This window comes from Aplidium turbinatum, chromosome 8 (genome assembly GCF_918807975.1).
Source record: "Aplidium turbinatum chromosome 8, kaAplTurb1.1, whole genome shotgun sequence".
Taxonomy (NCBI): domain Eukaryota; kingdom Metazoa; phylum Chordata; class Ascidiacea; order Aplousobranchia; family Polyclinidae; genus Aplidium; species Aplidium turbinatum.
In genome coordinates, this window is record NC_137479.1 from 31,547,474 (window position 1) to 31,691,148 (window position 143,675).

Genomic DNA, 143,675 nt, shown 5'->3' on the forward strand with positions numbered 1-143,675 from the left:
ACTGAAGACGCTGCCAAAGTGGCTAAGGAGACGGTGTTTGGCGCTGAACCGTCGGTGGTACATAAAGTTAAAGGCACCGATAGACGACATTCTTTCAAGAAAGCTACAGTGGTCAGTGCTAATGCGAACAAGCAAAGTAAGTGCTATCGATGTGGTAACTCTAATCACCTTGCTAACAACTGCAGATTTAAAAATGCGATCTGTCATTTCTGTAAACTTACAGGGCATGTACAATCCGCATGTCGTAAAAAAGCCGCTCAAGTTCATTCTTCTAAGGTCAACTGCATACAGGAGGTAAATACTGTTCATAATTCGTCGAGTAAAGTTCCTAAACTCGAGGTTCGAATTTTTATTAAGTCTTTTCCCGTCTTAATGGAACTTGATACAGCTACAGGGGGAAATTTCATCTCTTCTGAAGTTTGGTCGCAGCTAGGCAAACCTATCCTGCAGACTCCGCAGCTACATTTTCAGTCGGCAAGTAAGCACTCGATGCCTATTGTTGGATCTTTCACTGCTGAAGCGAGCTGCAACAAATCGGGAAAGACGACCACAGTTCAATTTATGGTATGTGAAATCCCTAACCTTAACTTATTAGGGCGTGATGCTATTCAAGCACTAGATATTTCGGTAGATAAGTTCTTTTCTTCATCTTTACATGCTATTCATCGTCACAACGACATAGATTTTAACTTGCAAAAATCATGTTCCGAGTTATGTGATCAATACGAAGACTTATTTAAACCTGAGTTAGGTTGTCTTCAGGATTACGAATTAGAGATTGAGTTTAACTCTGATTGTAAACCAGTGTTTTCAAAGCCCAGACCAGTGCCTTTCGCCATTCAAGAAGACTTAGCTCTTGCCTATGACGCCGGCATAGAAAAAGGTATCTGGACACCTGTACAATTTTGCGACTGGGGAACTCCTGTAGTACCAGTTCGCAAGGCTTCTACCGAAGGTAAGAAATCCAAATTAAGAGTTTGTGGTGACTATTCCTCGACGGTTAATCCACAACTTAAAACTCACAGGCACCCTTTGCCTCTTCCAGAGGATTTAATGCGTAAACTAGGGGGTGGCCACGGATTCACTAAGATTGACCTGGCAGATGCTTATATCCAGATTAGGTTAGGTCCAAAGAGTCAAAAAATATTGGCATTAAGTACCCATACAGGGGTTTTATTGCAAAATGTTATGCCGTTTGGCATCTCTTCTGCCCCAGGCCATTTCCAAAAGATAATGGATGATTTAACTAGTGACCTTCCAGGTGTAGCAGTGTACCTGGATGACATTTTGATAAGTGGAGCTACAGCGGAAGAGCATTTCCAGAACCTTAAACGACTACTCGATCGTTTATCTTCGAAAGGTCTTAGATGTAGGAAGGAAAAATGTAGATTTGCCCAGGCAAATGTCGAGTACTTAGGTCATGTTCTTTCTAAACAGGGGATTTCAAAAGGTCCTAAAGTCGATGCAGTACTGAACATGCCTGCTCCTTCCAATGCTGGTACCTTACGTTCTTTTCTGGGGTCGGTTCAATTTTATTCTAAGTTTATGCCCCCAGAATTTTCTACGGTAGCGCAACCGTTATATCATTTAACCAAGAGTGGTGTTCCTTGGAGATGGGAACACAAAGAAAAATGCGCTTTTGCAAAATTAAAAACGTTTCTTTCCGCATACGATGTTCTCGTACACTTTAACCCGTTGCTTCCTTTAGGAATTGCATGCGACGCTTCAAGCGTGGGCATTGGCGCCACACTGTTTCACCGCTCCCCGGACAGAAGCGAGAGGCCAATAGCCAATGTGTCGAAAATCTTGACAAAGTCTCAAAGAAACTACAGCCAAATCCAAAAGGAGGCTTTATCCATCATCTTCGCTTTGAAGAAATTTTACCAATACCTCTACGGTAGGAATTTTATTTTGGTAACGGACCATAAGCCTTTACTTTCACTTTTTGGTCCAGATAAACCTACCCCTTCGCTGGCGGCTAACCGGTTAGCACGCTGGGCGTTGTTTTTGAGTCAATTTAGTTATACTATAGAGCAAGGGTCTCAAACTCAAATTGCTCTGAGGGCCAAATGAAAACTTGTAAATCGACTCGAGGGCCGCACTGCACAATAAGAAGTCAATTGTCTTTCCGTTAGCTCAGTGGTTACGCGCTCTACTTAAGATCAAGCGGCGCTGGTTCGGCTCTCAGGGTGTGCACTTGAGCAACACATTTCAAGACTGCTCTCTGTTCAGCGGCACCTAATGGATGGAATAATTCCTGACAACAACACTTCAACAATCGAAAAACTTCACTCTGCCAATCTCGGCAACCAGGCCTGCGTCAAAAGCCTTTACAAGTATGCGAAACTACCAGGAATAACCAATCAGTGATCTATCCTCTACCCAGTGATCTATCCTCTACCCAGTGATCTATCCTCTACTCAGTGATAAATTTTGAGTAATGGGTAGTACCAAATTTAAGTCATAAGTAGAGTAGACAACCGGAAACAGACATTGCAGTCGGCTGCAGCGTGGGTCAGGTGTACGTCGGAAAGCTTACACCGATGCATAGCGCTCAAGTCCGCTTTCCCGCAATGCAGGATAAAGATAATAAAACAAACAAAAAAACAAAAAAAAATCAAGGCTTTGTTAGTCCGAGGGTAAAGATTCAAAACAAACCAATAAACAAAATAACACGGTGAATACGCAATAAAAAAGATACTGTACAGTAGTAAGAACACACCAAGAACGTTAGATCACAAGAAAAATTAGTAAGAACAAAGAGGTGGAAAAACACTGTACCAACGCAAAAAAAAACGAAAAAGAAAAACAAAAAACACGTAAATGAAACGACGGACTTGGAGAGCTAAAATCTTGCAATCAACTTTCAAAATCGCGGAAAAAACTAAACTGTTAAAGAATGGACTTCAGCAAGTGCCAAAGTTACTACTGTATTGCAATTATGACACAATGAGTGAATAAGCAATGTGATTGCGATGTAAGAATACGAGTTTCCCCGTACGCAAAAATGGCGCGACAGTAGTGTTAAAAAGTTTCAGGTTTTTTGGGCATTTTATCTTTCTAAATAGAAAAATATGTAGACTACTGTGATTATGAATTATTTCAAAGTTTAAAAATGCATCGCGGGCCGCACCAAAAGTCCTCGAGGGCCGCATGCGGCCCGCGTGCCGCGTGTTTGAGACCCTTGCTATAGAGTATCGCAAAACAACGCATCACCAAAATGCTGACGCCTTGAGCCGTCTTCCGTCCAACGATGACACAATTTTTGATGGGGAGGAAAGTGCAGATGATGTTGATATTGTCTGCGCAATTGATACGTTGGATTCGCAGGTTAGTCATTCCGATTCTTCTACTTTGCGCAAGGAAACTTCCAAGGATCCAGTCTTGTCTAAAATCATTCGCTTTACACAAGAAGGATGGCCTGCGAAATCAAACTCTAACGATCCAATTGAACAGTTTAGAAGAGTTGCTGATTCTCTAACAACATGTTATGGTTGTTTATTATATGGTTCTAGAGTAGTTATTCCTTTTAAACTCCGCAATGATATTCTTTCTCTTTTACACGAAGGTCATTTCGGCATGCAGCGAATGAAACAGCTGGCCAAGACAGCAGTCTACTGGCCCAAGATCGATGCGGACATTGTCGACCTCTGCCGAACATGTACTACATGTGGTGAGCATCAAGCTGCACCAAGCAAGGCTCCTTTCCACCCATGGATAGCTCCAGAGAAGCCTTGGAGTCGAATTCATGTCGATCACGCTATTAATTTTTTAGGTTCCAATTGGCTTATTGTTACCGATGCTTTTAGTAAGTATCCTTCTATTCACCCAACTTCTTCCGTATCGACGTCTGCTACTATTGATCTTTTAGAGCAGGATTTTGCCCATTTTGGATACCCCCACTCCATTGTCTCAGACAATGCGACTACGTTTTCTTCAGAAGACTTCAAGAATTATTGTAAAGCTAGGGGTATAGTCCACATCACTGGAGCACCATACCATCCAGCTACGAATGGTGCTGCCGAGCGTTTGGTGCGCACTTTCAAACAGGCGTTGAGAAAATCGTCGTTACCGCCTAAAAGTGCGACCACTCAATTCTTAATGCAGTTTCGCCGTACGCCTAATGCCAGTGGTTACTCTCCCAGTGAGTTATTAAACCACCGACAACTACGTACTAAATTAGATATTTTACTTCCTTCCTCAGCTCAGATCACGAAACCATCGACGAGTCCTTCGCCTCGGAAACAAAACCAGAAAACAATTAACTTCGATGTTGGTGATCCTTGTTATGCTTTATACTTTGGTTCCAGGCAAAGCCGAAACCCTCGGTGGGTTCCTGCCGTCGTGGTGAAGCGACACGGGAGTCGTAGTTTGCAGGTTCGAGTGGATCCTCGAGGTCCAATATGGAGACGCCATATCAACCAGCTACGTCCGCGTTACATCTCGCCGGAAGACGGGGACCCAGGGGAGACTACTTTCACGTCGTCATCGACAGCTGACGAGTTTCCAGTTCCATCGACGCCGACAGCGACCGAGGATTCATCGACGCCGATTGCAACCGAGGATTCATCGACGCCGATTGCGACCGAGGATTCATCGACGCCGATAGCGACCGAGGACTCATCGACGCCGATAGCGACCGACGATCCATCATCGTCATCGCATCAAGAACAGACATAAGGCGATCAAAGAGAAGACGCCAACCACCTCTTCGTTATGGGTGGTCATAAATTTTATTGGGGAGGTGTTATGTATTTTAGTTTATTTGCATTGAAACGATGTACTTTGTTTTCGTTTCCCTCAGGTCTTCTCTTTTGCTTAATATTCATCCGCCTGCTTTTGTTAATTGGCACTTCTCGTTTTGGGCTTACTTTGCAGGTTTCACACTATATCTTGGTTGTGCAATTTTATAATAAAACAGAATTCCAGTATTACTCTGATTGAATGAGCTAAGAACACAACACATTGTAAGACTTTTCTTTTATTTTTTTTGGTACTTGATTCCATAGTTTCACTCCATTAAAACACAGCATCTTCTTAGCAGAGTTTGATGTTGCAGAATGCAAATATAAATCATTCTTTTGGTTCTGACGGGTTTTATGATGGTGAATTTCATTTACAAAAATAAAGCAGCCAGCAAAGGCCCGGGGCAGCATTTTGTGCACATATTTGTACATAAATTTTGCAGTCTCTAATTTAATAATATTGTCAATTCTGAGCACATTAAATTGGTGATAAAGAACAGTTGTATTTGTTGACCTCGGCAAAAATAAGCAGGATCGAATGAACTTGTTTTGTAACACTTGTAGTGGAGCAAGCAATGTAGAGTTTGCTCTTCCCCAATTTATAATCGAGTATTGGATCTTGGATTGAAACAAAGCATAATATAAAGTTTGTAATATTGTTAAAGGGGCAATGTATCTCAGCTTAAATGCTATGCCGCAGACCTTTGCAAGCTGCTTTCTAAGATTAATAATATGACTGTCCCATGTCAATCGCTCATCCAAAGTTACACCTAGATAGTTTATACATTTCTTCCTTTCGGTGGATCGGCCACTGATGGACAGACTAAAATTTTCTGCTGCATTTTTTTTGTTGCAGAGGATCATATAAGTAGTTTTACTATAATTTAATGAAAGTTTATTGGATTTCATCCACACATCAATTTTTTCTATTTCTCTATTGACATTTTTTTGGAGAGATGACAGGCATTTATCTGACATATGAAAGTTTGAGTCATCAGCAAAAAGTGTAGTTGAAAAAGAAGATGCATTTGGAAGATCATTCACATAAAGAAGAAAAAGCAAGGGACCAAGGATTGACCCCTGTGGAACACCACATTTAACAACATTGAAATTAGAATTCTTACCGTTAATTTTTGTACTTTGCATTCTATTTGTTAGATAAGATGTTAAAACGTTTAAAAACTTGCCACGAAAGCCATAATGGTGAAGTTTTTTTAAAAGTATGCCATGATCAACTGTATCGAAAGCTTTACTTAAATCAACAAAAACCAAGCATGTGTATTCGTGATTATTCAAGTTAGAAAGTAAATCATCATAAATTTTTGTCAATGCTAATTGCTAAGCTTGTTGAATCATTTTCACGAAAACCATGTTGAGCTGGGGTTAAAATATTACATTTGTCAATAAAATTCAGCATCCGTTTATATAAAAAAGTTTCGAAAATTTTGGCAAAAGTTGGCAATAAAGAAATTGGTCGCAAATCTGAAAAGTGTAAAGGTGAACTAACTTTTGGTACAGGTATTATCAGACTCTTTTTGAGTACATCAGGAAAGATTTCTTGCAAAACACATTTATTCAGCACTTTTGTTAAAAAAGGGCATATAATTACATTAGCCATTTTGATAAATTTAGAAGGTATTCATATTATTGAACAGGGGTTCCTCGAGCTTTTGGAATGTTTCATTGGGTTCCGTTCCACCAAAAGGGTTAAAAACCACTGTTCTAGAGGCTTTGAACCACTGACGCAGGCCGGTCACCGAGATAGACAGAGTGAAGTTTCTGATGTTGAAGTGTTGTTGTCGAGGAATTATTCCATCCATTAGGTGCCGCTGAATGGAGACTGGAGAGCAGTCCTTAATGTGCGTTGCTCAAGCGCACACCTGAAAGTCGAACCAGCGCCACTTGATCTTGAAGCTTCTTTGTTCATACTTTAACCAATCAGTTGCAACCATCGACAAAGCTGCATCCATTACACAAATTTGTAAATATTTTACAATTGAAAATAATTTGACAACGGTCTACGATTTGCAATCATGAAGTTAGGATTTCCATAGGAATTACCAAGCTTAATTATTTTGCATGTCTTGTTTCATTTTATCAAAGCTAATAAAATAACTTACCGTACATCATTTGTAAATTTAATTTTGCTGTTCTAACATTACAAGAGTCCAATGGACCCGATTAGAAACAATGCTACATTTTTAGAGCATGTTAGCATTGGCCTAAGACAATGGCTATAGTATATATAGTAAAATACACTATCAAAACATTTCATAAATATACTAAAAGTCAAGGAGTATCAGGCCTGATCTGCAACCCAACTAGTAAGCTATACAAGATCCATTCACTCAGAAATGGTTTTGTGGTTTGTTGGATCCTCCTTCATCGAAAGGTTGATATTGCATGAAGTGCTGTAAAATATTCTATTTGTTGATATAATTGTCAAGGGATTTTTGTTTTTTACTGTGAAGTAATTCTACTTGATTGATTCAAGATTTTCAATACCTCAAAAAGTTACTTTGGAACAGCATGAGAGCTAAAACATACCAGAGCAACCATTGTGGTGAAATCTTAACGAAACTGAATAAGTAAGTGATTGATCAGATTAATTGACTAATTTGTGCAGGCATGTTATGTGTTTTATTTCAGCTCTATTATGAATTGTTGTCATTCTTGTATGTATGGTGACAGGTGTCATTCTATAATTAGGCCTAATAATAATTTATTTCACACTAGTTGGGTACAAAATAGCGTCAGTATTATTAATATGCTGGTATATATAACATTTATAACACTGAAGATGAAGACAGTTTAGTTTTCGAAACGTTTGCTGAACAACAGAGTTTAGCATCAACAATTCTACATTTTGACCTCTTTATATTTTATTAGATTCACCAGGCGTTCCAACTGTTTTGTTTCTAGGTGTCATTCTTTTATTGCTAAATTATTTCTGTCTTCTAACCTAGTTTTGCTACAGTTGCGATGACGTTGATGCTGAGATTTTGTCATCAGCGTTTTGAGATAGTAAAGCCATAAACCCTTGGCTTTGTGGCTCAACCAACTAGGTTAAGATTTTAAAATATGATTTTAATTCAAATTCAGTTCAGGTTATTTATTTTTATGCTGGCAAATAAACAGAAATATACACAATGCAATGAACAAAAAATATTTCCACAGTAAGGATGGCAGCGAAAGACCAAAAGGTCACCAAATTTAATTGCCACCTGAAGAGCTTCAATAAAAAAGCAGTTGCACATGCTTATTATGACATTGACAACCATTTTAATCCAGGAGGATGCCCATTGCCCAATGCCCAGGACTTTGCAGCAAATAGAAATGAAAACTTTGCTTTTTTACAGAGAGAGAAAGACATCGCAAAACAGTTGTGATATCACATTGACTGCTGGCTCGCGTGACTTTCCTGCTCACAAATGCATTCTTGTGGTGTTCTCCATCTTTTTCAAGAAGCTCTTTACTTGTGAGGTTTGCACAACTGGTCATATAATTAGCAGTTAGCACTGTATCTGCATTTATACTATAGGCTCATCATCATCAGGCTACAATGTTAATCAGGCTACAATAGGCTACAATGTTAAAAGTATGTAGCATATAACATTACTAATGTAGTTCCTACTTTTCAAAAAAAGGAAACAATTTTTTGTGCAATTTTAGAAAGATCTTATTAAAATCGGAATGGCCCGTTTTGGCGAGTCCAATTCGGAGAGTTCGGCTAGTCCGATTCGGCGAGTTCCCTATTCGGCGAGTTTTAAAATTTTTTAAAGGAAAGGGCGATTTTTTGAAAGGTTATCATTGCCGTTTTTACATCGTTTTAACGTCGCTAAACGTTGAAATTGTGCAGAAAAAAATAACATGTTTGAACTATTAAATTAAAATTCGTCATGTTTATGTCTATAAGTTGGTACTTTTGAATAGTTAAAATGATTACTTTGGATCAACAAATGTGTGGACAGCTTAGCTTGGATTGAAAGGAAATTATCGGGTACCGTAGCCTAGTTATCCCGACTAGCAAAAATTTGTTCCAAGAACCCAGTTAGCCTAACAGTTCATTTTTACATTGATTCAATGTCTGAATATTAAATAATATTCAATCGTTAGATTTGCAGAAGGCGTCGTTGGATTTTCAAAAACTCGCCGAATAGGGCACTCGCCGAAAAAGGCTCTCGCCGAATAGTAGCAGACCCTATTAAAATAGAACACAAAGAAATAATACAATTCTATTTCTTGTTGATGATGAGACAGATCTTTCAAACTGCAGAACATGTAGAGAAAGCCATGTCAGAGTAGAATTGTTCAGTTTTGCTTCATGTATACTTTTGGTGGTTGTTTATGTTTTAAAGATGAAAATTAGTGAGAGGCACAACTATGATGATGGGCAGGGCTGCGATTTTTTCTTGTCGCACGACCAAAAATCCTGCGTTTTTCCGAATGACACGGCGTTTGCCGAATAGTGACGGCGCGTATCAAGCGGCATTGCCGCCGAAAAAGGCAAAAATCGCAGCCCTGATGCTGGATTATAAGTTTCTCGGCAGCCGATTGGAGCAACAATTGCCAGCGATAGACACGTGTTGCGCTCATTTGTTTGCCCTTTTTTTATCGCGCAATGTTCACTTGTTCAGAGTCCAAGGTAGATACCACTGGTTGGCCTCATCCGTATCGCACCACTATTTCATGTTACAGACTATCCAGCACCATTGTTACCCAACAAATAGACGATGACTGAAGTCTGATTAACAACATTAACCTCATAAAATTAAAATATTTCGGACATATAGCAAGAAGCGACTCGTTGGAAAATTTAATGTAGACTGGGATGGTGCAAGGCAAACGAACAAAGGGACGACAAAAATGAAATATTTTGACAATATCAAGCAAATTCCGAAATAAAAAATATTTATGCCAGAAGTACTAGCAAAAACATAAAACAGAGAAAAATGGAGGGAGTTCATATGGGAGGCCGCCACAGCTGATCAAACGTGATTAATCTGTTGAAGAAGAAGATCCAGCACCGTTTTTACCAGTCAATTGAATTCTTACCATTGCGGTAAGAACACAACCAACTGTTCTAGTGAGTACTCAACTTTATGCTGACAGCCAGGATTGACGCTCCTTCCTGCATAATACTAGGTTGAACGTTGCTGTATCAATGGAAGTGGCTAGGAATGCGAGGAAGGACAACTTATCAAACGACTGAAGTTCAGATATGAATTGATCGAAAGCACGTGGTCAGGTTTCCTGACTGCTATTTGCGACAATCATGAAGCTGTAGAGAGATTTGATGATAAAATATCGGCGCTATATGATGTGATGATAGTTGTTTGATGAACATTTTGAATTATCGCAAGTTGTTAGTCCTTGACCCGTATTCATTCAGATGAAAGAGAAACAAGAAAACAAAGCCAATGTGAAAGAGATCAATGAAGAAACAATGGAGAGTATCTTGGATTTCATCTACTCCAGCCATGTGCAAGTTACCAGCGAAAACGTTTATTCGTTGTTGGGTGCTGCAAACTTTCTAGAAATACCAAGTAAGTTATTTGCGACATAAAACAATTGTGAGGAAAATTCTAATCTTGAGTTAAAAGCCAAAAATCGTATGTCCTTTAGATTAAAGTTATTTTATGTAAAGGTTTGAAAGGCTTCTGCGCGGAATTCCTTCTGGAGGAAGTTGATTCTGACAATTGCCTGAGCATGCGATCTTACGCCAAGCTATACAGCATTAATAAGCTTGAAAAGAAAGTTGATAAAACAATAAAAGAAAACTTTGAAGCTGTTAGTCAAAGCAAGGAATTCAAAGAACTTAATGTTGATGACGTTTCAAAACTGATGCAGATCAAAGAAAAACAGGTGATTCTTAACTTTGTTATTTAATTTGTCAACTCTATTGTACTGGAACCAAAACGAATGCACGACTTTATATCGCGGTTCGAATATTATGTTCATAGAATTGTTATGTTTCTTGTGCTGCTTATGTCAAATGTTATTTAAATTAAGGTTGTTCGTTTGTATCATTAAACAAGATAACTTCAATTGTTTATGATAAGCCGCATGACTCCTGAAAGAATTGATGAAATTCACCGGATGCAAACACGATCCACCAGAAGCATTGATAACATCTAATTGTGAAGCCCAATATTGGAATTGCAGGTGTCGTCAGAAGAGAGCGTCTTTCACGCGCTGATTCGATGGATAAACCACGATTCCAGTACTCGCCAGTTGGAACTGAACAAGCTGTTCAAGTTAATTAACATTGATGCTTTGTCTTTGGATTTTTTGCACAATGTTGCTGCTAAAGAAGTGAGTCAGTGGATTTGTCTCGTATCATGTATTACGTAACAAAGTAACAAGAGCCTTTATCATGTTACACAAAGACATCTCGTGCGGCAAAACGTCAATGCATCCATTTGGTTTCTTTGACATGAAATGTTTTCAATGCAGTGACGTAGAGGTTGATGCAAAGTCTCACAAAGATCATCAACATTTGAGCCAGACCGACCTGGTATTTTGTTAGTTGTATCCAGGCTTTCGCCCAGTGATTGAAGATTTAGAGTTTTGATTAAGTGGAAGAGAAGACAAGGAAGCCAATCTTCGTGTCCACCTTCAGGCATGCCTTTAAGTGTCCTGCCAAAGACACAGCCGCATGCTCTTGAGCGGTGTCGAACCGGCGTCCTTTCAAACGTCGTTCCAGGGCTCTCACCACTCGGCTATGCAGACCGCCTGGCAGTGTGGCTTCTCTGTGTAGCAGTGGCGTAGTTCGCGTTTGGTTCGACTCTCGGCTTATGCTGGTTGTTAACAAACACCGCTCACCTCTACCCAGGGTGTAATAAATTGGGTGGGCGACTGGGCGTAGTTGCTGAAGGAAAGGCGCCGGCCGAGAGAAAAGAACTGGTCACCCTACTTTCGTTAGTGCCCAAGGCTTAGTACAATGAGAACCTATCTTCTCATACTTGGCACTTAAATCAGTGACCACCTTTACTTTGACAATAACGAAATTAGTTGCAACTTTTCATTATGTTTTCAGAGTTTGATTACGAACTCGAACGAATGCTTGAACTTGTTGTTCTTATCCCTGACTTCTCCTGGCAGAGGAACAGAAGGTGAACAAAGCTGTCGATATTGAAATGAAGTATTTTCAGAAAATAACTAAAACATCCGTTTGTATATTCTCCTGTGTTCGGAAACTCAAACTAATATTCAAAAGTTTCACCTCATATGTCATGTTTCTGTTGCTGATGAAATTTCATTCTCATTCAATGAGAAGTTTCGAAATGATTTACAGCGTGGAAAAATGACAGAAATCGCAACTTTTAATGTCGATTAGGCTGTTTGCCGATCTTAAGCTTTATAAGTTTCTATCGCTATTTTCGAACCCGGTGAATGCCACAGATGATAACGCGTCTTTGCTTTGTCAATCAGGGTCCTTAGGAACTGTTGGAATGGAGGATGGAAGGCTTCCTAACTCATCCATCACAGCCTCCTCCACATATTCGGATCTTTACGCTCCTCACTGTGGCCGCCTGAACAACCAGCCTCTCACCGGAGACCGATCTCATTTTGGCTTCTGGATTCCAAAGACAAGTGAGTCCTTGATTGAACCCACACAGCAAAATCCGTCATTTTTACATTGATTCAACGTCTGCATACGTTGAATCAATGTAAAAATGACAGATTTGCTGTCTGTGTATTTGCTAATCGTGTCGACACATTCCATGTCTTGCTGATGATCAAATTCAATCTGAATTCCCAACTGGGTCACCATCGTGTGATGCGACAACGACAATAAACCAATTTAATGTTTTAAACAACGTTATTGAAACATTTGGAGATACTTCATACCTTTGTGAATTTCGAAACGAATATTTAGGATTAACGAGGTTTCTTATTTCTACGTTTTAGGTTGCCGCTTTTAATCTGATTTATTAATTTTTTGATTTTGCAAAAATTTATACAATATATAATTTTTTTTTCACAATATTTAGCGAGACCTCATTTCTAAGCAGTCCTGTGATACTGAAAGTCAGTACGCGGATGCAACTTTTTTGTGGTTCAAAGAATTTCTTGAGAGCAGATTTGTAGAGACACAAACTTTTGGTTAACTTGCGTAGACCGCAGTTTTAACCCATACGACGAATTTGACAACTTTCTAAAACATGAAACTTTCCAGGCAGAATCGGGGAATACATTCAGATCCAGTTGGAACGACCCACTCGTGTTATTGGTGTTGTAACTCAAGGAGACCCAAAAAATGACCGCTACACGAAAAGCTTCACTATTGCTTATGGCAACGCAGCAGGCAACATGCAACCTATCGCACAAGGTGGTTCGCATAAGGTAACGCCTCTCAACTTTCTATTGTGCACTGTCTGCAGTGTTTATAATAATACTTCAAATGTGGTAGAAAGATAGACGATGCTGCATCCCCTAGATGGCGCTGAATGATCGAGTATTCTTACAGTGCGTTGCTCAGCTGCTGAGGCCATGAATGGGATACAAACAAACAGATAGGGATTTGTAATGATGCTTTATGATGTAATGATGATTTAAAATGTAATTTCTATTATGTAACAAACAGCAATGCATGCCACAAAAGATGTCATCCATGCACTGCGACGTTACCAAGGGATTGACTTTTCAGCGACACAGTTGTGTCAGCTTCTTTGTGCTAATCGCCAAGACAGTTGCGAAAGTTGTTTGTTATTGTTGACCTGGTCTGCTACCGCTGAGGCCACTGCGGTTGACGTTGCTGTAACTTTAGTTTGGTTTAGCCACATTGGAAATGAAGTTCTGATGGCACTGTATGAGTTGTGGAATGTTGATCTGAAGTGACCGAGTTTATCATTCTGTGATGTCAAATCAACCTCATGTCGGACCTACCGCTGCAGATGCTGCTAACCGCACTGCCTCAAGTAGAAATTCTTTGTAAAAGTAACTCTGCTTTAACATAAAGATTTTCAGGTATTTCAAGGCAACACGGACCAGAAGTCTGCTGTCACCAATATGTTTCCGAAACCGGTTACAGCCAGATATTTCCGCTTGATTGTTCAGTCGTGGAGTGATAGACCAGCCATCCGAATGGAGCTACTTACGTTGTCATAATATATTGCACGTCATGAAAGATGGTGCTGATGAATCTTCAATTATTTGTAAGTAAGCGTACGAGAGTAACAACGCCACAGAGCTGCGCATTATTTGTTGTGTTACAAAGTAAATAGACAGACAAAACAAAGCAACTTCAACGGGTTTAACATATTCATTACACAAAGAAATTTAACATAATTAGAATAAACTGAACGTTTTCGACACGTACTTGTGTCTTTATCAAGAATTACTTTAAATCTGCAATAAATAAAATGAAAATTATAAGATAAATCTGACTATGTACTATAACTGTAGCGACACTTCGAACTGAAAAGCACAAACTAAACAAATGATACAAGAAACAATAACTTGGTTTCAACATTGTTTTGTCTGTCTATGGTTTAACAAAGCAAACTCTCTACCAAAGCATTACAAAGAATCGAGTGAAACGTTTTCGGCTTCCATGTAATCAGTATCTTGAAACCTAAAATCAATGAAAGTTGTCACTTCCAATAAAGCCAAAAAATTTCTGCCTCGTTCAAAGTTTGCAAAACGACCATAAACTAAATTTCAGGCTGATACGAGGAAAGTATCCAAAGTTATTAAGAATAAAAAGGAAAATTTTATCGTTAGATCAAAATTTTCCTTATACGTAGTTTTTCTTTCGTTTGTTGATTTTTTGTTGCAATTTCTGTGCAATTCTAATGTCACATTCCGTTTGTTGCAATTTCTGAAGTAACAATCTTGTTTTTCCCACTACTGTGCAGTGTACAATTGAGTAATAAGTTAGACGTGGTAGGCTGGTATTTTATAGGCCAATGCTTTTCAACCCGCGGTGATGAAGAAAATTGTGATGCAGATGAGGCAGATGTCATTTTTGTATGATTTTTTCTTTATGTTGCAATGATTCAAATAAGCGATATCGTGAATAGCAATAGTCTTTTGATTCCAATTGTACCTTTGGTTCCCTCATGCCATGACCATCTATATGTAAGTTACAGGCCTTGCAACTTGTAAAGTGAAGGCCTGACTGGAGGCCGATGAATTTCGATTTTGAATTCCAAGCTATATTTACTTAAAACCTCTTTGAAATGATAGTTTTGAAAATCCAAATTGCCAAAGTGTGGTCATTGAGTAATCGCTGCAAACTCCTAATATTACGTAAAAAGTTGCAAATCTTTCCCTTTTACCAGTGTTGCCAGACGCATTTTAATTTTCAGCACAAATGCCAAAATTTAGTCCATTATTTGTATGGTAGCAATAGCACAAAAGTAAATTAAAGTTTACACAAAGACTGTATATATTAACTACCATTCAAACTATCAACTTATACAAGCGATTTTGACCACTAACAGATCGGCCTTCAGTCAAATTTGAAGCGGCACGTTGGCATGGCCTGTGTATAAAAGGTCGCTTCATTGCTCCATGCCAATTCGTTCTTTATGTGTGGTTGACTTCGTTGCAGGGTTGCCAATTTCCGCGTAATTAGTTTTCTATTGTAACTGATCCACTCTGCATGCAAGTGTTGGCAGATCAATTTTTATTCATGTTTTGTCTTTTCTGTGAGCCTTCTACGGTATCTCTGATATGCTTTGTTGTTATGCGCAAGCTGTTATATTCGCTGTAATGAGCAGAAATACAATGAAATATGCAGAAAGTTTCTTGGGAAAAAAGTTTGCGAGCGGTTCAGCAGACACCCGGTCGGGTATAGCGCAAAGGTGTACGGAGTTAGGTTTTCTGGACTCCTGTTCCACTCCGAAGTCTGTGACTCCATTCCTGGTGTAAATATTTTGGGCTATTGACTCAGAACGCAAACCACAATCCAGATTTTATACTAAACTCATAGGCAGCCTTCCTTATCACTTGTTCTGGAAAAGAAAAGCATTTTTTAAATTAAAAATATATTGCTTGGACTATAAAAGTAGCTGCACAACAATAATAAATGCAACGTAAGCTAGGCTACATATTTGTACGCTAAAAATATCAGCTGGAAAAAAAATCAGATTCCGGCTTCTGATTTTGCCAAGACTTTCAGACTCTAAATATTTCAAAACTCGCGTTCCTATGCACCTCTGGTATCTGCAGGGCCGCTCAAGTGTTGTGTTGCCATGTTCTAAATCTAAATCATACGGTGGTTTCAGAACAGCCAATTATATTGCTTGTGTAAATAATTTTTCAGGTACTAGACTTTGATACGTTACGTTTTAATTGAAGTTGGGATACATTGCAACATGCCTGTTACAAGTTTAAACATCAACGCCAGTTTTTTTCAAGTCATTGAAAGCAACTGAATCAACTGGGATAGGCCTGGCCCAACACCCCCTTATCACTGCACAAAATGGTTATCCTTGCGCCTTTCAGGTATGCTAAAAGCTTCACTGCGGCATTCCTCGCGGTAAAGCAATGGTGCATCTTGTTCATTTCAGTTGTTTTTTATTTCTGACCATCATATCAAAAACAATACAACGTCAACATAGCAAAGGTCGAGAAAAAGGTAGAAGCGACAAAACGTGATGAATTTAAAACGTGCTTGTGACCGAAGTAAGTTAGGCTTTTAAGTTGAAAGAAATTTGGCACGGTCGCAACACCTTCAGAAAAATTAAAGATAGAAAAGGAAATAAAAAAAGAAAATGTTACAAACAAAAATAAAAAAACAACAACATAAGTTATATTTAGGCAATAGCTTTATTAGCCCATACAGCTTTAGCTGATATTTTCAAGATTTGTAGAAATAGACACTTGCTATGAAGATCGGCCATGGTGCGTTATAAAGAATGCTGATAGTCGTGAGGGGAACACGTCTTGATGCGTATAGCTCATAGCAAAGAAGAGTAAGGCAGGCAAAGAAAACCCCACGAGGAAATCCTACCACGAGCAAAGCCATTTCAAGCGCAACGCAGCAGGCCTTGCACGACTCATAAAATAGTTACAACTTGGCGACACGAAACAATGACAAAAACAAACAAAAAATTCAAATCAAATATCCTACCCAGGGAAGTTAGCCTATGTCGTGCAGATATCGTGTTACCCGCTGTGCCTGCTTCCTTTTAATGAAAGGAAATAACGAAGATTTTTTTTGTATGGATACCACAAGTTTGCAAATTATTCTGATGAGCCAAGTCTTTGCGTCTTTATTCTTATTATTTTGATTCACTGCCGATATACTCTGCTTCAACCTGCTAATGTATCCTTTGGTTTTTGTATCCAGGGCTAGGCGCTAAATTGCATGTTGTTATATTATTAAGACCTTGGCGTCGTGTAATTGGAACAATCTTCTGATGGGTTTTCAAAATATTAATGTAGTTGGGAAAACTAGAAGAGTAGGCCTACTTAAAATTGAATTTTATGCTGCTAGTTTTCCAAAGTAAATCCAAACAAACAAAGGTTAATTCAATAACGATCTGGTTGATATCGATTGTATCATGCTGGCGCTGCTCATTAGTCTTATTCATGCTCACGTCCCGTTAAAACTTTTAATAATCTTAGAAAAAAGCAAATTTTTAAGTCCACTTTCAAGCATTCCATTAGCCTAAGCGTTTTTCCGAAGACACAACCGCGTGCTCTTGAAAAGTGTGGAACCGGCGCCATTTCGACCACTCGGCTATGCATTCAAGATTAAGACGACGCAGATACGACATGAATTCAAAGTAGCCTAATCTGGACATAAAAATGAAATCTATCTTGAAAGCTGACATCCGGCTTGGTAGAATCTCTAATCTAAAGCTTTTCGAATTCGAAAAATGAAACACACACAAAAAGTGAATTTTAACTTAAAATTAATTAAAATAGTCGTTGCGGGCAAAATTTAGACAAAATATTTTCTCAGCGTAAAAATTGAAATTCAAAGAGTAGACTAATCACCGAAATAAAAACAAAAAATGATTTTTAGCTCAATTGCGTATTTACTACCAGAAAAATTTAGACAAAATAATTTCTCTGCTCGCTTAAATAGAAATCGAATAGTTTTCGCCCCATAAGTTGGGAGTTTCCAAGTTCGGTCGGCTTCTTTCTTGGATTAATTTTATCATCCGCCCAATTTGATGTGCTTGCACTCCAACAAGGCTTTAATCGCACATATGTAGGCGCTACGGAAACTGTACTGAGATCTCAACCAATTGCCAAAGTAAAATGAGGAAACATCGCCCTCCTCCACGATTTGTTGAATGGGACGTCACGAACTCAAAAAAAAAATAACTTCGTGGCACCATCGTCTTTGCTTACCTGTCAAAAATATTGAATGATTTTCTTACTCAGTAAAAACTTACACTGAACAAAAAAAAAAACAAACTGTCTAACAATAGCTATCAGCCAAACAATAATTTTCCCTTACCTGGCTTCCGCGCTCTATAAACTAGAAGTTTGCAAGAAATCACATCATTTCATAAATTAAAGTCAACAAATTGTCAATAGTTTCATTAAGTTGTTTTCACATTAGTCAATCATGCGAACTTTTGTTGTTGTTCTATGTCTTTGTCTAATGATAGGCTTCAGTGAAGCATGGCTGTGGAGGTACGTGTCATATGTTTCAATACTTTAAGACTTCTATGCAAATTATATTGCTTCAAGTATAATAATTGTAATAGCCTAAATTCATCGAATAAAACCTTTCCGCCACTTCGGACTTAACCAGAGCAAATTGTGTCTGCTTGAAGCGGTTGAAATAAAATGAACCCGGCTAACTGTTGCTGCTTGGTTAGCAATATATCTTACAGCCTAAAGTTATTTTCAAAACCGAAAGTGTGTTGTAGGCTAACCCTGAGGACTGTTTTTACCAAGTTTTATAGATCATTAACCAGGTTGATTATTTTAAGAAAGCAAATAAAGTTAACCTGCTTCAAGTTCGATTGAGAATATGTGAATTTGCGTTTCAATAAAACCACAGGAATCCACTTTTTTGTTTACATTTTTGCGGAACTTATGCTTATCTTGTTTGCAACGTAATGCCGATGCTTTGCATTTGTCACATTAAAAACACGGTAAGCAGCTGACTCGATGACTAATATAGTCTTTCGCTGCTTCCTGTCTGTTGTTGAATATATTTGTACCGGTTTTTGTGCCGTATACTGTTTTTCGCAGCAGACAAAATAAAAGGTTTCTCTCTCTCTCTTAAATCATTTAGCTAGGCTAACACTCACATCAGTAGCCTATTTCAATGAAGATTTATAATTTATTGTTTTTGTATTTATTGATCATAATTTATTTATTTTTATAAATTATAAGTTATTATTGAAACACTGTTGTGAGTGTTAGCCCAGCCAAATGATTTGATGTTTTAGAGTTTAGAAAATAACTATTGATTTGTTTTCCAAGGTACAATAATAATTATTGTAGGCTGGTCAGGGGTTTGGTGTCGGTCGGGTCATATTAAAAATCTTATAAAAAAAGAATCGCATTTTTGTTCCTGCTTTAATCTCGACCGCAATGGACTAAGGGAATAATGTGCGATATTATCACTGCTTTTTCTATTCCTTTATTACTAATTTTATTTAGATTATTACCATAACAATTTAAAAATTCAAAAAAGATTATCACTTGCAGACACAAAAAGTATGGTTATGAGCACCACAGCACTGGAAAAGCTATCGGAAAAGCTGTTGGCAAAGTTGTCGGCAAAGTAGCGGGGGTGGCTGGCAAGGCAGTTAAAGCTGCCGGCAAGGTGGTTGGCGGAATTGCGAAAGCTGGAAAAAAATTACTTGGGAAGATCTTTGGTGACACAGACAGGCTTGTGCAAAAGCTTAAGGAAATGGTGAGTTCCTGTTGATTGGTTGGTTTTAAATCTTTATCCTCACACTGACAACTGACAAAGCCTTGATAGGTTATTCCTGGTAGTTTCGCAGATTTGCAGACGTTTTTGATGTTGCAAGCGTTGTAACTGTTACGGAACAAATTGATGGATTGTTGTGTCATAGACTAACTTCATTTTACACAACAATTTGTTGTCAATCTACATCGGATCTTATGTGAAGGATTAAAATACATAAGTGCACTTTCGTTTTCGAAGCTGCAATAACACTAAGCAAGAGTAACTTGAGTTAAAGTTTCTGACGTCGTAACCGTAAAAGCCTGGTAGCACTTTTTTTGTTTTTTCTTTCTGCGCAAATGACAGACAGTATCTTGATGAGAAAATAACAAGATTGTTCAGTGCTGGCAATTCTCTCAGTTGCTAAGTTTTTTTTGCATTTGTAGTCCATTATTTCTCGACACGCATTTGACAGGCTAATAAATCTCTTTCACTCTTTCAAGCTGTTGGTAAAGCTTAAATTACTCAAAAGTGCAAAGTCATCAGGAAATACATGACGCATCAAATGACAATTTTGTTAGGAAGCATCAGATTGTGTCAAGAGCTGTTTGGTTAGAAAATTTAAAGCAAATGTAAATGCTATTTTTGATGTTTGGACACGTTGTTATAATGTATAACAATGATAACTTTGGTTCACTGAAGCTAGAATCTCCTTCTTTCACTGCTAACCAAAACAACAAATCAATGGAAAAAAAACGTTTTTGTTTGGAAACTAACTCTTTGATTTCTCCACGTTCAGGACAATGATAAGTACGAGGAGTTTATGAGAGATCTAGACCATGCATTGCAAGATGAAGTGAGCGAAGACGAATCGGCTGCAATACTGATGCAACTGGACCAGGAAGTGAAAAGAGGTCAAATACAAATTGATTAGATTTTTAAAAATAAAAGAATGAAATCTTTATTGCTGCCCAACTGTAGACTAATACTTATAATCACTTGCATTAGCTGTGTAATGTTTTAAATCTAAAATTCACTGTTGATACAACTTAGTGTATTAATATGCAAATTCATGCAACAACAACCTGGTATGGGTCTTACCTAGTCAAAGTTATCAATACATAAATAAAAAAGTGCGCGGGCCTACGTGTTTTATCAGCCAACATATATGGGTGGGAAGGCTTGACCAATTTTAATCCAAATATTTCTTTTGCAACTGAAACCTCTCCAACAGCGACAAACTGCAAACGTAGGAAAAGTATCATCTTCAGTGATTTGTGTTCAGAATAGCAGCCTACATAAAAATATCCAAGGAAAGGTTTGAGTGTCAACCCTCTCAAAATTGAACTAGATATTTTAATTTTTTATTGTTTGTCATAGCTTTCTGAAGCGCATTATCATCAAATTAGCGTCGACAAACCGCCATTTTGTAAACACCCACGTGAAAACTTTTTGCTTACGTCACATTTTATACGTATATTTGAGATTTTCGTCAAGTGACAAGTGAATCTAAGTTTTTTAAAATAAAGTAGAAATAACAACATATTTCACACCAACTGGTCGCGAACAGTTTGAGCAAGTTTGGGGGCTTTCCTACGAGCTTGTTTGTGCTGCGTAGTATCAAGTAGGTTACAAACCTAATAGTTTTCGTTTATTTTCATAGATTCCTCGGAAATGGAAACGGAAAAAGAGTTTGACGCCTTTGAAGAGTTGAGGAAACAAATCGAATAAGTTTGCAAGGAACGAATTTGTAAACCTTCGATGCAATTCCATAATCAAGATCAATATCCAGAGAGCAAACCAATCGTTGTTTTGCATTGATTTGCTATCTGAAACATTATATTTGTTGTCAGTAAAGGCTTTTGCTTTGTGTTTTATTCATAGCGTTCGCTTATGTTTGAAATAAATTATTGTAAACCTGTCGGCAACAATCAAGATGAGGTGATTCTGAAAGATATGAGAACGGCGAGATTGAAAGCTTTGTCGCACATTTTGCTCATTTTGCAACAACAATATTATTGTGAAGAAAGGGGCGTTCTTCCCGGCTATCAGCACAAGGCTGGGCACTCACTAGTACAGCGAGCAGTTGCGATTCGCTAACCATATTATTATTGTTATAAACATAGCCAGTACAAAATTGCAACATTTTATTATTGTTATCAATAAATTGCCTGATTTACCCCAAATCCAAACACTCTCTATCTGGGTGTTACAAAAACAAACGAACTCATATCTCAGTCGCCCGTGGCAGCCCTACTTTCGTACTAAACTTTAAACTCAGCAACATGTGCTGCCACTGTCAGTTATTGCATAAGAAAAAATAAATTCAAATTTTTTTTAACCGCTTTACAATACGAAGTGGTATATTCGATGGTAAAACCAGTGTCAATTTGGGAACAAAAATCATTCTTTCTTTGAAATAATGAAATTTTCCTTTGGAACGAATTGTACCTAAATCTAAACTCTTAATCAGTGGTTCTCAACCTTTTTTTCTTAATGGACCCCTTTTGGTTCCTTCGAAGCGATCGCGAACACCTAAAATTTCTATTTAAAATTTTGGCATATCGTCTCTCCTTATCGAATCGTATGTTACATAAGTTTCGAAGCAACACACTAACAGGAATTTACTAAATTCGTAACGCACTTGACGATTGATGAGATTGACAAAATAATGTTATGAGCCATAATGTTGGCATATGGGATTAAACATCAGTAAGCTATATGCTCATTTGATGTTTTCCTATAAATATTATCGAAAGTAAATACGGTAGAAATATTTCGAGCGTTACAAAAAGAACTTATCCCTTTTTTCATTTGAAATCAATATTAATTCGTTATAATCATTGTCATTGCAAAACTCTCAGTGGTGATAGACTGCTGACTAACGTTTGCATTTCCAAGTAAATCATTGATCAACAATCTGTTTGATCACAGCGGTAAACCATAATCTCTTCGTGGGAAAATTGTAACATAAGATTCCCGAATCCGTTCGTCTGTATGTAATGACCGAAAGAGAAACACTCCTTTGAAACGTCTATTCAAATTTGTATTTCTGCAAAATTAGCCACCTGGCTGTCGAAATGGGGATGCAACACCGTACACCGCTAAAACTTGTCACTACGATACAAACTAATTAGATAAGGACGGAATTTTTGTCCAGCTAGCAAGCACTAAGCCAACAGTTAAATGTGCGACTAACTCTCAAGCAACCATTTCACGAATGACCAGAATAGATAGCAATATCTCAAACTCACGTACGCAGTACTGTGACGCAATAATGAAAGACAATTATGAAGTCATTCAAACAGGTGTTCAAAAGAGGCTGATGCAATATTTTATCAGTCTAGGTCTAGGAACAATGAGCCAAGATTGTATCATTTTTTAGGAAAAATTCCATGACGTGATACGATAAGATTCAATAGACCATATCGGTTTTTATATATGACGTTTGATTTGTTGAACAATTGTCTGGAACACTGTTGCCTCAAAACAATTAAGTTGAACATAACCAACATAGCCTTATTACAAGGTTTAAACCATTGAAATGATATTGATTAGGAAACTAACCCTTTGTGCAATGTTCTTTGCAATTTCAAACGACGCACCAGTGCGTTGCGACTTACAGTTTGAGAATCACTGTAGGCTAATGCATAAACAATTGGCACAAACAATTTTTAAATTTCGAAATTTGTCAATCACGCTGAAAACTCGGAAACTTTCACGGACCCCCTGAAATCGCTTCACGGACCCCATGGGGTCCGCGGACTCCCGGTTTAGAACCACTGCTCTAAATCTTTGCCTATTAGGAGTAAGTGTGCCCGTGCACAAGACAAAAAGATGCTGTTGATTGTATATTCGATTCTAAGTGAAGACCATGCTATATAGATTGCAATCATAGCCTGCACTTTCACTAAAGCAAAAACGAAAAATCCAACAAAAGATTATGATCTTTAAAAGTGATGTAGCCTACCTTGCATGGAAACGAAGGCTATTTTTTTATTAAGAAATTGCAATATTAGTTTTTAGTATTGAGTTTTTAGCTTCAAATTCCATTTTAAATTCATGAAGTCTTCTGCAAGACAATAGTAAGGTTGGTCTTCTGGTTAATAAATTTGTAAGAGAACAGTTTAAACAAAGCTGTTGAGTCTGGCGAAAAATATACGACTTCAATTCCTCAATTTATAACTGGCCGACTCCGACTTCAGTGCTGCCAGATTTTTAAGTGTTGCCAGTTAGCCTATTTTGAATTTGTGACCTTTTTTATTTTTTTTAAGTTTTATTTCACTGAAGTTGTGATCAAAAATAAAACAATGGCTTCCATCAAAAGAAACTGACAAGAACAAACACTCGTATTTTCTGGAAATGTGTTGTGCACAATGGAGAAAAAGAAGCAATGTTTTGAAAAAAATGCAACAAAAATTTGATTGTTCATCGTTAGTATCAAGCCGGAGTCGGTCTTCTTTTTACAACTCCGACTCCGAACATGCCAATAACCCTCCGACTTCACGACTCCATCTCCACAGCCCTGTTGAAAAGAACAAAAGCTCCCGTTAGCTCAGTGGTAAAGCGGCTGACTCAAGATCAAGCGGCGCTGGTTCGACTCTCGGGGCGTGCGCTTGAGCAACTTATTTTTAAGCTATTCAGCGGCACCTAATGGATAGAATAGTTTCCCAGGCAACAACATTTTAACAATTAGTGAAAACTTCGCTCTGCCAATCTCGGTAACCGGCCCTGCATCAAAAGCCTCTACAAGTATCCGAAACTACCAGGAATAACCTATCAAGGCTTTGTCAGTCCGAGGATAAAGATTCGAAAACCAAACCAACCAACCAACGTTATAAAATTTGAAAAAGGATTTTTTAAATAGGGTGCTTGTTAGCTGCTGGGTTTTCGATACAAACATCTTTTGAAAATATTTAAAAACAACACAAAACTTCATTTCGTTTAAAAAAAAATTTCATTTGTTTAAATTTCCTTTTTGCTTTGAATATATGCGTAGGCCTATGCTGTATTTTAGTGGAGAATTTCGCTTCGTTAAAAAAATTTTTGCAAACATTCTCATACAACAACTTTGCAAGTTTTAACACTTTGGTTTTGAATCTTTATCCTCGGACTGACAAAGCTGGAAGGTACTTAAACATATAGATTTTGTAAGACAAATAAATCCTTGGACCAATCAAAAGTTACAGGAACAGCGCTCCAACCAATCAAAAAATTACAGGTAAAACGGAGAAAAAACGCAAACATTCCTGATACAAAGTAGAAGCAGTGAAGATTGCACCGTAGCCAGGGTGGTCTAGTGAGTTAAGGCTATGGAATGCATTTTAATGACATGGGTTCGACTCCCACCCCTGTCATACCTTTTTCTGTAATTACCAAACAAAGTTCAAAGTAGGATCAACACTCTGGCTAAGTGTTAAAGGGGTCGCAAGTGGACGGTAGTCACTTAAACATATGTTTTGATTGGTTGGCGGTGTCTCACAGATCTTACGGGAATTGTCATGTTTAAGTGACTACCGGCAAAGTCTTGGTAGGTAGTTCTTGGTTGTTTCACATACTTGTAGAGGCTTTTGACGCAAGGCCGGTTACTGAGATTGACAGAGTAAACTTTCCGGTTGTTGTTGCCGGGGAATTATTCCATCCACTTGGTGCCGCTGAATGAACAGCAGTCCTTAGAATGCGTTGCTTAAGCGCACACCCCGAGAGTCGAATCAGCCTCGCTTGATCTTGAAGCTTCTTCGTTTACGAAATTATGCGCCAACCAACTGAACTATCGGGGTGAACTGAGGCGGGCGAAGGTAAAAAGTTTAACAAGAACTTCAATGCAGTGGTTGCTTTTGTTCTTTTGAACAATTTCTATTTCTGCTTATTAAAATTAAAGAGTTGCCCTGGTAAAAATTTAAAACTTATTTTTTCGGCATTAGTTCTGGAGGCGAGATCTATGTGGCTTTAAAGTTTAGAAGTCATTTGGCCTAAGTTTAGGTTTGATATGGGTTTCATCAATAGCCTACTGATTAATTATTATTCACAATTTCTGTTATATTTTAATTAAAATGTTAATTATTTAATCATTCAATAGTATTTATAAATTGTTCAGAATTAGTATTCAACATTTAAAAGTGGTTTTTATAAAGTTATTTACGTTTAAAAAGTATAACAAAAGCTTTTTTAAATTTGAAACATAAAATTTTCAACATGTGTGTGCAAACAATGCTTGACAGACGACAATGGATTCCTTCACGAATCACAAACGAGATACGGAAAACGGGCTCCGCTTCACGATTCGTTGAGGAGGATGTCACGAAAAGTGGCATCTTAGAAGAATTTTCTGACACGAATTTAATCTGCTTACTGGTCGAAATTTGTGAATGATTTTTATTCATTTAAACGTAGAAAGCTTGAATTAAAAGCACAAGCTCAGCGCATACAGCTGATAGCATCCTGACTTCCTTTTGACATCTACATAAGCGTGAGCTTGAGCGGTTAGTTTCATTCATCGAATTGCTCAAATCAACGTGTTTTGGTTTACTCATTCAAACTTTGTAAAGTCATCAACCATGCGCGCTTTCTTGGTAACTCTCTTGTGCATTTGCCTGGTGATAGGCTCCACAGATGCCGGGTGGAGAAGAGGATGGCGGTGAGTTTCATTCTACATTTTAAAATCAGTCTTTTTACGTTGTACCAACGTCTGCAGACGTTGAAACTAAACCCATCCTTTTTATCAACGCGAAAATGACTTTTACGAGCTGAAATATCAAAAATATATGAAGCTAATGATATTTTGTGTTTTTCAAACATTTAAGGTGTTACCTGGTTATTGAAATTTGTATGAACTAGACAAGAAAACTGTCAATGTCCACTATCATTGTGTTTTGCTTCCCAGATAGCAACACTGGTCTTACATTGTTTCAACGTCTGTGGATGTTAAATTAATGTAAAAATGGTGGCGTAATTCGAGACTATTTCGTTAAATATTGGACACTTCTTTTTTCATGTTTTCAAGAAAGCTGTAATGTTGCTACTTTCAACTAGTTTTCTATATCAGATCTTTGCCCGATAAACCGTTTTGAAGAAAAGTTTTTGATTTACTGGTTCTTGTAAGCCTACTTTCATTTATAGTGTAAATGAGACATCCAAGATAAAGTTGTACGGTCGACGAAGCAAATTGCAAAATTGAAATTGTATTGTTTCAATCAATCTACTATTAAATAATGGTTGGCAGGGCAACTATATATTGCAGATGCTAACTTCAAAAAAGTGTATATCTTATTATTTGAGCGGAAAACATATCACTACCAACAAAATTTGTCTTCTAAGATTAAACATACGTCTATGGACATCGGATCATTGTAATGATGAAAGATTTTGGCTGACTGAGATTGCTGTCAATAATGAACAACGACTTATAAAAACATTTCTCAAAATTGTTTCAAAACTATTTTCAAAACATTTTTTTCCTCAGCCGTTTCAAGCGAAATTTGGGCCCAGCGGTCAAGGTCGCGGGACCGATCTTGCTAAGAAGCGCCCTGCGACGTGGAGATGCAGACAAAATCATTCCACAACTTAGAGAAATGGTAAGTGTTTTAATAAATTGATAATAGTAATAATAAGTTGATTACTTATTAATAAGTTTGCTAGTTGCAAACCCAAAAGACAAAGACCAACGTGGCAGTGAAATGTTTGATATTTATTGGCAATCTTTGAGGTCACAAGCATTTGTTTTATTGTTATCAGACATTTCTTTAACATGTTACAGTAAATAAAGAAAAAAAATATTGTTTTGGAAAAAGAATGATCAAAGTTAAATTAAATGTCAAATAACATTAAATTTGATCTAAATAATTCTCGCATTCACTGCTACAAGTGAGCAATTGAATTTCAATAAAACTTCTAAGTTCGTTTTGAATTTCCCTTAGGTTCCTGTAATAAAATTTGTGCACAACGGACATTTAAAAGTTTAAAGTAAGCTATCTTTAAATTTTCAGTTATGATTTGTCTTTTTTTAGAAAATTATTAATTATTTTTTAAATAATAATATTATTTAATTATTAATTAATTTTTTTGGGAACCATTCAAGAATAAGATTTTTTAAAGAATCCAAACAAAGGACAAAGTATCTCGATACATCGGTACAATTTTCGATACTTTCAAGTTTTGTTTGACAAATTTTAGCTCAGAACCTCAAATCTAATGCAGATTTATAAGTCGTCGTGGTATTCAGGTTACGTCCATTGTTGAAACTTTAGATAAACGGAAAGGCCAAGTTGATGTTCGCATCCGCCTTCAGACATGCGTAGTTTTGCTAAAAACCTAACTGTATGCTCTTGAGCAGTGTCGAACCGGCGCCCTTTCGAGTGTCGTATCCACTCTTTTACTTGTCTGCGCAGTGACGGCTTTATCAGTTATAAATTTAATGGCCTGATTTATTTTATACTTTTCACTTATATCTTTCTTTTTAAGGATGACGAAACATACGAAACTGTTTTGAAGGAGCTGGATTCCATGCTGCAGGAGGAAGTCAGCAAAGATGCATCGGCTGAACTAATCCAGCAATTGAACGAACAAGTAAAAAAAGGTGAAGTACTGTAGAAAAATTCATATTTGGAAAAACTGAACGCTTGAACCTTGCTTTTGTAAAAAAATTGTCATAACCATGTTTCCATTTTTGTAACTTTCATAAGAATGCAAATCTTAATGGGAGGCTGCAGTAGTCTACAATAACATGCTTTATGGCGATCCGATCTCTTTAAGTCTGAGAAGAAGCAACTTAAACCACTTGAATGTTTTGAAAAAGATAATCATAAAACATCGAATGTTAGTTTTTTGCTCATACATAAAAATCTGACAATTTAGTTTTCATACTTTTCCAGACACCTCTATGGATGAAGAGTTTGATGCTCTCGACGAATTACGGCAACAAATTGAATAAATTTGCAAAGAATGAACCGCCATTTTTTGTTGCGGTTGTATATCCAAGATCACTGGAAATGTTTGCTGTCGGTTAACCACTAGTGTCGCCATTTGTTCTTCGTGGTCGCCAATGTTCAAAATAAATTGGATAACAGCTTTAAATAAAACATGTTTGAGAGATCCTTGGAGTTTGTAAGAACAAGAAATTTTTGACAAATTAAGTACAATAAATTAGTTTTCTAAGTCTTCTTCTTGCGTATGAGGCTGCTACACAGGCAGCATCTTCCAACTGCCAAAACCAGTGCACTGTCTCAGTGTTAGGATCTATGTCGTCCACATGTCCTGCAGGTCAAAAAACTGCACAGTGATGTTTGAGGTTCGCCACAAGCGCAGGCTGGTGAACCCCAGTATAACATGTTTTGCTAAAGCAACCAACACCAGTACGAAGGCGATTTAAAGTTACTTATTGTTTCTTGGCAATTCTGAGCCAGCCAAGCATAAACAAACAAACACAATCACAAATTAACAAACAACTCGCCAGTGACTGGTTGGTTTTTGAATCTTTATTCTCGGACTGACAAAGCCTTGATAGGTTATTCCTGGTAGTTTCGCATACTTGTAGAGGGTTTTGACGCAGGGCCGGTTACCGAGATTGACAGAGTGAAGTTTCCGATTGTTGAAGTGTTGTTTCCGGGAAATTATTCCATCCATTAGGTGCCGCTGAATTGAGAGCAATCCTTAACGTGCGTTGCTCAAGCGCTTACTCCGAGAGTCGAACCAGCGCCGCTTGATCTTAAAGTTTCTTCGTTCATAACGTTACGCGCTAACCAACTGAGCTATCGGGACGTCTATATCAGGCCCGGATTTAGGGGGGGCAGAAGGTGCAGGTGCCCCGGGCCCCCCTTTTGAAGGGGGCCCCCCAACGTGGAAAAAATGTGATTTTGTGTGATTTTTTTCTTTTAGCCTTTGAAGTTTCTACAAAATGCTGTGCTACTGTAGTAATGTAATGTAATGCTACTGTAGACGTAGAAGTAGTTTTTCGCGCCATAGAAAATTTTTTTTGCACGGGGGGCCCCCGATGTAAAAGTGCTCCGGGCCCCCATCAGCTAAATCCGGCCCTGGTCTATATAGGGACGTATTGTTTACTAGCACATAGACGTAACATTATTGAGTCACAAACTGGTTTGCTCAGTCAGAACTCAGAAGATTAGTCTTTTCACACGATTCAACGTCTGCAAATAATGTTGCCAGGCTTATTGTAAAAGGTCTAATCTCGTAATTTATTAATTGAGACAGGCCGCAAAAGAGTCTGTGCCACCAAATTTGTGGCAGAGCTGTCGGTTATTTAAACTTCTTGCATTTTTTTAAACTTTTGTTTCATCGCGCAGCGAGGATAAGTCGGGTAATAATGTGATCACATCATAAATACTGTATGATACAAAATTAAAAATAAACTTTATTACTAGAAGACCAGAGAAGTAGGGAAAATCAACAAACCATTACAACGTAAAGCAGTAAGGCCTAGATAGCAATGTAGTTGTAGCTGCTATGAATGAGATGAAGATTATTGAAACTGAAAAGCTTCATTTTTCGTACAACAACAATAGGCTAAAAAACTAAAAAAAAAAATAATAATTTTTAGAAGTCAGAGATTGCGCAGTGTGTGGAGGGAGCACTGCAACGATGAATTGCCGGATTGTCCGTGGAAATTGTTGGACTTACTAATTTAAAAATATTAGCTGAGTTTTCTTCTTAGCAGAAGAGTAGGCCTATGGTTTGGTAATTGGGAAGGCTTTTGGCAGTGATTTAGTAGAGTTTGTTGAAAAAATTTCGTGCACAAAAATATAAAAAATGGCCTTTTTGTAATTTAAAGGTGTTGGTCTTTTGTTTTATTGCGCCATCTAGCGTAAGTGAGAGCAAGACAAAAGAATTTTGTCATGTAAAAATAATAGTCTATGTAGCAGAAAAATACGTGTTCGCGCTTCATAATACAAACCAAAACGAAAACAAGCATATGTAAGATAACGTATAAACACAAAATGACAAGAAACCTGGCGGCAACAAACAAACTTTAGTGACGACTACGGCATAAAATAACCAAACTATGTTGGTATACTGGCCATCGAATCATCAGAAGATAAAGGATCGGTAAAAGTTAGTCCTTCTGTTAGTTTGACGGTTCCCATTTATTTTGTCATTTCTAGATGATAGAGCTTCAGTAAACAGTTTATCTTGTTGTACACAAAACACACAAAGGCGAGCAACGCAGCAACCAGGTTTGACATATTTACGTTTATTTTTAACACAAATAGAAAAAACTACGTTTAACAAATTTCGCTTCGAACATTTCGAACGACACAGCAAGATGTCCTCGTCAGTTATTGTTTTTTGTTTGATGAATTTAATCCTCAATTACTGTGTTTTGTTGATTGGTTGTAGATGAAATTATTGAATAATTGTAATTCCTCACGAGGACATCTTGTGATGTCGAAAACGTTCGAAACGTAAATATGCTGAATGTGGTTTTGTGTGTGTATTACTACAGTACATTAGTTACACAGTAAGAAGCCTTTAAAAATCGCAGAGATGGAACAAACTTTAGTGGATTAGAAACTGCGTAGACCTATGGGCAGATGTTTTATATATTTGCGATTTCCAAAACTGAAGAAATTTTAGAACCTGTATCACTGAAAGTTGGATCAAAATACAGGCGTTGACCGCGCTACTCCATTGAAACGTGATAATGAGCATTGTTGCTGTCATAATGTATACAGCGTTAAACATTGATACAACCTAAATTTTTCGACGAAACGGTAAAGTTCAAAAATCTCAACCCAAACAACGCTTTTGACCAAATTGAGTCTGCGATCTAAACTTTTACAGAAGCACGATTCGTTTTGGACGTTTCGCGTTCATGCTCCTCAAAAGAGTTTGGGTCGATTTGTGTCTATCTCGAAAGTTGGAACCATGTCCCAACCAGTATTTCGCATTGATTCATCGTTTGCAGACGTTGAAATAATGTAAAGAAGATTGATTTTCTATGTAGGAATCCATATCAGATAAGATTTAAATTAAGTGGACGAGAAGGCAAGAAAGCCAATCTTCATGTTCACCTTCAGGCATGCCTTCAAGTGTCCTGCCAAAGACACAATGCTCTTCAGCGGTGTCGAACCAGCGCCCTTTCGAGTGCCGTTCCAATGCTCTCACCACTCGGCTATGCAGCCAGCTAGTAGACTACCGGTACTGTTCTTGTACAACGTGAATATATTGCTTTGGCTTCTGGCATTTGTACAAAGTCTAATTTTCATTTCATCTTTTAATACTTGAGCGTAAAATGTAGTCCTTGGTCACCACCGGTGGTTTGAGCCGATTTTTATGTAATCGAAACAAAAGACGTCGCTAGGTCAGGACGAAGGACATTTTGTATCGTGCCGCAATTTCTTTATTTCAAGCATTAGCAAACCTTTGCGCTTTGAACTTCACAACTTTTTGGATCCTGAGTTCAGTTTTCTTTTCCAGCAAAGACGACACCAACAGAACTGTCCCTTCGGAACAATGGAATTGAGCTAACACTTACTTAAGTATGCTTATTAGTTATTTATTAAAATAATAACTTTTTGAAAAACTGAAAAATTTAGATTTTAAAATAATTACAAAAGCTCAATGAAGCATTTGTCTTTGGAATGACGCAACTTGTTTTGCTTCGTTTTATTAAATTCCTTTTGGTTTGAATACTGAAGCGAATATACTGGATAGAATTTTGTAAACAAAGACCTCAATAAATAAACTTTAAGTCTCCGAGTACAATGGTAACCGACTTAAATCGGATAATGATCACAAATTACCAGAGCCTTAGGCTGGAAAAACTTATTCCGAGAGATTTCCAAGCTTTGAGAGAAAGAGAACATCATTGTTTACAGGAACAGACAGGATTGCTTGATGGAAATAATTTGTAAACGTCACAGCAATCCGTCGATATGCATTTCGTAACGTTCTGAGGATTTCGGTACAACCAGATAATTGGGTTTGTTGACGCTATTAGCAGGTCATACATCGATATACAGTTATACACAATTCTATTCTTTTTTCGTTAAAAGCCTAAACCTTCTCCATCTGTTTTCCATAAGTGTGATATCCCCAGTAACATGTGGTCCAGGAGATACATCTAGACCCGAGCCGAGATGATGATCCCAAAACCTTTTCTTGGGCTCCAAAGATCGGAATAGACGAGGTAGCCTAGTTAGGTGGATGAAGCGTTCGACTTGACTACTTGGTCATGGTTCCATTCCCAGCTGAGTTGGTTTAACTCTGCTTTTTCATTCCCTGGTTGGACCAGTGCTTGGAGGAAATGCCTCTGAGTCGCTAGATCCAGTCGCCATTCGCATCGGTGGACATTGGTTTTTGCTTTAGCTTCTTTTTCTCTCACAATGGCTCACACTCACCAAAGCTTCCCAGACAACAAATCGGTCGTTTTTACGTTGATTTAACGTCTACAGACGACTGATTTGAATGTACAATTTACAGAATATAAGAAAAACGACTAATGTGTTGTCTGGGTTTTTAAAAACTGCGTCAAACCTGGGTAAGGTCTTGCTGAGACCTCGACTAGCTTTGTTGCGACATAATGGTGTTGCTTGAATACCAGTCATCAGCATAGCGTATCATTATTTCTTATGCCTGGCCTTTGCTTTCCTAACAAGATCTCATTTTTTAATCGTTTTAACGTAATTAGACGTATAAAACATTAATGTTTTGTTCGTCACGGCCTACAAGAACACGGCCGAATATGTTGCTATTTGGGAAAAATTCTAAGAGTCTTAATTGTTACAATCATAGCCATGACAATTGACATTATTTTTCGCCAAGTTCAAACTTGCAGGTAAAATATGGCAATTGAAGACAAGACCTGCAATGCAATAAACCTAACGATTGAATGATGAGGCTACCTCCAGAATGGAGTTGGAAAGGCTTACACTATTATTGCGTAAATTGCGGTCAACGTTGGCTACATACCTCATCTCCGGCTACACAGCCAAAAATATGTCCAGGTACAAATACTAGACTACTTATTTTACATACTTATGGAAATGAGAAAATTGCAAGTTTGGCTATGATTGTAAATTAAGACTCTTGGAATTTTTTCCAAAAAGCAACATATTCGTCGGTGTTCTAGTAGGCCGTGGTTGCATCAATATCAAAAGGTTGAATTTGTCGACTGCGCTGTTGTGGTTAGCTTGTTAGTTTGTGAAGAAAACAAGACATTATTCTACGAAACCAGACACGGGTCTTAAACTATCTTTTTGAAGTCGTGTCGGTGACAATACGTAAACAAGCCGCAGTGGTTTCATAAACAATTTTAGTCATATCAATAAACCTGTTTGTTAAATCATCGTTGGAAAGTTGCTATGAATGCTGTTCAGATTGGAGGCAATTTGTCAGATCAACTTGTACTCAAATAATTGGAAGTACTGAGAATATTTGTTGTGTTGCTTAGTTGTAAGTTCAAGAAAAAGGTAGAAATATATTCTGACCGTGCCACACAACAAAACGTTATTACAGTTGTACAGTGTGTGCCTATACTACTATTTTAATGTACATAAACATTAATTTGATGCTGCAGTAATTAGACATTCTCAGTCTACATTGGTGGTTCAATTTATGTTGCGAAACGTTGCAGTTTGTATTGTGGTCAGGTCAGTTTTTATGCGACTATGTCAGTAAAACAATACATGCCAGGCATAACAATACATGCCAGGCATAGTTGAAGTTTAGAAAAAGGTAGAAGCGACAAAACGCAAACGTTGTAACGAACTTGAGGCCGAAATAAGTTAAGTTTAAAATTTGGCACGGTTGCAACACCTTGAAAGAATTTTATAAGTTGGAAAAATAAACAAATAAAAAAGAAGAGCATTGAAGAACAATAAAATTTATATTGTATGTGTAAAAAAAATAGACAATTTTTACTTTGCACCATAAAAACCTAAAGTGACTATTCTCCCATCGACTTCAGCATTAAATGGAATTGTAGACAATTTTCACTGATGTTTCGCACAGGTTGTCAATGTTCAACTTGTTATGAAGTTAAATGCAGCTAACCAGACCTTGCACTCTTCCAGTCAGCAAATCAATCGTTTTTGACATTGAATCAACGTCTGGAGAAGGTGACATGGTTTTGTGGCTGTATTGTGTTGACGTAGTAGCAGCGGTAAAATGAACGTTGCTTTGAGAAAACAATCCTTTCACAACGATTCAGTCGCCGTGAGTCACTGTATGTTTGCTGTGTAATATTTTCCTGCTTGCGGCGGCTCTGAAACAATACTGCTTTGTCAGTCGGACGCGATTGCGCGATTGTCAGTTGAGAACGCGAGGAATCAAACTTTACAGGCTGAAAGAGGAAATAGTGTTCTATGTAATTATAATATTTTTAAACGCTGATTCTAAGAATAATTAATTATCACTATTATAATGAAAATAACAATTGTTTTCAACTGCATAAAAAAACTTCGTTAAACGTAACCATCCATAGCAACCAACTATAGCAACCATTCCATAGCAATCATTCCATAGCAATCATTCCATAGCAACCATTCCATAGCAATCATTCCATAGCATCGGCCAGCTATTTAAGATACTCTTCTGTTTTCAACAATATTGAAGTCGTTTGGTATTTTCTCATTTTTTATCTATTAGCGGAACTAGAGTTTAAGAGCTTTACATTTTAAATGCAAACTGATTCCTCCTCACGTCTTGTAATCGGCATTTCATTGGAGACAGTCCAAATTGCTATCACGTGCAAACAATCATATTGTAAAGTCCCACGAAACTTTTAAAGTGTCTGATGTCAAATTATAAACTAGATTGGTTAAAAGTGCAGACAAAATAAACGGAATCCTTCTTCAAAGAAATTGATTATTCTGTGTAATTGCCCTCAGCATGTAATTATGTGAGTTCATGTAATAAAATTATAAGATCGGAGTAATAATAGTTCTCACTCTCATTAAGTAACGAAAAATGGAAATTTTGAATATTCTTTTTTGAAGTATAAAAACTTCCACATTGCTTCGTTGAATCACCGCATCTGCACACAGAGTGGTTTAATGGAATGTTGGAGTATAAGTTACGGAATTTATTCTATTAACGTCTATGCCTTGACCACAGAAAACTTTGGTTCTTATATAAGATCATAGACTAGAGCAAAAGTTAAGTGTTGCTTTTACAATTTCACCCATTGTTTATGACGTGACAAGGAAAAAAGTCGGAAGCAAAACCACGTTTGGTTGTTCATCAGGTCAAAGACAATAAATGCGTCGATTGAAACTAATTCTGGGTTGAAAAAGTTTACTTTGCAACGCCAGATAACGCCGTTTATTTGGGGAATTCACCTGGGTTGTTGTTGCCGGATTCAAGCCAAGGACAAGTCACAAATCAAAGAGGAAAAAAAATATTTTTCTAATTGCGTTGATTAGCGACAAGAAAGCGATTATGAAAGCCATAAACATCCGGGTCATGTTGTTGCAGATTGTTAACTGTCGTATCTTTCAAATGGAATGTTTTTGTTAAAATGTTGTTTGTTGAGCTTTACTGTATGCAAATTTGTGGGGGAAAGGAATGTGTAATGTGTATCTTCATTCTTCATCCTCTGCTGAATTTCTGAAGTTAAGTGCTGTTACTTCAAAAAATTTTGGAGATAAAACCGTTAAAACTAAATTACAATGTCTTTGCAAGTTTAACCGAGATTGCGATTCACATTTTCTGGTACTTTGCGCAGCATTTGTACAATTTGTAATGAAACTGAGGTAAACAAACCATGTTTTGTTCAAGTTATTTTAGAGAAATACAAGAAGAATATTACTTCTACTTTATGATTGCTTTTTTTTTTATAAAAACACGATTGCAACTGAGTTTGTACAAATCAGGTTTTTGTATTGAACAATCCATGTACACTCCAACACAGTTTGTTGATTATCTGCGGTGTAACAATGATCTATTGTTTATGATAAAGCTATGGTTGTGACGCCGCAATAAGAATTAAATTGTTTTGTTTATTGACAATTGGTGTTGGACACCAACAATACAATAGCATTGGGAATTAAGCCACCACATGCGTTGTTAACTTCATTTATCAGATTTCCATGTTTCTTGCATGTAAATATCTCACGCTAAAGCTGGTTGCAGTAAATCTTTGTGAACGTGCTCAAATGATTGACAGCATATGCCATTTGATGAAATCAAATTAAAAAATCGCGTAATCTAATTCGAGGTACTTGTAGTACGATGTTAGTATCTGTCCATTCTGGCTTATAATCTAGCTGAAAAGATAAGTTGTGTGCTAAACATTGCATTTAATTTCAATCTCGTATTCTTGCCAAAGTAGTCGATATTGTTTTACAAACTTTATGAAGTGAGTAAATATTTCAGTTTTGCTTGAACTGTTAAATTAAAAAAAAAATATTAAAAAAGAACTGAAAACTAGATTGCTCTTAAGGATTAAAAGCAGAAGATAGTCAGCTTGTCAGCTTTAGTTTACATAATGTCGACTTGGAGTTGTTCTGGTTGTTCTTTGTGTTTTGAGTTGTCTCATGTCACCAAACTGATCCGATGCTAATTACATGGAATTCCTTTACCTCTTGCCTAATACACTGAGGTGAAGTTTGTTCATGCGCATTTGCAATATCTGCTAAGAAAGTGGCTGCAATGCCAATACTATCCACTGGTCTGACTATGACGTAACAGTATGACGCAGGTAACAAACAAAATAGGTTGTTGAAACCATCGAAAGTTTAGAACTTGCATTGTATTGCAGCTCTATTCGTAAGTAGCAACGATACATTTGTTAAAGTCTGCCACATCACTATCCTCATCAACCGCTCCGTCACTGTACAACTCCGAGTCATCATTCACTAGACAATGAAGGTCGATGCGTTTCCGGTCATTGTGACGTCATGCTTCTTTGGTGAGCGACTGTGAGCTAACAATTACAACCTGAACAAGTGCTTGAGTTGTTTAGAATTGTTGTTGGCATGACAACCGTCATCTTCTCCCCCCCAGCTCGCAAAAACGGTCATTTTCACAAAGATTAAACGTCTGCTGATGTTGATTTGATCTGAAAAATAGCGATTTTGTTTGATGAATGTTTAGATGGATTGCAACGATTTCAACTGGTCCACCGGTCTAGACGATGAGTATTTGAACTTGAACAAAATGTCAAATATTGTCCGACAAGCTCAAAATGTAGTGTTCATCAACGCAGGTTTCGTCCAAACACGAATAATTCTTTAAAACAATTTTGAATTTTGATGTTAAATTTCTGACTAGCCCAGTGTGGCCACACACCTCAACTACACATGTCGCGGAGTGGTTTGTTTTAATTGTAAATAAACTGAACATCTGCGTCCTTGTAACAATAACGATGTTTGTTTGTTGCCAGCGGCTTCCTTGTTCCGGGTCAAGGCGTGCGGGGGAGAGTTAATCGCGGATGGGAAAATGCAAATCATTTCTAGCCCTAATTATCCTGGAAATTATCCCAACAACTTGAAATGCGTTTGGAACATCAAAACACTAACTGCTGGCAGTCAAGTGGAAATTATAGTCGATAACGTATTGACCGAGCCATGCTGTGATGTCATCACAGTAAGTAGTGACGTAATCAATGAGGTAGAATTCAAAAGTTATTAAAAGTAGTTCTTGTTTCTTTATATTGTAAAATGTCATAAAGACCAATTCCCGATTTTGAAATCACAACCCCAAAGTTGTACTTTCACGTCTGAAGAAGTCGCGGATCTGCAAACAAAGAAGATGTAAGACGTAAATGGTGATCTACAAAAGCATAAGAGGGCTACATTTTTAGGATTCCAAAGTAAAGGTGCATTTTCGGAAGAAATTTATGTTTTGGCATTTTAGTGTTTATTAATTTCCTTTGAAAGACCGGCACATTATATATTTGAACATGATCAGTGATCAGCTGATCACCAAATCAAAGTAAGGTGTCTGTTGCAGTTTGGTTTAAAAAATTTGGTTTGTAACGGAAAGTTGGGTGAGTTTCTAGTCCCCTTTTATGTGAAATCTTGAAACATTTATCATCAAAAGCGTCTCAAACAACTTGCACCTTATACATTTTAATCATGTAACTCAGAAAATTTGTTTTAATATTGTTTTTTAAAAAAAATTGTTTGCTGATGGGTGAGTTGTCAAATATTGAACAAAAAGCATCCCATGAATCTACTATTGCCGTTTTTTCAAAACGATTTTCCAAGAATGTTTGTTTTTTTCACTTCAACAAAATATTCTTTATTTTCGAGCGCTTCGCTAAACTTCGCTTCCTGTCATTTGAGTTTGTGAGAATCCTTATAACTTCACGTTCAGCATTGTTGAAGGCGGATGAATTGTTTCACGCTTCAATTTTGTTGGGAACTTTTGCTTCAACACGATTTGCTTTACCAATGGGAAAGGTATAAGTCGTTCTGCCGTGGATGATTTGAACATTTTGTTCAATCGTATGTACAACATGTACCACATCAAATTTCATGAAAAACCCAAGCTTGGCTTTTCAATCAACTTGATGTAGTCTCCGTAAAAATAGTGAAAAGTACATTTTCATTATTTTCTACCCAATGTGTTTCACATATTTTGAGATAAGCATCGTTTGCTCGTCGCAAAGCTTCAATATTTGTTTATAGAAACATGGATGGTTTGGAAAATAACTTGTCAGACATTTTGTAAAGCAATGTTTGTAAAATAGCCACCACTGATGTATTTTAAAACTACAAGAGGTTGTTTTCTTTCCAAAACGTTTATTTTTACAACAAAACTTACTCAAAATTTTCCAGAAAGTAGAAAAACTTTAAAACATTTTTATATTTTTATTTTTCCACAAACTTGTCCAGGTGATGCAACACAGTGTCAAGGTGCTGCGCCCACGCAGTACATAAATGTTTCTGAAAAATTAATTTTTTTTTCAGTAAGCCTACGCATTTTTTTGTCATATCTAGGAACGGCTAATGATTGAAGATTTAGATTAAAAGGAGAAAAAGTCAAGAAAGCTAATCTTCCAGTGTATCTCCAAGCACGTCAGTAGGCTACTTGTTCTACGAACGACACAGTCAGGGCCGTAGAGAGAACAGTTTGGGCCCGGTACGGATGAGAAGCCCTGACGCCTAAAACAAGAAACCTCTGAAGAAACCTCCAAAGAACACATAGTGCTTTCTTCGTTCTTAGGCCCTCTGATAAAATTTCAGGCCCCTCAAATAATCTCGGGCCGGGTCCAAAAGTACCCCCTGGATTACCCTGTCAACGTCACTGGACACAGCTGTATGCTTTTGAACGGTGTCGAACCTGCACTCTTGCACATGCCATGTCAGGGTTCTTATCACTTGGCCATGCAGCTGCCAAAGTCTAAGCAATGGTTGATTTCGTCAATATTTGATTGTATATGTCGGGAAGCTTACGCCCTTCTGCTGTCTGCTTGTAGTAGACACTCCGCAAAAATTCATCTTCTTCGCAGCCAATCGGCATCTGGCACGTCACTGGCGTTACGAACGTGTAGATACGAATGTCTCGTGCATTCAAAAGTAGCTTCAGTAATCTCGCTGCACCTATCAGCTGAAGCGACGAAGTTATTTGGTTGGCATAACAACAACAACAACAAGATTATTCAAACGCCATTTGTGTTCCATCATGACATCACAAATTAATATCAATTGGATTTTGGCGGGCCCTGGGGTTGTTCCAATACCACGCAACCTTGCACCAAAGCAGTTCAATGCACCCTCCCCATCACAACTCATCTAAAATAGCAGCCGTGTTTTAAGGGTCTCGAGAAACTGCTCAGGTTCCAAAAGGTTAGGCTTAGCACATGACTCGTCATAGCTCATGACTAGGGAACTGTGTTCCGAAAGCTCGTGTAAGTCGATATTACCACAATAAACTCGCAGCATCAGCTAAAACAGGTCGTTAGTATCTACACTGTGAGGTTAGGCTTTGTACGCTCCAACTCGACAGCAAAATCCGTAATCTTTGCATTGATTCAACGTCTGCAGACGTTGTATCAATTTAATAATGACGGATTTTGCTCAGGGGTAAGTGTGGCCCATGTATTACAGCTTGCTAGTGACCTACAAAGCCGATCATGCGTGACTTGTTTATTTCTGCCCAACATTATGACGTAATAACCACAAATAGTCCAACAGCAAAACTTCTACTGTATACAGTGGCGTAGCCAGAAAAAGAATTTGGGGGGGGCGAATAATTGATGAATTGAAGAGAACAACAAAGTGTTTGATTTAAGACATCGCTAGCTGATGTGCAGTGGCGTATCCTGGTGGGTTGAGCAAGGGAAGCAATAAAGCTGGTGGGGGTTAGAGCGTGCCGAAGGCCCGCGTATTTTAGGGGGTCCGGGGGCATGCTCCCCCGAAAATTTTTTGAAAAATTACACTCAAATAATGGATTATAGCGCTTTCTGGAAACACTTTCGGGGTAATATTTGTATGAAATTTATTAGCAGATAAACAGCTATTAACTTATTAAAGGTAGCTGTTACACACGAACGGGCAAAAACTGCTGCTAAAATTAGAGAACACAAAAAACTCAGCTACACAAAAACCCAACAGAGTACGGTAGCGATTCTGAAATTGCTTCCACAGATTAGTTAAGAGAAGCGTAAATCGTGTAAACTTTGCGCGATTTCGGATTTGCAAAATTCATTGATGTCTTTCTGTGTGTCTAAAACAAGTCCTGGGGAGTGTTAATAGCCAGATGTCTTGGAAAACGATATAAATTTATACAAATTATATCATATTTTCAACAAAGGGTTCAACTTCGGAATCCAAACTTTGAAAATTGGGGGGGGGGGGCCATGGCCCCTTTCGCCCCCCTGGCTACGCCTATGACTGTATAACAAGAAAATATTATTAAGTAGAAATGCAGTTTTATTCTTTTTACGCCCGAGATCTTGTGTTAGGCTTTCAACTGAACGGACATGGAAACAAAGCTTGACGCAGGTGGTCCACCGTTTACTGGTGAAGCTAACTTTCCCAAATATTCAGAAGTGAATCTGTGTGTGTAGTTTCACCACAAAATTTATTGTTTTACCACAAAATTTCTTTAAGTCTCTCACACACAAGTGAAGCAATGAAACCATGTTTCGTTTTGCTCTAAATACTATAACAGGCTTAAGAACTTTGCATTTTATAAAATATCTAACATTTTATCCGATTAGAATACCACTTATGTGCCTATATTGGACTCAAACATCTTTTCATTAATTCTTGGAATGATTTCTATAATATCGCTCAAGTTGAAATTGTGTTTATTTTATTTCGTCTTACAAGAATTTAACATTTTAGTTTACAAGTCACTTGGAAATCCCAAGTCTAATTTCTACCTCATCGTCGTTTGAAGTTTACTTTATACAAGACTTAAACATTTTATGTTTATAAGACATTTGTTACACCAACAAGGTTGTTGTAAGAAGTATCTCAACTTTAATTCCAAAAGCTGTTATGCGCCTGATATGTTTTTCGATGACTTATGATGTCACAGTTTAAGTTATTACATTTTTGAAAGTCTGTTATTCTTCATATTAATATGTGAAGTTCACTGAAGAATCGTTGCGGTGGTTGGCTGCCCTGTTGTCTCAATTCTTTTCGAAAAAATTACTAGTACAAAGTCTAATTATGAAATTGTTCTTTCCAAACAGGTTAGAGACGGAACTTCTCTGTCTGCTCCGATCATTGTGAATTTCCGTGGTAACTCATCCGGTGGAACTTACATGTCTACATTCGGTTCCTTCCACGTCACATTTATCTCTGATGAGTCAATTTCGGGCAAAGGATTTCACTTGACATTCCAAGAAGGTACTTTTTACTGTAGAAATATTTTAATTAGTTTTTCGTCGTACCCGAGGCTTACGCCCGACATTTAAAGACTATCAAGTGGATGGGAAGGCAAGAAAGCAAATAGATAAATCTTTATCCATATTACTTCCAGTGAGGAAAAATTTGTTTGTCTGATCGGAATTGAAGCCGAATTTTGTGTCCATCTTCAAGAATAAATTTAAATATCCTATGAAGGTGCAACCGCTTGCTCTGGCGGGTCATCAAACCGGCGTCTTCCGATCGTTAGTGATGCGGTTATATCATTGAACCATACGTGTTATAGTTGAAACTTGAAATGATTTGAGAGCTTTCCTTGAAAATCTTTTTTGTTAAAGTATGGACGCTGTGATTGACTGTCTTCTGATGTCCTGCTCTAATCACTTACGTCACAAAAGATAACAATGCTTCCCTTCCATGGATCGGTTCCTTTGTTTTGCCAATTTTGTTCCAACCCATTTATGGCATTGTGGTTCGATCCGAACACGTTGTGCATCGACATCCATATACAAACCACATAGAGTCCACGTTGTTGAAGCTTGCTGGGATACCTTTGCACAGAACGCGCGCGATTGGCACTATACCAGCTTGTGCTTGCGTATGCAAATAACATACATGCTTTTCATAATGTGATGTGCAAGCTGTTTTTCTAAAAGCATAACGTTTGAGATTTAAATAGAAAACATTTCTCATGACAAAAAGAATATTTTGAATTGTCATGGCCATAAACTACAGTTTGTGTTTTGGCTTCCCATAAACTTTCCGCTGATCATTTCTATTTTTTTTGGAAGCTGTAAAAGTTGGGTTGTAATAAATTGGGTAGACTACTATTGATCTATCAAAGTAGTCCGGGAAAACATCGTCAACTTGGGGCCAGGGAAATAAAAGGAAACACCCTGAAACATCGGGAGCTCCAGCAGAGAACTTAACAAATTGTTAATAAAGCAATGTCGGTATCAAAAGTTGCAACGGTAGCGAATGACCGCCAACCAACAGTTGCGTCGTCTACGTCGTCGCCTCGTCAGAGGAAACGACAGCTTCTGTAAGTTGACGGTCATCAGAACTTAAGAAGATTCTGATTCGCCAACTAATATGTGTTGCAAGAAACCACTGGAAATAATTCGTTTCATAAAAAAGTAGAGAAAGCATACAATATGCCCCGCTCCTATAGCTCAGCTGGTTAAGCGCCTGACATTACGAAGGAAGAAACTTCAAGATCAAGTGGCGCTGGTTCTTAGGGTGTGCAGTTGAGCAACGCATTTCAAGGACTGCTCTCCATTTAGCGGTACCTAACGAATGGAATAAATCCCATACACCACTACTTCAACTATCGGAAACTTCACTTTGTCAAACCGTTACCACCGAGTAATATTGGTGGTAATTGTCAAATTCGGTGATCGGGCCTGCGTTAGTAGTTCAAGCCTTTTCAAGTATGCGAAACTGCCAGGATTAAGCTCTCAAAGAAGCTTTCCCAAGTCCGAGGATAAATAATATTTAATCAATCAATGTTAAAGAATATATAATTTCCTGCAGGATATACTGATTTCTAAAATGCAATTGGAAGATTCCAACCCATGATTGTGTCACAATCAATAGGTATAGCCTCATGATAGGCTACATTAAGCATCTTGACAAAGCGTACTGTTTTAATTGTATAATTCTTACGAAATGTTACAATAAACCTACAATAAACTGCCAATATTTCGGGGGGCTGAGCCCCCCCCCGAGCCCCCCTCAGGAATGCAACCCTGTGTCACAAGTAAAACTATTCGACAATTTAATTGACTGTTTTACGTTGATATCCCAATTAACTACGTCATTAATCCTTCCCAAGTCTCTTTCCTGGTAAGAGATAGAAAGAATCGTGACAGATTGCAACCCACGATTGCAGATGTCGAAACAATGTAGGCTAAACATGGAGATTTTGCTGTCTGGGTATATTTGCTGTCTGTTTACTTTGAATATCAATTCACCAATAAGCAAATTCAAGACAGATAACTTCTCATTCAAATCTAATTTGCTTTAAATCACCAACAACAAGTCAGGAATGTCTGTCTTGTTGTCAAAACTCCACTCAGGTTAATTAGGTTACCCTGGCTAATAAACATCCTTTGTCAGTGCGTTGGAATGACTTGCATCTTGTCCGGCTCCTAATCAGCTAGTTGCAACTGCAGAACAGGATTTACCAAACTTTCTACACCTGTCATGTAATGTTGTGGTTTTATGGATTGTTTTCATACCAGCTCAGAAGCTGAGTGGTTTCACCTTCGGCTCTAGTGTAGGTAGATCTGAGATTGATTCCAGGTCGGGTCAAACTAAACACTATGGTACCGATTGTGTTCTTTCTTGCATAACGCAGTGAGAATAAGTCGTTTATAAATAATGTAATGTAATCGTAAACCTGATATGAAATTAAAAATGATCCATGTCGCTAAAAGACCTGAGCAGTTGTAGAGCGACAATAAATAAACCATAACATTGTTATTAGGCTATCAAACGTTTTGAAAACGCAAGTGACGATCTTAAATTGGTTCTTACCACAGTGTACCATATGATCCTGTCCATTCAATGCAGCTACGGCCAGACCTCACAAGCAGGAAGGTAACTAGCAGGGCACAGAAACATAAATTTCCCTTCACGACAGGATAGATTTAAAATCTGGTAAAACTTTATAACAATAATAAAAAGAGACATTTGAATCAAAAACATTTCCAGTAGGTAGCTGTAGTTATGAAAGACTGCATTGGCCCAAACCTTTGATCACACTACTGCTCTAAACACGCAGCAACAATCTCATATTAAAACAATTTATTTGTTTTTCATTAAAGTAAAATATATTTTAAATTTAAAAAACCTTATGAAACAACCACCCACTGACTCCAACACCATTCATCATTGCACATGATTAGGGAACTGTGTTACAAAAGCTCGTGGCAAACCGCTACTACCACAACGAACTCACAGCATCAGGATAAAACAGGTCGTTTGCATTTAGATTATGAAGTAAGCAACGATCATGCTGCTAACATCAAAATTCAACCTCTTGCAAAGTAAAATATGTTCAGCGGTTTATTGACGTATTTTTGATTCGATTGAAATAATCTCCCATTGTTTAGTTGCCGTGGACACTGGATGCGAGAAGGAATTGATCGCGGAGACCACTCCGAAGCTTCTATTGTCTCCTCACTGGCCCTTTGATTATCCCAGCGATGTCTATTGCAAGTGGTTCATCACCGCAGAGCCAGACAAGCAGATCTATCTGATTGTGTTGGTCCTTCGAACGGAGCCTTGCTGCGACAGTTTGACAGTACGTTTTCAAAATATTTCATCAATTAGTTTAAATTTCTTAGCAAAAGACTTAGAGGCAAATGAATTCGTTAAAATTGCGAAAATGTAGATGATTATTATTATCTTTCTCCTATAATGTAGCCAAGCTTGATAGAAAATGGAAATAATAATTGGAGGAAATGTAAAAAAACTGTAATAACACCGTAAAAAGACATTTTGGTTTTAGAAGTTTACATTTAAACAGCGAAACGAAACAAAACTGGATGTCGTCGTGAATCAAATTTGGTTAAATTTCGCATTAAATAAGCTTTTTTCAGTTTGTTCTTGAGGGATTACGAGGCTACGTTGATTGCTTTGAGGGGTTGCGGTGCAAAAAAGGTTGAAAACCCCTGCTTTAGATGGAGTTAATTTTTTTAATGAGAGTTCAGCTCTATGCCGAAAACTCTTTCTTTTTCATTGTATAATCTCAATGAAGCAATCATACACAGAGTATTGTTACTTAGTGCTGTTTGTAATTTTCACTGGACTTGCATTCTCCAGGTCAGAGACGGTCTTAACGAGTCTTCGAAACTATTGGGGGAGCTCAGAGGCACCACTGGTGGTCAAATATTCTCGGCCTCTCAGGGCGGTATTCTCAGTGTGAGATTCAGGAGCGATCAGGCCGGCCATCAGATCGGGTTCATGGCCCGCTATTTCAGCCGTGAGAGCAGTGGGAAAATTATTCGAGAGTTGTCTCTCATATTACTTTCCGGACAGCAAATCAACCATTTTCACATTGTTCTGACGATGAATCAATGTTAAAAACGGTTGTCTTGCTATCTGGGTCTTGTCTTGTCGCACATTACCGCTTCCCAGCTAACCTGACAGCTTTTTGACGTCGTTGCAACGGTACCAGACTTTGAAACGATATAATTCAAACATAAATTAAAGTATATATTTTTTTAGGTTTGTTCTGTTTTTTTTTTTTTTTCTTTCTACAAAGCATGTTAAGATGCTGCACCTCTGATTAAGCCCGGGAAGGACGCAGGTTGAACAATAATCCACGAAAATCATAAGTCGAATGTTTATGTTGAGTTGGAGGGAATCATTCCCTCTTGTGCTATATAGCGGCAACAAAAATAATGCAACACCAATATGAAACGCAAAATGGTTGATAATTTATGTCATAATAACTTTTACTTTGTGAATCCTATTCCTAATCGATTATTCTTCCGTGAAACCGCTTTCATGACGTCATTGTTGACTTTTCAGTGTCGAATGAAAATCGCCTCAACCTGACGTCATCAGATCCAATCGCAGAAGGTAACATCTGACTTATGACGTAAATAATAAGTTTTGGAATGTTGTCAAACCTTAAAACTTCACCACACTATCTTTAGACATCTGGGAATCTCTGGAATAATGTAGAATGGAAAGTCAATGTTTGCTTGAGAATGTTGATTAAAAATACCGTGTCACAAATATTGTATGTTTTCAGATTAAGATTTTGTGATAAAGTTACGTTTGTTAGCTGTGAAATCACGCTTGCTTTTCCCTCATGCAAACCTGGTTCGACTCCTGGCTTCAGCTAGCTGTTGAAATTACCGCTCACCTTTACCCATGGCCACCTGGAGATGTGGCCTGATTTGTCACATTTTGCAGATTTTGATTACAGCTACTGCTAGTGCTTGACTGACATTTTTTGAGATGTTTTTACTTTTTGCGGTTTCCTAATGACATAAAACTTTTTTGTTGCCTTGGGGAAGCAGTAGCAAATGAGAAAAAGTAAGTTGAAAAACACAAAATCAGACTGTTATTGAAAATTAACAGTCTGACTAAAATCTTCGAAATCAAATTTTCTTTGTTTTTCAACATGTGAGGATGTTAAAACCTATTGTGTCATCTGGGGAAAAGAATAAAGAAAGCGTAAAAATCTAAATTTTAGAAAAATTTATTTAAATGTTCGCCCAAAGTTAGAAAAACCTGGAAATTTCGGCAAAATGTGACAAATCAGGCCGTATCTTTAGGTGGCCATGCTTTACCCAAGGGTGTAATAACTTGGGTGGGTGTAGTTACTGAAGGAAAGGCGGCCGAGAAAAAGGAACTGGCCACCCTACTCTCGTTAGTGCCGAAGGCTTAGTACAATAAGAACCTATCTTTTCATCTCTCAACGCTCGGACCAAACATAGGACCCCCTTTACTTTACCTGCAAGAAAACTAAAAAAAGTTGTTTTAAGGAAAGTTAGGTTTAGAAAACGTCCCAACTTGACATTCCAAATACTTCCCCAACAATTGCCGTTTCACTTATCAAGTACCATTTCAGAATGTGGAAGTCAGCTGAAAGTTCCAGAAGAAGGATATGGACAGATTACGTCACCTGGGTTTCCCCTCACCTACGCTGGAGGCTTGACCTGTGTATGGAAGATCGTTGCTCCCATTGGTCGGCGGATAAGGGTGTGGTTCAAATACATCAGCACACAGGCCTGCTGTGATTGGATAAAGGTAAAGAATTCATTATGACGCTATAAAGTTGTTGTAAAGAATGCAGATAGCTGGTTGCGCATTTCACAATTAATTGTTTAAAATTGTGATTTGTAACATAATCTGTTCGGACATCTTTCACTTTTTCTCATTGGAAGGGATTGTTAATCGTGAAATGAACTAACAAAGTTGAAGGTTCCAGAAAACTTGCAATTTAAGGAACAGCGCTTGATTGTCTATAATCTATAATCATTTGCTCAGGGCAGTACATTTACATGTAGCCTATAATAATCATTCTAAGTTTTTTTCTAATTTCTCATTCAAAAAAGTCTACTAAACAACACCAGTGGACCCGATGGAGTTTACTAAACTTGATAACTCAGTATTCTAATTTTGTGTTTTCAAACGTGTTTTTTACTTTTACTAATTTCTCTTGTATACATTGCCCTAGATCAGAGACGGTCCCGATCACATTTCGCACAAACTTGGAGCTTTGAGCGGCGATCTCGACGTCTTCCATAGCTTTGTCTCCAGTGGCAACACAATCCGGTTGGAGTTCGATTCAGATTCTGACGGCAACAATAAAGGATTTTCCGCTATTTATGAAATATTCAAACAAAATGGTGATTGAAGGAACTTGTTTATGTTAAGAAGATTATTTGAAGATTTGTGTGACAAAATTTCATGCTTTTGGAATATAATTTGCATGTCTGATGGAAAGTTAATCCAGTTCTGAGTGGAATAATTTAAAGTTCAAAGCAAAAATTATATTTTTGTAAGCGCAATATTATTATAAACATGTCATTTTCTTTTTGTATGCAAATGATCCAATAGTTTATTAAATCAAGCCCTATTGTTTCACAAAAAATCCTACAAAAATACAGCAAAGTAAAAAGTCTAATTTAACGTTAATTTGTTGTATTTCATCATCGGTTTATTACACTCCGCGACTTTGTGAAGCTTTGCAAGCAGTAGCGTTGTCAGGGGGTCCGGGGAGTACTTTGAACTGCTTGGTTTGCTTTTGAATCTTTATCCTCGGACTGACAAGGCCTTGATAGCTTATTTATGGTAGTTTCGCATACTTGTAGAGGCTCTTGACACAGAGACGGTTACCGAGATTGACAGAATGAAGTTTCCGATTGTTGAAATCTTGTTGCCGGGGAATTATTCCATCCATTAGATGCCGCTGAATAGAGAGAGAGAGCAGTCCTGAAATGCGTTGCTCCAGCGCACACCCTGAGAGCCGAACCAGCGCTGTGTGATCTTGAGCCAGGTGCGTAATCACTGAGCTAACGGGGCTAACCCGTACTGGGATGGTTTGGCGAGGGAAAATGAAGAAACCACCTCATATTTGTTGGATATGGTACATTTTTCTTAGACATGTTTTGATTTGGGGTCTGCGGATCTCATTGCTACTAAGCCCAAATTATTTTCTCAACGGCCCTTTTTGGAAGTAATTGTGACAAAATTCGTTGATTTTCAAAAAAACTCTTTCAAAAACGTGAACTTAAATACTTGAGTAACGAAGTAGACACTGGTGTCTCTAAACCTCTGTTTGGTTCCTCGATGTTATTGAGGATGAAAAGTTATACAAGGATCCTTCATTTAGGATGCATCCGAACGATTAAACATAAGTCAGGTCAGTCAGGTTCGGTAACTTGCATAAAACTAGGAAAAAATTTAATTTATAAAATTTATCACAACTTTCAATTTCGTTGTGTGGATGTTGCAGATGTGGACTTCACATGTGGAGGTTTTCTCAGAGCAAACTCCTCCGTTCAGTATCTCTCCTCTCCTAACTGGCCGGGAGCTTACAACGACAATACGAACTGCACATGGACGATTGAGGCCAATCTTGGGATGCAAGTTTGTCTTCAGGTCCTCGGTGCGATCACTGAAGAGAATTATGACAGAATAGCGGTGAGATGATAGGGCATTGTTTCCACACAGTGATTTGACATTTCAACAATAGTCAAATAGAAAACCAACCACGTGACCAGCCCCAGATACCACACTCTCAACTAAAAAGCTTCCTTGCCAGATTGTTCCAAAATGGAGCCATATCACGTAAAAATTACACCAAAATGAACAAATATTATTTGCCGTGCTGCTGTAAGTTTTGTACAGATTTTATAAACTGATGTAATATCACATTTCAAAATTGAATGACGTCATGATGAGGTTGCCAGCCAGCTGTGACGTGTAGTTGTCAAGTCGATTGCAGCTTAAACTTTCCAAAATATTTGTTGTTTGTGAAGGTTTTTGATGGTAATTCCACCCAAAAAGAGATTCTATTCTACTGGTCGGGGAAGTCCCAAATGACGCCACTTTTGAACAGTACAAGTTCAACTTTGACCTTGACTTTCACCTCCGACTACGCGGTTCACCTCGGAGGATTCAGAGTTGCTTACACGGAACAACAGGGTGTAGTGTAAAATTGAGCAAAATGTTCGGAAAATGGAGATTTTTTGGGATAAACAATCTTCGGCATTTATTCAACTTTTTCTTTTAGCTTTTGATCTCTCGATGTGGAATGACTAGTGCAAATTTCCACGGCTGCCTATCATGTATATCTTCTTTTCTCATCTTCCTTTCTTATGCATTCTCTCCATCTTCTTTTAGGTCCTTCTCTTGTCCACTGCCAATCGTTGATAAGTTCTACCTGTGTAACCATGTTTCCTTTAAATTTCCTACTTTCACCGCAAAGGCAGTTTAAGTTTCCCTCGCGGTCTATATCTGCCAACTTACTTTGCTTTATCGATATGATGTTTGCAATCGAATAAAAAAACATTATCATCTTAAAAGTCGTCGCAAATGTACCATTGTTACGTCACATTTTATCACTTTTTATTGCATTGTTCATGTATATTGAAAGTTATGATTATGTTTTAAATTGTTGCTTTATTTATTTTCACGATGCGTTATTATAAATGACGTTTTTGCGATGCGTGTTCTCGAAGAGAATTAACAACACTACAGGAGTTCACTTGTGGATTTGCGCGACATTCAATTGTACTGGTCAGGTATGCAAACTACTCAGTGACGTAAGTTCCGGCGGAGTAGGAACAAACAACATTTTCCTCGTATCCAGGCAAAGGTCCAAGGAGCCTTCCGGTATCTTTTTGGACAAGCAGCTGTGGTGCATTTATACTTTTTTGATTTTAACCTTTTCTCTGTGTTTCATTATGGATTCCTGGCAGATGGGCCAGTAACCGTGGACGTGGGCCATAAGCTCAAAGTGGCGGTGAACATTAATCTAAACTCTGCAAGAGCAATCTACAGCAGAAAGAACATCTTTGATGCGTTCCTTTAAAGCAATTTTGATGTAACAATCAACCATTATAGTGGAAAGCATCCACTGGTACATTAAAAGCCAAACGTGAGGAAGCAAGATTCTTGCATTGTACAAAAGGTATTCATCACCCGGGAATCGAACCCGGGGTGCAGGAATGGGAATCCTGCATGTTACCACTACACCAGCAGTGCTTGTTAATTTTGACCAATCTGAACAAACTTGATGTTGCCAGATCAATAGAACTGATCTGCAGGGATGACCGAGCATCCGGCTTCTGTTCCACACGGCAAAAGGGATCCAACACAAAATTAACAAATAAAGAGTCTTTTTTGGGAAAGTGGCAATAGAAACTATTTGAATAATAGAAAGAATACAAAGCTAAGCAACAATTTCCAAAGCTAATACAGTACAACGATCGATAAAAACTTATGCACTGCCCGGGAATCGAACCCGGAGCGCAGGAATGGAAATCCTGCATGTTACTACTACACCAGCAGTGCTTGCATATTTCAGAAGAATGAAGGCAGCGGTTCAGGAGGAAGAACAATGCACAATTTCAAAATCAACAAACTCTTGTGCCACATTTGTGTCGCATGACGTCATTGTTTGATTGACAGCCGGTTTGAAGAAATTTTCCGATCAGCAAAGTCTTTTTTACATTGATTCAACGCAAAGGACCGTTTTGCTTTAGCTGAGTGTTTGCTGAAAGACGAATAGAAGCGACTACTCACCGAACAAGAATTTCTTGAGTTTGATCGATTTAACGTTCAGCAACGTTTTAATGACATAAAACGACAAATTTTAGTGCAGAGAATGCATGTTTGAAATCATTTTCTACTCAAACAAACACAGCTCAGCATCAATACGATACTTTACGTTGTAGGCCTAACACAAAAATAAAATAAATCGAACGTTTTCGGCTGTAAGTATAATCCTTTCCAAACCTATGAACGTAATAAATAATTATTCCCAGAGGAGTGACGTCACTGGCAGGTAGGCCAGTTCTATGCCAGTGGTTCTTAACCTTTTGTCTTGTTAATACCACTTTGAAATCACCAACCAGTTCTCGCACCCGCTCGTAAGAATAGCTGAAAAGTAATAGTCACCTACAATTGAAAATGTTGGTTCCCCATAAACAAGTACTGTATGTCTTGCGTCATTTTATCACTAATCTAAATAATTCAGCATCCACACACTCCGGGGACAGGTCTTGCAGATAACCGTGGTAAGTGCACTCCTGGTTGAGAACCCTTGACTTATGCTTTGCAAAGCTGCAATGTGAAGTGAGTTGTAGTAGAAAAACGACTGCAATGAACATAATATGAATAAGTCGGTGGGAGGCTAACTAATGAATAAATTGCAGTTAGCCTCCTATCGACTAGCTCTTATTGTGTTCATGGCAATGTTTTTTCCTTAGTCAACATGGAATTGTTTTGTCTTTGCAGGCATTTGGTAGTCTGGTCTTTGTCAATGGTGATTTTATGCCGCAACTATTGTGATTTCTCCAGATGATCTTAGTCTGCAGAAGTTTCATTATAAACACGAGGAAGAAGAGTAAAATAACATAGTCATCAAGTCAGCTGATCATATCTTAACATGCAAATCTGAGTAGGATCCGAACCATCGTCCTCCAGTGAAGAGTAGGTTGGACACTGCCACCACTCGCTCCGCAAGCGACGCGTTAAGGAAACCCTCTTTACATGAAGCGGCACCAATGACCCAGACTACAAATCAGTCGTTTTTTTACATTGATTCAACAATTTAGACGTTGAATCAATGTAAAAAATGATTGATTTGTAGTCTGGAGAACGAACAAGTTGTAATGGCAATCGTGTGTTACTTGTCCTGCCTTAAGGGATAATTGTTTTTTTAATTATCTGGTGACAGAAATGTTCACCATTTGCAGCGACTTGTTTGACAAGAAGCGCAATGGAAAATCTGTCTGATGTTTTATTTATAATTCTTGCTGCAGTGGTAGCTATAAGTAAGTCAATTTTCTTTTCTTTTCTTGTGACAAACGCATAGCACTGGCGATAGTATCCGATATCAGCGATATTCACAGAAGCGTGTTGTGGGGTACAACGAGATATAAAGCAAGCTCTACAACTATCTAAATATTGGAAGGGTTTGGTAATAGGCAGCTGTAAAAGTGTCTTGGTGCAAAAAACTACATTACTTTATTACAAATGAAAATACTTTTGTATGTCTTAAGCACATGCGCGCGCATGCGCACAAATATTCATATTTGTTAATCACGCGAGACTTTAAATTTAGGCTTCGGAGGGGTAGTGAAACGTCATCATGAGAATTGCTGTGAAGAGATTCTAATCGCGTCCAGTGCCCCACAATCGGTGGGGACTCCCCACTACCCCGGCAACTATGAAAACGAACTGGATTGCGCTTGGACCATAATAACGAATTCCCCAGGGGCGCAGATCGAAATCGAGTTCTCTCGCGTCGAAACGGAGGCTTGTTGCGATTATGTGACGGTAAGTCTTTGTTTCCTATTTCGTTTAAAATGTTATTTTGATTTATTGATGAAAATATCGATCATCAAACTGAAAGGGGATATCCCAGGTAATTTCCCTTAGCCAACTTGTGGAGGCGTTTAGAGGCGCACGGAGTTGTTTGAACTGTTGTAGATTGTTTTGACAACCCCACGAGATAATCCCACGATTGAGCGTCATGTTCAAATCTGGGAGTAAAAATCAACTGTTTGCAACTTATCAAGTTAAAAGTTGTTCTTTTGGCGTAGTAGGCTACAAGAAAGAATTGCTGTTGGGGATAATGGTTTGGTATTTCATTCGGGCAAATTCTTTGACGAGCAGCTACGTATTCCATATTACCGACTCCCCACTCAATGTGTGACTGTGGCTTAGACAATCAGACGATGAAGCACATCATCGCCATCGCCAACTGCACCCTTTGTCTTTCCTGTGATAACAATGATCTAAAAAACATTACAAATACTGCTCTTGTATGGGTTCGACATTGGCATGACAAGCTATGGAAAAACAATTATGACATCACAATCACGAATAAGTTGTGCATTGTTATGCTTGTTCATCACAATGACATCCAGGTCCACGACGGGAGTTCTTCGGATGCTAGCGTGGTTGCCATGTTACGCGGTAACGTGTCCGGATGCAGCTTCCTCTCGACGTTCGGCGTCTTTCACGTCACATTCGTTTCTGACGACTCTCTCACCGCTGGAGGGTTCCTGTTCCGGTTCGCTGCAGGTATGTTACGTCATAATTCAACAGAACCACTGCACTGTTCTATCTATGCTTTATGAAACAATGGGATGCTTGATTCTGCTATTACTCTGCAGTTGTGAACTCAGTACATTACAGTTGAGCAAGTGATAACTGAACTCACAACATTTCAGCAAGTGGCTGAAATTGGTAAATGATGAACCTAGGCAGGTAAAAATTGAGCAAGCCGATACTTGGCATGTAATAAGTCGCAAATTGGGTCTAGCAAGCGATGACCAAGCAAGTCCTATGCTGGATGACAATTTCACTTGTTGAATTTACTTGCTCAGTTGGACAGTAGTTAAAAGGTATTTGCTGAGTTAAAATTTACTTGCTGAGTTGTGGCATCCCGAATGGTCCAACTACTGAGATGATTTGAAGATTTTATTTAAATTTAAATTTTAGAAGCATGTTGATACAAACAATTTTTTAAAAACGTGATAAATTTTTACACCACTATATGATTAAGTTATATAGATCTGCTGCATAGTCTGCTTGTATTGATACTAAGAAAAAGCTTCTTCTTTTTAATCTATTTCCTAGATAGCAAATTAGCGCCCTTTTATATTGATTCAACTTCAGCAAACATTGAACCAATGTAAAAAGACACTAATTTGTTCACTTGGTTGTTTTTGCAGTTGAAATATTAAACGATTGTGGAACGCACTTCACAGCTGCCCCACATATGCAATCGTTCAACACCCCTGGGTGGCCCCTCAACTACCCCAACAATAGCGTTTGCACGTGGACCATTACAGCCCCACCCGGGTACCAAGTCTATCTCAACATCCGTTCCTTCCAATTGAGGATGCTTTGTGATGTCGTACAGGTGACGATACAAGTGACGTGCCACATGACGTCGTACAGATGACGATACATGCATGGACTTCTAAATAGTAGAATCTGGACTGGAAACGCAGTGACCAACAGTAGGCCAAACAGTTGGTACAACAGTTGGCCAACAGGGTTAGTTACTTGGCTGTTGGCCCACTGTTGGCCTACTGTTGGTCACTGCGTTTCCAGTCCAGATTCTACTATTTAGAAGTCCATGATACATGTGACGTGCCACATGACGTGCCACATGACGTGCCACATGACGTCGTACAGGTGACGATATCTGTGACGTGCCACAATTCCTTGCTTAATTAAATTAAAGGAGAATAATAAAACGAATTCTTTACAAAGAGTTTTGATGGTTTCTATGGAACATGCCTCACTTCATTTATTTTATGGCAGTTCACTATTTGACACAGATCGGAAAAATCTAATGTATTTTAATAAATTCTTTGTTTTGATTTGACACATAGCTAATTATCATTTCCTGGTTTGATTTCGTTTTAGAGTAAATTTCTTGCAAATAATTTCGTTTCAATTTGACAAAAATGTAACAACTCGCCCACAGAATATAGCCGCATGATTATTATCGACAGTGCTCCTGAATCTGCCTTGCCTGAACCAGGCATCGACGGCCTCGGATGAACAATTAGATAAAATGATCCTACTATTTATTATAATTATGTTGTACAAATGATTGTTTCTGCTTTGTCGTTAAATTGTTTCAGATGAGTTTGTCTTCGTTTGCCAGGTGCTCGCTTTCCAAACATTTTACTAGTTATAGAGAGATGTTCCAGTTTTTGCTTATTACATTGCCGAGAAATTTATATTGACTGGTTTGAATATTTTTAAAACAGAAATCTGGTTTGGTTCATTTGGTGTAAAACTTCTTTATTTGTCTTCTTTGCAAGCCATCAAATACGTTTCATTCTACGGAAGCACCACATTTCAAAAGACTTAATTCTTCCAGCCATTTTTGTTGAGATGTTTCAGGTTTCGGAGTTGTATTAAACGAAAGCATAAGCATTGCAATTTAAAACTCTAAAGTCTAAACCTTGTCAGGAGATATGTTTATTGCAATAAATTGGTTCATTTTTTGGAAGCTTGTTTTTGCTTGGGATGTTCTTATGTTGAGCTCTGTTTCGTCCCTTGCATCCCGATTTACCATAGTACCGAGATATTTAAATTTTTGAACCTGTTTAGGAATTGTCCCATTAACTGGTAAATTACAAATAGAAGTTTCGGCTTCTTGTTTCGTATGACCCTTAGTTTCAGTTATGGAAGATCTAGGAAGTCTTTAGTGAGAAAAGTTTGTTAAACCATCGTTATGCTACAGTCAATTTTGTCCAAAGACACATTTATTTATTTCTTAGTCGCTTGCATTTTTTTCAATACCTTCAAGTTCTTTTGTTTTTAATTAATTTTATCGCCTGACTAGATTCGCGACGGCATCGACGAAACTTCTACCATCCTGGCTTCGCTTCGAGGTCAAAGGTCAGATCACCCGTCATTCTTTTCAACCGGCGGAAAACTTCATATCCGGTTTAGAGCAGATGCAACCAGATCAGCGACCGGATTCACCGTCGTTTATCAGAGTAGTAAGTTCATGTTTTCAGGCTATGGATGAAGATGATAGAAAATAAAAAACTAACAACTAACTTAAATAATTTAACTTCTTCTATTTTTGTATATGAAGAGTTTTTTGATACGTTGATATTTTCTTTACAAAGTTTTCAAGTTTTTTTTTGTATCTATTGCTCAAAGTTAACTAATTAACTACAATTTAACTAACAACGTACAACGTGGCTGTTTTCTTATGTTTTCAACTAAATATCTTTCAACTAATTTTGAATGTTGTTCCATGGCCACTTGTTGAGGAGGTCATGGAAATTCATGTTATAATTATTTTGTTTATGACATTTGACAATTTGATAAATCCACAGCCGCAGACAGTAAATGACCTGTCTTTGTATCGCTACAAATCTCCCACAATGAACAGCGATTTTGACAGCAACAAAACAACACAAAATGGTCTTGAAATTGTCGAAGACAAAGACTGTTTTCCACAATAAATTTATGGAAATGAAAACATATTTTACCACATGTGTTTTAGGTAATGGAAGCGGAATTACATCCCAACGACAGGTACCAGCAACGCAAACAGGTAACGCATCATCGGCTTGCTTCAAACGTGTAGCTACTGTACACTACAGCCCAATATTGAGTTGTCTAGGAAGCTGCGACAACGCATGACACTGCTTTAAATATCAATAAAATTCTAGGCTGCTCTGGGTCATTCTTGTCTAACCAAATTTTTCTCTGTTTTCGCAAAGATTTCTTGCTTATTTCGCTTGCTCAATCCCATTGCATTAACTTAAACGACCGCATAGAGCATGCATGTTCTCAGCAGTGGATTTAAGAAGATAAGAATTCTTTAATATACCTATTAAAAACTATAAAAAAGCTGGAATACTCGAAAGTAAAAATATTTGTCACTAAATGGCATGCCAAATAAATCGATCAGTGTTAGACTAATTTGTTAATCCTCCCCCAAATGTTTTTTACGCTCCACAATTCTTCCTTGTCTTTAAGATTGTGGAGGTAATTTTGAAACTTCTCCACATGGATTTGGAATCCTTCGCTCCCCTGGATTTCCTTATCAACATCCGGGAGACCTAAGTTGCGCTTGGGTGATCACAGCGCCACCAGGTGACAGAGTACGAGTATGGTTCAACTACATCAGCACTCAACGTTGCTGTGACTGGATAAAGGTGATGCTTGTTTCGTCACTGCAGCTTTTGTGGTGTTTCTGTATTCCATTGTCCGCTAGAAGACGCTGTTTAGATTACAACACCATTTAAAAACATTCTAGATTTAGTTGACAGCCTACAACTCAATTTATATTCACGAGTCAGTTCTTTCGTATGCAGCTACAATTTATATCCATCTGCCTGATCATCTTCGGTTAGGTTCACTGAATATAGGAGCGTGCTTAACTGAAGATTATCTTGCAGAAAAAAAAATCGATTTTTAGCTGTCTATGATTGAACTGACTCGTGTGAGAATAAATTCGTTTGTATTACAAGACATGTAACCGAGTCGTTCATATCAAGCATTGGCGGGCTTTATACTGATCTATAAACAAATATTGTGTGTCAACAATGAACCAAGTCATAGTTGCCATGGTTACGCATATCTCATGCAGATCCGGGACGGCCCTTTGATGACGTCAACTAAGCTAAGCGTCATCAGCGGGTTTCCATTAGTTTTCCACAACTTCGTGTCCAGAGGAAACGTCATCAGAGTGGAATTCGATAGCGACGCATCCGCCAACGCGAGGGGATTCACCGGCTTCTACGAACTTTACAACCCAGGGGGTAATTCATTTATGTAATCTAATTCGTCAATAAAGTTGCATTGTCGCGGATGTACACCGATTGATCGACCAACTTTGAAATATTCATCCTCGTAATGAGAACTTATGTGAGGTAACTTCAATAATGACGTAAACGAACGTAACGAATCGTCCAGCTTCCGAGTCGTCTGCGCGTCGTTCGAAAGGACGTCGGTTCGACACCGCTCTAGAGCAAGCGCGTATACATGACGTTTGTTGCATCTGTGTTACAATGTTACTGTAAACTGTGTTTTTGCAATAAGCGCAAAATAGTCTGGTTAATTTCATTATTGTCACATTACATGCCCTCATTCATAATACCCAATAAAAATAATTCTTCCACTCATAAGGATGACTGATTGACTCGAAAACCTTATTTTTTTTCCGTTGCCACAAACGTGTCTTTATTTATTTAGTGTTCCTGCTAAATTAAAATTTTGTTGTGTGCTGTGTCATTTTACGTATTGTTGTGTTACGGTGTTGCTTTGAACAACCAACCAATCAATTCTTTTCCTGGTTCAAAATACTTTCCTGATTACAAATTGAAGTTAAAACTATTCAACTTTTGCAGCTGACGCTTTGGAATCGCAATGCGGGGGCCAATACTACGCCGATTCGACCCAGCAGTACATATCGACCCCGAACTGGCCCGACCCCTACGACAATGGGGCCAACTGCACATGGGTGATAACCACATCTGACATGGAAACACGCGTAGAGCTCCATCTACTGGGCACAATAACTGAAAACTACTTTGACACAGTGACGGTGGGACACGATGAAGCTCGTAGCTAATGTTACTGTTAAAAGTTATTTCCTTGAGAAAATTGTTTTCTAGAATTTTGATGGTTGATCGAAACTTACCAAGTCCAGCGGCATTGTCAGGCCACGTCACAAAGCCACACCGAAAAAACAGCCAGCCAAATATTGAATGCTATTAATGACTTGGATTTATGCTTCAACAATACGCAGCATTGTGGGGCATGTTGCGGCGTGACTACATCAAGCGATCGTGGTTCATTCTCGGTGTGTAAAGCTGCGCAGTAGTTCAGTAACAAGAATAATAAGTTGTAAAAGAGACTTTAGATAATAAACTTCGGTGGCCAAGGCGGAATGAGGATTTCAAATTTTGTTTTATCAAACGTTCTTTCAGAAGTTAATCTTCTGCTCGCTAGTTTGTCCAATTTCTACAAACTTGCAAAGTAGAGGTTCTGAAACTTTTTACTTATTGCCAACTTTTACTTCGATTAACTATTTGTGGATCAGACTTTGAGTAAATTATCTTGTAGCTTTTCTCTCCTGCTGTAGCAAATTACTCCAATGACATTTACCGCCTTGAAACAAAAATTACCCTTGTTGAAAAACTATGTCATTAAGTTTATCACAATAACTGTTATTTTCTTTTCAGGTTTATGATGGGAGGTCAGTTTTGAGTCCAAGGCTGCTGCGATTGGCGGGAAAACATCACAATCAGTTCATTGTGACGAGTACCGGGTCCTTTCTAACTGTGCACTTTCGATCTGACTTCACCTACAATGGGGGAGGGTTTAGGGCATCCTACACCGAAGTGCAACAAGGGGGAACCTAATTCTGTGAAGTAAAACAAGGCTCCCTCGTTACATGACAAAATTATCTCATTTTTGAAACTTCACTACAAACAATTACATTTTGTCGCCAGCAAGAAAGCACTTGATGTGCACATTGAGAAAGTTTCAAAATCATTTCACAACTTTACTCTTTAACTTTTATGGAAATAGTTTTATGATCCGCAAGTAGAACAGAAAGCTTTCAACCAAGCGCAATAATGTGAAGGTCCACATTAATCCGACCCTGCTAATATACCAGAAATAAAAGTACTCTTCTGTGTTTTAGGGGAGAGGGGCGATCGCCCCTCCCTCTTGAAACCAGTGAAAAACTCAAGAGGGAGGGGCTTCGTCATACGACGAAGCTTCTCCATCTTGAGTTTTTCACTGGTTTCAATCAATTATTGCTTGAATCTCCTACCACACCGAGCACTGAGCTACTTACTACCCTCATTAACTGAATACGTATTTAATGTTAATAGTTAAAAATCGTGTTTTACGACACTTTTTGTAACCACAAGAATACTGCGCAGTGGCTGTTACACTTTATTGGAAGAATTATAACAATTGTAGCCGCTCGACCTTTATCGCCATTAGATCAAGTCAGGGAAATCGAGTTGTTTTCATACACTGTATAGACCTTTGTGATCAGTTCAAGAGCCGAGAAGTTCCTCTTTGTGCCAATGCCAGGACAGTCGTGATGACTCGGCGAAGCGTTGGTAGTTCAACCATTCAGTTCAGCTACGTGGTCGATCGGTGAAAATTCGAAAGGACATCGGTTCGACACCCCTCGACGGTTGAACACGAAAGTTACCTTTTTTTTAATAGCTTTCGAAGTCAACATCAAATAGCTTTGTTTGAAAGTTTTGCTAATGGAGTTTGGTAATGTGCACAGAACTCACAAGTTGTCCAAATCAGAATAGTTTGCGTCTAAGAGCCCAAGTAATGATCATTTTGAAACCTTCAGAAGGTTTTAAAAGTAACTTGTTTTAAATTATTTAACCTTCAACCGCAGTTACAGCAAACGACTTTTCATATTGTCACTATTAGAAACAATTTAGTTTAGAAACTGACAGCTTATGATTACGTAAATCATGATGGTATCTTCCTAAACATTATAGTTCACTGAAATTTTAAGTGGTCTGCCATTTAAAATATATCAGTGATTTCCACAAAAGGTCAAACTCGTAAGCATAATGTTGCATTTCAGTTGTTCAACTACCTCGCAAAGGTTCATTTATACGTCTTTTTTATGAAAAGCAACGTTGGAACGACTCAAAAAGCAACTTTTAAAAATAAGTTTGAGTGAATTAGTGGCATTTGTAGAAAAAGCGTCGCATTCAACGAACATGCAGAGTGGCCACGATCTGCTCGGCTACGAACACAAGCGGAAGCCATTCACTGCAAATTGTGATGGTCACCGCAGATGCCACCGGTGGTTTGAGCCGCTATTACGCCACACCGCCTACTAATGCAAAATCGCGTTTCTCTTATGATGATAGATATAGTGATGGCAGCGCGACAGAATAAGGAATCAACACTGACATTTTAGCTTCTAAAGATCTTAAGGCAAGGACCCCTTAGTTTGTACAATACGCCAGTGAAGAGTGTGATGAAAAGCAAGGACCTCTTTAGACAGAGATGCGGTGAGGGTGTGGTCTTGCTCAAACCCCAACCCAAGCTTCAAAAACACTAATGAGATGAAACGGACAGATGGTGACACAGCTATGATTTTGTGTCAAAGAGTAAGCAGCTCATCTGTTACATTTTCTTCTTCAGAAGAAGAAGTTACATTTTGATGCAAATACAATGCGGAGCAGTTGGAAAGCAAACCATGAGCAACATGAACCTAGTTTTGCACTCAGTATACCAGGAACGCAGTTACATTCCGTCATTCGCTAACGAAAGTTGAAATATTTTAATAGAACGAAATATGTTTCAGAATTTTGAACTGTTATATCACCTACACGCTGCTGTGTAGCCAACAAGAAGTTACTAAAAAAATAAGGCAAACAGTTAAAGATGGAGCATAAGAAGTGAGATCTGAAGCTCTTAAAAGTCACTGGAACTTTGTTTAATTTCACAGTGGAAAGACAATGGCAAGGTAAGAATGATCTGAAACATTTAGTTGACCTGGTGGGAGCATTGACTAAGTAGGATACTAATCTGTGCCATTTGCGCCACCAACCCCCCTTTTGCAAACCTCAGAATATTTTCCTTATTTTGAATTAAAGTTCTTCATTCTAGTTTTTGAAACCTATGAAAATGTCACTTCAATTGCTCAGTGCTAGTACTTTCTGTTCTGCATTTGTAGATCCAAGTTTGATTTCGGGGCTGGGCCGTACCAAGAGTAGGCTACAAATCGTGCTCTTTCTTGCGTGAACCTGTCACGATACTTGATGATATAATGGGATCAATGATTACACTGACCATATTATGAATAGAATGCAAAATTGAAGAACTTACGATTACTAAAAGACCATTAGGAATTGTAGAGCTGCAATAAATCTTATCGTTATTATGACCGGTACAATGTTGCTTCATAACAACAAACTTGTTAGCGATCACGGTTTGAGGTGTTTTCATTACACAACGTGCGTGTCCATTAATTTACTCCGAGTCGAAAACTGGAACATTCCACCAGAACGGATGTAGCTGCCACTGGTTTGTAAACAATGCTACTTGTGACGAAAGTGATGACAGAACAATATCACAAGAACGAAGGCGACTAAAAGTGCAAAAAGTTGTAATTCTTCGCTGTGTGTTGTTCAAATATTACAATCAAAACTCTCCCGTTGTAAAACTGCAACACTTATCAGCACAATAGCATTTGTTGAAAACTGGAGCATTGGGACCGGAAGCCATAAAAAATGTGGGAATACCAATGAAAGATTGAATTATATTGTACAGTACAGTATCAGTAAAGCTATCACCACGTGCTCTGTGCCTGGCTTCCGTCGGAACGTCTCTGTGTGGGCTACTTCTAACATCAACCACAGCAAGTATAAAAAATTCTCAGAGTGCTAGCTTATTTTCACTAATATATCCATTTTTAAATATAATTCAGTATGCTCGCACAATTATCAAAAGAATGACTAAAAGAACAAATTGGTTTGAAATGTGGGCATTCTGTAAAATTCAGAAAATGTCCTAAACTATCAGAAAAACCAACCAAAATGTTTAAAATTAATCAAACAAGTAATCTACAGCAAAATATCAAAAAGAAACAACTTCAATTTCTTGGACACTTGCACAGAGAAGGAAAATTGGATTGTTATGGTTTTTTTATTTATTGTCGCTCTACAACAGCTAAGGTCTTTTACCGACAGGGCTCATTTTTAATTTGTATCAGGTTTACGATGTTATCACATTATTACCCGACTCATTCTCACTGCGCTATGCAGGATAGAACACAATCGGTACCGTTTTTAAAGTCTTCGGTTTGACCCGACCTGGAATCGATCTTAGATCTACCAGCACCAGAGCCGAAGGCGAAACCACTCGGCCACTGAGCTGGTCAGGAAAATTGGAACACCTCTCTCTAACAGGCAAAATTGAAGGAAGCTCTGCCTGAGGCAAAAATTGACCTGCTTAAAGTTAAACAAACACCAACATGCACCTAATACACGCAGAAAAAGACCGAGAATCGTGGAAACATTTCATACAAGAGGCAGTCAATACTTGAAATCAAGTGCGACAATGAAAGAAGAAGTGGCTATGTTTGAAATCTTAGAATTCTCAACTTACCGTAACAGAGACATTACATTCATTTAAGAAACCTAGGCCTACTAAGTTTATGGCTGGTAACCCACTACCTTAAAATAATTTTTTTGCACTGACGTTTTGCACCAAGTTGATCTCATCAAATGTTAAACGCATATTGTCAGAGGTGGCATTACCAAACGCGCTCGTGTTACGTCACAAATATTCTTGCCATTTGTGACGTGATCCCAAGATTATGCTTAAGGGGATGTTGAAATTTAAACGAAATTACAATTATTCCATGTAAATCGATACAGTTTCAATGTAAAACATGGTAAACTTACAAAGTTACGTATCCGCAGGATTTTAAGTTGAATGAATATTAACGCGTCACTTCTGGAACGAAGAAGCTTCAAGATCAAGCGGCGCTGGTTCGACTCTCAGGGTGTGCGCTTGAGCAACGCACGTTAAGGACTGCTCTCCATTCAGCGGCACCTAACGGATGGAATAGTTCCCCGGCAACAAGACTTCAACAATCGGAAACTTCACTCTGTCAATCTCGGTGACCGGGCCGCGAAATTTTTTTTCCCACGAAATTTTTGCTACTTCGCATAGAGTTTGTATTTATACCGTGAGAATGCAATCATTTTTCGTTGGCGCGGTTTTTACCGATTTTCGCCCTCCAGCAGGTCCAAATGTAAACATTGAACTTGAAAAAATACGTAGCCTGGAGACACACCTAGTCTAGTCAAGTTTAAAAAAGTTGAGAAAACAAATTGATTCTGGTCACTAGTCTAAAGGTAAGATTTTCCCAATTGATTAAGAATTAGCCTTAACCCATTAGCCCTAACCTTACTTTTTTGAAAAGCTTTTGAGCACTGCAAAAATTAATATAGGGCTAAAGAAAAAAAAATTGACTTCAATGGGCGTCGAATCGATGTTCTCACGAATGTAAAGCAAAACACGAAACCACTCAACCAAACGCGCCAACGAAAAATGATTGCATTCTCACGGTATAAATACAAACTCTATGCGAAGTAGCAAAAATCTCGTGGGAAAAAAAATTCGCGACCGGGCCTGCGTCAGTGATTCAAAGCCTCTACAAGTATGCGAAACTGCCAGGATTAAGCTCTGCAAGAAGCTTTGCCAGTCCGAGAATAAAAATTTAATCAATCAATCAATCAATCCTATGTCTCTTTTCAACGAAGTGATTTGCATTTCGTTTTGAATAAAAGTTACCATTTTGCTTTTCGTTTTGTCTTGTTGCATTTCTAATGGTTTGGTTTTCAAATCTTTATACTCGGACTGACAAAGCCTTGATATGTTATTCCTGGTAGTTTCGCATACTCGTAGAGGCTATTGGCGCAGGGCCGGTTACTGAGATTGACAGAGTGAAGTTTTTACAATGCGTTGCTCAAGCGCATACCCCGAGAGTCGAACCAGCGGCGCTTGATCTTGAAGCTTCTTCGTTCACGAAGTCACGCGCTTACCAGCTGAGCCAACGGGACGGATATTCGGTTTAATTCGATTTCCTTTTAACCCTTATCAGCACATGCGTTGACATTTTGTCAACATCGACTTTTTTGTGTGAGATTGCTCTCGCCCCTTATGCACTACCTCAACAACATTCAGTGACGAAGGAGAACTTCTGAGTAGCTTACTGCTGTAGCGATTTCAAAACATTAAATTGTTTCAACAATGAGTTATTTGCGTTTTAACTTAATCGGCACATCTGTTGACAAAATGTCAACAATCAAAAACTATTGGGGTTTGAAATTTAAAGCCACTATGCTGTAGCTAGCTATTATCACAAAGTGATAACCGGCGACGTACAGGAAAGTTGCACGTGTATTTAGTGAATCGCTGACTAGGTCCTAGTCAGACTGGAGTTATACTGCCAGTTGGAGTTGGACTGCCAGTCTAAAAGGAATTCGACTGCTAGTTGATATAACTCAGAAGAAAAATTCTGCCTAAGCAGTTGTTGGAAACGTTTGCCTCAGCTCTAACTAGCTCTTACAAGATTTTACATGTGTATTCGCTCTTACATGAAATGCTAACTATTTGAAATTCAAAGGTTTTTTTCGGTTAATTACAGTAAGGTGCAAATTTACAGACAGAGAAGATTTTCATTTCAAGTGGCCCTAAGACAACTGCAAATAACTTCTGATGATGTTGATACCGACTCTAATGCTGAGGCAAACAGTAGTAGTGAATGTGAGTCCATCCCAGATGTTGATGAACTGCCTTTAGCAGAAGGGGAACTGTCCGATATAGATGTCTTTGAGGAAAAAAGTGAAGATGACGAGACTGGTAGTGATGTAGATCAAGAATCTAATGATGGTTCCTCAGAAGATGAAGATCAAGTACCAATAACAGCTGGCAATGCAACCTATTATGCAAATCCTTGTCCAGGCAGGCTCAGAAGAAAAAATATATTGACGCAAAAGCCTCGGATTGATGCTGCTCCTGAACATGAATTGGATGCCTTCAAATTTCTGTATTTTATCGGCCTGAAATCATACTTCAGATAGTACGTGAGACGACAGAAAAGCAAGGGACGTGAGACACGGATGTAAGCTGTTGCCTAATTCAAAACACAAAAACTTCACAATTGAAGAAGTTGAGGCAGGTCTTGCAATTATGATACGTGCTGGCTTGCACAGAGATAACTTCAGCGATTTACGTCGATTGTGGAATCCTCTTGATAGTAGGCCATTTTATGGAGTGGCAATGGCACTAAATTGATTGAAATTTCTGCTACGATGCATGCGTTTTGATAACTATCGCAATCGACCAGAAAGACAAATAGACGACAGGTTTGCTGCTTTTCGAGAGGTGTGGGAAGCATTCACCAGCAATCTGCGCAAAGCCTACATCTCTAAGAAAACATTGACTGTGTATGAACAACTGGTCGGAAATCGAGGCAAAGTTCCTGGAAGAACATACCTGCAATCGAAACCAAGGAAATATGGTGTACAGTTCTTTTGTCTGTGTGAAGCCACATCAGGTTTGCTCTAAGTCGCATTATTTATTCCGGAAGAGAACCCGACTCGGCTCCTCACAGAAATCTTGCAAGTGATATAGTGATGAACCTGTGTTTTATTTACTTTGGTAGTGGTCGGGATATATACGTTGACAGATGTTTTACATCTCATAGTCTGGTTTGCAATCTTTTGCTTCAAAATCTTACATTGATAGGAACAGTAATGGCTAATCGCCATGAAGTTTCATCGCAGCTCAAATCAGCAAGGAGAAGAGAGGTGGAAAGTACTGAAGCATTGTATGACCATTTGAACAAGATTCGTCTATTGTCATATGCACCAAAATGAAACAGGAATGTCCTCATGATGTCTTCTTCACACTCTTTTGTTTCCATCACTGACTCTCACAAGAAACCTACAGTTACCATGCATTATAACAAGCATAATGGTGGAGTTGACACTCTTGATGAAAACTGTGAAGAATTCAATTGCTTGAGGAAAACAAATCGTTGGCCAACTGTTGTAAATTACAATTTGATAAATGTTGCCGGTAACAACGAATTTCTTATAGTGAGGGGAAATGGGAAAAGTAGCAAAAAAACAGATTTTCTCAAACAACTTAGCTTTCAGCTTGGTCAACCGTATATCAACAAAAGAAAATTGGCGGGAGAAACTAAACTACTTGCCGAAAAGTTGGGGTTCATCGATGCTGCTACTTCAAGCACTTTCAATCGCACAGTTCAAGTTATAAAACGGAGAAGATGCTATACAGATGTGCCAAGCATACTCGATCTGCATGTGTCACTTGCAGCCGCCGGGTTTGCCCAGGACACAGAAAACTTCAGAAGAAACAATATTGCTTGGAATGCTGAACAAATTTGTTGTAGCCTAGTGCTCCACGTTTCTTCGTTTTGTGTTTGAAATATACGTGGTAAAACTTCGCTTGTTAAGATTTCTTTGCATTTTATTTGAGAGCTAGTAAGCTAAAACTATGTCCTGGGTAGGAAGCAGACCTCCCAATTAGGATTAATGATTGTTTTGTTAAGGTTTTATCAATATCAAATCATCTAAAATAACAACTTCACTTTGAAACCAGCGCATTTGTATCAAAAAACACAAGGAAATGCCATGTTGACAATTTGTCAACATCTGTGCCGATTAAGTTACCTAAAATCCCTGTGCTAATAAGGGTTAAAGAATTTCATAGCTTTGTGAGAGAAGTTTACAATGCCATGAATGGATGACCAACAATAACTTAACAGGATTGAACAACATTATTTATAACATATACAAATATTCAATGCACTAACAGAATAACAACTTGCAGAAATTCGATTCGTTTCGTTCAAATAAATCGTTTCGACCGGCCAGTGGCTACGTATCACTCATTTTAAAACCACCCACTCAACGCAGCCACCGAGATATAACAAAAGGTGCATCTGGTTATCAAAAGCCGCTACTTTTACATGGTTTTAACGTCTGGAGACGTTGAAACATTGCAAAAATAGCAACTTTTGCAGAGATCTTAGCTTTTTTGGAGAGTTTCGTATCCGCTCATTTGTTGTGTCACAATGGCACAGCAAAGAAGCTAATGGTTGATTGCGCTGCTCGAAAAAGTTAAGTTTTTCAAATTATAATTGAAACGTGTCAAAGACAACAATATAGCAAGAACATGTGGGGGGGGGGAATAGAGAATAGAGAATTTTAAGTTAATGCATCGACTCTGTGTAATGTGCAATGTGCCTCATTCCATTGTGATTATCCAATCACAATGAAAACGAGTCATGTTGATTGCTGACACAGTGCAGTGTTCGCAAAGCGAAATCTTTTGAACCATCAGCAAGGAATAATACGGACAGATCGCCTCTTCTAAATCGCAACAAACTATTTGTTTTGGTTTATCTGTTTGTCATTGCACATGACTGGGGAAGAGTGTTCCCAAAACTAGTGCAATTCGTTACTACCACGGCGAACTCGCAGCATCAGGCTAAAACAGGTCGTTAATATCTACACTGTGAAGTAAGCAACGATGATGCTGCCAATGGCGAAGCTCTTTTGCATTCCTTTGGAATTTCTGTTAAACATTTTGTATTTGTATTTTATAGATTTACCGAACTTACAATTCAAGTCGCCGTTTTCACAATCTTGATATCATTTGGATCAGGTAAGCGACGATTCCCAATTATTCTGATGCAAACCAGTTGCAATGATCAGGACTGCGGAGTCCGAGGGATTTTGGCGTGTCCGGAGTCGGAGTCGTTACAATAAAGGCCAATTTCGACTCCGACTTGATGCAAAACAATGAATAATAAGATGTTTGTTTGCAATCTTTTTTTAAGAATATTGTTTCTTGTTCTCCGCATTGAGATCTAAAAGTTTACCAGAAAAGAAAATTTTTTGTTCCTGTCAGTTTTTGTGAAAGTTGTTGTTTCAATTCTGATCACTCCAAGGATAAAAATTAAAAAGATTGGCAACCCTAAAAAATATAGCAACTCTGAAACCGGACTCGGCCATTTGCAAATCGAGAAGTCGGAGTCGTATATTTCGCCCGACATTACAGTTTGTGGCAGTTATAGTTTGTTGAAGTTAAAACTTAAAGCAATGATGATAACCTTTGTCTTCAGTGAAGACTCTTTGAACTTTACAAGGTTTTTTAAGAAAAGCAACTTATTTTTTGACAATTTAACTTTTTAAGAAAAATTTAGTGCTTTGTCATTTCTCTGCCTTAAGAAAAGTAATTTACTTTTTCGTCCAGCGCAGATCTGTCAAGACTACCAGTTCGCGTGCACCAGCTACAAGCCATTATGTAATGATGACACCATCAGAAAGAAGTGCCGACTCACCTGTGACGCATGCACTCCCGGTATGTTACGTCAAGAGAGACTCATGCACGTTTAGTCGATGTTGCTTCGTTGACGCGCGAAAGTGCTCTCAATGTTGCTAACAAAATCGTTCCTCACTCAGTTTGCGTCTTTACTTGACCCTATGGGACAGACTGTCGTAGCCTATCTAGGCTTTCACCCGGTGGTTGAAAATTTAGATTAAGTGGACGGGTAGGCAAGGAAACCAATCTTCGTGGCCACCTACTGGCGTGCCTTTAAGTGTCTTGCCAAAGACACTGACGGGTGACTTGGTGGGAAATAACCTCAAAACAAAGTAGACTTAATAATCTTGTTTGAAAAGTTGTCGAGTATTCTTGTTCGTTATACCCCAAGTGCAAGTTGGTTTGGTCGGGATAATAGAGTAGTTTATTTAAAGCTTTGGTCCATAAAGAATCCAAATTGATAATATGGTTTTAATAAAGATTTTCGTTGGATTTAACCGAGTGTAGTAATGGATTCGATACATAAGTGGTTCCATCATCTTAATGAATTTATCGCTAAGTTTTGATATCTCCAAGAACTTAGAGATAAAATAAACTTCAAGTCATATTTGTTGATTGCATTCCCAACGCTTTAATGGAAAGCAAGACACTATGGAATCACGACGCGAACACAATTATTCGTTTGTTGAATTATTAATTTTCACAGATCCTTGTGAGGTCTTGAATGGAGGATGTCATCATTTGTGCCAGTGGAACGGAAGAGTGAAGACATGCAGTTGCTATCCAGGATTCAAGCTTGCAGAGGACAACCACACATGCGCAGGTTTGCAAGCTTCCTTTGGAGTTAAAGTCAGGAAGCTTTTGATGTTTTTGTTTTTATGACGCAATAACGTTTAGTCGCAAAACTTTCTCTACAACTTTCTTGCCAGTTTATTCTCAATTCGTGTCAATTCACCACATGGTAACAATTTACCACATGGAGTAACTTTCCTCTGATGTTTTTTAAGGGTGCAACGATGAGCCATTTCATCGTTGAGGAATTTTTTAAAAATTGTAAAGTCATCGAATTACCTCAAAGACTTCGGCAATTTTTTCCTGCTTGGTGGAGTTTGTGGCAACTAACAATTTCTACAAAAACAGAAAAGAATTTCTAGTGCAAGACTTTACTTGTCTAATCCAAACTCAAAACAAAATGGAAATCAATATGTGCTTCAGCCAATGATTCACAGTATTATTTAAGTTTTAATGGTGAAATATTCAAACTTTGGTTTCAGATATCGACGAATGCTTGGAAGGCCCTAACCCATGTTCACCGGGAGAGCCTCAGTATTGCGTCAACACGGTTGGCTCCTTTTCGTGCCAGGCTTACCAATGCCAGAGACTGGGGTCAACAAACTACTATAGAAGCGAACAGTGTTGCCAAGTCACAAACAGTAAGTATCCTTGCAAAATCATTTAAATGTTGAAACAAATATGAATAATCTCTGAAAGTGTGTTTAGTTTTGAGGTTATTTTGTAACTTACTTGAAACCTTCGACTTTGGCATGGGATAAATGTTAGGACTCGAATGCAAGCAGAAGAGTTTAAGTTAAGGTCAGAGCTACACCAACTCCATCAGGGCGACTAAGAGGTGTCCCATTGAAATGTGGCCATGTCATTTTGTTAATTTAGTCGTTATAGTGTCAAGTGATTAAACTTTTCATGTCTTAAATCGTAATCATCGAAGAAACAGTTTATTCAAAGGAACTTCCAAAACTTTTGTTACTTTCGGGCTGTAATGCAGCTGCGAAGGATCTTTTGCGTTTCACTTGATGGATGCAATTGTATTTGTTGCCTGTGAATAAATAATAATGATTTTGTTCAAGCAGATGTTACCTTTCATGTTATTGTTACACAGGTTCATGTGGCACAACTGCGACAATTCAACAAATCCTTACGAGCCAAGGTGAAGCTACCCCGTCCAGGAGGATATTTGGAGGAAGATCTGCACCATTTTCTTCATGGCCTTGGCAGGTTGGTACTCGCCCGTGTCTGACTTCAAAATCCGAAACTTTGCACTATGTGGTCATGCGATGGTTCATGACCAGCTATACCGAACCAACTGAGTCACTGAACAAACTCCATATTTTCTGCTTCAAGAAGAGGCGCAGCTATAATAGGATAATTTAAATAAGAATAAAAATCACACAACAAAGTAATTCCACGTGTTTCAGTTTTTGCATTCTTTCTCTTTTTCAATTGCCTTGCTTGAACCAGGCATCTGCAGTCTCGGATGAATAATTAGACCAAGTATTCCTATGATAAGTTGCACGAATAACTGTTTCTGCTTTGTCGTTACATTGTTTGATAAGTTTGAATTTGTTTGCCAGGTTCCCGCTTTCCGACAATTTTACCAGAGATATTCCAGTTTTTGCTTATTACGGAGTCGAGAAATCTATATTGTCTGTTTTTTTTTTTAAATAACGATCTGGTTTGGTTTAATTGGTGCAAACCTTCTTTATTTGTTGTGCTTGCAAGCCATAAAATACGTTGCATTTTTCAGAAGCACCAGATTTCAAAAATTCTTATATTTTTTATCCATTTCATTCAAGATGTTCTAGATTTCAGAGATGTATCGAGAAACGAAATAAACATAGGCTGTCAATTAAAACTCTAGATTTGTTTCTGGTCTGTTTTAGGTCTGTTTGTTGTAAAAAAATGATTTCATTTGTTGGAAACTTGCTTTTGCTTGAACTGTCATGTTGAATTCTAGGCTATATTTCTTTATTAACTATTCCAAATCTCTTGATCTGTGTAGTACCTACATGTGCATCTTCCTATAAAGCTATGGAATGCAAACACGTGTTTAATGACCAGTTTACTCTGCCAGGTTCAGATCACCCGAGAAGGTCGACACCATTGCGGGGCGACACTAATTTCCAACCAGTGGTTAGTGGGAGCGGCACATTGCTTCAAGTGAGTGACGTAACAATCTTCGCTGGAATCGTTTGTTAAGACCAGTTTGGAAAAGTGTAGAGAGGAAGAACAGAAAGATAAGCCCATGACAGATCGCTCAATTATTTGAAATGGAAGGTTGAATAATGTTTTTGGTTAGCGCTACTGTAAAATACGTGTTCCGCAGAAAAGTTTGAAGTGCATCTGGCAAGAAGTTTGTTTGGAGCATCTTTCGCTTGGCACGTATTTGACCATTTCGTACTTCCATGAATCCCTGATTTAAGAAATATCAAGTAGGCCTAAGCTATTACAAGTAGCCTAGCCTATATCCGATGTAGCTTACATAAAACAAATCTGGCTCTGTGCCTACCTCTAGCAGATGAAAATTGTTCTCAGTTGCTGAAGTATGGACGCAGAGAAACCAAGTGCTTGCTTGTGTTGTTGCAGAAAATACAGTCATCGCAGAATGTCGGTACATTTGGGCTTGATCACAGGGGCCCATGTTCGAATCCCACAAACGTCAAGAAGAGTTCAACGACGCATAGAAACGGTAATAATTTACTTCATGACATCTAAAGTTTGTTTTAATCTTAAATTTTTGTTGAAGAAAGCAGAAAAAATGGAATGAAATTAGTTGAGGAGTTCCTTTGTCTACTTTTTGTTATTTTGCATTCTCAACACTAACTGCTGCTATGCAATCTTTCATACAAACCATTCTATGACAACTAGGGCTTCCAATTGTTGGAATTATTTACTTACTTGAATAAAGAACACAGAAAAATCGATAACCGGCCCTGCGTCAAACCCTCTACAGGAATGCGAAACTATCAGGAAAAATCTATCAAGGATTTGTCGGTCCGAGGATAAAGATTCAAAACCAACCATCCAGGGTCAACAGAATAAAGCTTCAAATAAGACTTAACAGTCGAGCTAGTTGATTCCTCTATTAAGCAGCGTTTATTTTGTAACAAATGCCAGCATGCTAAAGATGCGTTGGTGTTCCCAGGTAATCCGACATCCCTCTTATTACTTGTTCAACAATGACGTCGCACTAATCCGTCTGTCTCGCCCTGTTCCATTCAGTGACGTCATCAGCCCCATTTGTTTGCCGTGCGGGGAAATACCGAACGTGGGGGACAAGTGTTGGGTAACTGGGTTTGGAAGTAAGTTTTTACCTTGAAGAAATGTTTTGCGTTGACACTTAGGCTACTTGCTGATGCGCACCGAATATTGAGCATAGCCTATCTACATAAATCAGTGAGCAGTGAAACTGTTCATAGTTAGCAAGCAAGCAAGATCCGTCTTGCATTAATTAGAATAGAATCGCAATAGAACAATCAATGTACGGATGCTTCCAGCTGGGTAGTTGGAAAGACGACAAGCCAACTACCTAGCTTACTCTCCATCATCTCACAAGCGCCTTGTAGCCTAAGATGTAGCGCATCTTCAGTGGCTGTAAATCCAACATGGAGTTGAATCAGCTGAGAATTTTCACCGGTTACTTTGATTAACTTCTTTAGACTAGGGTTGCCATACCGTCCGGAAAATTCCGGACATGTCCGGAATTTAGGGTTAATTTTTGTGTCCGGGAGGAATTTAAAAAAATGCTCAAATGTCCGGAATTTTATGATGGGCGTTTTGGGGGAATTAAAATTGCGGGAATAATCCTGTAAATTAGGAGTGTCCTAGAAAATTCGCTCAGCCAGCTCATTTTACTGCATCTGCAATCGTACTGTGCACACTGCCAATCCAGAACATTGTTATTTTGTACCGTGTGCATTTTTTTTACTACGAGGTTGTACGGAATTATGATGTAACAGAGCGTTTTTCTTATCAATGATGTTTACCACTTAGAAGTCAGTGTTACCATTTTAGTCTTTTTAAAACCAAATCTGGTTTATTTTGCAACCGTTTGGTTTATTTTTTTTCGATTTGGTTTATTATTTTTTTTCTTTTTCTTGTTTTTGGTTTATAATTTGTTTTTTTTAACATACTTTACGTCAGGTATTCGGTTCGTTGCAGTGATTATTTCACTCGAACAAATTTTTTAGTTATTTCTGCTTCAAGTTGGCTTATTCTGGTCTTTTTTGTTTAGCTTCATGTGTCGTAATGCGATTTATCAGTACTGTATGTTGGTTTATTTTTTAGTGTATTTCTGCTTCAATTTGGTTTATTCTGGTCTTTTTTTAGCTTCATCTAGTTTATTTTTATAAAATCTTGGTGGCAAACACTGCTTAGAACTTTCTGGAGCTTTGGAACTTTCTTGAACTTATTGACCGTTGTGCTGAATCAGAATTGGTTAGATATAGATCACATGCTGCGAAAATTACTATAGAACATTCCAACAGTCTATAAAAGCAGGCGATTTCGCACATATAATCAGAGATTTACTTAAAATGTCATAGAGGAGGAAGCCTAATGAGTAATGATTTATTTAAAATGTCAGGAACCATTTGGTTCAGTTATTCTGGTGGTTAATTACTTTGTTTTTTAGATTATGCATTTTTAGTTGGGTTGTATTTATTGTTCATAAAAAAAGATATTATTTCAAATGGCTAATTCTAAACGAAAGTGCTTATTCACTAACGAGATGCAAAAAAAACATCCATGTTTTAGAAAAGGCAGGAATGATTATGAGGCAGAATGCTTGGTTTGCACATCAGGAACCTATATATCTGTCGTGCACAAAGGTAATGGTGATTTAAACACACATCTGCAATCGGAAAAACATCGCAAAGCAGTAAGAGGGGCTGTTGCATCAACGAAAATGACCAATTATTTTGTTACAGCAGGAAGCAAATGCGAAGATGAAATCACTGCCGCAGAAGGCACTCTTGCATTTCACGCTGTTAAGCATCATCATAGCTTTTTGTCCATGGACTGTACATCTGCTTTACTTAAAAAGATTTTCCCTGATTCTAATGTAGCGAAGAAGTTTAGTAGTGGCCGCACAAAGACAGAAAAAGTTGTTACTAGCGTACTTGCGCAATATTCTATTGATGCTGTTCTGAAAAGTTTTGAAGAAAACGATATCGCGTATTTTGGCGTTGCAACAGATGGCAGCAATCACAATGAACTGAAAGTATTTCCTATAGTTATTCAATATTTTGACTGGAGAAAAGGTGGTTTGCAATCAAAATTGATTGAGTTTACAAACAAGGCAAACGAGACTGCCGACACAATAGCCACTTATGTAAAAGACACCTTAGAAAAAAGGATGCTTTTGAAAAAATGTGTGGCATTTACAGGAGACAACTGCAATACTATGTTTGGAGGACTTCGGCGTAATGAGCAAGGAAACAATGTGTTTGCAAAGTTGAAGAAAATGTTAAACCCATCATTGATTGGAGTTGGCTGTTCAGCACACGTTTTGAACAATTGTATCCATCATGGGGCTGAAAGAATAAACATCGATATTGAAAATAATATCAATAAGATATATCAATATTTTTCCATTTACACAATTAGAACTGAAGAACTAAAAGAATACTGTGAATTTGCAAATTGTGAATAGCCTACAAGAGACTTCTCTCTCATAGCAAGACTCGCTGGCTCTCCTTGTTTCCTGGAATTTCAAGATTGTTAGAAATGTTTTCACCCCTGAAGTCCTACTTTTTGTCACAAGAACATCCACCAATAGTTATTAAACGGTTCTTTGAGAATGAAATGAGCGAGTTATACCTTTGGCATATGCACTCACTAATGTCCGTGTTTCATGGACGTATTCAAGTAGTTGAGAGAGAAAACAATTCCGTTGCAGAAGTGCTAGAAAATTTGGAGCTGGTTCATAAGATGCTTGTGGAAAGGAAGAATGAAAACTTTATGTCATGGAAAGTTAAAAGGCTTTTAGTTGAAAAAAGAGAAGAGGGATATGAAGATGAATGTAACAATTTTCTTTCCGAAGTTGCAAACCTCTATGAGAGATGCTTGGAGTACCTGTGCAAATGGATGAAACCAATGGAAGAGTTTGCTTGTTTCAATTGGATGACCTTGAACGAGATACCAAGTTGGAAGGATGTAGAGCCTTGCCTGGAATATCTGATTGGTAAAGGGGTTGATGTGGACGATGCAAAGTGCTTTGACCAAATCTGTAACTTGAAGCAGTTTGTGGAAAGTTACCTACAGGACGAAGAATTTGTTAAATTGCCAACGCATAAGAAATGGTGCAAATATTTCGATCAGTCTACGAACATCACATGCCACTCAGAAATTTTAAGGATTGTACAGTTTTTCTTTGCTGTTACATCCCACAATGCCAATGTAGAGAGACTCTTCTCACTGATGCAAAGTCAGTGGACTAAAGAAAGAAACAAGTTGAGCGTTGCGACTATGAAAGGCATATTGACTCTTCAATATAATTTCAAAGATATGGGCTGTAATGAATTTTTCTCATTTTTGAAATCACACAAGGCCCTATTGAAGAGAATTAGGTCTTCAGAAAAATATGCATGGTCAGAAGAGTAAATTTGTAGTGACTTGACTTACAAGCGTGTCTTTAATTTGTTTTAAGCATGTAATTGCTGTTCTTCCTTTTTCGGCACAACCTAATTCTCATTATTATTTTCACTCTAAAGTTGAGATTTTTTCAGTGACGGTCCGTAGCTATATTTAGAGAGTGCTTACCCTGCCTGGTGTGAGATTCTGCTCGTGACAGAAGACAGTACTTTTTATTTCAGTAGCTGGCGCTTTAGCATGAGTATCGTACAACGTTTGCAGCTTTAGCATTTCGGTAGCGCATATATATGGTCTCATAAAAATAGTCATGCACTGTCCGGAATTTTGCTTTTTCAAATATGGTAACCCTACTTTAGACGTCGATTTAATGTAAAATGACTACTTTGCTAGCCTAGAAGGAGCTGACACATCGCCGATATTATCGCGAGTTTCTGTGCATGATTCGAAATAGAACAAATAAATGTGCGCTTCAGCAACTTTAAGGGCAACTTTTTATTCAGTGGAATGATACAACACTTGAGATTGAACATGATCCAGTTTTTAAAACGTTTTCCAATCAGAGGGTAACTATTCTCTCACTTATTTTTTTGATTAACACATCGACGTTTATTTTCCAGAAACCGACGTTGCAGACACGTCAAAGTCGCTGTTGGAAGCAGATCTTCCAATCGTCCCTCATGACGTGTGCTTCAGGTCGTACAAAGATATCTACGTCATCAATGATACACAGATGGTGTGTGCAGGATATTCTGATGGAACGAAAGACACGTGCTCGGGTGAGTGTGTGTAGCACACGTGTTCGTGTATGTGGGTGAAGCACACATGCTCGGCTGAGTGTGTGTAGCACAGATATTCGTGTGTGTGTGTAGCACAAGTATTAGGGCATTTAGCTCACGCATTCTGGTGAGTGTGTGTGGCATAAGTGTTCGTGTGTGAAGCACACGTGTTTGGGTGTGTAACACACGTGTTCGTTAGGTCGTGTCCTGGTGAGTGAGTGTAGCACGAAAGAACAAGACGTATAGATCGGCTACTCGACTTTTTGTGTGGAATAATGTCCAACTCCAATTGATGAAAATAGTGATATTGCTCCGTCATCCACTCTTTCAGTTTCTTCGCGAGCAATATAATTCGCACAATGAAAATAGATGTGGCAGCGGAGCTATTGTTCGAGCACCGCTAACAATCGGGTGCGCCTCAAATTGGTGTGAATTGACTCGTCTAGAGTCCAGACGTAGAGCAGCACAATGTCTCTCATAACTGCCATATTTCAAGCTTATTATTGCTCAGGAGACTCTGGTGGTTCGTTGTCATGCCAACGCAAAGACTCCTGCGAGTGGTACCTGGCAGGCGTGACGTCATTTGGCAAAGGGTGCGGATTGGCTGGCTTCTTCGGGGTCTACGCGAAGGTAGCGAGTTACGAGAACTGGATCAGAGAAACAGTTGGAGAGAACGAAACAGGATTGTGTAAGTCGAGTTTGCAATTTCATTCAATCATCGGCTTTGTAGAGAAGTGCTCAGTACAAATCGTTTGGGATTCTGTTGTGTGCTTGAACAACGTATTTCAAGAACCACTTTCCATTCAGCGGCAACTAGTGGATATAGAAGATTGAAGGACTGAAGGTGCTTTGCGGTTGCAGAATAATGCTTCACGGATCCCATTTTGAGAACCACTGGCCTATCCAATACACGTCATGGCGCCTTAGAAGGTGTTTTATTAACTTTTAAACCAAAGTTTGTTTTGCCATATTGCTGCTTAAACCTAAATACTAACGCATACTGCCTCCTACTAGGTGGCGGAAATTCGTGCCAAGAGAAAAGCAACAGCGACAGTGATTGTTACGCGAAGCTGGATGATTGCACGACCTTCCCGTTCTACATGGAGACCAACTGCAACTTGGCGTGTTGCCAGCTCAGACACAACGGTAAGTTTGGTCTCCGGTGAATAAGTTGACATCATTGCTCAACTTAATTGGTTAACATGCACCATTGAGCGCAAATGGTTCGACACTTAGGGTAATAGATCTTGGTGTTTCGACCAGGAAAATGAAAAAGTCTTTAGCCGCGAGTTTACGAGATACAAGCGTCAAACTTGCATCTAAAAAATCAGTTTTGTAAATTCGATTCATAAAAACATGGGTGCTTGTACAGAACCAATATTATTTTACGATAGGCTGTTAAAAGAAAAGCAAATTATGTCTTATTTTTATAGTGTCATTTTAAATGCCACTGAGGGACTTCAAAAGTTAAAAATTAAATGTTTTAACAAAATAAATCTGGCAACTTTGCAGGCCCTTTATGGAGGACAAATCTCTTGCAAATTTATGGCTAAGTAGAAACTGTTTGCAATGATTAGTCTACTATCTTTTCTCCCCAGAGATCAGCAACTGCTTCGACAAGAGTGCGATCTGCGAGACATACGCCGGTCAATGTCGCGACCCTGTCTTCCTTCCATTTATGACGAAGAACTGCAGACGCACCTGCCAATTGTGCTGACAACTCCACCATGCGTGGGATCAAACAATCTGTTCAACACGTCAGAGGGCGCCATCGCAACAAATCAATTTATTGAAATAGTTCTTCGATATAAATTGCGTACAAGTTCGTCATGTTTAATGTTAAACAAGGGTGGTGCAGCCGCCCCAGTGCTGAAAGACTTTGCTGTACATTCGGTAAATGGCACAAGGTGAAGTTTTTGAAACGTTTAGCGTTGCAAGCCAGCCACAGCATTTTAGGTTCTGTCAAGATCCAAATGTTCTTTTTAAAAAACGACAATATAACCTGGCAACCCTGTGCCACCGCACTTGCAAAGAGGGGACACCCGCAGCACCCTCGCTACTAATTAGTACGTAATGAAAACCCAGCAACGTCATCATGATGTCACAGCGTACCAATCCAACGCTATGACGTCAATTACGTTTTATATAACAATTTGTCCTAATTAAGTGCACAAGGACGTCAAACTACAAAATATGATGCCGATGAGTCTATGCAGCTGGAAGCATGGCAACACTGGGATGCCTCAACTAACGCCATGAAAGGAGCAAACTGCTCTCAAGTACTTGCTCAAAACAAAGAACTGAATAATCTAAAATCATAAAGATATGTCAATTAACGAAAGTTCAACCAAACGCATGTCTGCAATAACAATACAGGTCGAGTAGAAACTATGGTTGCTCTAAACATCGTTCGCACCTCCCGTGCAACAAACAACCACGACGACGGCTGCGTCATCAAAATCAGTAATCTCAGCACAAAATATTCAATGGAGTCCACAATATTTGCTTTCCAGAGTTGTCAGGCACGACTCACAAACTGTGCAACTAGAACGGCCAGCTCTTGAAACTTCCATTTTTAATGAAAATCAAAGGTTTTCAGAAGTCGTTATTGCATAAAGTAGATGGGGCCAAGCCCACTCGTTCGGTCTCATTAAAGTGGGCTGTACAACAACGTGGAGAGGAGCGAAAGTAAATAAATCAAATTCGTGCAATTGACACCTTTGCAGCGAATACAATCGTTAAGCAAGAAACACCGAAGTTTCCTGAGCAGCTTTGACGAGGTCTCATTTCAGACGACGCTGCTGGTGTGCAGAGTCGCGTGTGACGATTTGAATCATCATGAGACTGATCAAACTACCAACCAAAGACGTTAAATCAACGAAAATTAACGGTTATTGGCACAATTTCATTAATCTATACTCAAAATTGGTATAAGGTAACGTCACGATGACGTGATCAAAAGTCAATAACGTCATTAATTGCAATTGTCACGTCACACCTCACACTGATGATACGTAAGTGATGCGCTCCTTGGGGGGTGCGAGAGGTTTGTCTGGGGGCATCAAAGCCTTTTTAGGGGGTTTCAAGGACTGTAGGGGAGCTTTCGGGGGAGAATCTTGGGATTTGGGGGAAGCTTTAGGGGAAGGTTTCGGAGGAGGTTTTTGAGACTTGGGTAAAACTTTGGGGGGAGGGGGCTTGGGCACAACTCTTCGAAAAGTTTTAGTTGAACTATTCTCACTAAGACTGTCCAAACTAGTCGATGACGCATGAGCGCCTCCAGTGTTCGAGGTAGAGGCGGGTTCTTCACCAGAACGTGTCGCTAGAGAGATATCGGACGAGGTACGGGAGTGGCGGCCACGGATCTTGGGAAGGCTGAATAACGAACCGCTGCGAAACGTGCTTGCCACGGGCGGACCTGGAACAAGCATTACATCGGTGGTAGGGTTACGTTCATACTCATACTAATTATAACGCAGCAGCACACGATCAGTTACGCTTTCATTTGACGACGATCAAGTGAACAGTAATTAGGTAGCCAGACCACATCCCTGATAAGCACCTACCTAGTATCCGCTTCCTGTTCATGTCCTTGGCCGGGGAGTACGGGAAGTAGTTGGATATCAGTTCAGGAGGATCCTCGATCGTCTGCTCGGACAAGTCATCGGGTGGCCGATGACGAAAGTACATGCCGCTGTCATCATTGCTGACGTCATCCAAGCCGTTTGTCCTAACGTCATCGAGTTCCCGCTCAAGTCGGATTGCCTGTCATGATGAAATTGTCACGTCATTATTACGTCATTGATGACGACACCAGCTGTGGCTAACCGACGGTGCCCTAATATATAGCGACAACACAAAAGATCATTACGTCGCGCTGACGTCAAAAAATACACCAACTTCTGACTAACATAACACAGGGGTGTGGTGTTTGCTACTTTGCTTCACATTTTTGTGGGCGCCGAAGAAGCTTCTGTCACCACAAACTACCGTCGCTTTACGTAAATACAACATAGCACGATCATGTACCTTGTTGTTGAGGGAATGTATCTCGTCAAACAAGATCGCCTCCAGCTGGTAAACGCTCATGGGGCCTCCCCCAAATATCTGAGACCATCCGCCCCATCTCAAGTGGCACGAACCCCAGAACGTGATGTCAGGAACCCCACATCGCGGGAGGAGAACTTCCCCTGGAAGACAATCATGTGACGTCAATAAAAAACCATACGTGTGCGAGAGAAGTCGCTGCTACCTACGGTGACGCAACAACCGCGGACGTGGTCCATCCATCGATTGCTAATGTGAGTGGACTCAACAGATCTACATCGATGACTTAAACTTGTACAGGAGTGTGGAAATGGAAGAATAAAGGCGAAGGCTTCACCTTTGATCTCATCATATTGCTGACCAACGCAACATACCTTCAACGGTGGTTCCCCTCTTCGCTTTGGAGAGCTGAATCATGGAGGCGACAACGAATGCCGCTGGAACATCAACAGATGCAGAGGCAAGCTCCAGGTCTGCCAGGATGTTCCCCGAGGACTTCTTTCTCCTGAACGAGAACCGATTCTTTTTCTTCTTCTCCCCTTCAGCCGCATCATCAGCCCCGACCCTCACGAGCACCCCCAGCTGTTTGCTGTAGTGAACCTGCATGGGGAGGCATTATGTGTTTGACTTTGGGGACACAGAAGCGCCCATGTGAGCACAAAACAACCTCCTCTCAAGGAAGATTTCTATCAAGCTTGCCATCCTGTCGTCGCGCCACTAAACAATCACTTGCTCCACTCGACTGTTTGAGTCTGCAAGCGAGCAACTCCGGTGATTGAAATCGAGATGATACCCAATTGGCCACACAACTCCTGATGGAAACCGCTGAAGACCAAATCTATCAGTGCGGCTAACTAGGTGGACCACCAATGGAGCTTGGAGTGGAAGAACTCCACAAGACTCTAAAGTTTCATCTCCGACACTGCCTCCCACCCAACCGGAATGCTGTTGTCTAGAAAGGACGCATCATACCGCAGACCACAACATCTGCACCATCTATCACGCGCCAAACGTTGTGCGTAGTCTGCGTGGATTGGATGATCAATTAATACAACGCCTGCTCGACATTTGGCTAAACAACTAACCCGAGTCAACGCCATTGCTCAAGAATGACCTCGATCCTTGGACTGTTCGAAAAACAAAACATATCAACCAAAGAGGAAGGTTTGATTTGTGATAAAAGTTGTAATGGACGGGAACGTCAGCTGTCTGTACGTTTGACTCATTTCACGGTTAAAAACTGGATTGAAATAGAAGAGCGACTTTATACGAGGGTAAGTTAATGCGATCACCTCAGACAGCTGTCAAGAAAAATAACTTACAAGCAAATAAATTCAAGAAAATAATGGAACTAACCTGCAGCTCATCTGGGGAGGTTAGGTCACTAGATGTCGCTTCTGCAAGTGGGGTTGGGGAGTCCTCGCGGGTGGGGGAGGGCTGGGTTTCGTCTATGACGTTCAGGGAGTCAAGAGACAAACTTACAGATAACGGTATCGTAAAGGAGTCTGATTGGTTGCGAGAAATGGGAGGGGTCGGTGGATTGTACTCATCAACCAATCCTGAAGCGGCTAATCTGTTGGGAAATATGTCAACAGAAATTAAAAAAAAACAAGATCACAAAATCAACCAATGACGCCGTCATATTGACGTAACCACTCAGACAAGGTATGATGCTGTGACGTCACAATTTACAAAACATACCATCTCAACCTAAGGTGGCAGCACAAACGAACAGCGCAATGCATTCGGCGTTATCAATGCCTTATCACGTCACAGGGAGTTCTTTCATGTCATAAAGAATGTTGCCAACATTAATAATGACGATTACTTTCGTAGTTGCGTCAATGAAGTTATTTGTTAAATGTTTCATCTAAATTTAACGAACTAAATTTCATTTACTAAACAAATAATAGTTTTCCAAGTTTGTAGTTTCATCTTCCAGCACTGACCTATAGAGAGGGTTGACGAACAATCTTGTGGCGGCTTCGTCATACTGATGTAGCCAGGACCATATCGGTAGCGGCTCCCAATCCTGGTCGGTTTGACTTTGCTGGGGAACAAAATCTAATATGAGTGAGCGCTGCAACTATCGAGTCACACCAGGAGTCGTATATAGTGACGCAAACAATGAAATCATGACGCTCTCTGCACTTTGTGGATTCGCGATCGAAAGAAACTTCATTTCAATCAGTTCAAACTTAAAGCTCTCAACCTCAGAGGCAAAGCCTGCGTCACTGGTTCAAAGCTTCAACGAGTGTGCATAATAGTTACAGATAAACTTTAGAATACAATTTTTGTAGAGAGGTATCTTTGTGGAACCACAAGCAGATAAAATCGAGCAACAAGAAATTTAAGGTAATATAAAAGAATTAACTCGAAATTTAAAACGTTTTTGGCTATACAGCATTTTAGCCCTTATCAAGCATCCAAACAACTTAATTGTTATAAATGAAAAAAATACAAAATGCATAAAAGTGAACTAAACATGGCAAAAGAGACAAAGAGCATCACGCGACGATCGGATTTCATTGAATACGTTAAACTGAAGGCCACATAAGTGTCAAAATTAGGCATCAAAGAACTATTTCGGTCCAATGATATCCAAAAGTTTTCGCTCCACTCACCTCGCACTGCCGTACACATCGACTACGCTGGCGTTCGTTGTTGAAGAGGAAAGTGTCGAAGATCAGGGTCCGCGTCCCATCGTGAAGGCAAGTGAGGAAGGTTGATGTGAACTCAAACGAGGAGGGGAACTGGCGGAGGAGCTGCCAAACGCAATCCAGGAAGAGGAGGAACACAGGAGACTAGTGATTCAAGAAATGTATCATCAGTTTCAGTCAAACTCATGTATATCGTTGTACTGATGAATCCTAAGGCAATGACTACATTGTGCAACCAGGAGGCCACTTTGAGAAACCCTAGGAGTGATCACTGAGACAACCGAACACTGACGATGCCCATTCAATGTTCAGTGAGCCACAGTTTGTAAACCACGGCTGGCTTGGCAATGAAACAATAAAAGATTAAATGAAAACAAATAAATCTGACCAATTTATAAACCCTAATAAGATACGATTCTTCAACATTGTTCTTGTCGTACGTTAGTTAGACATGATGATTGACCGTTTCGGTTAAGTGGAAGCTCACGACGAGGAAGCCGATCTTCGTGGATGTCATTATGTGTCCCACTATGGCTACCTGTCTCTAGTTGGCCAGGTCATGGTTCTACTACACACAGCCGAGTGGGCTTGAGCGGGGTCGAACCAACGTGCCTCCGAACGTCGTGTACAGATCCTCACAAGTTTATTCAGTTTCATTTAGATCTAAGTGGATGAGATGAGCAGACATGGAAATGACCTCTAGTGGAATCTTGAAAGAGATTCCTCCTTTCTTCATGAGGAAAAACAAACATTTGATCACAAAATAAAAAAAACGATTCAAAAAAGTTTGCATGTTTGTTAAGAAATTGTTATTGAAGATGAACTCACCACACCAGAGGAAGCCTCGCCTTCCGAGGACTTCGCGTTGGTCGCCTTGGTCTTTGAAGGTTGGTGTATGTGCCCCAGTCTGTCCAGGAAGGGAAATCCCCCGATCACCCACTCTCTTTGGATGAGCGACTGAAACCCGATCAAGGTGCGACAGGATGGATCCGCCATCAACTGGACCAAACTGGTTATAACCGGTGTAAGGTCGATTCCGGATTGCTCTGAGGAATAAACTGCGATTGAAAAGCTGTTCGATTGCAAAGTCAACTTATTATGACAATTCCAGCTTTTTCGAAATGCGTGTTCCAATGTGTTGTACTTTCGAACATCATGGTTGCACAAGGACGGACTGCTGACCTATTCTCTTTTGTTTGTTTGCCGTTTCGGTGTCAAAGTGTGAGATCTTCATACCCTTCTAAGCTATCAGTCCTTATCGACTGGGTAATGGATATCACTTCAAGGATCGCACTGAGAAGTGCCAGATATATTGCAGCACAGGTAAACGTCCACCGTGAATCAACTTCACAGCAACATAGGTGATAAGCTGTCGACCTATTTATGGGGATTTTAAAGCGACGGAGGTTTTAAGTGTTTCACGAGATCCTACGTGGCACGTTGTAGGCTTCGTGACGTCACGACGTACCAACCTCTGATGACGACATGATGGTCTTTGTTGGTCATCCAAACAGTGACGTCACAGGCTACTGACAGGCAAGCGCTGACGTGGTGCAGCCACTTGGTGGCGTGTAGGGAAGAGAGCCACCCAGAATCTTTATCGTAGAAGTCATCCTCGGAAGCTGGAAGTGGAGAAAGATTTAGTATAAGATGCCTTGTCACTCACGCACAGTTCACCAGCTTCATTTTTAATAATCGGATATGGATTTCGCCATACAGCTAGCTATACTGTATCATCGTCAGTTTTATAACATCAATTTAGAAAAAACAAAATTTCTAAAAACAACTAAACATTACGCGAACAAGCCCCAGACAAAACAGCGCATCGCATTGTCAGACGTCAGTATTAGTACTGTCAAAGTTTTGAATTGTCTTATACTAAGCGTCGATTTCAAAAAAGCTTTCTATTTTAAATAGTTTGAACAGTCATTTAAAAACATCACATATAATGGTCCCAAACAGCTCCTACCTGGGCAGCAGATATTCTTCAGCTTAACGAAGCTGCTTTGTATCTGATGACACTTCGGGCACATTTTTCCGATATCGAATATTCTGGGAAGGAAAACACATAAAAAATGTAGGATAAGGAATAACATGAAAAATAACCAAAATGCGTGGTTGAAATAAAACTCCGGGCACAACGGGATTAAAGAAGATCGATACCTAAACCCATTATGACGCACCGCTGAGCCCAGCTAATGACAAGGTCCAGTGGTTCGCAGAAGAAATCCAAGAAACGTCAATATCATTGTGCAAAGTTGCACTGTCACTACTGGCACACAAATGTCACTACTGCCACACATCTGTCACTACTGCCACATATCTGTCACTACTACCACACACCTGTCACTACTGGCACACATCTGTCACTACTGCCACACATCTGTCACTACTGGCACACATCTGTCACTACTGCCACACATCTGTCACTACTGGCACACATCTGTCACTACTGCCACGCATCTGTCACTACTGCAACACATCTGTCACTACTGCCACACACCTGTGACTACTGCAACACATCTGTCACTACTGCCACACACCTGTCACTACATCTGTGACTACTGCCACACATCTGTGACTACTGCCACGCACCTGTGACTACTGGCACACACCTGTCACTACTGCCACACATCTGTCACTACTGGCACACATCTGTCACACACCTGTGACTACTGCAACACATCTGTCACTACTGCCACACACCTGTCACTACTGGCACACATCTGTCACTGCTGCCACACCTGTCACTACTGCCACACATCTGTCACCACTCCACACACCTGTGACTACTGGCACACATCTGTCACTACTGTCGCACACCTGTGACTACTGGCACACACCTGTCACTACTGCCACGCACCTGTGACTACTGGCACACATCTGTCACTACTGCCACACATCTGTCACTACTGGCTTAGCAAAACAAACAACAAAATTTATGTCAATATTCCAGCAAAACAAGTGAGCCAAAAATGCAACACAATTCTTATAAACTTGACAACGTTGAACTCATTCGACCCTTCCCGCTTTCATTGAATTCATCAACTTCCACCAATCAAACTTGACTCACTTTATCGATCTCCATTGTGTGTCCGCCTTCTGTACGTTGGTATGAAACTCACTCTCCACACCTCCAAACTCAGTTTCGACCCGGAGTTCAGCGGAACGGACCAGGACACACCCCTTCTTGGTGGCCCAGCACCAGGTCTGCAAATAAACAAGATTTTTAATATTGGCTGTCCACTAGGGAGTACTCGCATAGAGCGCTTAATACGTCTAATACGTACGGAATGAGACTTTAATTCAGATTAGGAGGAAGGTTTTGTGTGCCACTGTTTAGTACCACCTGGCATGCTTTTACAACTGCCTTTAACTCGTGGTAACAGGGAGATGTAGAACGCAATGCTTTTATATAATTAATTTACTGGAACGACCAGTTTACAATTGTTGCTTTCTCAGTTACTCAACGTCTGAAGACATTGTTTCTACGGTCAAACAACGTATTTTGTTCGGTTAAAATTGTAGCACGCTATAAAAGCTAGTTAAGAAAATCGGTCATTTGACGTTGATTGAACGTACCCATACGTCACAATGCCGCGATCGTAACCAACTCACCGGTAGTCGATTGTTGTTGAACTGATTGGCGGCTTTCTCCAGCATACTGTCGGTCATCGGTGTTGGAACGACCAGGTATTCACACATTCTGAAGGAACCATCGAGTACATTGTTAACACATCACACGAACCGATGTACATTCAATAGCAAATACAATTGATTGACGTCATTTTGACAGCTGCCAATCAAATCTCAACAGAGATACAACACTACTCCAACTATTGAATTTTAATAATGACTCTGATACAGTGGCGCATCCAGCAAGTAGTTTAGGGGAGGGGGGGTTTTAACAATACACAATGATGTTACATAAATCTGACCTTGCAAAATACTATGAATACAGCTACCGTACATTTGTTTTAGGGGGCAAGCCAATCGCCCCAACCCCTCTCTGCTCTGATGACAATGAAGTCTTTGGTTGTACTGCAAATGCGTGTGTGGTATCATTTGTCTGTGGACCTTCGATGCCAGTGTTGCAATATAAAGGTTGAAGTGATTTTTATGTAGTCTTCTGTTGATGGTTTTGTCGCCACAACGCCTTGTTTCGTTTTGCTTGCTTTTCTGTTGTAAGCTATAGTCTAACGTTCACGTTAGTTAGCTACCTAGCTGCGTTTTAGCAAAATAAACTTCGTCTTGAGAATTTGTGGTTCGTTCCACAACGAAGATCAATCAATCTCACCATAAACATCAGCAACGCAACAGCAAAATATCATGAACATTTTCAAAGCAATGTCAAAAAAAAAAAAAAAAAAAAAAAAAAAACGCACGGTTTGTTTGTTCTGGTAGTTCATCAGCTTTGAAAGCGACAAAACGCGCAGCTGGCAACGCTGGCCTCTTTGGCAAAATGTAATTGCCAAAATGATATTTTTTAATCGTAAAACAAACATAATGATACATCAGTTTTGACGATTATACTTTCGTTGACTACTTGACCAGTGCTAAATACTCGCCTTAACACTGCTCATCTATTATTAGAGGCAAAACTTTGAACGAACAAAGTAAATTGACAGAAACCAGCAAGAACAAGCTGGTGGTGGTGGTGGAAACTATGGTTCGTGGTCCAAATCTATCATGACCATCACATCTATTAAAGTGGTGCGCCAGTCGTAGCTCTAAAACCACTAGAATGTCATAGAACGCAACCAGCCGCGATATTGTTCACATGATATTGATCCTCAAGCCATACAAGACGCGAGGCAGTCAACAGACAGCGACAGAATACTGGCAACCACTCACAGCACAACCTGCTATGACGCATGACAATGGCACACGCAGTAGCTGTGTTCCAGCTCTGAGTTAACGTCAAACACCATGTGCTGTTGCTATAACATAATGCGTCCCAACCAAGCTCACTTGAAATTATTTCCTGCCATTAAAGTAACGTGGCTCTCGCTTCAAATCAACGTTGGTGAAAGTGTTGTGGGATGCGTCAGTGGGCTCAAGCAGAGAAGGGAATTATTTGAAACCAACATGCGACTGTTTACAAACAAACAACAGCAAATATACGTTGAAGGGTAAAACAAAACGTTGGGAAGCGCTAGGTTACAAGTTCGATTCTCTGGTTAGTCATCGCTATAAATCAAATTCATTTGCTTGTGAAATAACCTCATAACCATAACTCATAACCGGTTCTAATGAACAACTCATGAGCATGGGCGTCATCTTGCTTAAAATTTGTTTTGGTACGTTGCTTGTCCACAATATTTCCAACAAAACCGCAGGACGTAGTAGGCTGCCACAAATTCAATGAAATTTTAGTATACTGTATATGGACAAACATCACTTGTAGTTAAACTACATACGACAAGCCAGCAAATAGAACAGGTTTAAAAGAACATCTGTCAAACCGGAAACTCATTTTGTGCAACAAACATTAAGTTTTACCGAGCAATCGCTTCAACAGAGTTAGTGGCAGCGTGGCTCTATATTTTAATTCTGCAAGTTAATTTTGATGATAACGCATACATATTTACTTTGTGGTGCACGAAAGGTAAGCACTGCGCTGTTTTAATCGCTGATTGATACTGCAGACGGAGATCACATGCAAAGGATTAATATATGACGAAAGACACAACAAATGCATGCAACCAATATAAAACCAATTAAATTCTTTGCACCTCGCTTGAGGCTGGGAGTCATTCCACGATGTAATGAGTCTAATGACCAACAAATACATGAAGCCAATCGTGTTCATGACAATGAATGACAATTTCATGACATCATGGTACAGTATGTTGCTAGACTGCTGATGTGACATTCGCTTATGGACAAATAAATAATTTGCACTGAACAATTGAACACGAATCGAAATTGCGACTTACGTCTCCGATACAGTATAGCTTTGATTCACAGAAGACACCCTCCAATGCTCCTCCAGTTGATGGTGACTCAGCAAGGCCTCCCAGTCCTTGTAGGAACGAAACGCGGCCACTTTCGTCGTGTTATTTACTGCGGTAAAATGAGAACGATCAACCACAAACCAATGCAAGTATTACACTTTCAAATCCCTCCAAATTAAAGCAAGCTAAGCCGATTGGATGTTACTCGGTAATATATCTACAGCAGCTTAGATCAAAGAAAATGATCTTCAGCCAAGTTGGAAGTAAAACCGATTCAATCTATGATTCCATTTGAAGCAGCTACTTGCCTGAACTTTCTTGGTAGAAAGAGGAAAATCACTGTTCTTTCCGTTATTGTAATACGCATTCTAAAGCACTCCATACAGCTACCTCTACTAATTTGACGTATTCACGATTTTACGTTGATGAAACCAAGCAGGCCATCATACCATGTTGTAAGTTGAGGCCATGTTTGTAGTCGAATGCAAATAGCAGGGAAACGACAGTGGGGTAGGCGTGGTGGAGGATGGCTGTGATCACCTGCAATGGCGAGCCGGGTCATTAGTTTACACTGAAATCGCTATAGCGAGAATAAGTTGTTGGAGGTTGCCATGGGTTATAAACACACTCTATGCATTAACGTTACCTCAAATGAATATTGACGATCTATTCGGTTTATTTGATTTACCAACAAAACCAACTCACAACTTCGGTAAAGTAGGAGTGGGATAAGTGGCCAATGAAAGGGATAAAGAACCGACATAAACACTTTGCTATTTCTGGTGAGCTAGTCCAATATCATTAGAAGCAGAAACTCCAACCGACGTGATGGCACACACAGCAACATACTAGCCGGAAAAACATTCATTGTTTGCATTGATTCAACGTTTGCAATCGACGTAAAAATGACTGATTTGATGGCCGGGTAACAACCATCTACACTTGGTCAATTTTCATGTAGCTACAAGCTGTAGATGTTGAATCAACGTAAAAAATGTCATAACAGCCACATAGCTACAACGCAACACGCGCCAGGATCGGTAAATGCAACTTGTAGTCGACAAGATACAACCTAAGTGCAACAAAATACCGCTGGATCGTTGTAAGGGTAGTGAAAGATCCGCAGTTTATTTTATTAATTATTTACCAAGTTTATCTATCCTGGGCTATTCGATGACGAGTTACAAACCCGAATAGATTGGCCGTTCATTCAAAGTATGGTCAACCTGGGCTATTCGATGACGAGTTACAAACCCGAATAGATTGGCCGTTCATTCAAAGTGTGGTCAACCATGCTAAGTCAACACAACACCGTACCAACAGCTTCACAAGAGTATGGAAGACATTGATCAGCGAAGAAGACTGCTGCTTACCCATTCTTCCTCGTGCTTGACTGTAAGTTTGAAATTGAAAGCGGCAACCCTGAAACTTTTGCAGTGAATTTCCAGTCTTCTGATTCCTTCCTTGACATTGGAACCCGGGTAGAGACGTTTACGTTTCGTTGGGTATTCTGAACAACAAAACAAACTTGAGATTCGAGCACGGCTACAAAAACACACTCACGTAAATTGTCTTGAGATTTTAACATATATCGTTCCACAACAGCTTTGGTGCCTAACTGCTGCATACTAGCAAGAAAATTAAGATGGCTGCTGCAGCTTTGCAATGGCTGTTACTGGAATTGCTTGAGTAATTCTTCCACAAATTTGTAAAATCGCAACGTTGTAGAAATGAAACAATTACAGCCAGGGATGATATAATTTGCTCAAAACTTACAACTGCGGCTGGAAACTCAGGCGGCAGTCCAGAACCATAATGCGCTAGCAATAACTGAGCAACTGACTTGCTAGATTGCGATTACACAGATAGCAATCCTTCTTTTTACATTAATTTAAAGTGTTTATGCATCATCATTGTGACTTTCTGCATCATCAAAAACATTGATGATAAAAGCCTTTGTATGGCGCTCAATAGGGCTCCGGTTCGATACCACTCTCTCATGAGCATGTAGCTAAGTTTTAACAACAGTTAAAGGCATGCCTGAAAGTAGACACTGGGGATGGCTTCCTTGCCTTCTCATCCACCTAGTCTAAATTGTTACCCACCAAACGTAAGTATGGGTAAACATTAAACAAGAATCAATAATTTCAAGAAGGGAACCACCTACCAACATAGATAGAATCGATATCGTTCAAAGGGATATCCTGATCGCCGATAAGTCGATTCGGCAACTGATTCTAGAAAAAATATCAACATGTTCAACTGTTCAAGTAACAAAGCCCACGTCACTAAAAAAAAAAATTAGGGAAGATTGTCATGAAACATTCACTTAATCGCAAATAGATAAACTTCAAAATAAGACTAATTCTGGTCACTGAGAAAATAGGAAGTTCATGCTTCCACACAATTAGACATAAACATGTTCACATAGTACAGCATTGAAAAGCAAACTTTATAAAACATGACTTATATAACATAAATTTCATTTTTATCAATCAAAAACAATCAGACCTCAATTTCAATGACGTTGAAGTGACAGTAAAATTTAATATGGTTCAATTGTAACTGTGAGAAGCCCGCAAAAAACCTACCACAGCATACGAAGACTGTTCGCTCATGAAGATGACACGGAAGTTGGTGCAGATTAATGTCCCAGATGTTCCCCTGGATGGGTCATCGGCGATGTTGTATTTTATCACCTGATCATAGAACAACTCGAGTAAACATTGAGGCAACAAAGGTGCTGTGCTGCAACAAAGTACTTCTTTGCTGGACTTTCAGAGTGAGGTATGAAATGCATTTTGCGGCCAACATGATGCAACATAGTAGCCCAGACTTTACATTATGTTTACAGATAACAATACTGGTTTGGAATCTGTAGTCAGATTGTTTCTGTTATGTCTAATTTGCGAGATAGTGGAAGCTGCAAATATTATATATTTTTGTTTGAATGTGAGACCAGATGTATCATCACTTTTATAGATAGCTATTGTTTTGAAGTTTATGACAAGAATTGTTATTTGCTGATAGACAGGAAGAATACTTCCTTTTTCACAATGTCGTAACAACATAATAGACACTACAATAAAAATATATTGAGTCAGATTCCTTACACAAAATGATTGCAGATTTTGCTTCAGCACACAATCAAGTTACTTAAAACGCTCTTTTCAGACAAAATTTTCATTGAACTGTGTAATTTTGCAGGTCGAACCGTGGCCTACGATATAACACGGCCGGATATCGTGCCGCGAAGAGAAAAAATTAGAGGGGTAACTTTTCTGCACAAAGTTGCATATACTAACAGCTTTACAATGCTTAACAGACAAAATATTTTACATTTCTGAACAATTTATGGACATAATGATGCGTTAAAAAGCATTCAACATAAAATTGTAATCATACGCTGATATGCTTGGTTCAATTGCTAATCTGGTCAGCCAAAACTTGAAAATTCGATGTGGCAAAGTATCACAGCTACCGTCATTGTCACTTTCGCTTTCATCTTCTTCTTCAGAACTTGATGGTACTTCAATGACCTTGCGTTTCTTGCCTCTCTGACTACTGGTACTTCCAGATCCTGTTCTAGATGGCATCTTCGACATTTATTTTAGTGCAGCTATGTCTTCAGACGTATATGCCTTCCCTGCTGCTACTTTGGGGCCACGTTTTTGACGTGTTGTTGCTGGTGGAGACAGGTGCTCCTTCAACATGTTTGCCACAACTTCTCCCAGGGCCTCTTGGACTGTCTCATTGGATTATTGTTTGTATCAGGGAGACGCTTAAGCACCTGCTGCTCATCCTGAGGTACTAGACCGCAAGCCTTGAATCCAGCTGCAAGGTTTTCATTTTTCTCCTCCATCTAGTTACACAGTCATTTCAAAAGCGATGGAAACACAGTCTTTGGTATGCTGCCCCTCACTCTGCTCTCCTTTCTCCAGTCCTCCAGTATCATTCTCCACATCTTCTTTACTGGCCCAAATACGGCAACATCCAGTGGTTGAAGTAGATGGGTTGCATTGGGTACTAAACTGATAAACTTGATATCATTTTCTTCACAATCAGCTATCACCTGTGTACTGAAATGTGATGCCAAATTATCCCCAATAAGCACTTTCTTCCCAGGCTTCTCCTTTACATAGTCCAGAAACAACTTGAACCACTTCTCAAACGTAGTGGAATCAAACCAACCACTAACTGAGTGATTGTATAATGCACCAGGTGGGCCACCTTCCGTCCAACCAGCATAGGGATTCCTTGATTTATACACGACCATCGGAGGGAGATACTCTCCCACTGCATTTCCGCAAAACATCATGCTCACGGTTTGCTTGGAGTGTGATGTCTTTCCACTCTTCGAAGTCCTCTTCTCACAATGCACTGTTTAGCCCCTGGATTGTCTGTTACATTGGTTTCATCATAATTGTACACGTTTTAGGGCTCTACCCCATTCAGTTCCTCATGTTTTTGAAATATTCTTTCACGATAGTTGAACTAATTTCAGCACGACTTGGCTTCACATTGTCAGCAAGTCGTTGTGTTAGATGTTTACGTTCCTTAAATTTTTTTAGCCAGTCCCAACCAGGCAGGTTTTCCCCGGAAGATTTTTATGGTTTTACCTTGTCGATTAACATCTTGTACAAGGTAACGAATGTCAGAAGACGATAATATAAATTTCCAATCAGTTAGGTGGTTGATGACTTTTACGAGTGCTGTCTCTTCAGCAGCCAATAACACTGATTATCCACCTGGTTTTCCTGCATGTTTCACTGTTGGACGTGTCTTGTTCCAAACCGTTCCATATGGTATTTTGAACTGCTTCGATGCAGCATGAATGGTCAATCGTCCATTCTGCACCTGCCCCACAGCATTTTCTAGGTCTACTTGAGTATATGCAGTTTGATACCCCCTCGACCCAGCTTTTCGTTTGTAGACTCGTGGCATAATTGTTACAGTATAGTATCAAACTTAATCAGTATCTACAAAGACAACACAAAATACAAATTTACTATCATAAAAACACAACTATACAGAATTTTGGACACCATTGTTCAATTTTGACGTTCAGTGTGACTTTGATATAATCAATGTCAAAGTCACACTGACTGTCAAAAGTCACCCCGATTAACGGTATTCCAAATATTGCTTAAGCTACAAACGTATTTTATAATTAATATAGTACAATTACAGTATAAGCACATAAACTATCTAAACCAAGGCTGTAGCTATATTGACAAAAATGAGGCACTTGACTTCCACAGAAAAATTTTAATGTGCATGATTATGTCTGTTCAACCTTGTGACATTTGACAAATATATACTGGTTATAACCAAGTGGTTTTTGGAATATCAGCCAAAATTTCCTCTAGTTTGGTTGCTTCTGGGCTTTGTACAAGCATATTTTTCAAAAATTCGACATCAAATTATTAAATGTTAATAAAAGGATTTTTGGAAAAAATGCAAACTATTTAATTGCTGCTCTCGATCCTGACTACGGCCTAGATCACATCACAAAACTGAACAATTTAATGACAAATAATGTAATACCTCCCATTATTGCAGATTATAACATAGAGCATAACTTAGTACTGCAGCACAATATACGTCTACCCTGTGGTGTCATCACTGCACTAAAACCTTAACCTGTTAGGCACTATTGCTAAGTAATATTTTCTGTGCAAAAAGTTATCGCTATATTATTGTTATTGTTTATCTTCAAGCATTAACAAGCTGCTCCAATCAGCAATTCAAATTAGATTAGATATGGCTTAATAGCATTGCCAGATAAGGAATTCTGCCCTAATTTGAGAAAAGTTCAAAGCTGTTGAAAACAAAACTTGTATTTTGGAATTTTTTTTAGTCCTGGGCAAAGATCCTTAGCTTAACCCATCCTAACTTTAATCCTAACTCTGGCAAAACCTGATTGTGACCATGGCAATATGTGGGTAAAAATAGCCACTCCGAATTACATTTGCTGTTTTGTCAGCAAAATTGATACTGCTTGCTACAGCAAAGGTTTTAACAAGACCAAAGATGTTAAAATGGTGTATGATTACTGGTGCTACTTAGTGCCTACTCTTGCAACAGATACCATTTTAAAAGCTTTGGTTTTATAGGAGCTGTTCTGCAACAGCAACACTTTACATTTAGGCTACAGTTTAGTAACTTCAGAGAATGAAATTAAATGGTGAAAATTGAACTGACAGTGTTGCCAGACGCAAAGCGTTACCCCTCTAATTTTTTCTCTTTGCGGCACGATATCCGGCCGTGTTATATCGTAGGCCACGGTCGAACATATTTCATTTATATACATAAAGTTTATCACATGTTGCATTTGAAACCAAGACCTGGCACATCATTTAAATACCTTCTTTGCATGTTTCACTGCCAACTCCCCAGGCAACAGCAACAGGTTGACTTCATCTTCTGGTGGGAGCTCGTACACTTTTTGATACCCCTTTGCAAGCTTTTTCTGTTTCTAAATACCACACAATGTTTGGGTTAACTTTCCAAAAACGACACAACTAGCATTTCAGTCAAAATAATCAACACCATAACAAATTCAGTTCAAATAGTTCAAATTCAGTCAAAATAATCAACACCATAATTCTTTTCACTACACTGTTACCAAAGACCAGTTGCCCAACTACAGCTTGTAATATTGAAATTATCTTCTTTCTTAAGCAGTGTTCAAACTGCAAAGGAACAAAATTAATGAAATACATCGATAAAAAGTGCTGACATAATCCAGCCTAGCCCACATATCTACCATGTGTTTGCAAAATATGTCTTTCGGCAACTATATTAATTCTGAGACAAAACAGTGTTCAATAGTTTGTGTGAAGTGAAAACTATGTTAAGTGATGTAAATGGTTAACAAAACAGCTGTATAAGTGCCGCCATGAAAGGAAATTAAAATCATTAAATGCAAACAAAACCATGACAGTAAATTGTGCGATCCTTTCTCCTCATGAAGTTCTTGCCAGAGCAACAAAATAAAAGATACCGTACGGTACTTGTAATATGTAGGAATTAAAACAAAATTGACAAAAGACAAAAACCAGATTGAAAAACTCTTTCAGATGTTTATTGATCTTGGTCACCGATATAAAGATTGCCAAATGTTGTTAACATGAACTTCTTCAATTATTGAGCTGAAAACGTCACAAAACTCAAAAATGGTTCAGCAATTTCTTGTTGAATAGCCTATGGAAGATTGAATATTGGGAGCTGGTGTACAAGTCTGAGCCCAGGTCAAAACTGCCATGATGTCATAGATTGAAATTGACCACAAAATATAGGGTGACGTGTGTGAATGGTGCCTTCACATTTCACAACCTTTGCTATTTTCTGACCCTAAAGCATACAATCAACAATTACCTCGTTTTAAGAGCTTTGTATATTGTTTAACAATTATGTAGTTTAAAACTTGGAAGTATGTGGTTTCATTTGTTTTCAAAGAACTGCTCCATCAAGCTATATAAAGCTTTTCTAGCAATATTTAAGTTCCGCACCACAAATCAACTTTTCTTGTAACATCATATCGACCATACAAATATATTAACAGTGAATTGAAGCAATTGCAAACATTCTCACCACAAAGTCTTTTTCTGCTTGATACGTGTAAGACTTGAAAGTGCCAATCGTATCTGACATATTTTTGAAAAATGCTTGAAACCTAAATATTTCAGCTCATTTTTTCCTAATTTGAAATATATCCTGTTGAAGGATATTATTCAAATTAGTTATTTGATTGATGTAATTTAGTATATACAATGTTTACATTTATTGATGTAAACATTGTACCATAGACTGAAAAAGAATTTGAGGATCATTTTCAGTCTAGTACGTAGTACAATGTTTACAACAATAAATCATTTCTTTCAAAAGTTTGACTGATTTTATACAAAACCCTCTTTCCAAACCAGTCAAACTTAACAAGTGAATAAAGAAATAACAGTAACCTCTCAAGCACATGTAGCTCCACACAAAGTGAAATTTACATGACTTTTGACTCTTTTTTATTTGTTTAATATTAATGTCTAAAAAGACATTGTTCAAAGTATATAACTTTTTTTCAATCAAACTTACTTTGAGAGCTTACTTAAAAAAGGGCATCTCTATTATTATACATAATATCTAATATAGGCTACAGTACTATAATAATATCTAAATACCTATCGTTAGTGTTGCAAGATGAAAGTTGGTATAAAATAAACAAAAACCAAAGATATCAACAATATTGGCAAATACAAAACATTTCTCGTAACTGGAAAGTAAAAGTACTCTAGCTTTGCAGGCTAAAACTACAGAACTGGCAAAAGTAGGCACTGTTTATGTTTGTAAGGATGAGAAGGCATTTTCAAGGGTTGTTAGACCATAACTTCAACTCAAACCCCTACATGTAACCCTAAGTATATGGTCATTCCCCTAAGCACGATCTTTTTTTTCTGAAACACAAAATATTTTTCATCACCCACTCTTTAATTCTGAAAATATATTTTTTGGTGGTAATCCACTTCTAGCTACTTGCGTCTACCATACAAAACAACTTATTTCAGGCGAAAACTCCATCAACTTCAGAAATATGGAAGAATTTTTCGTGGAAGGGGAAAAATGCCTACTGCGTAAATGCGAAATTGGGGAAATTCGTGGATACAACAAATCTTTCAATTGCACGTTTATTTTGGAATAAATTTGCTTCCATTTGACATGGTTAGCTACTGATTATTTCACATAGTTTCAGAATCCGAAAAAAAAAACAAACCTTGGCGTAATGGATTCCGAAAACGATGTTGGTCTGTAGGAAAATATGTATAAATTACAGCGGATCCGCAATTTTCCTAATTCTTATTTACTTAGTGAAAAAATATCAATCCAAACATTTTAAAGACTTGAGAACACAATAGCAGTGATGACATTACTCATCAATTGATTGATTGAATCTTTATGCTCGGACTGGGAAAGCTTCTTGCAGAGCTTAATCCTGGCAGTTTCGCATACTTGTAGAAGCTTTGAATCACTGACGCAGGCCCGGTCACCGAGATTGACAAAGTGAAGTTTCCGATTGTTGAAGTCTTGTTGCCAGGGAATTATTCCATCCATTATGTAGCTGAATGGAGAGCAGTCCTTAACGTGCGTTGCTCAAGTGCACACACCGAGAGTCGAACCAGCGCCGCTTGATCTTGAAGCTTCTTCGTTCCAGAAGTCACGCGTTAACCAACTGAGCTATCGGAGCGGACGCCATTACACAACGCAACAGTGAAAAAAAAGAAATTTATTAAAGAAATTAAAATGAACAACACAGCATAAGAAACACAAAAACAACACGGAGGAATTAAAATGATTTAACAAAGTCTTCAAATATTTTGACTCGCTCTGCGTAACGAGTGCGCGCGAGACGTACTATGGCATCATAATTAGTGCATTGCCATTTGTTACCTTTAAGAGGCAGTATGGATGCAACAGATATTACGTCACATGCTGGGAAAATGGAGATGTCCGGATTTAAATCATCCGGGACATTTTGCATATTTCAAACATGTTCCTGTTACTGACAAGTAAACTATTGATTGATTGACACTGTTTTTCACTGCAACTTTATATATATTACTAAAACTAAGATGCCAGTAGTATTTTGATTGTGAAACGTCTTAGGGAAGGTTCAAATATGACATAATGCTGTTTTTCCAAATTTTTGACCCCCAACCTCCCCTCCCTCATGTGTCGCCAACGTAACGTTTTGTCAAGCCAGTTAGAATACAGGTAGACTACAACATTTCAGTTATATATACACTGCAGAACATCATACTGTACAGTGTACACTGCTATGATAACTTTGCAACTGAATGGTCTTTCATGTGTGCAGGAGTGGAGACAATTTTATATTTAGATTTTGCTAGTATATCGTTTTGTATTCGTTTTTAATGAACGCTCTTAAGACGTTCATTGGTCTAATTCTACGTCTACAGTAATTGTCAATTGCACCCAACTCATCAAGAGATGCTTTGGTGACAAATGCTGACTGCTGAAGTTTGCATGTCAGCAGTTTTAATAGCGAAAATCTAGAAAGGCTGATTTGATAAGCACATGCAAATGTACGTATAAGAACATGGAATACCAGTTTTTTCTAAATATCTCAATAAATATATTACTTACGAAGAAAAGTTGATTTAGGACAGATAGAATTATGACTATTCTGCATCATTTGAGTGTAAGAACAGCTTTCTACCACAAGCGGTTCTCGAGTTACAGCATTTTCATGAAATTTGACTCGGCCGCATGACCTTGATGGGGGAGTTGGAGGCTGGTTTTTGCCCCCAATTTCCCCAAAAAAAATTTGGGATGTTTTTGGGTCATTTGCCAGGCATTAGGACCCACCCATTCGTAATTTTCAAAAAAAAAGTTTTTTCAGCCCACCCTAGTGCAGACAGTCAGAAAGTTTTCAATTTTATTAGAGACAGGGTTTTGGGTCTAGATGAATGGTGAAACATTAGCTGATTGCTGAAATCTGAAAAGCGGTTTTGGTCTAATTTTTAGTGCAGAAATAGGGATAGCAATCTTCTTACTTGTGCCATTTCAATTTTTGAGTTTAAACAAACATTGGCCTGTTTTATTTGAAATTCTTGTTTAGGGTTATTTTACCAAAAACTCGTGTTTAGGGGAATCACTATAATCCAAAAAAAAATATTCTAATTGGAAATGGCAGCTTTGACAACGCCTGACTTTGTTTTTTAGAGATAAGAAAAATAGCTTGTTTTCATGTTCAAGCATGCCAATCATTAAAAGCAATGTCTGGGCAAACAAATGCAATACACAATTACACATGTCTATGCAATGGTCAAAGCCAGACATTGTGATGTAAGACTTGAACTAAATTGCGCTGATTAGTGCAGAAATAGGTACTCCCATCCGGATGCAACCTAGTTCGTACCCTGAAAAGATCGAGAGGAAAAATTAAAAAAAGCCGAAGTCGCTGATCGCAGTTTCCGCAAACATTTTAAAATTTTCCCTCTGAAAAGATCGAGAGAAAAAATAGCACAAAGCCGACGTCGCTGATCGCAGTTTCCGCAAACAAACAAAAACTCTCAGGATCATTACCGGAAATTTTAAAATGTTTGTGGAAACTCCAATCCCAACCCTAATCCTTTTAAAATGTTTGCGAAAACTGCAATCAGCGACTTCAGCAAACTCTTAGGATTATTACCGGAAATTTTAAAATGTTTGCGGAAACTGCGGAAAAACGGAAACTGCGATCAGCGACTTAGGCTTTGTTCTATTTTTTCTCTCGATCTTTCAGTTTGTTTGTTTGCAGAAACTCCAATCAGTGACTTTGGCTTTTTTTAATTTTTTCTCTCGATCTTTTCAGGGTACGAACTGTGGGTACAAACTGTTCAGGGTACGAACTAGGTTACACCCCTCCCATCCATTCTAAGCGAAGAATTCACCTTTGTTACGCTGATTCAATGTCATCAATTGTTAAAGGCGTTGCAAATTATATTCACGCAACAATTGTATATGCTGCAGGGGGGGTCACTAGTCCTCACACCCTTTGGTTGACGTTGCCTTACATGCGAGAGTGGGAGCTCCCGATGTTGGAGTTTCTTAACGAAGGCAAGTCGACAAATTTTTTCAGCGAATGCAATGACGTCAGGATTAAAAATGTTTAAGGATTCACCCTATTTTGTCCCCAGGGGACAAAATCGGGGTACGAAGTGTTCAGGACAAAATAGGTTGCATCCGGTGGAAAGTCTGTACAAGTGCAACTTTCAAAAAATAGTTGGGTGTGGCATCACTGCAGAACATGCAGCTGTGTTTTTGCAAGACAAAATAATGGAAGCAGCTGACTTGATGGCTATATATTCCTTCCGTATAATGGATACAAAATGATTAGTCTACGCAATTCACCATATGCATTTTCTGAGAAAAATGCATTTAAATCACATTCAAATGCATTTTCTGAGTAAAAAATCAATTCTGAAACTACCACCTATCAGTCTATGTGCGTATTTGCGACAATTTTATATTAAAGACCTTTGAAAATCGTATTTATTCAATTAAACATTTACTTTTGTTTATAAAAAAGATATTTTCATGGTAGGCCTACTCTTAAGCATGTAATAATTTGGTGGTATTGTAGTGTGCATTAAAATTGCAATTGCGCATTTTGTGATTGCTGCTTTAATTCCAAAATGCGTTTGAACACCACTGTCATTTTGGCAGAACAATTCTGCGCAATCCGCCCAATAAAACATCCAGTAAAAAAACACGCGGTAAATAATGCAATGACAGAAACATGCAGACCCTGATAAAGGCACTTCTTGTTGACATATTTATTTTTATGCCGCTGGAAAGTCAGAATGCTATTTTTAATTTTATTTTCATAAAAAATGTACCGTAGTTTTTAAAAACGTTTCTTTGAAAACCAAGAACCAAGTCACATATATAGTTGGTGTAAAAAACTGACACATGTTGTGATAACATAATTGATAAATAAACTGCTAATTTTTTTTCTGTCAAACTATTTTTAATTGCAAAATATTTACAAATTTGTGAAGTGGATGCAATTACATCGATGGTGGAAAATACGCACATCGACCCTACTAACCAAAAAGACAAAACTTTATCTTCACAGAGAAATGCTCTTCTGCAACAGATTGACAACATTTAATTAGCTGTGAACTCCCTTATAAACACCCTTCATTTCATTCTATCCTTCAATTTTATTATAAACTCGGACATGCTTTCAGTCTTATAATTTGCTTGTTGTTTATTTCATTTCATCTACTTGTTTTAACTTTTACAAACAAATAGAACCATTCAACAACAAGCTACCGGTACACAGAGGTGGGCAGTAACTAGTTAAAAAAGTAACTAGTTACATAACTAGTTACTTTTCGAGTAACTGTAACTGTAACTTCGTTACTTTTTTTAAAAAGTAACGATAAGCAGTAACTAGCTACTATTTTAGCGTTTTTCAACAGTTACTAGTTACAGTTACTTGATTTCTCGAACAAAAATTGGTCGTTTGTTTTTCAGTTTATTGCAGTTTATTTGTAGAGGTCAAATTATTTGTTTGGAAGAGATTATAGGCATTCGAGACAAGAAGCGAGGTTGTGTACAGAAAGGAGCTGTGTAAACTGCAACATAGGATTTTGCGGTGTACCATCGACAAAAAGGAGGCCGCGTAAACTGCGAGGTAGGATTTCGCAGTGTTCTATAAGGATTGATGTCTGTGACGCCACAATCCTTTGTTTGTTCCCCCACTAAGCTGTCTGTTTTTAGAAATTTTAGGTTCTCCTTTTTTGTAAAGCGATTTTTTTTTTGTAGATTGTGGTTATATAGCTTTGAGCACAGGTAGACGAGGTAGTCAGTACTCAGTAGCCTAGTCGAAATGGATAAGTTTCTGTCTAAAGTATCCGAGACTGAAACAAACCCCACTGGTTATGCGACCAATATGCCAATCTCTGGACAATGGACATTCTGCAATCAGAAGAGAATGCATATATGGGCATGACGAGGAAAAGACTATAAGAACTTCGAAACAGCATCAAGATGGCTGTCTGCGTGCCATTACTTACCAGATTGTTGGAAACTTTGGAAAACAGATTTGGCCATGTCTTTGATGATTAGCTGCTGCGTTTCACCCACAATTCCGACTTTCTTGGCTTTACTAGGGTGAAGAAATTAAGACGGCTCTACATCTCAAAATTGTTATCCTATTACAGAACCATAGCAATTTCAACATCGACGATGCAGCAAGCAACCGCGACACTGATGTTGACAGGCATGAAGCAGATGACTTTTTTGCTCCGTTATTTGAAAACACAAAAAAGAAAGCGAGTGCGCAAAATTTCTAAATGTATTTCTCGAACGTATATAACCCAACAAAAGCGGTTACGTCTGATGCATTCCCCAATGACGCCATGAGGCGTTTGTTCTTCCGATACAATACCCCTATCCCCTCCAGTGCTGCTGTTGAAAGACTGCTCTCCCTTGGAAAGGACATTTTGAAGCCAAACCAAGCTGGACTTAGCAGTCAACATTTTGAAATACTGATGTTTGTGAAACGAAATTGATGTTGTGACTCTTCGTTCATTTTAGATACCCGTATAAAAATATTGACACCCCTTACTGCTTATCAAGAAATGTCCTGTGCAGTGCCAGTCTTTGAAGTGTGCAAACCGTGCGATCGCACAGGGCCAGCAAATTAGGGGCCCCGCAATTCAGAAAACATAGAGACTCAGCTTTATTTCTAAGAAATGCCAAAGAAAAGATGATCTTATCCTTTTGCTATGCCACCGGACAGCACCATTTTACAGTAATATTCATACCCAAATTTTTGTTGAACATGCTCTCCAAATGCACCAAATTCAAAGTAATTTTTCAAAATTTTCTGCGGGAGGCCACCTAGACCCTCTGCCGCTGGGGGTCGCCTTCGGTGCACACGCGTCAGCCTTCGCACGCCGGCCGTCAAACCCCCCTCTCCTTTCAAAATACCTAGCTACGCTACTAAATTGAATGATTTGGATAATTGTCATTGGGGCCCGCAAAGCATATTCTGCACAGGGCCCGAAATACCCTAAGACCGGCACTGGTCCTGTGCATGTCATTTTTTCGATTATTGTTTCATATTTGGTAGGCGGACGTTTTGGGGTTAGATTATGGAATCTTAGAAGCATTATAGTATGTGGACAGCTAGAAGAGTGGTCGCTGTTTTGTAGTTAGGCAACAGCTAGGAACAAAGTATCATTTTGCCCTTTATCATGTATTTTTCAACTTGTACTTCATGCAAAGAAGAGTAGCTGTAGATCAGTACTCATATGCAACCATTTTCTTTGAAAAGTAACTGTAGCTAGTAACTGTAACTAGTTACTTTTTAAAAAACGGTAACTGTAACTGAAACTAGTTACTTTTTGAGCGAAGTAACTGTAACTGTAACTCAGTTACTTTGAAAGTAACTAGTGCCCACCACTGCCGGTACAAACGTAAATTTGTCTTGTCAGGACAAAAATGACAACAAAAGTAGGCTACATTCTAGAACAGGCCATTACCTAATACCTATTCAGTTTAGTTTGTCTTTATTTCTGACCACCACAACAACAACAAAAAAATATGCCAAACAACATTCTGATATTGACATCTAATCAACAGATGCAAATTGTTTGTTGTTCCAGGCCATAAAATGCCTGCCACTGGATGGCCAGGGATTGAATACAAACTGCAGGCCAATCCATTGAATAAGTAAATAAAAAGAACAACTTGGATATCAAATAAATTCACCAGTATACATTTATCAAATAGCATTAATAGTACTATTCTACAAGCTAAAGATAAACAATACAAATTTGCACCAAGATTGATCTTGTTCTGACGGCGAATGGTTCAAAACCTCGAACACGGCTTACGACTGAAAGGCAAAACCGGCACAAACAGTCAACTCCCTTATATTAATTAAAGAAAACTTCACAGAGTTGCCATTTCAGTTTCATGTTTTATTTTCGACCTTGAAAGCATAAAAACAGTATCCGTTGCCATAACATAACAACGGTCTAGAAAAAGGCAGACGTGACAAAATACGAACGTTAAAGCGTGATCAAGATAAAAATGATTTAATGAATACAAAGATTTTTGAATATCAAACCGGCTCGGTGGCTTAGTGGTTAGTGCGCCCGCCTCTGAAGCGGTAGGCATGGGTTCGATACCTTGTCGGGTCATACCAAAGACTTTTTAAAAATGGTACTGAATCTATTTTCGGCTTGGCACTGAGCAATAGAGTAGATTCGGGTAATAATGTACTCAGTTGGGCCTCTATACGGCTGCATTTGACACTGTCTGCATTGTAAAACTATGGTAAAACGCTGTGGAACAACGCATTCTGCGATGGATACAGCGCTATATAAAAACTAACCTTATTATTATTTTGGCATTTGCAACTTGCAACGGTAGCCTACATTGTTCCAAAAATCACGGAACGGCAATAGAATAACAATCAGTTTAAAATTTGATAGCCTACGACTGCAACACTTTTCAAATTGTTGAAAAACTTGACTTGCTTGGTAGGCACTTCAACATGAAGACATCCAATTCATTCGCCCCGTTAGCTAATTCGTCCCGTTAGCTCAGTGGTTACGCTCCCAGCTCAAGATCACGCGGCGCTAGTTCGACTCTCGGGGTGTGCGCTTGAGCAACGCATTTCAGGACTGCTCTCCATTCAGCGGCACCTAATGGATGGAATAATTCTCCGGCAACAACACTTCAACAATCGGAAACTTCACTCTGTCAATCTCGGTAATCGGCCCTGTGTCAAGAGCCTCTACATTCTACAAGTATGCGAAACCAGCAAGAATAACCAACCTTAAGGCTTAGTCAGTCCGAGGATAAACATTCACAAGTCACAACCAAACCAAATTACCAACCACGAGACAATCAGATATTACGTTGTCCGTGATGTGTGAATCAGAACATGTTTCTAGTGGCTCCCGTCCAATTGTGACCATTCCACCATTCAGACAGAGAGTTGATTATTTTTTGAACTTTGTTTAGTAATTACAGAAGAAAAAAGAGCCATAGCAATGGTGGGAATCAAACTACGTCAATGAAATGACTACCATCGTCATAACCCTCTGTGCCAAGTCAGCCGATGGCAAACCGATGACTTATAGGGCGATTTTTTTTGTAACCTAAAAGTTCAAAAATGTGACTTTATTTTTGCGAAAAAATAACCAAAAAGTAACTTTATTCAACAAAAACAAGAAAGCGAATAAAAAGACAGCAATTCAACATAAAAAAACAAAACATTTAAATTAGCTTTAATTTGTGCTCAAATTATAGTTGCGCATTCAAATTAGGCTACACATGTAGGCTAATGTTTTACATTCTCTGGCAGAGTTTCTGTCAATCAAACTCTTTAACTGTTGCAGGAAAAACAAGTGGTTAAAAATGTATAGTTAACACAATTTGTTTCATTGTGAAGAAAGAGGCGTTCTTCCCGGCTATCAGCACAAGGCTGAGCACTCACTAGTACAGCGAGCAGCTGCGATTCGCCAACCATAACGGTGTAGCTTCCACGCTAGCCATTCAGACCATCCAACCAACAATATGTTTCTCGGCAGCCGATTTGTAGCAAGAATTGACAGCGACAGACACGTGTTTCGCCCATGAGGCTGGGCTCATCAGTATCGCACCGTATTCTGCCACAAATTTATTCGACCACCGCTTTACGAGTCAGTTTAACTCTTATCTTTGTGGAAACAAAGAAAGAGCCAACAAAACCAGCAGGCGCCAGGGCAGAGGACATTGTGAAGAAAGAGGCGTTCTTCCCGGCTATCAGCACAAGGCTGAGCACTCACTAATACAGCGAGCAGAGCAGCTGCGATTCGCCAACCATAACGGTGTAGCTTCCACGCTAGCCATTCAGACCATCCAATCAACAATATGTTTCTCGGCAGCCGATTTGTAGCAAGAATTGACATGGGCGAAACACGTGTCTGTCGCTGTCAATTCTTGCTACAAATCGGCTGCCGAGAAACCATTTGTTTCATCGAAAACATTATTTACGAGATTTCAGGAATACACGCGATACGAAAAACCATGAGCTCGAGCAAACCAAAAATCTGTAGGCTACCATAGTAGAAGATATATTAAAAGTCTTGGCATTAGGCCTACATAGAATTTAAATTCATCTCTACAGTAGCGATGAAAGATGATGATGATGATGGCTATCCTCGTCTTCCAGGATGATGGCCTTCGCAATAAAATAAAAGCTAACGGTGAGTTCTTAAATGGCTAATTAGTCCAATCTTGGCTTTAAAAGTTCGGTTACATTTGGTACATTTAAGATCGTTTGGGAGAGTTGGTTGTGGGTGTGATTGTCGTTCTTTTCTTTGCATTCTTTTTTCTTTTAACCTTTTGGATCTGCTCTTCTCAAACGTGGCGACACCATTCTGAGTGGCTGATCTCCAGAGCAGCCTGTCCTCTGCGGTTTTCTCCCAGTTTGTATAATTGATGTTACACACTGTCTTGCGAAGACGCCTGTGCGTGAATTGATTAGCGTGGACTTGCTGGCGCACACTCAACAAGCACACATAAACTTGACAAGGCCATCAGCTTTATCCAATGGCAAGGCAAACCAAGACGATTGGAGCTGGTGGCATGCTGCAGCCTTCACCCGCCTTCACAGTCGTTGAGCCTGGCTGGCTTTATCCGCCTGTTCCGCCGTTGGGGACTTTGGACTACGTTTTGTCTGACCTCTACCTTCGACCAACCTGGCATGAGTAACCCTTCTGGGAGCAGTTAGCTCCCGCCGGTCAGCTCTAGAGGTCATTGAGGTACGGAAACTCTCTCACCACGTTAAGGTAGTAGTCCGATGAAAGATGAATAATTAAGGAAATTAGGCAAAAAAGTATGCAAAATAAAGTGACCTAACAAATGAAAAGTAACCTAAAAACACAAAAAGTGACTTTTGGTAACTTTATAACTTCACAATCCCACAATAGACCTTTTGCATAACAAACCAACGGAGCGTGACGTTGGAGTCGTGAACGACTAGCCGCTGTTTGCAATGCTGTGTGATAGGGTTAGTGGCGTGGTTTGCAGGCGAATAAATTGTTTAACGTTTGCTTGAGCTGTTGTTTTTTGGTCTTTACAGGCGTGTATCATTGTTTCAGTATAATTTTCCAGAAAATAAAACTCTTTTTAAGTTGTAAACTTAGGCTACAGAAGTGTTAACCTTCGACCAGTTCTTTACTGTACCGTATTGGAAGCGATCTTGCCAGGCAAAGATAGGAAAAATTTCCTGTATTATATACAGCTTCATAAGCTAAGCATGCAAATCAAAATGTTGATGCAGAACTTGATGACGATGCTACTTTCGAAATACCTCAAAATGATACAGGAGCACTGCATCTAGGCTACATAGACTAGCGGTGGAAGATTGATTTTTTCGTGGTGTTGATGAAGCTTTGCCTGGGTTTGGTATTAGTTCTGCATTCGTACGGTAGCCTACTGTACACCGTACTTTTCATTCATGAATGCATCTCATGTATGTAAGGTTGATTAGTTTGAACATATTCCGTCATCGTGATGTTATCATAGCAGCTATGAAGCCAGACTTCAAAAAGGAATAGGCTACCCAAGCACCATGATTGTCATCGACTGCACTGAAGTAGGCTACGTCTCGAAACACCATGCTCGATCACTTCACCGTCAGTCGCAAACGTACTCGAACTATAAAAGTACGAACACTACAAAGGCATTAGATTAGTGGGAGTTGATCCAAGAAATGGGGATATTATGTTTGTATCTCAGTTGTACACTGGTAATGTAAGTGACAAAGAAATATGTCAGGGGAGTGGATTTTTCACCTTTTGAAGCAGAAAATAGCTGCTAATGAACTGCACTTCAATGATGCTGTTATGGCCGATAAAGGGTTTCTTATAGAAAAAGATTTAGCATACATGGTATTGGTCTACATTTGAATATCTCACCCTTCCTAGGTAAGCCTCAAATGAGTGAAGACGAAGTGTTGAATACACGAAGTATTGCATTCATCGCATTCATGTAGAGAGCGGGCCATAAAAAAAATTCGTCAATTTCATATCTTTGACAGGAAAATACCAGTGACTATGCTTGGCATCACCAATGAAGTGTGGTTGGTTTGTTGCATATGTTATGCAAAATGAAAATAAAATGTTGCAAGACAAGGTACCACTAACGTGATCCATAATTCCCGGTCAAAATGCACATGCTCCACAATGGCCGTCCTAAATTACCTTTCCCAGTCTGTTAGCCAACACGATGATTAAAACGAACAAGAACTGAAGTGTACCGATAACCTACAACAATTCATAAACACAAAAAATTTACTTTAACCAGCCAGCGACCTCACGCTTGCTTGCAATAACAAAAAACGCCTTCATAAACCGTAGAAAACAAGCGATTCTGAACTCTCAGACTCCGCGTAACTCAAACGTTGCGCTCTGGTGATTTTGAATGTGCAAAAGGTCTATTGACTTTGACCACTTTGACCCCACAATCATGAAATTTTGGTTCTACACTTCTTTTGTTAATTGGTACAACTAAAAAAAGTAACTTTATTAACAAAAAATCGCCCTACCGATGACTTTAACTACCATTTGCCCTTTTCTTTGTTCTTCCTAGAAACGCAATCGTGATGACGTCATGAATAGCGTTGCTTCGTGGTTGAATTGGATATGTGCCTATACCGACTTGTTTACCTAACTTCAATATCTGTTTGTTTGCATGTTTTAGTTTTTTTGTGCCCTCAAGGTTCACAGTATATTTTTAATATGAATAAAAGCTGCATAATGGGTTTGATTTTGTGTTTTTGCAAACAGGATTTTTCAGGTTTTCTTCTTCTATCTGCAAATTTTGTAATTTCTTCATTGTAGCCTATGCCACGATAAGTAGGCTAAGACTACAGACTAGCCTAAGTTATTATAAGTTACTAAACATCAGCCAAAAATTTAACAGCTGTAGATTATTTTCTTAAGGATTGTGTATTGTTTGGTGTTGGAAGTTAAAACTAGAAGATCTAGCTATAGCCTAGCACCTATAATAGGTTATCTGTGGTCTTGAGAGTGATTTTGTTTCGGTGCAACTTCACCACTTGCGTAGAGAGCGCAGCAAGGTGGAATGCATTGGAGTGGTGCGTGAGAGCGGCTGATTTTGTATTCGTGGTGGTGATTTCTGTTTAGTGTGCAAGCTTATTCTCTCTTATTATTTAATATCTCAAGGGCATCTTGACTTAAACCACCGAATTTTTTTCCATATGAATAAAAGTTATGGGTTTGGTGCACTACTTTTGTAGGCTACAATAATAATCATGCTGCAAACTGATTGATTGTAATCACTAGCGCTTCGGTTTTCAAAGCGCTGTTGCATGCTCCGTTAGTCGACAAAATGTTATTATAGTATTTGTTTTGATTGTTACAAATAGAATCATTAAGAGCGAGGTGGGTGCAACTATGCTATGGTGAGGCGCTTAACGAAACTATGCTAGGATACTCACGAGATGTGAATGTTGTGGACTTTTCAAACAATCGTCTAGGCAACAAACTCGCTGGTTAAGCGCTATGCCGGTTCGGTTCTCGGGCTTGAGCATCGTATTCCAGGACTACCCTCCATTAAGCGACAACTAGTGGGTGGAATAATTCTCCAGCAACAACGAAAACTTCACGCTGTCAATATTGGTGACCGGCCTTGCGTCACTAGTTTAAAACCTCATATGCGAAACTGCCAGGAATAACCTATAGGCGCCAACGGTGGGAAAACTGTTGCTCGCCGACATATTTTTATGGCTCTTCTAACTGATAGTGAGGTGATGAATTTTGCCACCGTCCCTGTGTCGTGCACCTGGTTTCAGCAAGCTATTTCAATTAAGTGTTGTAACTCTACTTATGACTTAAATTTAGTAGGCTACTACCCATTAGCAGTGACGATCGGTGAGGGAAAGCAAGGAAAGCAGTGCTTACCTGAGCGAAAACTATGCAAAATATAATGACTGAATTCTAGGTTTAACTTCTTATTATTTTTATCAAGTCTATTTTAACTTGAAAATTATTGTGTTCGTAACTAGAATTACTCGTAACGCTTGTGAGTAGTCGTGGTCACAGCGGTAAACCATAATCTCTTCGTGGGAAAATTGTAACATAAGATTCCCGAATCCGTTTGTTTGCATGTAATGACCGAAAAAGAAACACTCCTTCGAAACGTCTATTCAAATTTGTATTTCTGTAAAATTAGTCACCTGGCTGTCGAAATTGGATGCAACGCCGTACACCACTAAAACTTGTCACTACAGAACAGATTACTTGGATAAAAGACGGAAAATTTGTCCAGCTAGTAAGCACCAAGCAAACAGTTAACTATGCGACTGACTTCCAACAAACAATTTTAAGAATAACCAGAATGATTTGCAATATCTCAAACTCACGTACGCAGTACTGTGACGCAATAATGAAAGACAATTATGAAGTCATTCAAACAGGTGTTCAAAGCGGCTGATGCAATATTTCATAAGGTCTTACTAGGGACGGTACATTACGGGACGCGCAACTCCGTTGTTCCTTCATCATTAGAAGGGTCAATTGCCAATTTGACATTTTTTTTACGCTTTACTGCAGGCTTGCTTTCAACTAAAAACCTTAAATTACTTTAAAACCAACTTAACTCTTCTTATATAACCCATAAAAAGTAAAATATTTTGTAAATTAGAAAAAACGTAACCCTTCTAGTGTTGCGGATAAGCCAAAAGCGGATGAAGTTTCGCATCCCTATGATCTACAATCCCTAGGTCTTACGAACGATGGTGCAATATTTGGACATTTTCTAGCAATTTCCATGACGTAAGATTCCAGTTAGGTTAAGTAGACCATAATGGTTTTTATATGACGTTTGATTTGGTGAAAATTGTCGGGAACATAGCGGCCCCTAGTTATGACAGTCTGACATGGCATAACTAAAAAAGAATTGACGACAATTGTGAGCCAATGAATAAAAACACACGATACACAAATTGTTTGAATCACTCACGTTTATGTTAACACGTAAATACAAAGGGCATGCAAAGAATGAACAACAATACGAATAATACACGACGATACCGGTACATGAAATTGGTACCATAGGTACACGCTAAAATGACGCTATATACAATGGTTGCGATAATAACCGACTGTTCTGGGCTCAGACAAGTGTCGGCCACCGCAGAAAAAACCAGGCTCAAACCCTAACACTTAGGTGTTCTTTACGGGGGCGAGGCACGAAATATCCCTCAACACGTAGTCTACTTTCACTTCCCCCGTACTCTCATCATAGTTGCAGACGGCAACTTTAGCTCTACGAACCACAGGCTTCCCTTTCCTAATTTGTGGAACTACCTCCATGCACCCTCCCAAGTTGATACTTCCCACGTTTACCAATGTCTTGGAGAGAACCCACCACTACAAGTTGACCAGGCTCCAAATTCTCGGCCATTTTTAGCCATTTTTTCCGGCCCTGAAGCCCTGGCAAGTAAAAATCGATCCATTTACTCCAAAACTGCTGAGAAAGTGACAAATTGAACCGATAGTCCCTCCTTAGTTGTTCACGATCATGTGGCTGCCCAACAGCACAGTATGGGTCTAAGTAGGCCTATGGGGTCAAAAGTGAGGCAGGGGTGATGACAGTAAAATCCCTAGGGTCGTCACTCAAAGGTACCAAAGGGCGTTCGTTCACGATCCGAACAGCACTGCTGGTGTACGTAAGCAGTTCAATAAAATTGGGCTTACGTATTGAAGAGTCCAAAATGTGAAAAAAGTACTTGGTCACATCGGCCACGAAACCAAATCTACTCAGCCGAAATCTAGCCAAGAGATCTGCCAGAGGGTTTAACAAATCAGGACACGAAAACATTACATCATTAACACAAGTTCCTCGAAATTCAGACTTGCCATCGTAAACAATACGCTTTTTTAATTGTGACGTCACAAAGTATGGTAAATACCATTCAAATCCTTTTACATTTTCTGCTTCACCAGCACGCTCAATATAGCCATTAGATTTAAGATCTTTCATGGTGTCAGTAAGGAAATCACGAAGTTCAGGTTGTTTTAAAGCCTTCTTCCTTAAAGCAGCAGCTCTATCTGACGCCAACACAAAATTGTTAGTTAGATCAATATCTTCCTTCAACGGAACAGGTATCTCAAATCGACCATCTTTCAACTCAATATTCGGTTCGACAAGTTCTCTAGCCAAAATATCATTGCGAGACAATTCACAGGTTTCATTTTGCAAGGTCAAATCCTGAATGACTTTATTCAGGTCTGCTATTTCCATATCACGAGACTCAATTTTAGGCTGAAAGCCAGAGATGACATCCGACTCTGAGGACGTCTACACTCTGCACACTTTAGCAAAGCTTTCAACTAAGGGTGACTTACCACCACAAGCCAACCAACCAAGAGGAGTGAGTAAAGCATGCGGTTCACTACGATTTTCACCAACACGTTCTTCTTTTGCCCACATCAAATAAGCGTTGTCGTTGCCAATCAGTACATCTACAGTACTACAATCATTCAAATGAAACATATTCACGTCATGAAAATGACGGAAACCACTTAAATCCTGTTTATGCGATAAAGTTTTAACATCGTCAGCCCAAGCTGGGTTAACCACCGAAGTTATATCACAAAACAGTTCATCTGTCTCTAACGACTGGATGTTGAGTTTAACAAGGTTAGCGCAAGTAGGTTTCTGACCAGCCAGAGTATCCATTTTAAACGACGCTTTATCATACGGTTTAAGGCCAAGTTTGCACACCAAATCACTCGAAACAAAGGTCAACTGCGAACAAGGATCATGCTGACAATACACCAACTTTGATTTGCCAGTCAATGGATTCAAAACACGAGCAGCAGTAACGCGGTTAAAGGCTGCTTTAACATTTCCAATCTTAACATTACACACAGGAACTCTGGCACCAACATCATCTTTACCGACCGAATCCAGAGAATCACGTGACGTCACATAAAAATCATGCAGAAGAAAATAGTGCTTCCTATCGTTGTTAGGGCCACATTGACGACAGTTGTTTGCATGAACGCAATCCCTAATCATATGCTGGCGCAAACAATTCAAGCATTTGCCAGCTTTCACAATGACATCTCTCCGATCTTTAGGTGTCAAGCGCAAAAATTCTTTACAATTAGACAAAAAATGATATTCAACTTGACCACGTGACGAACAATAAATGCATGCCGGTATGTCTCTACGTCTGGCCACACCACCGCGCGGTGCGCCAACAGCAGTCGAGTACTGCGAACTCCCTGAAATCACATTATCATGGGGTTTTACCGACGTCTGCCTAACCGGACATGAAGGCAATTTTCCTTTGCCAAACTTTTTAAAATGCTGCGACTCACCAGAATCGCCCATTAGCATAATGCTAAAATCAGTCGACTTACGCGTTTCCTCCCGTACTACAAATTCAAACAAACTCTGAAAAGTAGGCTCATCAGTAGGGGAGAGTGGGGTTGGTTGAATCATTTTAAGGTTTTATTCCGCTTGTGGGCGCCACAGACTACGGATCATGGTAAAAATTGGTCTGCTGATACTTGGACATACACTCTACTAGATGAAAACGGTTTCATGTAGATACTACAAAGCAGTTAAAATTGATGCAAATTTCAAAAAAGGTACTACTTTTTGAGACAACGGGGCTGGTTGAATCACATGGTGGGGTTAGTTGAATCATTCATAAAATCATTTTAAAAAATTCCTTGTTGTGTTGTATAATAACACATTACTTCGAATAACTACAAACTAACTTAATGGCAAAATATTTACAGCATTCCACAAAAACAAGCAAAACAGTTTAACATATTTTGTGCAGATAAACAGCCCATCTGTACAGAGCTCATGAGCCAACTACGATACATTTCACCCAAGCTTCTCTGTCAACACTGTTATTGTAATTTTCTCCACATTGGTTGCATAGCCATGCTCTTCCATCTGCAGTAGCTGCTGAACCTCTTTTTCCTTTTTCTTGTGATTTAATCTTGCTCTTCTCTTGAGGCTTCTCAGCACTCCTATGCTTAATTGCTTCTTTTTCTGGCGTGCCCGTCAGTATCGCACACTTGAGGCGTTTTCTTCCTCCATTTCTTTTACCTGTTTTAACAGGGGCCTTGGGGAACGCACGCATCATTTCAGGGCTGTATGTCATTGAATTAACTCCAGGACTTGTCAATGCGAGTCTTTTCCGACATGAACGAGAGGTTGAAGGTGTATTGACCGGTTCCTCATCGCCTATGGTGGCCAACAGGCCCTGCACCTCAGAAATTGAGCTTTCGTTCGAGGCTGTTGGCTCATCAGCAACGCCAATGCTCTGTGACATCACAGGCGTTTGAATATGATCACATTGGTTAGTGTTAGTGGATTCATTTGGTAGATTATTGGACACATCTCTGATTAATGATTTCATCAGGTTAAAATATAACGGGGTTGGTTGAATCACGTGATGCAACCAACCCCACCAAGATATCACAGAAAATAAGAGTAAAAGCTTTTTACACTGAGTTTGAACTTGGCCGTCATTACTGATTTCTTAACACTTAGCTAACTGGCTGCAAAAATAACTTCCACCTTCTCATCTGCACACTATCTAACTAACGCTAAACGAAAAATACTAACAACACTGAAATGTTACAAACAGCTATAAAATATGGGGGTACTCAAAAACACCAACTAAACATCAACTTCGAAACTCGTGCGTTCCAGCATGCTGAAATGATGGCCATGCTTTGCGAAAAAAGTCATCTGATTCGGTTCAATGATTTTAGTCTCAGCGCAGTCGACCGTGATTCAACCAACCCCCGATTCAACCAACCCCACTCTCCCCTACCACCATACTGATCACTTAAAAAGTCAAGATAACGCTGCTTACCGTCCAACGGGAGTCGCTTAGCCAAATCCAAAACAAAACGTCCTTCCAATTTGTCACGCTGACCATAAGCTTGCGCGTAAAGCAGACACTGCGACAATTCATCTTTAAACTCTTTCAGGTCACTGGAAGAGGTCGAAGTCAATTTGCTACCATAGCGATACTTTCTAATTTCCGGTTCGGCGAAAAGACCTCCACGAACCCCAAAACGCTGGGACAAGCGAGCTAACGACATTTCTATCCTGTCTTCTTCTGACAAGCCAGGAGTGTCGGAAACCAAATTAGCAATCGTTTGCGCAGCTGTTCTAACACAAGCTGCTTGTAACAAAGTCAAACGAGTTCTTTTAAAGGGCGAAGCTGCCATTAAGGCCGTAATACGATTTTTAAAGAAGATAAATGGCATATTATTACCATCGTTAACCAATCAAGGCCGCCTTATCGAAAAACGTCCTACTATTTTGGTATTCAAAAAAGCTATCCTGTTGTTGAGAACTCGATTTAGCGGGAGAAGACAAGCTATATCCCTTAAGGGGCTGAGGGGGCTCAGTCACATGCACAGCCCGATCACGATCCTCACAAACGTTAAAATCAGGAGACGCGATACGCCTCTCACAACCACCCAAATTACGTGTAGCTGGGCGATCAAAAACTAGCGGCGCAGAAAACTGTGAAGGGGGCAAAGCATTACTTCTGATAGCGGCCCCGTGACCTGTACGCTCTGGGGGAGGAGTTCGGTTATAAGTCACAGGCCTTGGCTCTACAGCCGTCGGAAGACCCTTAGCCGCGGCCTCGAGACCTCCTGAAACAGCTTGAAAAGATGTGGATTGTACTGGTCCACTTACGGATTGAACAGGCGTCTGGAAAAGGTTATGTAAATTAAACTGTGATTGATGTTCACTTCTGGAATGCCTAGAAGAGCCCTTCTTGGAGCTACGCCGGGAGCCCACATCTGATCGATATTCAGCCAAAGCTACCTCTTTACGTTGTTCAGCCCTCAACTGTGCGTCTTTGAGTGCAAACTCAGCAGCTCTCGCGGTGGCCTCAGCAGCTCTCGTTTCAGCCTCAGCTCTTGCGACGGCCTCTGCTCGTACGGCCTCAGCTCGTATGGCATCAGCTCTCGCGGTGGCCTCAGCAGCTCTCGCTTCAGCCTCAGCTCGTATCTGGAGCTCCTCTCGTCTTAGCTGCAGGTTAATTTGTGCCACTATCCGAGACGAACTCGTAGACATCCTAGTGCTTACATTTGAGGCGCTATCCTCAGGATGTATGTCAGCATCCAACATATCTGAGAACTCACTTACTTTTTGTTCAAAGTTATTTTTTAACGAGTTAAATTCGGGGTCTACCCTATCACGAAGTTCTGCCAAGATTGCAGAGTTAAAAATTTTAGTCAAAAGAGCATGGAAATGCCGTAAATCCTCTTCCAAAGTAGAGAACTTAGATCTAAAAATTAACAGTTCCTGCTTATCACTCAAAGAACCTAGGGCTACAGAAAGTTTCCCAATTTGAGTCAAAATATCCCTTCTAAGATGCCGGGCCTCTCGAACTGACTTAGCCTCATCGTTACTGGGTCCCTCCCCAGAATGGCCTGCCCGACCGCAAAGAACATCATCAGGCTTAAACTCAGTCGAGTCGACGGCGGTCGAGTCCCTGTCGCCACCGAGTGTAGACATATTAAATGTTGAGGCTAAATGTACCAATTAAAAAATTAAGTTACACAAACACACAAAATATTAAGTTATAAAAAACTTAACTGCAAAGACCGTAAAAAATACAAAAAGGAATTACTGTAAAATGCACAATACCGTAGTTGTACGGGTATATGAAGTCTTAAAGTTCCACAAAACTTGCTTGGATTCTTCGACTTGAATCTTCAAGCACAGATCGATTGTCTTTAATCTTTTATCTTGCCAATGAATGTCAATGTAGTTTTTTCTTCAGAACCGACAAAGAAACGCCTTTAATTTTTAACTTAAAGTTCTTCAGTACCAACTGAAAAGAAAAGTCTTTAATTTTCTTTTGCTTCTGTAGACTACCAACCAACAAGATCTTCTTTTATTATTTTGCTTTAATTTCATCTTGACCTACCAACTGACAAGAACTCGTCTTTTATTTTTATTTTTTTGTGCTTCTAGTGCTTCTTGGCCTACCAGCTAACAAAAACGTCTTTTATTTTTTTATGGTCACAGCGGTAAACCATAATCTCTTCGTGGGAAAATTGTAACATAAGATTCCCGAATCCGTTCGTCTGCATGTAATGACCGAAAAAGAAACACTCCTTCGAAACGTCTATTCAAATTTGTATTTCTGTAAAATTAGCCACCTGGCTGTCGAAATTGGATGCAACGCCGTACACCACTAAAACTTGTCACTACAGAACAGATTACTTGGATAAAAGACGGAAAATTTGTCCAGCTAGTAAGCACCAAGCAAACAGTTAACTATATGCGACTGACTTCCAACAAACAATTTTAAGAACAACCAGAATGATTTGCAATATCTCAAACTCACGTACGCAGTACTGTGACGCAATAATAAAAGACAATTATGAAGTCATTCAAACAGGTGTTCAAAGCGGCTGATGCAATATTTCATAAGGTCTTACGAACGATGGTACAATATTTGGACATTTTCTAGCAATTTCCATGACGTAAGATGCCAGCTAGGTTAAGTAGACCATAACGGTTTTTATATGACGTTTGATTTGGTGAAAATTGTCGGGAACAAGTCGAAGTCCTCACCAAACCGCATGTCTTGCCTATAAATGCCAATTAACGCAAACGCTTTTGTCAGAAACCATCACTGAAGCTCCAAGGAAATCAACTTTCAAAGTTGCTTTCCCAGGTTCAAAAATGTCAAAAAACGCCTTCGTTTTATCCAATCCTCAATCGTTTTGCAAAACGTCACCAGCTGCTTAGCCAATCAGATGTGTTATGGTTATGGTATGGTTAGTTGTGCTTTCCCAGTGACGTCATGCGTATCTCATAGCGGCTGTTTTTGGTTTCAGACGAAAGGAATACAACCTCTACGCATGAGTGATTTGCGCGCTTGTAACTATAAGCTACTGAGTACGCTGAAAATAAAGCTGGTTCTCTTACCAAAAAAAAACATAGATTCTACAATAAAACATGCAATTCCAAAGGGTACATTAACCAACCAGTAGGCTACTGAAACAGCACAAGTGTTTTTAAAATTCTTTTGGGTCAATAGACTGACATCACAAGTTCAGAGCAAATTTACTTGTGTTCTTCAAGAATGGACTAGCTTAATTTATAGGCTAATTATTTGCTCTTTAGGCCTACTAGTGCACCAGTCCAATGCATGTCTTAAATGCTTACAGATGACATTGACAATAAGTTTTTGTGCTCAGTCTAAAAACGCAGCCAACATTCTAGACTAGTCCCAGTTTGATTGATTGATTAAATCTTCATCCTCGGACTGGGAAAGTCCGAAGATTTTGTTTTGGAAATGCTCTCAGAGCGCACCAAATTGGAAGAGTTTTTCAAAATTTTCTGGGGGAGACCCCCACCTGGAAGTATTGCCTTTGGCAACATGCCTTCGGGCTTCGCCCGACGGTTACGCCCTTCGTGCCTACTACCTTGCTGCAGCATATTTCCAAGTTGCTTTCCCAATGATTTAAGCCACCGAACGTCACTGCCCATTAGTGATGCAAGCCGCGCCGCGCCGCGTGCCGCGTAAACTTTCAAGAAATTAAACTTTCGTAAACTTTCAACTTTTCAAGAAAATCAGTTATGAAACTTCAAATTTAAATTGGAAACACGGATCAGTTTTTTTTCGGAAACCCTGAGCTGGAAAGCTCAAAGCTATGCAAATGGCTTGGAGTTGACAGGGTTTTTGGTGCTGGCTTGTGAGGAAGCTGTACGAGTGTTTTTGGTTAATAGCCTAGCTGATAAGCTCAGTTACCAGGCTATAGGCCTAGCGCAACTACCGCATTAGTTACTGTAACAGTTAGCCTAGTGAGTTCAGGCTATAAGTTTTACTCTTGACATCTTCTCTGTCTGTGTAGTATGCCTAGGCTAGTTCATACAGCCACTGACATTAAAATTGCATTATTGCTTACAAAAACTGTTCAAAAGTCCTTATACTGGATCCAGGAACATTCTATTTAAAAAAGCATGATGTCTTAGAACTTAGATGCATTGCTGGTAAGAGAATATGATCTGGTTAGCCTAGTCATTATAGTGCACAACTGTAGGCTACTGGTAGGTTACCGGTACCAGTTATATGCCCTGGGTGCTTTTTGCCACAATTGACTTTCTAAAAAATAACGCGTAAAACATTTTTTGAAAATTTTGTTATTTGCGGTTGCGGTGTTAAAGTTCCAGATAAATTGCAGTGTGCGGTGCGGATAGGTGATTCAGTTGCGGTGCGGATAAAAATTTTGGGTTCGCTGCATATCTACTACCCAATAGTATTTACTCGAAATCCCATTACTCGAAATCGATCACTGGGTAGCCTAGAGGCAATTATAGTAAAGTTTCTTGCTCAGAGAAACAACAGCAAGTGCGGGTAGTTGCAGTCGAACATGCAGGCTCTCTTTGGGCTCGCAGTCGAGAGCCTGCATGTTCGACTCCAACTACCCGCACTTGCTGTTGTTTCTCTGGGCAAGAAACTTTACAATAATTGCCTCTACCCAGTGATCGATTTCGAGTAATGGGTAGTAGGCTACTAAACTTAAGTCATAATAAGTAGAGTAGACAACAGGAAACAGACATTGCCGTCGGCTGTAGCGTGGGTCAGGTGTACGTCGGGGCGTACACCGATGCATAGCGCTCAAGTCCGCTTTCCCGCAATGCAGGATAAAGATATGAAAAACAAACAAACAATCTCATAACTCGAAAGTGTATATCAGACACGTAGCCTAACCAGGGATACAAGTTATAGATGTCCCTGCATGTAGCCTACAGCTCAAACAGTTTTTGGTTTCCAAAACAAAGAGAGTCTTTCTAAGAAATTATATGTGAAAATTATTGTGTCATTTTCTTAATGTCAGAATGAGAACAAATAATGCGCTTTCCGGAAGAGGTAAGGTCAGACCACAATTTGGAAAAATATCATAGTTGCAAGAATTATTATTGGAGTTCAAGGCAGATTTGCACGAACTGAACCCATGTTTTGACATTCTTGTAAATCCGTTTAATGTTAATGTGGCCAGAGATATGATTATCCAGTTTGCCAACCGTTTGTGACAAACACGTCTGCTGTAGAAATGGAACTGATTAATTAAAATGCAAGACATGGCTCTAAATTTTTATTTTAGGCTACGCAAAATTACTGTAGGCTAGTTAGACATTTTATTTTCTGAAATGAAGTTTGTAAAGTCATAACATCGTGCAATCCCAACAAATGAATGCCTGGAATTAACTTAATTTGTTTAGCTTTCACAACACATCGTTTAAATTGTCAGAGATGAGGAAATCAAACAAAAACAAACTGCGTTTGTTGTTTTCTCTTTCGGTTATTTCATGTGAAGCTTGCATTGTTTACCAATTTTACTGGGGTTACCGGTACGTCTTTTACCGTTCGCGGGTATTTGCAGTTTTCGGCAAGTGTCTCTTATTTTAAAAAGTTTGCCTACCCTGCTATAGGCTTCTGTTGGATAATTCTCATTTGTCTATCTCAAGTAGCCTATAGACTTGCATCAGTCCGACATCCTTCACATTCGTAGTCTACTTATTTAAAAAAATGTAGAGCAGAAAATAAGTTTCAGTGTTTTTTTTCAAAGAAAGTTTCGATCGAGCAGTTCGCACAAATTAGCCTACGACACAGGTCGGTCCTTAAAGTGAGGTTCCTCAATCCAAAGGAAGTGGAGGTGGAATCAATAAAGTTTATGAAACGAAATATGAATCAAAAGTCGCAGTTTTCAACTTTATTATGGAAGCAACTGCATAGAAAGGCAACTTTTCGTATCAGTTAAAACCATGAGGAAATCACATAATGAAATCATCCAGTGACGTAAGTTGTTCGAAGTAGGCTACAATAATTAAAGTTTCTCGTGGAAAAGCTTTTTTGTTGCAAATCAAATATGTTGTAAAGATGCATTGGCGATGAATCAGGTTTACACAGCGACAGAAGCTTCTGCTGAAGAATGCCACAAACTTCCAGGGGTAGACGCACAAAGTTGTCGGTGGTCATGGCAACGTTTCGCATAATAATTCATTCGATATAAGCACATTGTAGGCGACTAGAAACAAAGATTGGGAAGGTCCTCAAAGACATCATTATAACTTGCCACATAAATGAATGATAATAATGATAACTGTTACCGAAATTTAACAACTACAATATAAAAAGAAATAACATGTTCATGCTTTACAGGTGCTAAAAATACTGCTTTTTCGCATAGGCCCTCCTGCCGTTCACTGTAAAAGACAGCTGGGCTAAAATACAACATACCCTATTAGACGTAAATGTAAGTGGGTGATGAATAGTAGCAAGGTTGTACGGTTATGACATTGTAACATGCCTTCCACCAAACCAGAGATATCTGCACCAAACATTATAATGCGATACATAAGTTGAAGTAACAATCGCGCAGCGCTATTTGCTCTCAACGTTCACCGGTGCAACAACCACCGCCCTGTAGGTAGCAATGTTGGGTACATTTGTTCCAGCCATAACAATGCAAGGCGGATCTAGGTTTGGTGACGGTGAACAACAAAATGAAACGGCATTTTTCGCATAGTGGAATGAATCAATGTGGTAGGCCTAATAGCGGATTGCTCTGGCTTTCGGATCACAGAACTCGAAGCATCAGGCTAAAACATGTCGTTAATATTTACATTGTGAGGTAAGCAACAATCATTCTGCTAAAAGCGAAACACAATCAATTGCATACGGTACTTGAATCAAATTCTACCTTAAAATGGTTAAAAATAATACTACTTTTAATCATTAAAAATTGCTCTCGTCTAAAGTATTAATGCTGAATCACAATTCCAATAAAAGGTGAGACAAAAAATTATCTAAAATAAATCAAAGGCAGAAAGAGGAAATGGTAAGGTCTCGGCTGATGATGATGGAGGAGCTATGCAACAATGGGATAGGAAGCACAATCCGCCACCCCACACATATTGACATCCCTCTGCATCATGAAGTATCTGTGATGGAACAATGGGATATGGTTATCTTCCCGACACACGGAGTGAAAAAGTTCGGTAAAAAAGCGCTTTGTCAAGGGATGCGACCAAACTGAGTGAGTTTCCAGTTCAATAAACAACTTTATAAAAATTCGAGTTGCGTTGTCATTGCAATGCACAAATCGGATCCTCTACCTACAGTAAATGATGCAGGCGGCCTCGTCTCAGTTGTGGGAAATTCAATCTAGATTTTTTTCATAATTGAAAGCAATTGGAACCCCACATGGTATTCGCAGACAATCATGACCTGATTTTACCCCCAGGCAGTCACCCCACTTACCCATCCATGCCCCAATCTGGCCCCCACGAGTTCTTTATGAGCCAGTAATTCATCCCAGTGTCCTTGTCCACTCCATAGCCTACCGCGAGTACAGCGTGGTTCACCTCGCTGGGGAGATCACCGCAGTTGGGACTGAAACACAATGGACGGTCGTGATAACTCGTTCAAAGAAGCATATTCGCCTTTCCCGCCAAATAAACGTCTGACAGTCAGCCTCTGTACGCCATCAGTGGTAGCATTAAATTAATAATTGCCTATTTAGTAAATCATGAATAATAATTCCATGCCAATTGTGCAATAACACAATTCATTTCAATCAAACACAGTTTTCGTATATTTCTTATCGCGACATTGAAAAAGAACTGGCAGCCGTGTCACAACAGGTCGTTAGTGTAATCGCTTCCTAAGGTGAGAATCAGGCGAGAGAGCTACGTTAACTTCCAGCTCTTGCCAGCCACAACCTTCTACTCGTTCAGTGTGTTATGCCACTTACTTTGTGTAGACCCCAGACTTGTAGCTCTGAAAGTCCGAAGTGACTTGGAACGCGACGCTGACTGGATTCTTTAGGGCCACAGCGTCTTTCATCTCGGCCTCTGATCCCTGGTGGAATGCACAACAGCAGTGGAATGATGGAGCCAAGGGGTTGGCATAATTCATAGATTATGCCTATTCTACGTCATAGTCATACCGATCTATATTCTATATAATATAGATCGGTATGACTTTGATCGGTTTGCTGCGAGTATAATAACACAGACGTTAAAAAAGCACATATTCAAAACATCACATTCACAATGATCAAATAAAACACCTGTCCTGTAAAAGGTGCGGATTAGGGTGTCCCACTTTTAGGCGACTTTTCAGGAAAATTAGGTTCGGGTCAAATTCTGACTGGATTTTCGTCACTGATTTCAAAAATTACGTTATTTTTTCATTATGACGTCATCTTGATGCGCCAGCTAGCGGATTTTTGCTATTTTGGCTTTATCACGAATATGGTAAGAGCTAGAGAGTTGGAACTTGCGCCAAAATGACCGGAAGGGACAATTTCTTATTTGTTGTCAACGCAATATGAAACGCTAACTGCAACAGAAAAGGAGTTATTTTGAAAAAACATGTTTTTAGAAAAAAAATGAGAAACATGGCAATTTTGCTACAGTGACGCTTTTATTTCGATTAATTTGCTGTGCTGCGCCACATTGTTTAACAATTAAGTACAGTGGTAGGCTACTTGGTAGTAGTCTACTAGCATATTGTATTTAGAATTAATTACCTCAGCATTGATTTTTGCATGGTTGTTGCAATTACTAATACTAGCAAACGTTAAACCCTTGATCGTTTAGTTCAAAGATCTATCAAACAAAACCACAATTCAACAACACAACACAGTTCAATGGGATTATTTGTCACACCATACTGTACAAAGCAGCACAGATGCGCAAGTCTGTTTTGCCCAAATCATCTTGGTCATCTCGAATCAAGCCGTTCACAACACGTTTCAGTCTTCCAATGAAGCGCTCTGTTGTTGTTGTCGATCATACGCCAAAACACTAATGGAGATGAAAAACATGCAATCTTAGTTTCTTCGGAGAAAAAAATCACGTAAGTTGCCACACTTCAAAAGCATCTGCTCGATATCAATGTTCTTGGGAAAATTTTCTGTCTTACCGCATCAGCAGCAAAAGGCGGAGCTTCAGCGTGGGAGCTCAAAGCAACGTTTTTAGGGCTCAACCATTGGGATGCATGCTTAACGATGTAGGCCTATCAGAACAGCGTTGAATACTGGTTCATCAACAGATTTATGTGCAAGTAATAAATCTCTTGTAAACAGTACAATTGAGGGACCTTCAGCAGCAGAAGGTTTAAGATGGATGACCAAAGATGCTGGCAAATAAACACAAACAATGAAAGAAACCATACGTTGAAGTTTAGGAATATCCTGAGGCCCAACACAATAACCAAAAATCAGCATTCTTAAGTAACCACTCGCTATTGTTATCCAACGCGCATGGGACACGCCTTCTTGACGATAAAAAAGTAGGGGTTTCAAATTTCCTGGAACACCCATCACTAAATGAGCTGCCAGAGCAAGAAGACACATAATGGTTGCTCCGAAAAGATGAATCTTTAGCTTCTTTCTTGTGCTCAGAAAACCATAAGATCTTGGCTTTTAAATGATTTGCGGCTATATCTGTGATGGAAACTTTACAATCTTATCGGATTTTTAGATGTTGGGGCTTAGGTTTTGGTATTTTCTTAATTCTGTTCATCAAACCACCATCTGCCAGACAAAATTTATGAATCTTGTTTGCAAAATATCCCAAACAAAAATGATGCAACATTGCATCATTTTTATTTTAGAATGTACTGTTGATGACATAACAATCGAAATAAAAGCGTCACTATATTCTATTGTTAAGCTACTACCACTGTACTTAATTGTTAAATAAGGTGGCGCAGCTTAACAATCGAAATAAAAGCATCACTGTAGCAAAACCCAAGCAAAATTGCCGTGTTTCACGTTTTGTCCAAAAATGACCAAAAACATGTTTTTTCAAAATAACTCCTTTTCTGTTGCAGTTAGCGTTTCATATTGCGTTGACAACACATAAGAAATCGTCCCTTCCGGTCATTTTGGCGCAAGTTCCAACTCTCTAGCTCTTACCATATTCGTGATAAGGCCAAAATAGCAAAAATCCGCTAGCTGGTGCATCAAGATGACGTCATAATGAAAAAATAACGTAATTTTTGAAATCAGTGACGAAAATCCAGTCAGAATTTGACCCGAACCTAATTTTCCTGAAAAGTCGCCTAAAAGTGGGACACCCTAGCATAGGCGCCGGATTTTGAAAATCGTCGGGGGGGCAAACTTTCTAGCCGACTGATTGCTTACATTCAAAATGCTGATGTTTGTTTGTCAGCATTGATGTTTTTTGCGTCTATATGCCATTGTATATCGCCAAGCTTTATAATGTAGGCTCAGGCCTAGAAATTCACGGCGGACATGTCCGCCGTCACAGCATGTGATGTCCGCGGGAAGTACCATCTAGATCGGTCATATTTGTCCGCCGAGAAATAACACAGGAACTAGCGATACAAATCGTCATTGCATAGCACGAACAATTGTTGCGATAATATAATTTCCAGCGCATTCTAGAAAATGTGAATACTGTATCCCTTAGCTTCCATTCAAGGAGGAAAACTTTCGATTTTTACATTGCTTCAACGATTGATGACATTGAATCAGCGTAACAAAGGTGAATTCTTCACTGAGAATCGATAGGAGTACAGGTACTTTTACAGAATCTACACTAATCACGCGCAATTTAGTTCAAGTTTTACGTCACAATGTCTGGCATTGATCTCCGAGTAATAATGATAGGGCAAGGTTGGTTACTAAAGTAGATTATACGAGTAGGCTATTACAGCAAGATGCAACAAAATTTGTTAAGTTTTGGTATTACAGTAAGAAAAAAAAGACCCAAGGAAAATTCACTTTCGCTCACATGGCACGCAAAAATAAAATTAAAGAAAAAAGCTTTTGAAACTGTACACAGCAGAAAATAGTAGCGTTAGTGTAGAAATTTTCCGACTCCTGCCCAGAGCATTGTGACGCAATAAGCAACGCGACCTCGTTCGGTGGAAGTTAATCAGTTATGTGACGTATTGACCAGCTACACGGCGCTTTGACTCTTCAAGCGCAAGTCGTTGGTCTGATGAAAGCCTTTCAGAATGACTTTGCTGAATTTTTAAAAAGCCTTCTAAACCGTAGTTATAGTTCTGAAATGGCGAAGAATTATTATCAAGATAAAGTGATTAAGCATGACAATCGACGGCTAAAACTGGTGTGTCAGCCGTGAGACTTCATTTGTCCGCCGAGATAGCTGCTCCTGCTCAGACCGGACACGTTTGTCCGCCGTCAACAAAAACGAATTTCGAGGCCTGTAGGCTACTTCGAATTATAAGCTGGTCACTTTGAACTTTAGCTCTTAATACGCGTAGATACTAAACTGAGCAAACAGCAAACCGTACCTCGTTATTAACACTCCCCAGAAAAAAACAAAGCAGAAGAAATTAAGAAAAACGTTTTTCAATCATTGTTGCTATGCTTCAACGGCACCATGCTGGGCTGGCGTTTATCCGCTATCGTACTTCTGTTTCTTTTGTTATCTTAGGAGCAGCGCTCTTGTTGCAACAAGTAGATCTTTTAATTGAGATCGATCCGCAATGAAGGTCAAACTAACCCAAATCTGAACTTAGAAACATTTGATTTCGGATTTTTCAAAATAATTTGCGGGGGGGCAGCCACCCCGAGCTAAATTCACGGGGGGGCGGCGCCCCCCTGGAGTCGGCGCCTATGCACCCTAGTGCGGATACTGCAACGGGGATGCGAAGCGTTCTGGGAGGTCCTAGCCAAGCAGCCATCCTCAGAATGCTTTACATAAACATCGGCGCCAATATAAATATTTAGTGGTAGTTGAAAATCCTTGAATTAATTGTGGATTGTTGCGCTTGAAATGCCGTGATGGCCAGAAGATGTCAGCAGAGAGATCGACAGGGCGAAATTGGTTAAGCCTTGAAGCCAGTTGGGTTGCCGGATGCAGTTCTTCACAAACACATACATAATTGCAATTTAAAACAGATCATCATCATTGTCAGCCATTGTTGTTCCACTGCAGGATGAAGGCCTTCCCCCATATCTTTATAATTTTGTCTGTCTTTGCACGTTTGTGTCCAGTGTTTGTCGAATTGGTAGAGTTCGTCTCGCCATCTTGTTTTCTGTTTCCCTCTTTTGCGTTTATTGTCAAGCGGTATCCAGTCAGTAGCTCTTCTTGTCCACCTGTTGTCAGTTGTTCGCACGATATGTCCTGCCCAATTCCACTTTAAACTTTTTATTGTTTGAATGATATCTTTGATTTGTGTTTGTTGTCGTATCCATTTGGCTGGTTTCCTGTAGATTGTTGTGCAAATGCCAGCATTTGATGAATGCAAAATAGCAGTACCATCTTTGCGCAGTGCGTAGTTTGAGTGTTAGTGCTTTCGTTAAGTTCCATGTTTCTGCTCCGTATGTCATTGTTGGGAGAATGCATTGATTATATACTTTTCTTTTCATTGAGATAGGTAATTTACTTTTAAATTTTAAAAACAGGTAGATGCCGAATAAAAACGCTTCCACGACAGGCTGAAGACATTTCGTTGGAAGCTTCCGCTTCAAAATACTGGGATCGAAGCATCATGATTCCATGAAATATTCTGAGACTGAAGTGTTTGCTTTGTTTTCGCGGCCGCGTGTAGGGATCCCCACTAGCTATGGCAGGCTGGCCAGGGCATGATAGAAAAGGCTATTTCAGAGCACCTTTTCTAGCTCTATACCAAGACTACGGAGGTGAGTAGAGCATTCCTTGATAGGGCTGCTCTGTCGCTCAGGAAGCTGCCAGATTTTGCTGAATTCAGTGGAGAACGAACATATGGCCTGAGCCATCTGTGTGTGGGTTTATCGTTACAGCTTGGGTGTATCCGCACCATTTAGTAGTACGCCGTTTCTCCATCGCCACCGGACTTCTGATTCAAAAACATGACTTGCGCGTGATTTTGCTTTTAGTCAGGGAGAGCTGTGCAGGACTAGACACTCACTTTCTCCTCTCAGGTCGCAGTATCCAAAGCATGTCATGCAACTATGATACTGGGTGGTACCTTCCTGTCCGTTCAACAACACCCAATGACATGTTTCTTCCGTGCAGTCTTCTGCACACCCAGGTTTGAATAAGGTCACAAGTTTAATAGAGCTATTTAACTCATAGCTGGGGCCGGCCCTGTTAGATGCTACTGCTGCGGGCCAGAACAGACTTGGAAGTAATAGAAAACTAAAGAGCAATATTCCAAATAACTCCAGAAACCTTACATCGGAGCCTGTTCCACTGGTTGCAGTTTTATGATCATACCCGGGACAGAAACGTCATAATTTAGTATTTGCATATGGTCATAGCAAGGCAAGCGAGGGCGTGTGCGCTATACACAAAATCTATGCGACTCTACCAACCTTGGTAATGTTGACGACGCTCTTTACGAAGGCGACCGCCTCTGAGGGTCTGAACTTGCAAGATCCGCCCTGGAGAAGGAACATAGTCAATAAACCACTAGAAGTGGTGGCAATTGCCCACTGTCGCTATGCGAATAGACGAACCATGAAAGTATTGACAGGCGCAATGTAATTACATTGAAAGCGACAAATCTAAGCTGTGAAGATTAATCTGCTTGGCTTTTCGCTTGGCATTGAGCAGCATGTTCTACTGGTGCAAATTAAGCTAAACTATCACAAGATGTATACAGAGGCAATCTGCTTTTATTCCGACGTTTCGTCAATCAGACACGACTGACTTCTTCAGGGGGCTAGACCAGGTAGTGACTACCTGTCTAGCATGGCAAAACACAGGACATGTTGCTGAAAACAACTAAACATGCAAAATGAAAATTCAATTTTTGGACAAAAACTTATCGCGCGCAAAGTTTGAAATAAGTTATTGTTAAAGCCTTATTGTTAAAGCCCGAGAATTAAAGCCCTTTATGTTTCCTATTGTTAAAGCCTTGCAACGTCTGAAAGCTTAAACAATAGAATATTCTCAAGTCGAGAAATGGTCGATTGCGAAAAAACACAGTTTTTAATCTTTTCTGGCAAAAATGAAAACAACACACTGGATTTTCATGCGCCTTTGTGACCCTCCGAAAAACAGTTCGCGACCTTCACAGGGGTTGCTACCCCCAGGTTGAAAACCCCTGTCTTAGAGCTACTCAAAAGGTGAAAGTAACAAGTGACCGCAAGTAATGTTCCTACCACTGCTTTGTACGGGTAGTCCTGTTCAGCCATGATACCCTTGTTGTAGTGGATGTATTCGAACGCGTGGCTGGGAAGGCCTCTGGAATGAACAACATTAGGTGATGCATTAAAAGGTTTGTCGCTTAGAAGTGAAGTGAATGCAGATGGTTTGATGCAATCCATGCATGTTATTGTTATTACAATGCTAAGAGTTGAACATCTGAGCAACTTTTGTGTCAAACTCTTACCATGCAAAGCCGACATTTGGGTATATTACTAAACTCAGCCTCTTGAACTTTGATTCTCAAACTTCAAGGACTAACACGAAGGTTCCTTGAACAAACTGTTTTCAACATAAAAATGATCAATGTAAGCCTCTAGGTCTAAGCTCATAGCGACCGAGCATAGAGGCCTGCATTGATGGTTGTTGGCCACCGAGAAGCTCTAGTAAGCCAAGCTTAGTCGCCGGAAAAAAAAAAGAGTTTAGAGATCTGCAATGGTTTCGAATTCCAGCATACTTGTAAACTGCAAAGCAAATGGTCATAAAAATCGCTCGTAACTTTGTAACAACCCATAAACAGCCATAGATCACATGATCGCTTTGTCTCGACGACCCAAGCACGTGATGTTCGCATTGCAGCGAGTCACGAGACTAAAGTGGTGATCTCATAAAGTGCTGATTACAACTAAGTCAGGAAATCGACATCAAACTATTTCCTGACGACACTACCTGGTTACGGCAGTCATCAACAAAGTCTGTGAAACATATGGCAATTACAGTGCACTGATCAAATCCCGTTTGTTGTTGTTACATTTGCATGCCTTTATATTATTCTAACGTCCAGTGAAACCACGCAGGTGTGAAATATTGAAAGGCAAGAAATGGTTTCATAAATCATCGCTCAAAATAGGCGATCTTAATGGTTTTTCGCTGATTAAACATCATAAATTACTGCAAGAATGCAACGTAGCAATGCTGCATGACACCTCAGCAGCTGAGGAAGATAATAATCAGTCGTGAAAAGAACGCCGCTAAGCAGAGCCACGCACATCATCGAATCCCGATCTTGTAGAGGTACAATTACAAATTCCGCAGGTAGTAATTTTAAGGTGATACGGTACTAAGTTAAGAAGCTCCTTGATGCACTCGACGCTAGCATAAACACTGCTCAAGTTAACGTTAAAAAACATAAGTGTAAAACTAATTCGGTTAAACAGCATACATTCAGTCAAAATGTGACAATGGCTGGAAGTGAAGCAATTCACTTAACGTGCCATACGAAGTCTCTCTCACCCGTTACAACCATGATCATCAAACGCTTGTGCGCAGTCGACGAGTTGCTGTTCAGACAGGGAATACAGGGGGTGGTGTTTAGCATGGATGGCAGTGGCGGATTCCAAACATCCTGTGGTGGAGAATGTCCAACAGCTACCACACGAACCCTGCGTTGTTATGTCATTGAGGGTAACTTTTTATTCAACTGCTTCCACGATTTTGTGTGCGCAAAATCAGGAGATTGCTTACATTTGGCTTGATAGAAACTAATTTATTTTAAACCAGTTCGGTGCAAAAAGCGTCGATAAATTCTCCATAATTAGCGATTCTCGGTCAGTTCTCGTAATTCTTCTGTGCTGTGTTCAGTGGGGGATTAAAATCTTTGCATGAAAGTTCGTGCTGGGATTCCTTGGTTTCGTTGTCAAAACTGATCAAAGGTTTGATGAATGCTTCAAATTGAAGATGGAATATTTCATCACGGAAGTACAAAAATATTGGCACTGTAGTGTCGCTCAAACTCTGTCAGTTACGATCATTTTTACAAAATCAGCTTCTCCGTAAAAATGCCATCTATTGCGATTGGTTTATCACAAGATGGTTAGTTTGGTTACGTACCAGAAGCATAAGCAGAGTGGGTGGTTGGCCAATAAAAGTTGGTTACGTGAAAAGAAAAACACGACATCTTCGTGGCAAAGCCGTCATAGACGTTACCTAGGCCAACGCAACTATGGTGGTACACACCTGGTTCTTGACAGGGGTGACGAAATTGCCTTCCGCTCTCCAATCCTTGCTTTCAGGAAGAGAACTTCCGGATAGAGAATGTCCTTTTCTGGTGGCACTACAATTCTGGGAAGCCATCAAATATAAAGAGGAAAATTCTTTAAAATCCATATCTGAAAATTTGTTGAGCTCCACTGCAAAAATCAAATTATAAGTTACATATTAAATAGGAAGACATTACGCTGCACGGAATGGCCCGTTTCGGTGAGTCCGATCCCTTAACAGGGGATTTTTTCAATTTTTTTTTTTAAATATCGGGTACCGTAGCCTAATTATCATTGCTGTTATAGGGTTAGGGATTAGAGGTTAGGAACTCACCGAATCGGACTCACCGAATAGTAGCAGACCCACGCTGCATGGCCATGTGGATAGGTAAAGTTTAGCAAAAATATATCAGAGTAGGTTTACTTTTAGTAGCAAACACTCTAAAAATGTATATGAATGGCTGTTTTTTGCAACTCATGGGTATTTTACAACAATTTATTTGTAACTTGTAGTGAAAACATGTCGACACGATGGTATTATCCAAAATTCACACCCTGGTGTGATATCACGACAAAGCACAGTTGAAAAGACAATTACTTTTCCAAGACAAGTCTTTGTTGTTGTTGTGGCTCTGCACCATTTCATTGTGATCCAAAAAGTTTACAAGTCTTTTTTTTGTTTCATCATATCCTGAATATGAACGCTGGTACTTGCTAACCCATGCATTGAATTGCTGAAAACCTTAAAATAAAATCAAGGTTAGGGTACTAAGCCCATCACAAATGCAAACAGATTTGAGCTTATGAATCAAACGGTAAATTTTTGCTGTTTCAGTGCTCATAAACGATGATGAACAAGACGTTTTTTGTACATTAAGGCGAGCCCATGGTAACGAACATATTAAATGAGTCACCGGATAAGCGCCACAAGGCCATCAAATATCTAACAAAAAAACTAAATCAAATATAGTTATTCTATTTGAATAAGACCTTCTGATGATCCGTTAGGTGAAACAATTTGTAAAGGCTTCAGATAGTAATAACTATATTTGATTTAATTTGCTCTGCTTTGCCTTTTTGCTTAGCATTGAGCACTTTTTGTAGTATTAATAGTTTTCATTGTTTTAACAAGAAAACTATGTGATAACTAAACAACTTAACTTATCAAATAGAGTTTGTATTTATTCAGCGAGTGTTGTTTGACAAGAGCAATTCCAAACCAAGCTAATTTCAGTTAAATAAGCGAGTGGGCTTAAAGAGATTGGTAGTCAATTGTGTTTTATAAAATGCCTATTTCAAAACTTTAGTCAAGTATTTTTTATAATTTATACCTCATCATATTTTTTATTAAATATTTATTCTTATAAAACATAATAAATACAAAATAGAGTAAAACAGGATTTTTAGAAAATGAAGAAATTATTACATAGTATATACCATTTATAACCACAAAAGTATCAAGTCACCTTCTCCTGGTTGAAGTGTTTTTCCCATCCTCAAGACAGGGCCACCTGCATGGCAAACCAACACGCAACACAATGCACAAAAAACGTAAGCCAACTTCATTTCAGTAGTGAACAGTACTCTTAATTAAATTTTCTGAAGCCATGCAAAAGAATCATATCTGTACAAGGAATAATACGAGTGGCTGTACCCATGTTTACTGCTTTCCGTGGACTTTGCTAAATAATCATGTTTTGGTTTCATGGTTTTTCAACTTCATTTTCAAAACATATCGAGTTTTTGTATCAAGACAAAATGTACACAACAAAAATTTTGTTCACGTCACCAGTTGATACTGGTAATAATGCTATTTGGCATAAAATTGAGACACGACTTTCTAACCTCTTCAATGAATATTGATGCTGATACTAAAAATGGCATGTTTTAACCCTCTGTCTACCGTGGGGTCCAATGGACCCCAAAACAAATTTTGTTCTGCGATTTCTCAGGACATATAGCAGATGCGATATTGATATAGCTTGACTTTTCACAGCTTTGCTTGATCTTTAGGACAATATATATAATAATTATTGATCTGAAGCAAAAAATGGTAGCCTAGAAAAAAATAGTAGCACCTTGTACCGTGGGGTCCAATGGACCCCAAGCCTGCTGCATTCGAAGTAATCTTGTATTACAACAGCACTAAAAATGTTGTCGACACTATCGACAGAATGGTTAGGAAATATAGTTCCAAAAGAATGACGAGATGATGGCCGATAGCTCTACTTTACAATATAATCGATGTCACTGCCGTCAATGCTTTGTGATATGGCATCAATTGTAAGGCCAAAATAGCAGCACAACACTGAAGCCTGCATGCATGAAAGAGAAGAAACTTTTAGATCCAACTAGGAAAAGAGCTTGCTGGCTTACCAGCTTCGACTTCAATATCAACAAGACATCTAAATCCGCAACAAAATAAAAGAAACAGCTGTAGAAGATCAGGCGCTAAAATCAAAGAAGGCTAGATGCTATTTTTGCGAAAGACACAAACATCAAAAGTGCAGACAATTCTGTGCTACTTGCAAACTCAACGTTTGCCAAGAACACTCGCAATTCATTTGTAATTTTATGCGATAATATATAAACTCACAATATTTCTTGTGAACTAATATGTAGGCCTACTATGCGTTTTTTTAGCCAAATCACTCAATAGTTTAACCATTGCTCAAGAATAGACCAATTCCGTATCAGTTTGGTTTGTGCATAGGCTACTGTATGACTTGTTTGTTAAATTTCGAATATTTTTGATTTTTCTACAGTGTTTACAAGTTATGATTTTTGTCGTCTGTTACGTCCTTTCCTATTGAGCTTTAATTTCACCATCAGAGCTGATTTTTTTTGTTCAAAATAAGTACTTTTAAATTTGGGGTCCAATGGACCCCAACGGTAAAACTTGCATATTTTTTTTTCGGTAGACAGAGGGTTAATGAAGTCAGGAGAAATAGAACAAGCTGTTCCACTGCTCCTTTTGTTTTGTGTGTGTCGTATTTCTACAATATCAATGATGAAATATAATTACATTTAAATTTTTTTTTGACTTTTTTTGTTTATGCAGTTCTTTGTTAGCATCATATTGCAACGAAAAGTTTTATTATAAAATTGTTTAATTTTAAAATAAAGTTCTGTAAAGATAGATTTCAACACTAGACATTAGTAGACAATCACAAAATCGACTAAGATTTTGTAAATCATTGGAAAACAAGCAATAATTTCTGTTTATCTGCAGAATGTTGACATACATCTCTCCTCTTGTTGATATTGTTGCAGTTTTTTTCTAACCACACAAGTCGGGGCATCAAATGCTTCCAAAACTCTTGCACAATGTTTTGAAACATCAAGCACCCTCTAAAACACAGTAACTATAATTTATTAAATTAGATTCTATTTGAATAAGACCTTCTGATGATCCGTTAGGTGAAACAATTTGTAAAGGCTTCAGATAGTAATAACTATATTTGATGAAATTATAATTTATGTTGACATTGATATAGTAGTTTACTGCCTGATACTTGGAGAGGTCTAACCAAACACTTATTTCTTCAATTCAAGTACCGTACTTCAAAATAAATTTATTTGTTCATGCTTAATTGTAACGAAAACAACTCATACAACTGAGCTCTATCATGCTTTTAAAGTTTTAAAGATTGAAGACTTAATTAAAACTGAATATGGAAAATTTGTGGCGAAGAACTATCAAGATAAAGTAATAAAGCATGATGATCGATGTTAAAACTGGTGTGTGTCTGCCATGAGACTTAATTTGTCTGCCGAGATAGCTGCTCAGACCGGACAGGTTTGTTTGCTGTCTTTGTTGTAACAAAAACGAATTTCAAGGCCTGCAACCTATTTCGTCTCCTAAAATAATAAAAAAATTTTGAAATGTTTGCAGCAACTGCGATCAACAACTTCGGCTCTGTTGTATTTTTTCTCAATCTTTTCAGGGGACGAAATAGGTTGCACTCGTTTTCTCCTATGGCTTCTTTATCCAAACTTATTTCAGCCCATAACGCTGTTATGTGAGTAACCATTTGCCAACTATAGGGTGACCCAAAAAGATTTGTACTCATGTTTTATTCGTTTTTTTCACATTTGGAACACATCTTGGGAAAGCCATAAATTGACTAAAAATTGACAGAAAAAGCTAAAACTCTGGTCAATGGTTTCCATAAACTGAATATCATAATGTGTGGTTGTAATTTGAAATATATAGCTTTTCAATCAAAGTCACAATTGAAATTTTCATGGGTAAGAATCTTTTTGGATCACCCTGTACAATCGCCTGCTCAGCAGTTTTTCCTGGTAATTGGAATACGGTAGTTTTGTTTTGGAGTCGCGGGCATTTTACTGGTTGGTTTTCTTTCATTTTCAAACCGAATTTCATAAAATATATAGATGTGATTTTTGACTAAAAATTTGTTTTTTTGACTTCAGTTTGTGCAAACTTTCAAATTTTGGGCCACTTTTGGGCTTGTTTTAACTTTTGAATGATTGGACAACTTATGGGTAACTTTTGTGGCAGTTGAGCTGGGAATAAAAAAATCAAACAGCCTTCTTGCCAAGGGACAGCTATCAAATGTTGCCACAGCTGTTCAATTTTTCCAATTACTTCAGGTTGTACGACAAATTTTTGCAATAACTCAGTCAAAACTCAAAAGCCCTTTCAGATTTCTTAAAGCATATGATACAGACAACATTGACTGATTTGAAAATACCTGGTGTAAAACATCTTAAAAAAAACGTAAATCAAAAAATAGGCCAAAGAAATAAAATGTAGATAAACTTAAACCAAATAGAAAAATAATGAACCAATCGGTTAAAAAATAAATCAGATTTGGTTTTAAAAAGACTGAAATGGTAACGTTGTTTGCTACCATCCTAATTGCACCATAATCTAACTATACTAGCTTACGCTGCTTCTTTGCTAAATGCTTGTGTGTGGCGCTATTGAAACAAAATCAGTGGTCCCATCCACAAATTTGAAAAAAAACCTAGATTTTATTAAAAAATAACAACAGATTAGCTAATAAAAAACAGATGTTAATAATAGCTAATAGAAAAGCTTTAAGATGTCTACTACACTCTCTGCTATCTTTAAATTTTGTACCACCCAACGACTGTTCAAATACATTTCATTCTACAAGAGTTATTTTCTGCAAGTCTTTTTTTCCTTGGAGTCGTTTTTTATAACGTTGATGGCAAACAGCCAAACACCCTCTATTACTTATATAGTTCACCAATTTTGTTTAGGTTCCCAGGTATGACAGTTTTGCCCCACTCTTTTCATGGCCTGTTTTGCTATCAACACATCTTTCACAAAACAAGCAATTGAACCAAAACTAGTGATACTCAGCAGAACAGCCTGGTAAAACTGCAATTGAACTTGACTGAAAGTCATTACCCATACTCAAACTGGAAACTGAATGCATTATTTGTGATCAGGAGAGGTAACTAGCTTATAGCTTTCAGATCAGACAGAATTTATTTTAGATAGACTATATTTTGTAGCAAAATAATTAATGGTTAATTCAGCTTGCGATTCCTATAATATTATGCAAAATCAATAAATATTTAAGAACAGTTAAAAATGCAGAAACAAAAAACAGATATCAACGTTTTAAAAAAAAAAAAAAACCAGACCAGTAGCAAAAAAACCCAGATTTGGGTTTAAAACCCAGGAATGGGAGCCCTGAACAAAATAGATTGACTTACGAACCTTATCTTATTGTTTTTCTATTGTGATTTCAAGTTTCATCATGAGTCACCTGATTTTGAAATAGTGCTGCCAACATTTTTTTCTCTGTAATTTAAGTTTTTTTTATAATGGGGAACTTGCAGATACCGTGATGAATATTCAATGTTTTCAACTTTGTGCAAAATGTTTTTCTCCTATAATGTTTGCGCTTCTTAGGGGGCTCACTTGTTGTGAGCGAAAATATTTGATAAATTGTTTTCCATTCCACTCAACCGCAGCTTTTATCAGGATTTCTGACTTGACTTGACTCTGTCCAATAGCGATTGATGGCTCAATTTTCTCCGTTTTAGCAAAACGTTACATTATGACGTCAAGTCGTGTGATTTTATCAACAATAGCTTTTTAAGAAATAGTTTTAGTTTCAAGTTGTTGCTGTGAAGTAACAACTATTCAATATCTTCGCAATTCATCTCTATGACGAAATCTTAAACATGATTTCACCTTTGCTGTTCTACAATCGCAAATATATTGTTGGAATTTGCCAATTTCAAATTACGGTACGTAATTGCTTGCTTTTTCTTTAATTTTGAAAGTGCTTTATATACCTCTGCACCATGCTCCCCACAAACAAGTTTTACACAAAGGCTAATTACGATAATTCTTATTTCCAAATTCAAAAACTCTATTCATTCTAAAAAACGCTAGTTCAAAAATTGGTGTTCTAAATTCTGTAATTCGAACTCACGAATAAAACAATTCCTTGAGACTCATTTCGTTACCTCCGTATCACCGAAGCTTATAGTTACGCCAACAGGGGTTCTGCTGTCTTCAGGGGTTAATACAATTTAATTTCAATCATAAAAACCGAAGACCCCTGAAAACTGTATAAAAAATATCGATATCCAGCGGCAAGAAAAAGAAGTCTCTTCTGAGTTTTGACAGGTGTCAAACTAGCGGCATGCGCAGTGGGGCATTGGGCCATATCTCCACTTTAAAAAATGTTTTCAGCTTTGTTGTGATTGTGTAGTGCAAACATGATATTGTTTAAGAGTGGTCTTGGGATAAAAGTTTGTTTGTTTGTTTGTTTATCTTTATCCTGCATTGCGGGAAAGCGGACTTGAGCGCTATGCATCGGTGTATGCCTTCCAACGTACACCTGACCCACGCTGCAGCCGACGGCAATGTCTTTTCCGGTTGTCTACTCTACTTATGACTTAAATTTGGTACTACCCATTACCAGTGTTGGGCGCGATAACTCATTTTTCAGTTAAGCGATAACGATAATCGATAAACGAAAAATGCCTAAAGCGATAACGATAAACGATAAATCAAAAAAAAGTTAAGCGATAACGATAAACGATAAATTATCGCCGATAATGTCCGATAACGATAAATTTTTTTTTCTTGATTAGCGCTGCCTCACCCCATGCAGCACGAACTGTTTTCATCAACATGACGAAAAATCGAGCATAATGTACTGTAAAGGGACAAAACTTTTTGTAAGTTAGGCCTTATGCATGAATAGAATAGTAACAGCGGCAGTAGGTATCGAATCTTCAACCTCTTGATCCAGAATCAAACCACTGAGGTAATCGCCGTGCTTATAATTATACCTTCAGATACCAGTTGGATGCTTTTATCAATTGAGTTACACTGCCGCTTACATGCAGTAGGCAAAATAATTAAATCAAATGAAAATACCATAAACAATTCCAAACTTTGTATTTTGTTTTCTACGGGCTGTTTACAGCAAAGTCAGCAATAATTGAAAAAATTCCAAAAAGCGCAAAATGCTTGAAATTTTATCGGTAATCTTAAGCGTTATTGGTAGTAAAAATGTGCATACTGTGAAATCCATCAAGCTTGTCAAATTAGTCGTGTTTGTTCAAGAACAATAACATAATTATCGTAATTTACTGATAATTTCAGATAAATTTTTCTGTTTTCTTTGGAACACCATCATTAAAGCAATGGCAGAATGCTGAGGTGTTGAGATAAGAATTACAATATAGGCACTGTATTAGGCTATTAGTGGGAATAAAAATATTTGTTTGAGCGTTGGCTATATCGCATAGGTAAATCGTCGTCGTATCCAGGCTTACGCCCGGTGGTTGAAGATTTAGATTAAGTGGACGGGAAGGCAAGGAAGCCAATCTTCATGTCCACCTTCAGGCATGCCTTTAAGTGTCCTGCGAAAGACAGTGTCCTGCCCTTTCGATTGCCGTTCCAGCGCTCTCACCACTCGGCTATGCAGCATAGGTAAATGAGAAAGGTTATACTGTATTTAGCATAATTTTACCACGCAACTCAATGCGCCTATTGTCCCCTGCTATTGTCATGCAAAAACTACTACAAGATGCAAAAAGTGTGATGTCGGTTTGCATGGCAAATGCTTCAAGCAATATCATATTCTGCAATGACTTGTTTCAGTGATGGTGGCGCGAAAGACCATGTTTCCGATGTAAAAGCTGCCTCGTATTGCGACACTTTCATAAACCACTTGCCAATTTCTTTCGCTTCGCTTCAAAGGAATCTGTACCGCCTGTGCGCTTACATTTTAATTGCAAAATTCACTCGCGATTGCCGATTGCAGCAAAACAACAAGAGACTTGTTGCATGCATTTCATTGCATTGCAATTTGCAACTCTAAAAATTATTGTGTTGTCAGGGCCGTCGCTGCAGGGGGCGTGCCCCTCCCATGACAACGACCTGTGCACACACACTTCAGGCACTGAAAAAGAACTGGTTTTAATTTTAGTTTCATGAACTAGGTGGCTAGTAAAAATATTACTTTTCATGTTCTTTCCACTTGTGTACGTTGATCCGAAATAAAATTTATCGGCGATTAATTATCGGCGATAATCAAATATTGCCTTTGGCGATAACGATAAACGATAACTGAAAAAATAATTAAGCGATAACGATAAGCGATAAAAATTTATCGCCGATAATTATCGCCGATAATGCCCATCACTGCCCATTACTCGAAATCGATCACTGGGTAGAGGCAATTATCGTAAAGTTTCTTGCCCAGAGAAACAACAGCAAGTGCGGGTGGCTGGAGTCGAACATGCAGGCTCTCGACTGCGAGCCCAACGCGCTAACCACTCGGCCATTGCTGATAAGTGATAGCTCTATTGGAATGGCGATCCAAGATTGGGATTAATAATATCAATTGCCTCTTTCAAACGTAATGCGATGAAACCAAATCCTAATTATATTTAGCGCATAGTATAAACAAATTATAACACAACAAACAACCTACAAAAGTAAAAGTGGGCGGAAAATGTCCGACATTTTAGTGATTGGCAATTGAAAATATTATTCTACCGTATATCGTATTGAGACTGTACCGAAGACAAAATTACAGCATGGGGGAGAGATTTCAAATAAGGAAACTATTAACTGGATTGTGTTCAATAAATCTTTTAATTTGGGAAATGCACAAGGCGCCATGTTGCAGTAGTAATACAGCAGTAGTCGAAGTGATTTCAAAATTGTTTGGTGTGCTGGAGAAAAAAAAAGTTTTAAAACCGCCGGCCTATAATACAACCAACTCTAAACAATGAAATTTCGTTTCTAGCACTAGTTGCTACGTTCATCTGATGAAATTGAAAGTAAAATTAACAACAAACAAGATGGTTTATTGCTTCACTGACGTTTCGCGCACCATGACAATGCGCATCCTCAGAGCGAATAACATACAAAATAAAATTTCACCAGGTTATATACTACAGTAGTTCCAATTATTAACTTCCAATTATGTTTATAAACCATCTTGTTTGTTATTACTTTTACTTTCATTTTCATCAGATGAACGTTGCAACTCGTGCTAGAAACGATAATTGTCCTGATAAACACCCAAACTTTTCAGTATTCAAATGAAATTTTATTACATCAAAAGTTTCAAACCCTAGCTGTTTATTTCACAAAAGTAGATACCAGAGACCTGGTTTAGCCTAATGCTGAGGGCTTACTGCGGCAGTAGCGGTTTGCACTAGTTTTCGGAACACAGTTTCCTAGTCATGTGCTAGTAATTGAAGTAAGCAACGATAATGCTGCTAAAAGCGAAACTCTATCTATTGCACAGACTTACATTTGCGAAGTACATTTGCGAAGTACATTTGTAAAGTACAATTTATGAAGTTCAGATAATACGAAACCAAGGAAGTTTCCAAAAATATTTGCTAAAACTACCATTCAACGTTTTATAGGCAGAGAAAACTTTTTCTCGAACCGTTGAAAATTTCATGATCAGATCACCGCTTCAATGCGTGTTGGAGATTTACCTTTGATTCTCATGATGCAGTTACCTTTGATTCTCGTGAAGCCTATCGTTGAGTTTGAGCTAGTCAGAAGTACTGTGCAGTTTTTGTCTTTTCCTGTTTGTAGATTTAGTTAACCATTGTATTTTATTCAGATGTAGTTAAGTTGTATGTATATTAA

At 38.9% G+C, this 143,675-nt stretch overlaps 9 protein-coding genes, 1 non-coding gene and 1 pseudogene across 10 annotated transcripts; 7 read left to right on the plus strand and 4 right to left on the minus strand.

Moving 5' to 3' along the window:
* The first annotated feature begins 7,197 nt into the window (after positions 1–7,197).
* On the plus strand, positions 7,198–15,492 carry LOC145776386 (kelch-like protein 12). The gene is made up of 9 exons (XM_082587784.1): positions 7,198–7,333; positions 8,105–8,228; positions 10,138–10,291; positions 10,393–10,610; positions 10,911–11,060; positions 11,785–11,860; positions 12,180–12,341; positions 12,928–13,094; positions 13,719–15,492. The coding sequence occupies exons 1-9, from the start codon at positions 7,275–7,277 to the stop codon at positions 13,857–13,859; spliced, it is 1,251 nt and encodes a 416-aa protein (XP_082443910.1). The 5' UTR covers positions 7,198–7,274; the 3' UTR covers positions 13,860–15,492.
* A 2,731-nt stretch (positions 15,493–18,223) lies between these two features.
* On the plus strand, positions 18,224–21,516 carry LOC145776393 (uncharacterized). The gene is made up of 4 exons (XM_082587792.1): positions 18,224–18,350; positions 19,380–19,587; positions 20,381–20,495; positions 21,245–21,516. The coding sequence occupies exons 1-4, from the start codon at positions 18,283–18,285 to the stop codon at positions 21,310–21,312; spliced, it is 459 nt and encodes a 152-aa protein (XP_082443918.1). The 5' UTR covers positions 18,224–18,282; the 3' UTR covers positions 21,313–21,516.
* Positions 21,517–26,085: 4,569 nt separating this feature from the next.
* Positions 26,086–28,673, plus strand: LOC145776397 (uncharacterized). Its single transcript, XM_082587795.1, has 4 exons — positions 26,086–26,218; positions 27,044–27,155; positions 28,042–28,156; positions 28,452–28,673. The coding sequence occupies exons 1-4, from the start codon at positions 26,139–26,141 to the stop codon at positions 28,508–28,510; spliced, it is 366 nt and encodes a 121-aa protein (XP_082443921.1). The 5' UTR covers positions 26,086–26,138; the 3' UTR covers positions 28,511–28,673.
* Positions 28,674–37,300: 8,627 nt separating this feature from the next.
* Positions 37,301–51,052, plus strand: LOC145776382 (dorsal-ventral patterning tolloid-like protein 1). Its single transcript, XM_082587781.1, has 10 exons — positions 37,301–37,444; positions 37,919–38,121; positions 42,185–42,341; positions 45,476–45,666; positions 46,188–46,347; positions 46,899–46,949; positions 47,950–48,128; positions 48,559–48,730; positions 49,840–50,027; positions 50,366–51,052. The coding sequence occupies exons 1-10, from the start codon at positions 37,399–37,401 to the stop codon at positions 50,540–50,542; spliced, it is 1,524 nt and encodes a 507-aa protein (XP_082443907.1). The 5' UTR covers positions 37,301–37,398; the 3' UTR covers positions 50,543–51,052.
* A 779-nt stretch (positions 51,053–51,831) lies between these two features.
* On the minus strand, positions 51,832–51,902 carry Trnag-ucc (transfer RNA glycine (anticodon UCC)). Its single transcript has one exon. It is a non-coding gene; the product is annotated as a tRNA-Gly (tRNA).
* Positions 51,903–53,331: 1,429 nt separating this feature from the next.
* Positions 53,332–58,884, plus strand: LOC145776287 (scavenger receptor cysteine-rich domain-containing protein DMBT1-like). Its single transcript, XM_082587689.1, has 8 exons — positions 53,332–53,386; positions 53,677–53,891; positions 54,485–54,641; positions 55,295–55,485; positions 56,929–57,088; positions 57,604–57,654; positions 58,083–58,261; positions 58,696–58,884. The coding sequence occupies exons 1-8, from the start codon at positions 53,332–53,334 to the stop codon at positions 58,882–58,884; spliced, it is 1,197 nt and encodes a 398-aa protein (XP_082443815.1).
* A 3,529-nt stretch (positions 58,885–62,413) lies between these two features.
* Positions 62,414–79,999, plus strand: LOC145776385 (plasma kallikrein-like). The gene is made up of 13 exons (XM_082587783.1): positions 62,414–62,571; positions 69,256–69,314; positions 69,906–70,013; positions 70,681–70,797; positions 71,249–71,407; positions 71,872–71,987; positions 72,844–72,929; positions 73,356–73,458; positions 73,915–74,071; positions 77,981–78,139; positions 78,651–78,827; positions 79,154–79,285; positions 79,738–79,999. Exons 1-13 carry the CDS (start codon positions 62,564–62,566, stop codon positions 79,854–79,856), a joined length of 1,500 nt encoding a protein of 499 aa, XP_082443909.1. The 5' UTR covers positions 62,414–62,563; the 3' UTR covers positions 79,857–79,999.
* LOC145776388 (uncharacterized) lies at positions 75,344–76,690 on the plus strand. The gene is made up of 2 exons (XM_082587787.1): positions 75,344–75,598; positions 75,698–76,690. The coding sequence occupies exons 1-2, from the start codon at positions 75,460–75,462 to the stop codon at positions 76,420–76,422; spliced, it is 864 nt and encodes a 287-aa protein (XP_082443913.1). The 5' UTR covers positions 75,344–75,459; the 3' UTR covers positions 76,423–76,690.
* Positions 80,000–80,004: 5 nt separating the features above from the next.
* LOC145776379 (myotubularin-related protein 10-like) lies at positions 80,005–98,518 on the minus strand. The gene is made up of 19 exons (XM_082587777.1): positions 98,397–98,518; positions 97,168–97,278; positions 93,392–93,499; positions 92,968–93,037; positions 92,174–92,310; positions 91,250–91,340; positions 90,783–90,909; positions 88,462–88,549; positions 87,917–88,053; positions 86,813–86,895; positions 86,316–86,465; positions 85,672–85,889; positions 84,808–84,987; positions 84,133–84,233; positions 83,540–83,756; positions 82,558–82,783; positions 82,166–82,326; positions 81,703–81,901; positions 80,005–81,554 (listed from the first exon to the last, which is right to left on the minus strand). The coding sequence occupies exons 1-19, from the start codon at positions 98,454–98,456 to the stop codon at positions 81,139–81,141; spliced, it is 2,880 nt and encodes a 959-aa protein (XP_082443903.1). The 5' UTR covers positions 98,457–98,518; the 3' UTR covers positions 80,005–81,138.
* On the minus strand, positions 94,172–95,115 carry LOC145775406 (uncharacterized; annotated as a pseudogene).
* Positions 98,519–123,112: 24,594 nt separating the features above from the next.
* LOC145775231 (pro-cathepsin H-like) lies at positions 123,113–135,151 on the minus strand. The gene is made up of 9 exons (XM_082586484.1): positions 134,998–135,151; positions 134,130–134,273; positions 133,509–133,681; positions 132,786–132,934; positions 131,510–131,591; positions 130,718–130,786; positions 125,171–125,277; positions 124,678–124,809; positions 123,113–124,358 (listed from the first exon to the last, which is right to left on the minus strand). Exons 1-9 carry the CDS (start codon positions 135,095–135,097, stop codon positions 124,286–124,288), a joined length of 1,029 nt encoding a protein of 342 aa, XP_082442610.1. The 5' UTR covers positions 135,098–135,151; the 3' UTR covers positions 123,113–124,285.
* Positions 135,152–143,675: the final 8,524 nt, after the last annotated feature.

What these genes read in the sequence shown, in the direction of transcription:
- LOC145776386 (XM_082587784.1), top strand. Translation starts at nt 7,275, where the DNA reads ATGAGAGCTAAAACATACCAGAGCAACCATTGTGGTGAAATCTTAACG. An exon ending in AAACTTTCTAGAAATACCAA is followed by an intron (nt 10,292 to 10,392) that starts GTAAGTTATTTG and finishes TTTTATGTAAAG; the next exon opens with GTTTGAAAGGCTTCTGCGCG. An exon ending in CTTCTGGATTCCAAAGACAA is followed by an intron (nt 12,342 to 12,927) that starts GTGAGTCCTTGA and finishes GAAACTTTCCAG; the next exon opens with GCAGAATCGGGGAATACATT.
- LOC145776393 (XM_082587792.1), top strand. Translation starts at nt 18,283, where the DNA reads ATGCGAACTTTTGTTGTTGTTCTATGTCTTTGTCTAATGATAGGCTTC. An exon ending in AGTGAAGCATGGCTGTGGAG is followed by an intron (nt 18,351 to 19,379) that starts GTACGTGTCATA and finishes TATCACTTGCAG; the next exon opens with ACACAAAAAGTATGGTTATG. An exon ending in GGACCAGGAAGTGAAAAGAG is followed by an intron (nt 20,496 to 21,244) that starts GTCAAATACAAA and finishes TTATTTTCATAG; the next exon opens with ATTCCTCGGAAATGGAAACG.
- LOC145776397 (XM_082587795.1), top strand. Translation starts at nt 26,139, where the DNA reads ATGCGCGCTTTCTTGGTAACTCTCTTGTGCATTTGCCTGGTGATAGGC. An exon ending in GGGTGGAGAAGAGGATGGCG is followed by an intron (nt 26,219 to 27,043) that starts GTGAGTTTCATT and finishes TTTTTTCCTCAG; the next exon opens with CCGTTTCAAGCGAAATTTGG. An exon ending in GAACGAACAAGTAAAAAAAG is followed by an intron (nt 28,157 to 28,451) that starts GTGAAGTACTGT and finishes ATACTTTTCCAG; the next exon opens with ACACCTCTATGGATGAAGAG.
- LOC145776382 (XM_082587781.1), top strand. Translation starts at nt 37,399, where the DNA reads ATGAAGGTCGATGCGTTTCCGGTCATTGTGACGTCATGCTTCTTTG. An exon ending in CATGCTGTGATGTCATCACA is followed by an intron (nt 38,122 to 42,184) that starts GTAAGTAGTGAC and finishes CTTTCCAAACAG; the next exon opens with GTTAGAGACGGAACTTCTCT. An exon ending in CTTGCTGCGACAGTTTGACA is followed by an intron (nt 45,667 to 46,187) that starts GTACGTTTTCAA and finishes TGCATTCTCCAG; the next exon opens with GTCAGAGACGGTCTTAACGA.
- LOC145776287 (XM_082587689.1), top strand. Translation starts at nt 53,332, where the DNA reads ATGGAAAATCTGTCTGATGTTTTATTTATAATTCTTGCTGCAGTGGTA. An exon ending in CTTGTTGCGATTATGTGACG is followed by an intron (nt 53,892 to 54,484) that starts GTAAGTCTTTGT and finishes AATGACATCCAG; the next exon opens with GTCCACGACGGGAGTTCTTC. An exon ending in TGCTTTGTGATGTCGTACAG is followed by an intron (nt 55,486 to 56,928) that starts GTGACGATACAA and finishes TCGCCTGACTAG; the next exon opens with ATTCGCGACGGCATCGACGA.
- LOC145776385 (XM_082587783.1), top strand. An exon ending in GGAGCGGCACATTGCTTCAA is followed by an intron (nt 72,930 to 73,355) that starts GTGAGTGACGTA and finishes GTGTTGTTGCAG; the next exon opens with AAAATACAGTCATCGCAGAA. An exon ending in TTCAACGACGCATAGAAACG is followed by an intron (nt 73,459 to 73,914) that starts GTAATAATTTAC and finishes TGGTGTTCCCAG; the next exon opens with GTAATCCGACATCCCTCTTA.
- LOC145776388 (XM_082587787.1), top strand. Translation starts at nt 75,460, where the DNA reads ATGGCTAATTCTAAACGAAAGTGCTTATTCACTAACGAGATGCAAAAA. An exon ending in TATATCTGTCGTGCACAAAG is followed by an intron (nt 75,599 to 75,697) that starts GTAATGGTGATT and finishes ATTTTGTTACAG; the next exon opens with CAGGAAGCAAATGCGAAGAT.
- LOC145776379 (XM_082587777.1), bottom strand. Translation starts at nt 98,456, where the DNA reads ATGTCAGATACGATTGGCACTTTCAAGTCTTACACGTATCAAGCAGAA. An exon ending in AGCTATACTGTATCGGAGAC is followed by an intron (nt 88,550 to 90,782) that starts GTAAGTCGCAAT and finishes TGGTTCCTTCAG; the next exon opens with AATGTGTGAATACCTGGTCG. An exon ending in TCAACAACAATCGACTACCG is followed by an intron (nt 88,054 to 88,461) that starts GTGAGTTGGTTA and finishes GTTTATTTGCAG; the next exon opens with ACCTGGTGCTGGGCCACCAA.
- LOC145775231 (XM_082586484.1), bottom strand. Translation starts at nt 135,097, where the DNA reads ATGAAGTTGGCTTACGTTTTTTGTGCATTGTGTTGCGTGTTGGTTTGC. An exon ending in TCACCCCTGTCAAGAACCAG is followed by an intron (nt 132,935 to 133,508) that starts GTGTGTACCACC and finishes ATAACAACGCAG; the next exon opens with GGTTCGTGTGGTAGCTGTTG. An exon ending in ACTACCCGTACAAAGCAGTG is followed by an intron (nt 130,787 to 131,509) that starts GTAGGAACATTA and finishes TTCCTTCTCCAG; the next exon opens with GGCGGATCTTGCAAGTTCAG.